The sequence below is a fragment of the Procambarus clarkii genome, chromosome 43 (assembly GCF_040958095.1).
Source record: "Procambarus clarkii isolate CNS0578487 chromosome 43, FALCON_Pclarkii_2.0, whole genome shotgun sequence".
Taxonomy (NCBI): Eukaryota; Metazoa; Arthropoda; class Malacostraca; order Decapoda; family Cambaridae; genus Procambarus; species Procambarus clarkii.
The window spans coordinates 1,051,824-1,196,002 of record NC_091192.1 but is presented as its reverse complement, the minus strand read 5'-3'; the positions used below and the strand labels follow the sequence as shown (position 1 = coordinate 1,196,002).

Here is a 144,179-nt window from a genome sequence, read left to right as displayed (position 1 = left end):
GGATGCTGGGCGGGTGCTGGGTGGACGCTGGGCAGGCACTGGGCGGGTGTTGGGTGGACGCTGGGCGGGTGCTGGGAGGTCGCTGGGCGGGTGTTGGGTGGACACTTGGTGGATGCTGGGTGGACGCTGGGCGGGTGCTGGGTGGTCGCTGGGCGGGTGTTGGGTGGACACTTGGTGGATGCTGGGCGGACGCTGGGCAGGCACTGGGCGGGTGTTGGGTGGACGCTGGGCAGGCGCTGGGTGGATGCTGGGCGGGTGCTGGGTGGATGCTGGGCGGGTGCTGGGTGGACGCTGGGCAGGCGCTGGGTGGACGCTGGGCAGGCGCTGGGTGGACGCTGGGCAGGCGCTGGGTGGACGCTGGGCAGGCGCTGGGTGGATGCTGGGCGGGTGCTGGGTGGATGCTGGGCGGGTGCTGGGTGGACGCTGGGCAGGCGCTGGGTGGACGCTGGGCAGGCGCTGGGTGGATGCTGGGCAGGCGCTGGGTGGATGCTGGGCGGGTGCTGGGTGGATGCTGGGCGGGTGCTGGGTGGACGCTGGGCAGGCGCTGGGTGGACGCTGGGCAGGCACTGGGCGGGTGTTGGGTGGACGCTGGGCGGGTGCTAGGTGGACGCTGGGCGGGTGCTAGGTGGACGCTGGGCGGGTGCTAGGTGGACGCTGGGCGGGTGCTAGGTGGACGCTGGGCGGGTGCTGGGCAGACGTAGCGTGGGGAGTGGACACAGGGGGGAGGGTGGCGGTCCCGGTTTGGTGGGGCATGGAGGAGGAGACAGGCACCTCAGGGTAAGATTAATAATTCTAACACGAATCTTCTCAATATTTCTTACGTTCTTCTTCACTCTCGAGGGTAATTGATAAATTAACTCTCCAAAATTCATTCTTTATTTCTGGTCTGACGCCTGAACGGGTTTCGTAATGCTTATTACATTTTCAAATACATTGTTTACACATAAAATATATCATACTTAAACTCGTTTTGGGTGAGGTGATATAGTACAAAAGTTTTGGGTGAGGTGACTGAGCTATGCCAGATTACGAATCAAAAGGTATAAATTGGGTATGAAAACATAAGAATGGAAGTAACTGCAGAAGGGCTATTGGCCCATACTTCCTCTTGCTGCTTCAATGTTGGTTCAGGGTCTTGAAATGGGTAGAATATAGTTGTGCATTAATTGGCTGTTGATTGCTGGTGTTGACTTTTTGATGTGTAGTGCCTTGCTGATGTCGAGTCTCCTGCTATCGCTGTATTTATCGATGATTTCTGTGTTGCTTGTAAAGATTTCTCTGGTGATGGTCTGGTTGTGAGAAGAGATTATATGTTCCTTGATGGATCCCTGTTGTTTGTGCACAGTTAATCATAAGCCTAGAAAGAGACGTTGTTGTCTTGCCTATATACTGAGTTCTTTGGGGCTTACAGTCCCCAAGCGGGCATGTGAAGGCAAAGACGACATTGGTTTCCTTCAGGGCGTTCTGTTTGGTGTCTGGAGGAGTTTTTCATGAGTAGGTTGGTCGTTTCTTTGTTTTTGTAGTAAATTGTCAATTGTGTTTTCTGATTTCTGTTTGTACGGATAACGTTCCTATCAATAATGTCTTTCAGGACCTTTCCTCCGTTTTATGAACCGTCGAAAAGAAGTTCCTGTAAAACAGTCTGATAGGAGGTACAAGTGTTGTGTTAGTTGACTCTTCAGAGGTTGCATGGCGTTTCACCTTTCTTTTTATGACGTCTTCAACAAAACCATTAGAGAAGCCATTGTTGACTAGGACCTGCCTTACGCTACAGAGTTCTTCATCGACTTGTTTCCATCCTGAGGTGTGGCTGAGAGTTCGGTCGACGTAAGCATTGACAACACTCCTCTTGTACCTGTCTGGGCAATCACTATTGGCATTGAGGCACATTCCTATGTTTGTTTCCTTAGTGTAGTCTGCAGTGTGGAAACCTCCGTTCCTTTCTGTGACTGTTACGTCTAGAAAGGGCAGCTTCCCATTATTCTCCATCTCATATGTGAAACTTAACACAGAACTCTGCTCAAATGCCTCCTTCAGCTGTTGCAGATGTCTGACATCAGGTACCTGCATAAAAATGTCGTCAACATACCTGCAGTATATGGCAGGTTTCAAGTCCATGTCAACTAAAACCCTCTGCTCGATGGTACCCATGTAGAAGTTCGCAAACAGGACACCTAGGGGAGAACCCATGGCAACCCCATCTACTTGCTTATACATGTGCTCATCTGGACTCAAGAAGGGTGCCTCTTTAGTGCAGGCTTGGAGTAGCTTCCTTAGTATGTTTTCTGGTATGTCAAGAGGAGTACAAGTCGGATCACGATACACTCTCCACTATCATCCCGATTGTTTCATTCACAGGTATGTTGGTAAACAGTGACTCTACATCCAACGAGGCTCTTATCCACGTGGCCCGTGCTCCCTGCAGTAAATCAACAAATTCCTTTGGAGACTTCAGGCTGAAAGCACAAGGTACATAGGAGTCAGCAAGCAGTTGAGTCGCTTAGCCAGTCTGTATGTGGGTGTGGGTATCTGGCTGATGATTGGCCGAAGTGGGTTTCCAGGCTTGTGTGTCTTGACATTCCCATATGCATAACCAGGTTTGTATTCCCCGATAACCTTTGGCAGGTGGAGTCCGGATTTCTTGGTGTTCACAGTTTCGATCAATCTGTTTACCTTCGTTTTCAATTCGGCTGTAGTGTCCTTCGATATCCTTTGGAATTTAGTTTGGTTGGAGAGTATGAGGTTCATTTTTGCCAGATATTCGTCTTTTTTAAAGAATAACGTATATTGTCGACTTGTCACCTCTCCTGGTGACTATCTTCTTATTCTCACGAAGGCTCTTAGCTGCCGCTTTGAGCTTGGGGGACAGTATGGTGCCTCTGCAGTTACCTCAATTCTTTCCTCCTGCAATAAGATCCGCTTGCAAGGTGTCTTTAGTGGTAACCTTCTTTTGCGTCTCGAGATCGAATATGTCATCCAATATGTCATCATCTCGTCGTCAGGAGAGGTGAATCACCTTATCCAGCTCTTCACCTCTGAAGAGCTGGATGAGGTCAGCGAACACGGCTGTGTAAGTGAGTTTTCTGTAAACTGAAAACCTACTACAACTAAACCTACTTCATTGATTTACGTAGATAAATTGTTTCATTTGGTGAATAAAATCACAGGGATTAAGATTCAAGTGTCTTACCCAGTTTTTTTCTGACTGGAATTGGCATCTTGCTGATATCTATAGGAATAAGCTGTAAATAACCATATCATGTATATAATCTTGAATTGTTAAGCAATGTTTTACTTTAGCTTATAGTCCCATTGACCTTTTAACGCCTGCGACCTCAGACTTGACAACAGACCCTAGTACAGTATATTATGTATTCAGCGAGAGGGTGAATTGGGGGCTAGGCCCGGAGGGTGGTCATTAGCACTATTAGTGCGCTTATTCATACACTAATCTTATCCAATTTAAATCCTTTCTTTCATGTTATATTTAATGTTGAAATATATATACCACCTTACGTATATCCTCGTTCTTTTACCATTTCATTAATTTTGTATACTTTGAACATATAACCCTTTTCTGTTTGCTCATCTAGAGAATGCAAATTAGACTATTTTAATCTTTTGGTAAGAATTAAGGAAAGTCCAGATGAGTCCAATGGCCCATATAAAGCAGCTCTATATCAAGATCCCTATTCTTCATAACTCCTAGATCTATTTCACCTTCAACTTTAGGAATTTAAACATTGGTCTGGTAACTGTATTCTCATTACCTAAGCTCAGAATACTTTATATTTTTCAGCATTAAACTGCATCTGCCAATCTTCCGTCTATTTTGAAAGCCTATCTAATGGTTGGAGTCAGCGGACACGTTTGCTCGTCAGCCTAATGAAGCTCAACATGGAAATGACATTAGCTACATAACGGCCCAAGACTTAATGGAGACCGGCAAAGCATGACTTGCCAGTCCAGGAGCTTGGGAATAAGGTAGTGGTACCTTGTATGTTGTGCGGCCCAGCTACGTGTGCGCCTCCTATCACATCTTTCCTTCTTACTTGCTCTAGTTAATGTTCATATAACTATTTTAATCATACAATATTTAGATATGGTTTTCCCCCTTGCTCATGAGAGGAGCCCATCCTAACCCAACACTTCTCCCATGCTCATGGGAGGAGCCCATCCTATCCCAACACTTCTCCCATGCTCATGGGAGGAGCCCATCCTAACCCAACACTTCTCCCATGCTCATGGGAGGAGCCCATCCTAACCCAAAACTTCTCCCATGCTCAGGGGAGGAGCCCAACTCAACACTTTCTTGCGGGAAAACTTCCCACATCACCCATAACCTCCTTAATACAACATGCAGTAATAAATCACTTTTGTTGTTAAATTAATTAAACCATAAACTGAATTAATAAAGTGAGCCCTAAAGGGGTGGCGTACGTGACAAATTTGCTCTAGAAAACGTGTAATATAACATTGCCACGTCGCCTAATTATCTCGCACCCCAAAACCTTGCTACTTATTATTTATTTATTTATTTATTCATTTGTTTATTTATTTATATACAAGAAGGTACATTGGGTTTGTGAGGATACATAGCATGGTATTTACATTCTTGTAAAGCCACAAGTACGCGCAGCGTTTCGGGCAGAATAATTTCGGGTACTTAATTTACATGATATCACTCCCGCTCCGGGGCCTTATTAGGAGCTTCAACTAGAATAGTTTTTTCCATGTATGCCGATGTCAGGTCACCAAACCTGCCGCTCAGGCAGCTTGTTGTTTTGCCTTCAGCTGTAGTTCTTTTTAATGATATACTGTGCACCTCTCCCTTTGTGTGCCGTGTCCCATATAAGAAAAACGAAATACAAAAGAGTTTTCCATTTGGTGTATGTTATTTTCATGTTATTATTGTGTGTTATTATTATCATCTTAACTCTTGTGGGTTGTGATGAGATCTGCCATTTATGTGTATTTTAGTTTGTGTTTGATAGGAAATTATGTATGCTTAGGGGCGCCTTCTCGCCATGCCCAGCGGCTGGGGGGATTGGTGCCCTGAAGCTACATAAACACCCTATACCCCCCCCCCCCCCCCGTAGTGGCAAGGGGAGTTAGAGGACAACTAACTCTAAAAGCACCAGTCTGAGGACTGATTGTAACAAAAAAGTAATTCTCTAAATTAAACTAAATTGTTAGTAATTAAATAAATAATATTAATCCTCCAGCTGTTGTTCCCATGCCAAGTCTTCATGGATATTTGTATCCAAGACGGGTTCTTGCTATTACTGATTCTCTCCCGCGGCCTCATCCAAGACGGGTTCTTGCTATTACTGACTCTCTCCCGCGGCCTCATCCAAGACGGGTTCTTGCTATTACTGATTCTCTCCCGCGGCCTCATCCTCTTCCTCCATAATGATTGGCATTGCCAGCTGCAACCACATTGTACCAGCGTACAGATTCACTGGTTTGTGCTTCCGTCCTCCTTGGCAGTGTGACGTCCCATATTCTGTCATTAACATTCCGTCCCTTAACGTCCTTGATGATGCAGACGTCCTTGATGATGCAGACGTCCTTGATGATGCAGACGTCCTTGATGGTGAAGACGTCCTTGATGATGCAGACGTCCTTGATGGTGAAGACGTCCTTGATGAAGACGTCTTTGATGAACTCGGGAGATAGTTCTTTAAAAGAAAGATTAAAAGAAATCTTTTTAAATTTATTCCACATTTGGGATGAGGATGTTGCATGATTGATGCCTTGCAAAAACTGTTCCCAGTGCTGGTTATACACCTGTTCCTTTAGCTCTCTAAACTCTCGTCTGGCTTTAAGAAATATGTTGAGGTGTCAGCAGACCCGGAAATCTGGCTTTGGCAACAATCTGGCTTTCTTTTTCACCACGAACACTGTTCCTCTTAGCCCACACAACACTATCATTGTTGAGAAGACAATCAGGATCGAAATAAGTTGGATACTTAAAAAACTATGACCTTCGTGTACATCATGACTTCTTTAGGAGTAACCATCACAATATTTTTAAACCCATCCGTCGTTAGGTGTTCCACGGTCACTTCTGTCCCAACTGTTATGTAGGGCCGGTGAACACACTGCTTGAATAGTGGTTCATATTCACTAAACTCCTTAGCCAGATGAACCGTCCACTCCAGCTTTTGATGAAAGTTCAGTTGACATGTTATAGGGAATAACAGCCGCTTCCTTCTATTAATCTGCGTCTCTTGCGTCCTGTTGGTGAGGGTTTCCTGTTGAGAATGTCTGGGAGATTGCAACACTGGATTCTCTAGTCGTGGATCACAGCAATTTTTCCGTTGCTTTTTCATTTCATCTTCACTGTCACTGTCTCGCTGTCTGTAAATATTTCGCCGTTTCTTTTTGGTCATTACTACTTGATATGGCCTGGCATCATCATGTCTAACATGATACCAGGCCATATCAAGTAGAAGCAAACAGTGAAGACTACGAATTAGCCAATGAGGGGAAAGATGGCATGCTTCGTCCAATCACGAAAGCCTGTGAGTGGAAGGCGTGAGGTAAGACGTCACGGACGAGGTAACACGTCACGGACGAGGTAAGACGCCACGGACGAGGTAAGACGCCACGGACGAGGTAACACGCCACGGACGAGGTAACACGCCACGGACGAGGTAAGACGTCACGGACGAGGTAACACGTCACGGACGAGGTAACACGCCACGGACGAGGTAAGACGTCACGGACGAGGTAACACGTCACGGACGAGGTAACACGCCACGGACGAGGTAACACGCCACGGACGAGGTAAGACGCCACGGACGAGGTAACACGCCACGGACGAGGTAAGACGTCACGGACGAGGTAAGACGTCACGGACGAGGTAAGACGCCACGGACGAGGTAAGACGCCACGGACGAGGTAACACGTCACGGACGAGGTAACACATCACGGACGAGGTAACACGTCACGGACGAGGTAACACGCCACGGACGAGGTAAGACGCCACGGACGAGGTAAGACGTCACGGACGAGGTAAGACGTCACAGACGAGGTAAGACGCCACGGACGAGGTAACACGCCACGGACGAGGTAAGACGTCACGGACGAGGTAAGACGTCACGGACGAGGTAAGACGCCACGGACGAGGTAACACGTCACGGACGAGGTAACACATCACGGACGAGGTAACACGTCACGGACGAGGTAACACGCCACGGACGAGGTAAGACGCCACGGACGAGGTAAGACGTCACGGACGAGGTAAGACGCCACGGACGAGGTAAGACGTCACAGACGAGGTAAGACGCCACGGACGAGGTAACACGTCACGGACGAGGTAACACGCCACGGACGAGGTAAGACGCCACGGACGAGGTAAGACGCCACGGACGAGGTAACACGTCACGGACGAGGTAAGACGCCACGGACGAGGTAAGACGCCACGGACGAGGTAAGACGTCACGGACGAGGTAAGACGCCACGGACGAGGTAAGACGTCACGGACGAGGTAAGACGTCACGGACGAGGTAAGACGCCACGGACGAGGTAAGACGTCACGGACGAGGTAAGACGCCACGGACGAGGTAAGACGTCACGGACGAGGTAAGACGTCACGGACGAGGTAAGACGCCACGGACGAGGTAACACGTCACGGACGAGGTAAGACGCCACGGACGAGGTAAGACGCCACGGACGAGGTAAGACGTCACGGGAGTTGTGCCCGTGGTTGACCTTCACCTGTAAGGTTCTCCTGTGTAAATACCTCAACTCATCCCAGCCAGCCGCACAATAACCATTGTGTAAGACACATGCTGGTGGCAACCAGGACGTCACACGGCTGTCCTCAGTGCACATGTACCTCAGAGTGCACTGTAGTGTACCTCAGAGTGCACTGTAGTGTACCACAGAGTGCACTGTAGTGTACCTCAGAGTGCACTGTAGTGTACCTCAGAGTGCACTGTAGTGTACCACAGAGTGCACTGTAGTGTACCACAGAGTGCACTGTAGTGTACCACAGAGTGCACTGTAGTGTACCTCAGAGTGCACTGTAGTGTACCTCAGAGTGCACTGTAGTGTACCTCAAGAGTGCACTGTAGTGTACCACAGAGTGCACTGTAGTGTACCTCAGAGTGCACTGTAGTGTACCACAGAGTGCACTGTAGCGTACCTCAAAGTGCACTGTAGTGTACCTCAGAGCGCACTGTAGTGTACCACAGAGTGCACTGTAGTGTACCACAGAGTGCACTGTAGTGTACCACAGAGTGCACTGTAGCGTATCACAGAGCGCACTGTAGTGTACCACAGAGTGCACTGTATTATACCTCAGAGTGCACTGTAGTGTATTTTAATATAAATTAAAATAATAGAATGACAATCTATATTCGGAAAGAATGTATATTTTTTGTTTACTTTGCAATATCATTACATAAAAGTTAATGGTGTGTATGCATATATCTTGTATATATTAACATATTTAATGTATTGATACTGAGTTACTTGGATAATATTGTTTTAGAAAATGGTGCCAAACTGATATATTTTTATTTTTCAAATATTGTTTGCAGAACACAAATAAAGAATATTTTTAAGAAAGAAAGGGAATATTTTTTCTTCGTGTTCCATTTCTTTAATATTTCAGAATTGCCATTTAATACAATTGGTTTTGTGTCACCATTTTCTAAGACAAAATATAGTGGGAGTAACTTAACACCAGACTATAAATGTTGTGTGCGCGGCCTCCCGCAGCCCCCAGGAAGGCCAGCACCAGTCAGGTGGTGTTTGGGGACCCTCTGGGTGGTCCTAGGGTAGGGGGAGGGGGGCCTGATGGATCGGGGCCGGGGGCCAGTGTGGGCGAGGTGAGAGCGGGTGGGGATAACGATAGGGCAGGCAGGGGAGGGGGTTGTGGGTGGGGGACCGGTGTTGCGGGCAAGTAGCGGGGAGGGAGGGAAGCAATGGAAAATTAGCACCAACAAAAGTTTCAGATAATACACATTGCGAAAAGAAACCCGGACGCCATCATCCTTGACAACCATCCGATCCAATATGCAGAGGTAGGCAGAATACTGGGACTCATGATAAATAGAACAGGGATACAAATTCATGTAAGGGACCGACTAAACAAAGCCAAAGCAGCCTTAGGAAAACTGAGAAGATTCCGAAGCCTCAGTCCTAACATTTAGATCCACCTATATATAGATCCGGTTCGGCCGCATCTAGAGTATCCCCCAGTACCACTACACACCATAAAGAAAACTAACATGCAGAAACTGCAAGCAGTGGAAAATAAGGCGCTAAGGAGAGCAGCAAAACACCGTCCACCATATGATCAGACAATCCAGGAGCTCCATGAACTCCTGAACATACAGCCACTAAACATCAGACTGCAGCACCAAGCCATCAGGGTGTGGAACACCTGATGGCTTGGTGTTAGATTTCGAGCCCTGGTGTTAACATTTCGAGCTCTGATGGCTCGACATGTTAGAGAACCCAATGTTAGAAAGATTGTTCCAAGATGAGACGCCCCGCTCCCACAGCTGGTGGCCCAAGAGCCTCGATTCACTAGATGCAAACCCCGCCCCACAGTACATAATTCCCAGATGAAATACTGACCAGATATCCTTCCCCCATTATTGAAAAATTGAGTATGCATGTGTATATGTGTAAAGTTGTGTATGTGCATATGTATATGGGTATGTATGTGTATATATATGTGTGTATATGTATGTATATATATATATATATATATATATATATATATATATATATATATATATATATATATATATATATATATGTATATATATATATATATATATATATATATATATATATATATATATATATATATATATATACATGTATATGTACATATATATATATATATATATATATATATATATATATATATATATATATATATATATATATACATGTATATGTACATATATATATATATATATATATATATATATATATATATATATATATATATATATATATATATATATATGCAAACAAGCCTGAATGGTCCCCAGGACTATATACAACTGAAAACTCACACCCCAGATGTGACTCGAACCCATACTGCCAGGAGCAACGCAACTGGTATGTACAGGGACGCCTTAATCCGCTTGACCATCACGACCGGACAAAAGGAAGTGATAGCCGAAGCTATTTGAACCACTTCCCCGCCGGCACTCGGATGGTAATCTTGGGCATAGCATTTTATCAAATCACCTCATTCTTTGGGGCACACGTGAGGAACAGGCTTGTTTGCATTTGTGTTCCTCACGTGTGCCCCAAAGAATGAGGTGATTTGATAAAATGCTATGCCCAAGATTACCATCCGAGTGCCGGCGGGGAAGTGGTTCAAATAGCTTCGGCTATCACTTCCTTTTGTCCGGTCGTGATGGTCAAGCGGATTAAGGCGTCCCTGTACATACCAGTTGCGTTGCTCCTGGCAGTATGAGTTCGAGTCACTTCTGGGGTGTGAGTTTTCAGTTGTATATAGTCCTGGGGACCATTCAGGCTTGTTTGCATTTGTGTTCCTCACGTGTGCCCCAAAGAATGAGGTGATTTGATAAAATGCTATGCCCAAGATTACCATCCGAGTGCCAGCGGGGAAGTGGTTCAAATAGCTTCGGCTATCACTTCCTTTTGTCCGGTCGTGATGGTCAAGCGGATTAAGGCGTCCCTGTACATACCAGTTGCGTTGCTCCTGGCAGTATGGGTTCGAGTCACTTCTGGGGTGTGAGTTTTCAGTTATATATATATATATATATATATATATATATATATATATATATATATATATATATATATATATATATATATATATATATATATATATATATTTATTATTTTCTGGTTTAGGGCTTCTATCACTCTAACTATTTTCTTAGCATCAGGGCTTAATTGAAATAGGAGTTCTCCAAAACTCATTTTCGTACTTTTAAGGTGAAGAAAAGAAGTGATTTACTATAGAGTGTATTACACTTATTTATATAATTTGAACAACGTTTCCAACCTCCATGGTTCATTCTCAAGTGAACAGATCTTACAATACTAGTTGATTTTATACCCGCACTGGGTCAGGTGATAATACAATAAAGGTGAAAACATGGGGGGATACATAAGGGATAAATGTGAGGTGAAACATAGAGGTAACTGCAGAAGGCTTATTGGCCCATACGAGGCAGCTCCTATCTAAACACAAAGATTAATCCAGTGTAATTGGCCTGTTATGTTGGACATTGTCTACTGTGTTGGCATCGATATGTTCTTGTCTTGTCCTTACATGATAGAAGCCCTAAAATAGAAAATAATAAATACAGAATATGCGGTCATATTCAATGAAACATGTTTGAAAGAAAACCTGCTGCCAGTATACACCAATATATATTTATATATATATATATATATATATATATATATATATATATATATATATATATATATATATATATGTCGTACCTAGTAGCCAGAACTCACTTCTCAGCCTACTATGCAAGGCCCGATTTGCCTAATAAGCCAAGTTTTCCAAAATTATTATATTTTCTCTAATTTTTTTCTTATGAAATGATAAAGTTACCCATTTCATTATGTATGAGGTCAATTGTTTTTTATTGGAGATAAAATTAAAGTAGATATATGACTGAACCTAACCAACCCTACCTAACCTAACCTAACCTATCTTTATAGGTTAGGTTAGGTTAGGTAGCAGAAAAAGTTAGGTTAGGTTAGGTTAGGTAGGTTAGGTTGCCGAAAAACAATTAATTCATGAAAACTTGGCTTATTAGGCAAATCAGGCCTTGCATAGTAGGCTGAGAAGTGCGTTCTGGCTACTAGGTACGACATATATATATATATATATATATATATATATATATATATATATATATATATATATATTATTAAATACGACCGAAAAAGTAAGATTAATAATTCTAACACGAATTTTCTCAATCTTTCGTACATTTCTTTTCACTGTTGGTGGTAATTCAAAAATCAATTCTCCAAAATTCATTTTTATTTTTTTGAATTTATTTATTTATTTATTTATTTATTTGAATTTTGGTGAATTGATTTTTGAATTGCCACCAACAGTGAAAAGAAATGTACGAAAGATTGAGAAAATTCGTGTTAGAATTATTAATCTTACTTTTTCGGTCATATTTAATAATATATGTCTACAGGAAAGACTGCTACCAAAATATACTAATATATATATATATATATATATATATATATATATATATATATATATATATATATATATATATATATATATATATATGTCGTACCTAGTAGCCAGAACGCACTTCTCAGCCTACTATTCAAGGCCCGATTTGCCTAATAAGCCAAGTTTTCCTGAATTAATATATTTACTATAATTTTTTTCTTATGAAATGATAAAGCAACCCTTTTCTCTATGTATGAGGTCAATTTTTTTTTATTGGAGTTAAAATTAACGTAGATATATGACCGAACCTAACCAACCCTACCTAACCTAACCTAACCTATATTTATAGGTAAGGTTAGGTTAGGTACCCAAAAAAAAGCTAGGTTAGGTTAGGTTAGGTAGGTTAGGTAGACGAAAAAACATTAATTCATGAAAACTTGGCTTATTAGGCAAATCGGGCCTTGAATAGTAGGCTGAGAAGTGCGTTCTGGCTATTAGGTACGACATATATATATATATATATATATATATATATATATATATATATATATATATATATATATATATATATATGCGAACAAGCCTGAATGGTCCCCAGGACTATATGCGACTGAAAACTCACACCCCAGAAGTGACTCGAACTCATACTCCCAGGAGCAACGCAACTGGTATCTACAGGACGCCTTAATCCGCTTGACCATCACGACCGGACATAAGGAAGTGATAGCCGAAGCTATTTGAACCACTTCCCCGCCGGTACAAATGCTATGCCCAAGATTACCATCCGAGTGCCGGCGGGGAAGTAGTTCAAATAGCTTCGGCTATCACTTCCTTATGTCCAGTCGTGATGGTCAAGCGGATTAAGACGTCCTGTAGATACCAGTTGCGTTACTCCTGGGAGTATGGGTTCGAGTCACTTCTGGGGTGTGAGTTTTCAGTCATATATATATATATATATATATATATATATATATATATATATATATATATATATATATATATATATATATATATATATATATATATATATATATATATATATATGTGTGTGTGTGTGTGTGTGTGTGTGTGTGTGTGTGTGTGTGTGTGTGTGTGTGTGTGTGTGTGTGTGTGTGTGTGTGTGTGTGTGTGTGCATATATATGGGTATGTATTAACTCAATAAATAATAATAATAAAATAAAGAGTCTTAAACAGAACAACATGTGTGGAAGCATCGGAGTGTGTATATATGAATGCTACACAGTATTCATCTATAGACATCCATATATGGTGAAACACATGTGAAGAACCTCTCACACACTCACAGCTCCCTGACAAGAGGGAGCCAGCTTAGCTTAGCTGCCAACACCCACACATCGTGTCAGCAAGGCGGACAGCCCGCCTGCTTTCATACCTCTCACTGTATTTCCCACTTCTACACTTCCCTTTACCTATGCCTCTCCTTCCTCATTACTAAAAAAAAAAGTCAGGTATTGTTTGGGGGCCCTGTGGGTGGTCGGAGGGGAGGCCCCTGAGGGTTCGGGGCCAGGGGCCGGTGTAGGCGAGGTGAGAGTGGGTGGGGATAACAATGGGGCTGGCAGGGAGGGGGTTGTGGGTGGGGGACCGGTGTTGCGGGCAGGCAGCGGGGGAGGGGAGGGGGCAGATAATTATGGCGGGCGGGGACGGGTTGGAATGTCGATATAAGAGCAAGGGAACAACCAAGCAGGAGAAGCCATCCACAATATGATAAGGAACGTAAATCTAACCCACCTGGGCCCAGACCTCCCAACTTACGTCAGACAAGGCCACAGTGGTAAACCAGACATAATACTGTCAAACAGCCACCACTTCCTAAACACCCACATAGAAAGGGGCCCTGTGAGCACAAGCGACCACCTACCAATAATAATGACGCTGTCAACTAACCCTATTCAGAAACCCTCACCACCAAGACTTCAATACACTAAAACTGACTGGGAAGCGTTCAAAAGCAGTGCACAGGAAATCAGTGTCACAGACTTTAACGGGAAGGAAACATCCTGCATCAACACTCAGTTAAATACATGGATTAGCACCATAGAAAAAGGCATGAATGATCATATCCCCGTAGCTCACCATATAACGCCCCCTCAAGCCACTGAGGCACTCACCTCCCCCCCCCACCTCAGCCACTGAGGCACTCAGGACACTTCCAACCAGATATAACAACCTTCTACAACTCATAACACACAATGGGCGGACAGACGAGCTCAAAAGACTACAAAGGGAACTACAAGATGAGCTGCAAGATCTATGCAAAACAGAGTACACAAAAAAATGGAATGACCTAATAAGCAAGATCCAAGTCGATTGCAGAAACCCGGGAAAAATCTGGAAAAAAGTAGAAACCCTGATGGGAAATTCAGCTGAGGAAACACCCTATATCATAGACGCCTCAGGAAACAAACTCTACGAGGAAAGAGAACAAGAACAGGAATTCAGGAAGTTCTGGGAAAAAATATTCAGGATAAACCCAGAAGAAAATGTGAACTTTTGCCCTATTAATGAGAGGGACATTACAACTCAAGTCGATAACAGAGCTGCAGCACTACTCCCGACGCAAACAATAGACCTTAACAACATCCGCGATGACTGCCACCTTATGAAACACACAACCATTGCAGAGGTCCATAAAACAATTATGGGTTTCAAGAACAAGGCGCCGGGCAACAGCAAGATAAATAAGATGGTATTATCCAACCTACCAGTGATTGCACTCCATCAATACACATGTATAATAAATGCAGCTCTTGCATCTGGACTATTCCCCACATACTTCAAGAATGCCACAATAATATTAATCCCCAAGCCAGGTAAACCCCCAACCCAAACTGAAAACTACAGGCCAATTTCCCTCCTCGAAGTACCAGGTAAAATATTCGAAAAAATAATCAATCAGAGACTTGTGAAGTACATGGAAGAGGAAGGGAAGTATAACACCAGGCAGCATGGGTTTAGACACCGCAGAGGGGCCCATACAGCTATAGCCCTGATCTACCAGCATATAGCAGAGGGGCCCATACAGCTATAGCCCTGATCTACGAGTATATAGCTAACGCAGTGTCGAAAAAAAAAGCAGTGCAATATAGTGCTTGGAGACGTTTCGAAAGCCTTCGACAAAGTGTGGCACACAGGCCTAAAATATAAGATATCTGACCTAGGACTCCCACAAAGATTTACTGCTACTTTCTGCAGTTTTATAGACAACCGAACTGCTAGGCTTAGTATCGGCAGCTACTTGGGTGACGTAATAGAACTGAAAAGTGGAGTACCACAAGGAAGCTGCCTCTCCCCCACTCTATTCAACATATATACAGCTGACCTGCCCCAACCCCAACATGGAGAATACATCACATACGCTGATGATGTTACCCAAATAATATGCCAACCGGGCCCATCAAAGCCGCTACTAGCCGACAAGACCAAGGCGGCAATTGAACTCATAAACAACTTTGAGAAGCAATGGAAAATTAGCACCAACAAACAAAAGTTCTGGATAATTTCCGCCTTGCTGACACGATGTGTAGGTGTTGGTAGTTAACCATATATATATATATATATATATATATATATATATATATATATATATATATATATATATATATATATATATATATATATATATATATATATATATATATATATATATATATATGTCGTACCTAGTAGCCAGAACGCACTTCTCAGCCTACTATGCAAGGCCCGATTTGCCTAATAAGCCAAGTTTTCATGAATTAATGTTTTTTTCGACTACCTAACCTACCTAACCTAACCTAACCTAACTTTTTCGGCAACCTAACCTAACCTAACCTAACCTAACCTAGCCTAACCTATAGAGATAGGTTAGGTTAGGTAGGGCTGGTTAGTTTTGGTCATATATCTACATTAATTTTAACTCCAATAAAAAAAAATTGACCTCATACATAATGAAATGTGTAGCTTTATCATTTCATAAGAAAAAATTAGAGAAATTTTTTTCTATATATATATATATATATATATATATATATATATATATATATATATATATATATATATATATATATATATATATATATATATGGGGGAGCATATTTTCTCTAATATACACGCCATTAAACACAACAACATTGTGACTATTATTAATTTTCTTTTGAATATTTTCCATTCTACACAAATATCTTCTAGCCTCTGGAGGGAGAAGAAACACTAGATCACTTAATCTTTACATTGTTTTTGTTCGACGTTTCATCCTCAACATGACATCTTCAGGAGTACACTGTTGAACTGACACAGCTATACTGAGCTTCAGGAGTACACTGTTGAACTGACACAGCTATACTGAGCTTACAAGGTCGTTGTTGTTGTTGTTGTTTTAGATCAGCTACTCAGAACAAAAAGTTCCAAGTAGCACGGACTATGGTGAGTCCGTAAGTGGAGGCTCTTTGGAGCCATTATCTGTATCAAAAACTTATAATAGAGACGGGGATGGATGGAGGTCTTCATGGTGGATTTCAGCCCTGGAGGGCTTGCTGGAGCTGGTGGGGTTATTGTAGACCTCTATAGGTCTGTCGTTATTTATGCCTCAGACTTTGGCTTACAAGAAGTTGTTGTTGTTATAGATTCAACTACTGGGAACAAAAACTTCCAAGTAGCACGGGCTATGGTGAGCCCGTAGTACACTTACTTGGCACAGGAACGGGGGTGTGTTAATTTCTCCTTGGTTACAAGGACAAATCTAGACATTTATAAGCATGGGGACACCTCACTCTACGATTCACCTCGTAGTAGTATACACCTACAACTAGTAGGTGTCTAGACACCGTAGTAGTAGACACCTCACTCTACGATTCACCTCGTAGTAGTAGACACCTACAACTAGTAGGTGTCTAGACACCGTAGTAGTAGACACCTCACTCTACGATTCACCTCGTAGTAGTAGACACCTACAACTAGTAGGTGTCTAGACACCGTAGTAGTAGACACCTCACTCTACGATTCACCTTAATCGTAGGGAGCGCCGAAGGATAGGGTGAGGTGACTGTTGCCTGACTGCGGGTTCTAGCTGTCCGCCAGGTCTTACATCTTCCCTCTGGGTCAATGGAGGACCATCAAACAGCTGTATGCTCCAAGTCGAGTTCATCTGGATGTTGATTACTGGTGTCAGCTCCCGAATGAACACAGCCTCAAGAATAGGAAGCCTCCAACGGTCGTCGGTGTGTGTGATTATTGTCGTATCTTTCACTATGTCTTGACGATTAAGGAAGGTGTTGTGGTGTTGAGAATGATGTAGCTTAATACCTCCGTCTTGCAAATGAAGTGTAAGACGTCTACTGAGTGTACTCGTGGTATGTCCCATGTAGCATATATATCGGAGTGCACAGTCTCCAGAGCTGCAGTTGTATTGATACACTACATCAGTACACCTCAGTGTGTCACAGGTGGCAGAGATGTTATGTCTCATAATGAGGGAAGATGTACGAGGGTTGTTATAACAAATGATAGGTCGCGTCCTTGCGTTTTCACTGCAAGGTTTGCAATTGCTGCCTATTATGCCTCGTATCACCTTCTCATCCTTCTTGTATGCCTCAGTCAATGTATTTTTATAATACACTACGATGTCGTCTCTTGGGGGGCCGATTTTTCAGCAGTGGGGCCTGATTATCCACAGTCAGATGGCGGCCTTGCATCTTACTTACGATTTCTTCAAATTCTGTATTGATGTAATCGTCGTTCACAACAATTTGGCGGATTCGTTCAAGTTCATGGTGCAAGAGCTGCCAAGAAGAGCATGTTCATATTGCACGACCAACATATGCATTGATGACGCTTCTCTTATAGCTGTGAGTACATTCATTCTTACCGTTCATACATTTTCCTGCATCAGTTGGTTTACGGTACACATTTATGGTGAACCTGCCCGAGTTACCGTCAACGATAACATCGAGGAATGGAATCCTGCCGCCTTCACTTTTCTCAACAGTGAACTTCAAGCCTGAGAATTCTTGTAGCTGGCCACGAGGCCTCTCCAATGTGTTATCATTGTCAACACATACAGACACTGTGGAGAAATGCCCGACAGACCACTGGAACATTATCTAACACAGTGCACAGTTACAAACCCATTAAGATTTTAACTTAGATTCAACAGAGCAGAAGAAGTTGTTAAACACATACGGCAAAATCTTACTGAAGCGACCATACGAGACATAAATACTCGTACTCCGCCCAAGTAAAACAGAAACAAGCAACACTTACTGGGCCAGCCAGAGGTCTAGCTTTATCCCCGAAAAAAACAACATACAATATGTCGTCGACGTATGTGCAGTAGCAGCCCATCCTCCTGTGTTGGTAGTACTTATAGTAACGAGGAGGACCATAGTACATACGGTATATCGACCAACAACGAAATTACGAAGTAGAACTCGGCACTGAGTTAGACAAACAGGAAAACTATTTTTTCCTTGTGTTGCAAAGACAAACTAACCTAACCTAACCTTCCTAGGCCTAATACATTATATCTGAGGCCTATTATAGTACATATGTGTGGTATACTAGGCCTAGGAGTATTTATGTTTGTTTTTATCTTCATTTGTTTTAAGAATTCCTTAGTATACTAGTCAGTATACTAGTATACTAGTCAGTATACTAGTCAGTATACTAGTCAGTATACTAGTCAGTATACTAGTATACTAGTCAGTATACTACTATCTAAAAGCTAAGAACGTACGAATTCTGACTATTGACGATCGTCCCAATAGATACTGTCTATAAAATGGTGATGGGTTGGCAGTAGATACTAGGGTTCAGCCCTAGTATCTACTAAACTGTATCTACACTAAACAGGGCCCTGAATAGTTCATAGGCCTACTTGCACAAGCTGCACGGTGCACTCATCCAGAGACAGACAGAGAGTCATCCAGAGACACCAGTCAGACAGACAGACACAGCAGTCATCCAGACAGACACAGCAGTCATCCAGACAGAGAGAACATGGACGGGCCACACCCACCAGCACCCAAACTCGGAGGACCCTCCAAGACCAAAAGCACCAGCAAATACCTCCAACGTCCACGTCCAGGCGATAACAACATACGCCGACAGAATCACAAAACAAGACTACAACCTATTCTTCAGCAGAATGAAGACACTTCTAGAGGCAAACCATATTGAGCCTGTACTCATGCTAGAGGTGACCCTGACCAATAGAGCCACCACCAGCAACACCGCCTGTTACACCACACAGCCCAGGAGTAACACCAGGGACCCAGCAACACCAGCACACAGCCCAGGAGTAACACCAGGGACCCAGCAACACCAGCACACAGCCCAGGAGTAACACCAGAGACCCAGCAACACCACCACACAGTCCAGGAGTAACACCAGGGACCCAGCAACACCAGCACACAGTCCAGGAGTAACACCAGGGACCCAGCAACACCACCACACAGCCCAGGAGTAACACCAGAGACCCAGCAACACCACCACACAGCCCAGGAGTAACACCAGAGACCCAGCAACACCAGCACACAGCCCAGGAGTAACACCAGGGACCCAGCAACACCAGCACACAGCCCAGGAGTAACACCAGGGACCCAGCAACACCACCACACAGCCCAGGAGTAACACCAGGGACCCAGCAACACCAGCACACACACACAATACTACAGCCGTCGCTGCAATAAGACCATAATTGAACCAGCGAGACAATTGAGAGTACTGACCTAGTAGACCCTGAATACTAACAATTTTCCCATGACAAAGCCAGCAGCATGAAGCTAAGCCTGGAAGACGACGACGTGGAAGGAGGTAAAGCCACTTCCACCAGTAAAATAGACGACAATAACGGTAGTAATAAGAACCGAACAACAATTCCTCTCACTCTACACCAACGCCTCCCGAACTCCGCCAATCTCATTGAACCGTCCATCAAACCCAGATATGGTCGAGCAGCCGGGACAAGCCCCGGCTCTATCGCTCCTCCTGCTGCGACTCCTCTCCATTTAGGCGGTTCTCGCGAGCGTTCCCAACGTCAAGAAATTGTTGTACTAAAGTGTCTTATCCTAACCTACCAGAGGACCCACGAACAGAAAATGGGGCATTATGTTAATTTCGCGAGCCGCTTCCACTTGCTAGTACGAGAGTTTTCTGAATGTGGGAGTCAAGTGGTGTATGGTGGGGATGGGACGGAGGAGTGCCCCTCTCTCACTCCGGCGGCGGAGGGCGAGAGGGGCCGGGAGTGGGGGAAGGAGAGTGTATGTGGTGAGGGCAGGAGGGGTGGTATTGGCGTGCGATAGGGGGCAAGCGTGTTCGCTGGGGTGGTCAGGAGAGGGCGGGGGCAGGGGGTGGGAGTCAGTAGGGGGGCCGGGCAGGGGGGGAAAGTTGTTGTGTGTGGGCGGGCTGGTCCTGGGGGAACAGCGGAGTGGGTGCGTGCATTGGGGAACACTAGACGGGTACCGTCTCCCTCCACCCCATTACCCCCACAGTGGTCCTGTGCCCCCAAGGGAGGGGAGGGGGAGGCCGTGTGCGCGTGAAAATGGTCACGGCTGACAGTTGGTTGAGGGCAGCCATATCTATACCTAAACGCAACGGAATTTCAACCATTATGGTGGTGAGCGACGTTGGTGGACGCCGGCAGTAACCGCCCAGAGGACAAAATACTCGAGCATCGCCGAAGGCATGTAATCAACGGTGAATTATCAATGATAACGATGATTCAACTTCCAACCAACGCCACCCTTGGATTTTGTGCTATTGTCCAGAGGACAATTTTCCCTACTGGCACAATAGACAAAATGTTTAAAAGTGGCGTTGAAACAATGTTCATTCAGCTATGAATCAACGCAATCAATGTCATCAACGTTGATGATATTGATTCACTCACTCTGGTTCACTTCATCCTTCCCAAACACTTCCATAACTCTCTGACTATTCTGTGTTTCCAGTTTCCGCGGCTCACAGATATTAAAATTAAAAAATGACAGCCTTGTCCACTATGTCTTTCCTTGATTATTTTGTACTTCTTAATCAGATGTCCTCTTTATACTTTATTTTCTAGTAAAATAATGTTAAGGTTCTCAGTGGACCACATATCCCCACCCATCTACCTCTGGCTAATCATGTGACGTGTTTGATCCTCACCCGCAGTGTGTACCTTATGTTGGCTTCCTGCTTCCTCCAACCTTATTTATTATATTAAATTTAAGTTAAACTCTAGTAGCTATTTATGTAACCATTTCTTCAGTTTGTTCGGGTCATCTTGTAGCATCTTCTTCTGTTTTAATCCTTCTCCTACTTTTTGCATCACCATGAAACACAAAATGAGTCTATACCATATTGAAGATTAATTTTTTTTTATTAACACATTTAGGCACATGTGCATTTGTGCAGCTACCCTAGACTATATGAAGGGGAGTACAGTGTGTCAAAAAGCTAGATATATAGGTATACATTAACTTTTTTTTAATTAACACATTTAGGTACATCTTGTGGGTCTCTGCTGGTGACATCTTTTCACTCTGAGATCTTCCCCTCACTGTAACTCTCTGTTTTCTTCTATCTTATGTACATATTTCACACAGACACACACACACACACAAAGTTAACAAAAACCATAACAAATGCAGTGTTTCCACAGGACTACTATGTAGTGAGGAAAGAGAGAGAAGGAAGAGGAGGAGGTGGTGTAACTCTGCTGTAAGAAAAGGTTGGAGTTTTGAAGATATGGTTATTCAGGGCTGTGAAGATTTCAGTAACTACATACCAGATACCTTAGCAATTGGAGAACAAAAAATTATAGTAGTTATCATATAGAACCCCCTACTAAACGACAGAAGACCCAGACAGGATTATGATAGAAACAACATGACCACGATCAATATAATAGAGAGAGCAGCTTCTGTGGCTAGCAGGAACGGATCCAGACTACTAATCACAGGAGACTTCAACCACGGGAAGATAGATTGGGAGAACAGGATCCCACGTGGAGGACCAGACACATGGAGAGCTAAGCTGCTGGACGTGGCAACAAGAAACTTTCTAAGCCAACACATCAAGGGACCAACAAGAATGAGAGGGGAGGATGAACCAGCCATGCTTGATCAGATATTTACCCTAAATGAGTCAGGTATAAGGGAAGTTAAGTTGGAAGCCCCCTTGGGAATGAGTGATCACAGTGTATTGAGCTTTGAATACCTGGTAGAGCTAGGAATTATCTCCCCCCAAAAAGAACTGGGAAACAAAGGGCTGGCGTACCGAAAGGGAAATTATGAAGAGATGAGAACATTCCTATGGGATATACAATGGGACACAGAACTCAGAACTAAGTCCGTACAAGACATGATGGACTATGTCACCCAAAAGTGTCAGGAGGCAGTAAACAGGTTTATTCAGGCCCGACAGGAAAAAACCGAGAATCTTGAGGATATCTTGAGATGATTTCGGGGCTTTACTGTCCCCAGGCCCCGGTCCTCGACCAGGTCTCCACCCCCAAGAAGCAGCCCGTGACAGCTGACTAACACCCAGGTACTTATTTTACTGCTAGGTAACAGGGGCATAGGGTGAAAGAAACTCTGCCCATTGTTTCCCGCCGGCGCCCGGGATCGAACCCGGGACCACAGGATCACAAGTCCAGTGTGCTGTCCGCTCGGCTGACTGGCTCCCTCAGAAGGAGGATCGACCGGCTCAGAAGCAAAAGAATAATCCGTGGTCTAATAGGGCATGTATGATAGCAAAGGAATTGAACAAAAGGGCGTGGAGGAACTTCCGAAATAACAGAACACCAGAAAGTAGAGAGAGATACCAGAGAACCAGGAACGAGTATGTTAGTGTGAGAAGAGCAGCTGAAAAAAGTATGAAAATAATATAGCTAATAAAGCCAAGACCGAACAAAAGCTACTCCACAGTCACATCAAGAGAAAAACAACAGTGAAGGAACAGGTGATGAAACTTAGAACGGGTGAGGACAGGTACACAGAGAATGACAAAGAGGTGTGTGAAGAACTCAATTAGAGGTTCCAGGAGGTCTTCATTATAGAACAAGGTGAGGTCACTGTGCTAGGAGAGGTGGCAGTAAAAGAGGCGGCTTTGGAAGGGTTCGAAATTACAAGAGATGAGGCCAAGAGGCATCTGTTGGATCTGGACGTGAGAAAGGCTGTTGGCCCGGACGGAATCTCACCATGGGTATTGAAAGAGTGTGCAGGAGCACTTTGCTTGCCACTCTCCATAGTGTATAGTAGGTCACTGGAGATGGGAAACTTACCAGAAATATGGAAGACGGCTAATGTAGTCCCAATATACAAAAAGGGTGACAGACAAGAGGCACTGAACTACAGGTCAGTGTCCTTAACTTGTATACCATGCAAGGTGACGGAGAAGATCGTGAGAAAAACCTAGTAACACATCTGGAGAGAAGGGACGTCGTGACAACCCATCAACATGGGTTCAGGGAGAGTAAATCTTGCCTTACAGGCTTAATAGAATTCTACGATCAGGTGACAAAGATTAAGCAAGAAAGAGAAGGATGGGCGGACTGCATTTTTTAGACTGTCGGAAAGCCTTTGACACAGTACCCCAGAAAAGGCTGATGCATAAACTGGAGAAACAGGCAGGAGTAATTGGTAGGGCGCTCCAGTGGATATGGGAGTACCTAAGCAATTGGAAGCAAAGAGTTACAGTGAGGGATGAGACCTCAGATTGGCGTGAAGTCACCAGTGGAGTCCCACAAGGCTCTATACTCGGACCTATTTTGTTTCTGATATACGTTAATGATCTCCTAGAAGGTACAGACTCATTCTTCTCAATGTTTGCTGACGACGCCAAAATTATGAGAAGTATTAAGACAGAGGAGAACAGCTTGAGGCTTCAAGAAGACTTGGACAAGCTGCAGGAATGGTCGAACAAATGGTTGTTAGAGTTTAACCCAAGCAAATGTAATGTAATGCAGATAGATGTAGGGAGCAGGAGACGAGATACAATGTATCATTTGGGAGATGAAATACTTTAAGAGTCAGAGAGAGAGAAAGACCTAGTGTTGATATCTCTACGAAACACGCGTAGGAAGTTATATTTCAGCGAAAAAAATAGTGGGAAAATGGAATGAAGCATATGAACAGGTTGTGGAAGCGAACTACACTCATAATTTCTAGACCAGATGCTGACTAAATTAGTGACACATTAAGTTAGTGTAAATACCCTCCAAACTGCTCCTTTGTGTCTCACTAAGGAAGTAACTAAACTAGCTTTCTGAACCGCTCAAATGCAGAAGGTAATTGCCAACTGGCTTGGCTTCTAAACAGCACAGATTCATGTAATGAATCCTTCTCCAGTGAGACTCTAGACAAGGCCAGATGAAATACTTCAAGAGTCAGAGAGGGAGAAAGACCTGGGGATTGATATCATGCCACACCTGTCCTCTGAAGCCCATATCATGAGGATAACATCAGCGGCATATACCAGGTTGGCTAGGTAGTGTACTACCTAGTCCGTGTAGGGTAGTACACGCGGATTCAACGCGTGTAGTTAGGATATCAATATAAGGAGAAATAGTATGAGTCCCAGCACCGATCCTTGAAGTCCTACACTTGTATCTATGTCCTACAGTTACTCTATGCCTTTCTGACTTCTCGTCCCTCATTGTGAATCTCTGACTCCTGTCTGTAAGGAATTTTCTTACGCATGTTAATGCTCTTCCATTTGCCCCGCCTGCCTCTTATGTTTATGTAGTAGTCTTTTATATGGCACTGTGTTACAGGGGTTTTAGCAGTACAGAAATATGTAATCTGCTGAACCTTCTCCGCCTTATTTTTGTTATTTTATCTTAGAGCTTCAGTACGTTCATTATACACGATTTGCCTTCCCTGACGCCTTGCTAGTGCTTGTTTCTATACCTGATCCTCTCTTATGTGTTTAACTGTCTTATCCTTATTATTCACTCGAGCATCTTGAAGTGACAGTTTGTTAGAGACACTGCTATGTAGTTGAGCGCCTTCTCCTTCTCTCCTTTCTTATATTTAACACATTTACCATTTTCAAATTGCTGGGCAAAACATCTTTTTCAATTGATTCATTAATCACCAGCTCAAGGTACACTGAAGCAACTTCGTTTAACATCCATTGTGAAATATTATCTGGCCCCATAGCTCTAGTTTAATCTAATGATGCTGCATGACTCATTGTTTCCTCTGCTGTTATCTCAATATTTGTCAGATGTGTTTTAACGACACTTCCTTCCCAAGCACTGGGTGTTATGCTCAGTTGTAAACACGTCGTGGAAACTGGCATTTAGCTCCTCACAAATATACTTGTCATTTCCTGAAATATTCTCCTCCCCTATTTCATAATCTAATCACTTGGTAATTTTCCTGCATATACATAACTACTTAGTAACTTCAGTTGCTTCTTTGCTTTGGATGCAGTGCCATTTTCATAGTTTCTTCTGATACTCTTATGATTATGTATGTGTTACTAGGTCTGTGACATATATTCTGGGTTTCTCCTATACTCTGTCCTCTGTATATTTTCCATTTCTGCCGGCTTTCATTTTAGCTTGTTGTCGTTTTCAAACTGATCTATGGGGTGTTATAGTCCCTTGAACATTTTACTGTTAATATTTGTATAGCCTCTTTACATCTCCGTTTGACGTGATCCATGATAACTGTCTTTCTCCAAGGTGTTACCTACCAATGCGTATTTGCCTACTTTACTCTCTTGTAGTTATATTTCGGAAGTCTATTCTCGTTTCTCTGACCCTGTGACCGATGGCCATAGCGTTTAATTCAACGCTGGGAGCGTGTGAGTATCCGGTGCACATGTGGCTAAACACTGTATACAAGAATCAAGAAATTATCACTTCTTTCTAATTTTCGGGAGTTAAAGTGAACACTTTCTTCTAATTAGTCCCCACCAGACTTCACCTTAAACACCCCAACGTCATCCAGTCACAAACACGCGGCACCTTCATGTGTTGTTATGGGGACCACTTCCAGTATAATAGTTCCATCACAACACTTCCATCAGCGGCATAATAACAGCGACTCTCAAATTATGCAAATTGCATCGATTACGACGATTCTCGGCTCACAAAAAAGATTGTTGAAGACTAAATTGTATAACACACTTCAAGATGACGTGTGGGGGCTGAGATGTGACTGGTGTTGTGTGTAGCTGGTGTTGAGTGTAGCTGGTGGTGTTGAGTGTAGCTGGTGGTGTTGTGTGTAGCTGGTGGTGTTGTGTGTAGCTGGTGGTGTTGTGTGTAGCTGGTGGTGTTGTGTGTAGCTGGTGGTGTTGTGTGTAGCTGGTGGTGTTGTGTGTAGCTGGTGGTGTTGTGTGTAGCTGGTGGTGTTGTGTGTAGCTGGTGTTGAGTGTAGCTGGTGGTGTTGTGTGTAGCTGGTGGTGTTGTGTGTAGCTGGTGTTGTGTGTAGCTGGTGGTGTTGTGTGTAGCTGGTGTTGAGTGTAGCTGGTGGTGTTGTGTGTAGCTGGTGGTGTTGTGTGTAGCTGGTGGTGTTGTGTGTAGCTGGTGGTGTTGTGTGTAGCTGGTGGTGTTGTGTGTAGCTGGTGGTGTTGTGTGTAGCTGGTGGTGTTGTGTGTAGCTGGTGTTGAGTGTAGCTGGTGGTGTTGTGTGTAGCTGGTGGTGTTGTGTGTAGCTGGTGTTGTGTGTAGCTGGTGGTGTTGTGTGTAGCTGGTGGTGTTGTGTGTAGCTGGTGGTGTTGTGTGTAGCTGGTGGTGTTGTGTGTAGCTGGTGGTGTTGTGTGTAGCTGGTGTTGAGTGTAGCTGGTGGTGTTGTGTGTAGCTGGTGGTGTTGTGTGTAGCTGGTGTTGAGTGTAGCTGGTGTTGAGTGTAGCTGGTGGTGTTGTGTGTAGCTGGTGGTGTTGTGTGTAGCTGGTGGTGTTGTGTGTAGCTGGTGTTGAGTGTAGCTGGTGTTGAGTGTAGCTGGTGGTGTTGTGTGTAGCTGGTGGTGTTGTGTGTAGCTGGTGTTGAGTGTAGCTGGTGTTGAGTGTAGCTGGTGGTGTTGTGTGTAGCTGGTGGTGTTGTGTGTAGCTGGTGTTGAGTGTAGCTGGTGTTGAGTGTAGCTGGTGGTGTTGTGTGTAGCTGGTGGTGTTGTGTGTAGCTGGTGTTGAGTGTAGCTGGTGGTGTTGAGTGTAGCTGGTGGTGTTGTGTGTAGCTGGTGGTGTTGTGTGTAGCTGGTGTTGTGTGTAGCTGGTGGTGTTGTGTGTAGCTGGTGGTGTTGTGTGTAGCTGGTGTTGAGTGTAGCTGGTGTTGAGTGTAGCTGGTGGTGTTGTGTGTAGCTGGTGGTGTTGTGTGTAGCTGGTGTTGAGTGTAGCTGGTGGTGTTGAGTGTAGCTGGTGGTGTTGTGTGTAGCTGGTGGTGTTGTGTGTAGCTGGTGTTGTGTGTAGCTGGTGGTGTTGTGTGTAGCTGGTGTTGTGTGTAGCTGGTGTTGAGTGTAGCTGGTGGTGTTGAGTGTAGCTGGTGGTGTTGAGTGTAGCTGGTGGTGTTGTGTGTAGCTGGTGGTGTTGTGTGTAGCTGGTGGTGTTGTGTGTAGCTGGTGGTGTTGTGTGTAGCTGGTGGTGTTGTGTGTAGCTGGTGTTGTGTGTAGCTGGTGTTGAGTGTAGCTGGTGGTGTTGAGTGTAGCTGGTGGTGTTGAGTGTAGCTGGTGGTGTTGTGTGTAGCTGGTGGTGTTGTGTGTAGCTGGTGGTGTTGTGTGTAGCTGGTGGTGTTGTGTGTAGCTGGTGGTGTTGAGTGTAGCTGGTGGTGTTGTGTGTAGCTGGTGGTGTTGTGTGTAGCTGGTGGTGTTGTGTGTAGCTGGTGGTGTTGTGTGTAGCTGGTGGTGTTGTGTGTAGCTGGTGGTGTTGTGTGTAGCTGGTGGTGTTGTGTGTAGCTGGTGGTGTTGTGTGTAGCTGGTGGTGTTGAGTGTAGCTGGTGGTGTTGTGTGTAGCTGGTGTTGTTGAGTGTAGCTGGTGGTGTTGAGTGTAGCTGGTGGTGTTGTGTGTAGCTGGTGGTGTTGAGTGTAGCTGGTGTTGTGTGTAGCTGGTGTTGAGTGTAGCTGGTGGTGTTGTGTGTAGCTGGTGGTGTTGTGTGTAGCTGGTGGTGTTGAGTGTAGCTGGTGTTGTGTGTAGCTGGTGTTGTGTGTAGCTGGTGGTGTTGTGTGTAGCTGGTGGTGTTGTGTGTAGCTGGTGGTGTTGAGTGTAGCTGGTGTTGTGTGTAGCTGGTGTTGTGTGTAGCTGGTGGTGTTGTGTGTAGCTGGTGGTGTTGAGTGTAGCTGGTGTTGTGTGTAGCTGGTGTTGTGTGTAGCTGGTGGTGTTGTGTGTAGCTGCTGGTGTTGAGTGTAGCTGCTGGTGTTGAGTGTAGCTGGTGGTGTTGTGTGTAGCTGGTGGTGTTGTGTGTAGCTGGTGGTGTTGTGTGTAGCTGGTGGTGTTGTGTGTAGCTGGTGGTGATGAGTGTAGCTGGTGGTGTTGTGTGTAGCTGGTGGTGTTGTGTGTAGCTGGTGGTGTTGAGTGTAGCTGGTGGTGTTGTGTGTAGCTGGTGGTGTTGTGTGTAGCTGGTGGTGTTGTGTGTAGCTGGTGGTGTTGTGTGTAGCTGGTGGTGTTGAGTGTAGCTGGTGGTGTTGAGTGTAGCTGGTGGTGATGAGTGTAGCAGGTGGTGTTGAGTGTAGCAGGTGGTGTTGTGTGTAGCTGGTGGTGATGAGTGTGGCTGGTGGTGTTGAGTGTAGCTGGTGGTGTTGAGTGTAGCTGGTGGTGTTGTGTGTAGCTGGTGGTGTTGTGTGTGTAGCTGGTGGTGATGAGTGTGGCTGGTGGTGTTGAGTGTAGCTGGTGGTGTTGAGTGTAGCTGGTGGTGTTGAGTGTAGTTGGTGGTGATGAATGTAGCTGGTGGTGTTGAGTGTAGCTGGTGGTGTTGAGTGCAGCTGGTGGTGTTGAGTGTAGTTGGTGGTGATGAATGTAGCTGGTGGTGTTGAGTGTAGCTGGTGGTGTTGAGTGTAGCTGGTGGTGTTGAGTGTAGCTGGTGGTGATGAGTGTAGCTGGTGGTGATGAGTGTAGCTGGTGGTGTTGAGTGTAGCTGGTGGTGTTGAGTGTAGCTGGTGGTGTTGAGTGTAGCTGGTGGTGATGAGTGTAGCTGGTGGTGTTGAGTGTAGCTGGTGGTGTTGAGTGTAGCTGGTGGTGTTGAGTGTAGCTGGTGGTGTTGTGTGTAGCTGGTGGTGTTGAGTGTAGCTAGTGGTGTTGAGTGTAGCTGGTGGTGATGAATGTAGCTGCTGGTGATGAGTGTAGCTGGTGGTGTTGAGTGTAGCTGGTGGTGTTGAGTGTAGCTGGTGGTGATGAATGTAGCTGCTGGTGATGAGTGTAGCTGGTGGTGTTGAGTGTAGCTGGTGGTGTTGAGTGTAGCTGGTGGTGATGAGTGTAGCTGGTGGTGTTGAGTGTAGCTGGTGGTGTTGAGTGTAGCTGGTGGTGTTGAGTGTAGCTGGTGGTGTTGAGTGTAGCTGGTGGTGATGAATGTAGCTGCTGGTGATGAGTGTAGCTGGTGGTGATGAGTGTAGCTGGTGGTGTTGAGTGTAGCTGGTGTTGTTGAGTGTAGCTGGTGGTGATGAATGTAGCTGGTGTTGAGTGTAGCTGGTGGTGTTGTGTGTAGCTGGTGGTGTTGAGTGTAGCTGGTGTTGAGTGTAGCTGGTGGTGTTGTGTGTAGCTGGTGGTGTTGTGTGTAGCTGGTGGTGTTGAGTGTAGCTGGTGGTGTTGTGTGTAGCTGGTGGTGTTGAGTGTAGCTGGTGGTGTTGAGTGTAGCAGGTGGTGTTGAGTGTAGCAGGTGGTGTTGAGTGTAGCAGGTGGTGTTGTGTGTAGCTGGTGGTGATGAGTGTGGCTGGTGGTGTTGAGTGTAGCTGGTGGTGATGAGTGTGGCTGGTGGTGTTGTGTGTAGCTGGTGGTGTTGTGTGTAGCTGGTGGTGTTGAGTGTAGCTGGTGGTGTTGAGTGTAGCAGGTGGTGTTGAGTGTAGCTGGTGGTGTTGTGTGTAGCTGGTGGTGATGAGTGTGGCTGGTGGTGTTGAGTGTAGCTGGTGGTGATGAGTGTGGCTGGTGGTGTTGTGTGTAGCTGGTGGTGTTGTGTGTAGCTGGTGGTGTTGAGTGTAGCTGGTGGTGTTGTGTGTAGCTGGTGGTGTTGAGTGTAGCTGGTGGTGTTGAGTGTAGCAGGTGGTGTTGAGTGTAGCTGGTGGTGTTGTGTGTAGCTGGTGGTGATGAGTGTGGCTGGTGGTGTTGTGTGTAGCTGGTGGTGATGAGTGTGGCTGGTGGTGTTGAGTGTAGCTGGTGGTGTTGAGTGTAGCTGGTGGTGTTGAGTGTAGTTGGTGGTGATGAATGTAGCTGGTGGTGTTGAGTGTAGCAGGTGGTGTTGAGTGTAGCAGGTGGTGTTGAGTGTAGCTGGTGGTGTTGTGTGTAGCTGGTGGTGATGAGTGTGGCTGGTGGTGTTGAGTGTAGCTGGTGGTGATGAGTGTAGCTGGTGGTGTTGAGTGTAGTTGGTGGTGATGAATGTAGCTGGTGGTGTTGAGTGTAGCTGGTGGTGTTGTGTGTAGCTGGTGGTGTTGTGTGTAGCTGGTGGTGTTGAGTGTAGCTGGTGGTGTTGAGTGTAGCTGGTGGTGTTGAGTGTAGCAGGTGGTGTTGTGTGTAGCTGGTGGTGTTGAGTGTAGCAGGTGGTGTTGAGTGTAGCTGGTGGTGTTGAGTGTAGCTGGTGGTGTTGTGTGTAGCTGGTGGTGTTGAGTGTAGCAGGTGGTGTTGAGTGTAGCTGGTGGTGTTGAGTGTAGCTGGTGGTGTTGTGTGTAGCTGGTGGTGATGAGTGTGGCTGGTGGTGTTGAGTGTAGCTGGTGGTGTTGAGTGTAGCTGGTGGTGTTGAGTGTAGCTGGTGGTGTTGAGTGTAGCTGGTGGTGTTGAGTGTAGCTGGTGGTGTTGAGTGTAGTTGGTGGTGATGAATGTAGCTGGTGGTGTTGAGTGTAGCTGGTGGTGTTGAGTGTAGCTGGTGGTGATGAGTGTAGCTGGTGGTGTTGAGTGTAGCTGGTGGTGTTGAGTGTAGCTGGTGGTGTTGAGTGTAGCTGGTGGTGTTGAGTGTAGCTGGTGGTGTTGAGTGTAGCTGGTGGTGATGAATGTAGCTGCTGGTGATGAGTGTTGCTGGTGGTGATGAGTGTAGCTGGTGGTGTTGAGTGTAGCTGGTGGTGTTGAGTGTAGCTGGTGGTGATGAATGTAGCTGGTGGTGTTGAGTGTAGCTGGTGGTTTGAGTGTAGCTGGTGGTGTTGAGTGTAGCTGGTGGTGATGAGTGTAGCTGGTGGTGTTGAGTGTAGCTGGTGGTGATGAGTGTAGCTGGTGGTGTTGAGTGTAGCTGGTGGTGATGAGTGTAGCTGGTGGTGTTGAGTGTAGCTGGTGATGAGTGTAGCTGGTGGTGTTGAGTGTAGCTGGTGGTGATGAGTGTAGCTGGTGGTGATGAGTGTAGCTGGTGGTGTTGAGTGTAGCTGGTGGTGATGAGTGTAGCTGGTGGTGTTGAGTGTAGCTGGTGGTGTTGAGTGTAGCTGCTGGTGATGAGTGTAGCTGCTGGTGATGAGTGTAGCTGGTGGTGTTGAGTGTAGCTGGTGGTGTTGAGTGTAGCTGGTGGTGTTGAGTGTAGCTGGTGGTGTTGTGTGTAGCTGGTGGTGTTGAGTGTGTAGCTGGTGGTGTTGAGTGTAGCTGGTGGTGATGAGTGTAGCTGGTGGTGATGAGTGTAGCTGGTGGTGATGAGTGTAGCTGGTGGTGATGAGTGTAGCTGGTGGTGTTGAGTGTAGCTGGTGGTGTTGAGTGTAGCTGGTGGTGATGAGTGTAGCTGGTGGTGATGAGTGTAGCTGGTGGTGATGAGTGTAGCTGGTGGTGATGAGTGTAGCTGGTGGTGATGAGTGTAGCTGGTGGTGTTGAGTGTAGCTGGTGGTGTTGAGTGTAGCTGGTGGTGATGAATGTAGCTGGTGGTGTTGAGTGTAGCTGGTGGTTTGAGTGTAGCTGGTGGTGTTGAGTGTAGCTGGTGGTGATGAGTGTAGCTGGTGGTGTTGAGTGTAGCTGGTGGTGTTGAGTGTAGCTGGTGGTGATGAATGTAGCTGGTGGTGTTGTGTGTAGCAGGTGGTGTTGAGTGTAGCTGGTGGTGTTGTGTGTAGCTGGTGGTGTTGAGTGTGTAGCAGGTGGTGTTGAGTGTAGCTGGTGGTGTTGAGTGTAGCTGGTGGTGTTGAGTGTAGCTGGTGGTGTTGAGTGTAGCTGGTGGTGTTGAGTGTAGCTGGTGGTGTTGAGTGTAGCTGGTGGTGATGAGTGTAGCTGGTGGTGTTGAGTGTAGCTGGTGGTGATGAGTGTAGCTGGTGGTGTTGAGTGTAGCTGGTGGTGTTGAGTGTAGCTGGTGGTGTTGAGTGTAGCTGGTGGTGATGAGTGTAGCTGCTGGTGCTGAGTGTAGCTGGTGGTGATGAGTGTAGCTGGTGGTGTTGAGTGTAGCTGGTGGTGTTGAGTGTAGCTGGTGGTGTTGAGGATAACTAGTATATCATCCATTGTTACTTGTGTTAATATAATATAATGTTCAAGGGACTGCATGTTTTCTCTTTCACAAAGTTGACACACAGGGTATATTCTACACCTTCACAAAGTTGGTACATTGTGTATTCTACAGAGATAGCCACAGAGATATTAGAAAGAACTTTTTAGTGTCAAGAGTGGTTGACAAATGGAATGCATTAGGCAGTGATGTGGTGGAGGCTGACTCCATACATAGTTTCAAGTGTAGATATGATAGAGCCCAGTAGGCTCAGGAACCTGTACACCAGTTGATTGACGGTTGAGAGGCGGGACCAAAGAGCCAGAGCTCAACCCCCGGAAGCACAATTAGGTGAGTACACCTTCACAAAGTTGACACATTGTGTACTCGACATTTGGGTTTTGAGAAAGCTGCCAGATACGTCTATATCCCAGGCGTATTCTGGCCACTATAACATCACATTGCCGGGTTCTTGTTCTATTAGTCCCATATGTGAATGTCTCCTTACGTTATCTATCATAATGTTTAATGCTACAACTTCAAATCTTTGTGAATTTGTTAGGTGAGATTTTCATTAGTTTAAGTAGTGTGTGAGTGCTGGGGACGGGGGCAGGGGGAGAGCGTGGAAGAGATCATGGCTCAATAAGCTGTGAGGAACTGTGAAAGACGACATGAGACAATTCATCTTGAAGTTGTTTTGTTTAGAGTGAATAGAGGAAGCTGCAATGTTCCCAGTGTATTTCAGACACTTTCAAAAGTAATGTCTTTTTCTTCCTTGTGCTCTGTCTCCTTCCGTTCCTTATATAACTTGGTATATAACTTATATAACTTCGTAAAAATTACATGAAATATATGGTTAGGCGGGTGTGAGGAGCAAGGACTCGACCCTGCCACCAGACAACACACACCTGCAGTAAACAACAGTCCCAGCTTTCACACTAAGGATGAGCAGGATGTCTGGGCTGGGCTGGGGTAGGATAAGTAGGATTACATAGGAAATAACATCACAGTGATTATGTGCATGCGCGCGCGTCTGCTCACCTGTCATAACCTACCTATCAGTGTCCACGAGGGCGTGAGCTCTAGCTCTCCATGCCCGCCTACTTCCCTTCTACCTGTTGCGTTTTTATTAAATATTCTAACGTTAAATTTTTGTGACGAATCCCACATTAAAGTTGTGAAGAGTCGTTGTGTCCACAAGTTGTTCTTTCAGGTCCACTTGTTGACCGCCCCTACACTGTACGACCACTTGTTGACCGCCCCTACACTGTACGACCACTTGTTGACCGCCCCTACACTGTACGACCACTTGTTGACCGCCCCTACACTGTACGACCACTTGTTGACCGCCCCTACACTGTACGACCACTTGTTGACCGCCCCTACACTGTACGACCACTTGTTGACCGCCCCTACACTGTACGACCACTTGTTGACCGCCCCTACACTGTACGACCACTTGTTGACCGCCCCTACACTGTACGACCACTTGTTGACCGCCCCTACACTGTACGACCACTTGTTGACCGCCCCTACACTGTACGACCACTTGTTGACCGCCCCTACACTGTACGACCACTTGTTGACCACCCCTACACTGTACGACCACTTGTTGACAGCCCCTACACTGTACGACCACTTGTTGACCGCCCCTACACTGTACGACCACTTGTTGACCGCCCCTACACTGTACGACCACTTGTTGACCGCCCCTACACTGTACGACCACTTGTTGACCGCCCCTACACTGTACGACCACTTGTTGACCGCCCCTACACTGTACGACCACTTGTTGACCACCCCTACACTGTACGACCACTTGTTGACCGCCCCTACACTGTACGACCGCTTGTTGACCGCCCCTACACTGTACGACCACTTGTTGACCACCCCTACACTGTACGACCACTTGTTGACCGCCCCTACACTGTACGACCACTTGTTGACCACCCCTACACTGTACGACCACTTGTTGACAGCCCCTACACTGTACGACCACTTGTTGACCGCCCCTACACTGTACGACCACTTGTTGACCGCCCCTACACTGTACGACCACTTGTTGACCGCCCCTACACTGTACGACCACTTGTTGACCGCCCCTACACTGTACGACCACTTGTTGACCACCCCTACACTGTACGACCACTTGTTGACCGCCCCTACACTGTACGTCCACTTGTTGACCGCCCCTACACTGTACGACCACTTGTTGACCGCCCCTACACTGTACGACCACTTGTTGACCGCCCCTACACTGTACGAGTGTTTCCGTACATCACTTCAACTCATTTGCGCTTTTAAATGCACACTCTGGTCCCGCTTTCTCGTGTTGGGAACGTTCGCACTTTTTCCATTTTGGTTCTATACTTCACAAGGTGCGGATTCCAGGCCGGTGCTGCATAGTATATTACTGGTCTAACGAAGGTTGTCTAGTAAAGTCTGTGCCTTATGTTTGTAAAGGATGTGGTAATGTTTGCGTCACACACGCTGCCGATGTTCCCTGCTTTATGTGTGCCTCTCAAGATAGTGTTGGAATTATATCCATTCCTTAATCTGATTCTGTGTGTTGCGTACTACTTACCTACTACAGGATCGAGCTGGAGCTCTTGGGCTCCAGCGTGCGTATGCTGGTATGTAATTACCTAAGTGTAGTTAAAGGATGAGAGCTACGCTCGTGGTGTCCCGTCTTCCCTGAACTCTTTGTCCTAAGCTAATGATGTATTTTGTATCCACCGCCATCTCCAGCTGTTCCCACTCTCTACCGTTCTGTTGGCAAAGGGAAATTTTCGAATAATCTTTCAGCACCTTTCCTTTTTTGACATGAATCTATGACCTCTTGTTCTTGAAGATGCAGGTTTCAAGAATTCTTCTTTGTAAATTTTGTTGATACCTGTTACTATTTTCTATGTAGTGATCATATCTACCTCTTTTTTCTTGGTGTTAGTGTGTGTTCGGGTGTGTGCTCACTTAGTTGTGCTTGCGGGGGTTTAGCTCTGGCTCTTTGGTCCCGCCTATCCAGTTGAGTATCAACTGGTGTACAGGTTCCTGAGCCTGCTGGGCTCTATCATATCTACATTTGAAACTGTGTATGGAGTCAGCCTCCACCACATCACTGCCTAATGCATTCCACCTGTTAACTACTCTGTCACTGAAATAGTTCTTTCAAACGTCCCTGTGGCTCATTTGGTACTCAGTTTCCACCTGTGTCCCCTTGTTCGCGTACCACCCGTGTTAAACAGTTTATCTTTATCTACCCTGTCAATTCCTCTGAGAGTTTTATAGGTAGTGATCATGTCTCCCCTAACTCTTCTGTCTTCTAGTGTCGTGAGGTTTAGTTCCAGTAATCTTTCCTGAGGAAGGTGGTGGAGGGCAGCAGGTGTGGAGGGCAGCAGGTGTGCCCTGGGGAGGGCAGACAAGGTGTGGAGGGCAGCAGGTGTGCCCTGGGGAGGGCAGCAGGTGTGCCCTGGGGAGGGCAGACAAGGTGTGGAGGGCAGCATGTGTGCCGTGGGGAAGGCAGGGAGGGCAGCAGGTGTGTCCTGGGGAGGGCAGACAAGGTGTGGAGGGCAGCAGGTGTGCCGTGGGGAAGGCAGGGAGGGCAGCAGGTGTGCCCTGGGGAGGGCAGACAAGGTTTGGAGGGCAGCAGGTGTGCCCTGGGGAGGGCAGACAAGGTGTGGAGGGCAGCAGGTGTGCCGTGGGGAAGGCAGGGAGGGCAGCAGGTGTGCCCTGGGGAGGGCAGCAGGTGTGCCGTGGGGAAGGCAGGGAGGGCAGCAGGTGTGCCGTGGGGAAGGCAGGGAGGGCAGCAGGTGTGCCCTGGGGAGGGCAGACAAGGTGTGGAGGGCAGCAGGTGTGCCGTGGGGAAGGCAGGGAGGGCAGCAGGTGTGCCGTGGGGAAGGCAGGGAAGGCAGACAAAGGGAAGGGCAGCAGAGCATGAGCCACTCAGGAGTGGCCACAGGAGAGACAACGGTCTCTCACAAAAACCAGGACGCTCTCAGCCAGACGGAAGTGTTCAACTGAGCGTAATCTCTAAGAGTTCATGATGAAGGCTGCCAAGTGAGGAGACATTTCTCTGCACCTCACATTAAAATGATCCTTTATTTAGGTTTACTATTCCGCTTATTAATGGTATATAATAAAATCTTTTGTGAGAATAAAAAACTATTGAACCATAAAGATTAACCTCAATTGGCATGCGAGGATGGTACAGTAGCTTGGGACGAGCTTCGGTCTGAGATGCTGGGGACGAGAGTAATGTTAACCAGACGTCCAGGATCTCAGAACGAAACCAGTGAAAAGGAATTATTATCGTACAATAATTTTGATTAATTGATTTATATAGACATGTATAATATATACATAGACATCTATGTTCTGTGCTACTATTTTGCTCATTTGTAAGTTGGCAAAATATTATAACTCCTTATATGGTTAAGGGTTTTATGGAGAGAGGGATCATTTAGGGTGATTTAGGTTTGTTAAGGAATCAATCATTATGGATGAGTGAGAGGGCAGAGACCCGAGGCTTGTAGTTAAGGTCACATAACCTTAACGTTAAGAACAATAACATTATTGTTGTGAGACAAGACACATGGCGGCACACTACAGGCGCCAGGGAGGCTGGTGTGTGCGGGGCCGCGCTCCTTATGGCTCCCTGTTGTGCAGCCGGCTACAGGCGCATTGCTGTACGCAGGTGTGACGCCGCCCGCCCCCGCACGCCCGCCCTCTGCCCTCCCCGCCCGCACGCCCGCCCTCTGCCCTCCCCGCCCGCACGCCCGCCCTCTGCCCTCCCCGCCCGCACGCCCGCCCTCCCCGCCCGCACGCCCGCCCTCTGCCCTCCCCGCCCGCACGCCGCCCGCCCTTTGCCCTCCCCGCCCGCACGCCCGCCCTCCCCCGCACGCCCGCCCTCCCCCCCCCCACCCGCACGCACGCCCGCCCTCACGCCGCCCTCCCACACACGCACGCCTCACGCCGCCCTCCCGCCGCCTTCCCCGCCCGCACACCTCACGTCGCCTGTCCGCACGCCGCACGCCGACCCCCCCCCCCCCCACGCCCGTCGGGAATGTGGCCTCTATTGCCCTACACAGCCTATGTGCGCTCCGTCATAGACTATGTCGCACCAGTTCTGTGCACCTACTCCCAAAGCGATATGAAAAGGCCCGAAAGCATTCAGAATGAAGCCATGACAATCATTCTTGGAGTTCCAAGAACTGCCAACACGTCTAATCTACGAGAGGAGTTGTCCCTTCCCAGTGTTAAAAACAGAATTAAGGAACTGAATGATAAGCTTGTAATTAGGATAGCCAGAGATCCCAATTACAATGGTATTGCCAAGAAAAAACTGAGCTCTGTGCTACTTTCAGGGGGGAACAGGAGAAGCAAAAAATGGCATCACAGATCAGTCTGCTACCTGGAAGAACTTCACCTGCTTGAGCAAGCCCGTGAGCTCCTGCCTGTAGAGAGGTTACCTCCCTGGGAGGATGACTCATGCAAGATTATCATCAATGCAACGAAAAAATCCAACATGATACCACAAGAAATGAGGCACAAATATCTCCAGGAATTTTAAAAAGACTTAAAATTTATAAAGTAAGTTTTAAGTTTGACTGATGTTAATCTTCTTGTTTGAGGAGCTGTTCCCTTGAGACAGTTAAGCAAGTCCCAGCTGTGTCTGGGTACAAGTGACAGGATGAACAACCCAGCGGGTTTTGTTCCAATTGGGGAGAGTTGTACATGCTGCTATGGCGGTGTGTCCACTCACAAGATGAGTGGCGCTGCCCAATACTGTCACTATGGCGGTGTGTCCACTCACAGGATGAGTGGCGCTGCCCAATACTGTCACTATGGCGGTGTGTCCACTCACAGGAAGAGTGGCGCCGCCCAATACTGTCACTATGGCGGTGTGTCCACTCACAGGATGAGTGGCGCTGCCCAATACTGTCACTATGGCGGTGTGTTCACTCACAGGATGAGAGGCGCTGCCCAATACTGTCACTATGGCGGTGTGTTCACTCACAGGATTAGTGGCGCTGCCCAATACTGTCACTATGGCGGTGTGTCCACTCACAGGATGAGTGGCGCTGCCCAATACTGTCACTATGGCGGTGTGTCCACTCACAGGATGAGTGGCGCTGCCCAATACTGTCACTATGGCGGTGTGTCCACTCACAGGATGAGTGGCGCTGCCCAATACTGTCACTATGGCGGTGTGTCCACTCACAGGATGAGTGGCGCCGCCCAATACTGTCACTATGGCGGTGTGTCCACTCACAGGATGAGTGGCGCTGCCCAATACTGTCACTATGGCGGTGTGTCCACTCACAGGCCCAATACTGTCACTATGGCGGTGTGTCCACTCACAGGATGAGTGACGCTGCCCAATACTGTCACTATGGCGGTGTGTCCACTCACAGGATGAGTGGCGCTGCCCAATACTGTCACTATGGCGGTGTGTCCACTCACAGGATGAGTGGCGCTGCCCAATACTGTCACTATGGCGGTGTGTCCACTCACAGGATGGGTGGCGCTGCCCAATACTGTCACTATGGCGGTGTGTCCACTCACAGGATGAGTGGCGCTGCCCAATACTGTCACTATGGCGGTGTGTCCACTCACAGGTTGAGTGGCGCTGCCCAATACTGTCACTATGGCGGTGTGTCCACTCACAGGATGAGTGGCGCTGCCCAATACTGTCACTATGGCGGTGTGTCCACTCACAGGATGAGTGGCGCTGCCCAATACTGTCACTATGGCGGTGTGTCCACTCACAGCATGAGTGGCGCTGCCCAATACTGTCACTATGGCGGTGTGTCCACTCACAGGAAGAGTGGCGCCGCCCAATACTGTCACTATGGCGGTGTGTCCACTCACAGGATGAGTGGCGCTGCCCAATACTGTCACTATGGCGGTGTGTTCACTCACAGGATGAGAGGCGCTGCCCAATACTGTCACTATGGCGGTGTGTTCACTCACAGGATTAGTGGCGCTGCCCAATACTGTCACTATGGCGGTGTGTCCACTCACAGGATGAGTGGCGCTGCCCAATACTGTCACTATGGCGGTGTGTCCACTCACAGGATGAGTGGCGCTGCCCAATACTGTCACTATGGCGGTGTGTCCACTCACAGGATGAGTGGCGCCGCCCAATACTGTCACTATGGCGGTGTGTCCACTCACAGGATGAGTGGCGCTGCCCAATACTGTCACTATGGCGGTGTGTCCACTCACAGGCCCAATACTGTCACTATGGCGGTGTGTCCACTCACAGGCCCAATACTGTCACTATGGCGGTGTGTCCACTCACAGGATGAGTGACGCTGCCCAATACTGTCACTATGGCGGTGTGTCCACTCACAGGTTGAGTGGCGCTGCCCAATACTGTCACTATGGCGGTGTGTCCACTCACAGGATGAGTGGCGCTGCCCAATACTGTCACTATGGCGGTGTGTCCACTCACAGGATGAGTGGCGCTGCCCAATACTGTCACTATGGCGGTGTGTCCACTCACAGGATGAGTGACGCTGCCCAATACTGTCACTATGGCGGTGTGTCCACTCACAGGATGAGTGGCGCTGCCCAATACTGTCACTATGGCGGTGTGTCCACTCACAGGATGAGTGGCGCTGCCCAATACTGTCACTATGGCGGTGTGTCCACTCACAGGATGGGTGGCGCTGCCCAATACTGTCACTATGGCGGTGTGTCCACTCACAGGATGAGTGGCGCTGCCCAATACTGTCACTATGGCGGTGTGTCCACTCACAGGTTGAGTGGCGCTGCCCAATACTGTCACTATGGCGGTGTGTCCACTCACAGGATGAGTGGCGCTGCCCAATACTGTCACTATGGCGGTGTGTCCACTCACAGGATGGGTGACGCTGCCCAATACTGTCACTATGGCGGTGTGTCCACTCACAGGATGAGTGAGCAATTAAACAATAAGTGTTCAAATCTTCATATAACAAATACCGCATTACCTTAAAACTCGTCAATAGATGATAATGGCAGCCTAAAAGTTTTTCTCCAGTTGGGAGTTTGAAAAACTCTCCAGACACAAAGCAGAACGCCTTAAAAGAGACCAACGTCGTCTATGCCTTCAAATGTCCACTTGGGGACTGTAAGCTTCAAAGAACTCAGTATATAGGCAAGATAAAAACATCTTTTTCCAGGTGATTAACAATGCATAAGCAACAGGGCTCCATTAAGGAACATATAATCTCTTCCCACAATCAGACCATCACCAGAGAAGTCTTAACAAACAACACAGAAATCATCGATAGATACAGCAACAGCAGGCGGCTTGATATCTGCGAGGCACTACACATCATGAAGTCAACACCAGCAATCAACAGTCAATTAATGCACAACTATATTCTACCCACTTCAAGACTCCGCACCAATATAGAAGCATCAAGAGGAAATATGGGCCAATAGGCCCTTTGCAGTTACTTCCATTCTTCCCTTTCATCTATACCCATTGAATCGTGTTCTGTCTTGTGTTGAAAGTTTGTTCACCTCATCGAAAACTGTTGTAACATATCACCTCACCCAAATGCGAGTATATAAGACAAAAGCTGTTTAAATATTAGCATAGTAAAACTCTGTTTAGTGTTTGCAGGTTATAGTTGTGTGTGTGTAAACTAAAGTCTTTGAAAATTTAATAAGTTATTACGAAACGCGTTCAAGTGTCGCGTCAGACTAGAAATAAAAATGAATTTTGGAGAATTGATTTTTCAATTACCATCGACAGTATAAAAGAAACATAAGAAATATTGAGAAAATTCGTGTTAGAATTATTAATCTTACTTTTTCGGTCATATTTAATAACATATGTTTACAAGAAAGACTGCTACCAAAATATATATGAACACATTGTACTGAACGGGGTGAGAATAGCTTGGGCTACCTCATTCCTTTGTGTGTATTTATACCTCAATAAACGTATTTCAATTTCGTCCCTTGCCCTTCATCACCCCACCCTTCAACTCTCACCCCCTCCCCCACCGGCAATCCAATGTCTTGGGGGTAGGAGGGAGGCCTGGGGTTTCTACCATTAATCCTCTAAGTGAAGTGCCCTCTTCTTGTGTGCAGCCCACTCCCACTGCCCTCCCATTCCCACTCACCTCTCTACCCCTCTCCTTATTCCCTCTCATCCAGGCCTCTCTCCACTCCTTTCTCCTCCCTCTCTGTTCCCCTCTCCACGGCCATGACAGGTGGAGTGATCTATCAGACCGGGACCATAACAACTCTCTCTCATGTTACCCTTGGGCGGAACAAGGATACCTGTTCTCATGTCTGGCATGTGTAAATGTCGAGAGGACAGGCGGGGCCTGTTCTCACTTTTTATTTTTTAATATATTAGGTACATATGCATCTGCATTTGTGCAGCTACCCCTAGACTATATGAAGGGGAGTACAGTGTGTCAATAACGTGATGCTATAAATTCCCCATCACACAGGATGGTTAGTCATACAGAGGCATGTGATAAGCAGTCTGCACTGGCAGACTCCGGATGCATTTTGAGGATATCATCAACACAAGAGTGAATAAGGCAGCAGTGGTAATAAAAGTCCCCATCTCGCAGGATGGTTAGTCATACAGGGCCATATGTTTAGTAGCCGGCACTGGCAAGTTTTGGGTATACTGTGAGGATATCTTCAAGAATACGAGAGTGAATAAAGTAATTGCAGAGCTCCAGGTACCTCATGCCAACGGGTCTGAAAGGTCTAATAACTGGGCATTCAGTGATGTAGTGTGGGAGATCATGCCGCAGTTCCTGCTCACAGAGTTTGCAACTGGAGTGCTCAGGATTGGGAGACCCGTCACCTGCAGCCACCTGCCACAGGTAACGGTAACCCAACCTGATCCTTGCAACCACTGTGTCGCACAGTCTGGTGGACATTTTGTGCTGCCCATAGATATAGATTTCAGATCTGAACAAATCATAGCTTTTTATACTGGTACTTTCAGGTCGTTGGGAGTCAGTAAGTTCTTTCCTATCAGATCTGAATGTTTGGAACAATATAGTTTTGACAGCAGAGATGGGGATACCTAGATCTAATTCAACTTCATCTTTGTTGCACGCTAATTTGGCTGCAACGTCTGTCTCATTATGATGGGTTATATTTATGTGTGATGGTATCCATACAAAGGAGATTCGAGACCCTTTACTCTGTGCATCAATTAGGTCATTTATAATTGGTAGTATGAGGTTCTTGCTGTCGATCTTCCAGAAGAAGTTTTCGATTCCTTGAAGAGCAGACTTTGAATCACAAAATATTATTCCTCCTCCAATGTTTTTTAATGTACTGGTAGCTAAGTGTAATGCTGTTAGTTCTGCTTGTGTGGAGGTCAGCCAGTTGTTTAACAAAACACTGACAGTCTTTGTGCAAATATTATTTCTATAAAACCTACATGCCGCTGCAGTCCGTCCAGTAGAGGATTGGACTGAGCCGTCGGTGTAGACACAGTGCTCGTGAGATCTTAGACTCTCGATGGAGGAGGCAATTGTTTCAAGAGTGACAGCTTTGAGTAGAGCAAGATTCTCATTATCTTTCTTGGTGACAGGTGTGTATGATACTTGAATGGTGGGGTACAGATAAAGAGGAATATCAGAGACTGGTAGATTGCACTTAAAAGGAATGTTGAGTTTAATAAGATTGTAAGCATTGTTGCTCAGCCATTTATCATAAAAGGAGTGAGTTGGTATGTCGGCACCAGTCAATAGGGTGTTAACAGCACTAAATAATTTGTCTCTGACCAATGCAGGAGATGTTGGGTCTCTCATGACTTTAAGGCAAAAGGTAGTGTTGACTTGCATTATTCTCTCTAGTATGGTTGGAAGCTTCAGTTCTTCCCTCATGTTGATGATTCTTGTGCATCTTGGGGCATAAAGAGTCATCCTCATGGTTTCATTCTGTTTGGATTTTTTTTTTATTAACACATTAGGTACATCTGCATTAGTGCAGCTACCCTAGACTATATGAAGTGGAGTACAGTGTGTCAAAAAAGCTAACTAGGTGATGCTAAAAAATCCCCATCACACAAGATGGTTAGTCATACAGAGGCATGTGATAAGCGGTCTGCACTGGCAGACTCCGGATGCATTTTGAGGATATCAACACCACAAGAGTGAATAAGGCAGCAGTGGTAATACAAGTCCCCACTGAACCAGTTTTAAGTGCCGGCCTACGGGAGTAACACTTACCATTCCGGCAGGCCCAAGCCTGACCTGGGGGGTGTCATTGGTTACGAGCTATGGTGCCCAGGCTGGGGCCCGCTGATTGGTTGAGACCTCGAGGAAAAAGGGGGGGGGGCTTGGCACCCATAGGCTAGAGTGCCCAGACTACAGGCCTAGTTTAAAGTGATTGGCTTTAAACTTAGATTGGCGGAGCTTAGAGGGCCAGAGAAGATTTAGGGGGGTGGAAACCATAGGCTTCCTTGAAGGAGTCAGAGAAATTGGTAGTTAGCGTGATCTGGAGAGCAGGAAGAGGGAGTGACACCAGGACTGGGAGGCCAACACCATCGGGCTGTAGATTGCTGGAAAAGGGGTTCAGTTCTCTTGAGACTTATGTACACAGTAATAACCCCAGCCCTTTATTTAGGAATTATTTGTCTAGGATGTGTATAGAGTCACATTGTTCGTAGTTATAAAATAAAGAATTTTAAGTGATTTTCTGTTTAGATTTAATTCTAAATTAGAATTAATTCTAAATTCTAATTTAGTTCTGTGTTTAGTCTCCCTCAATTTAATTCTAAGTCTTAAAAAACCCAACTTGTTCTGGAAACTTTGTCCCTCCAGGCATCCAATTGGAGTATATGTCCCCTTGTCTTACTTAGTAATTTAAAGAGTTTCCATCAATTACTCCCAATCAATTTCCTAGTTCCTAGTCACTTGAATATTACTGAGGCCATCTTCCCCCGGGGGCCAGTAATGCACTCACACACGCAAGTTAGGGGGAGTGGCGACACTCTTTAATATTAAGGCACAGCACCAGATTGTCCCCAGTGTTAACAACATTTAACAGAGTATTGTTAAGTACACTTTTGGGTCAAAGTGGGCATTACAAGATGGCGTTACATCAAGACCCACCCAAAACTGATCCATAGTCACATCAGGAGGAAAACAACAGTGAAAGAATGGGATGAAACTGAGAATGGGTGAGGACAAGTGCACAGAGAATGACAAAGACATTGTGAAGTGAAGAGCTCAACATGAGATTCCAGTTCTTCACAGTAGAACGAAGAGAGGTCCATGAACTAATAGAGGTGTTAATAATCCAGACACCTTTGGAAAGTTTCGAAAATTACCAAAGATGAAGTTAGGAGGTATCTGTTGGTTCTGGACATGAGAAATGCTGTTGGACTGGACGGAATCTATCCATGAATACTAAAAGAGTGTGCAGAAACACTTTGCTTGCCACTCTCCAGTGTATAATAAGTAATTGAAAACATGGGAGCTACCAGAAATACGGAAGTCACCTAATGTAGTTCCAATATACAAAAAAGGATGACAGGCAAGAGGCAGTGTCCCTAACTTGAATACCATGCAAGGTGATGGAGAAGATCGCGAGAAAACTTAGTAGCACATCTGGAAGGGACTTTGTGACTCACTACCAACATGGGTTCTGGGATGGTAAATCTTGCCTCACAATCTAATAGAATTCTATGACCAAGCGACAAAGATTAAGCAAGAAAGAGAATGGTGGACAGACTGCATTTTCTTGAACTGCCAGAAAGTCTTTTTCACAGTACCCCATAAGAGGCAGATGCATAAGTTGGAGAAACAGTCAGGAGTAATTAGTAGGGTGCCCCAGTGGATAAGGAAGTACCTAAGCAAAAGGAAGCAGAGAGTTACTTTATCAATCAATCAATCAGAGTTACTGTGAGGGGGGGGGGGTGTAAGACCTCAGAATGGTGTGGTCACCACCAGTAGGGTCCCACAGGGTTCTATACTTGGACCTATCCTGTTTCTGATATAAGTAAATGATCTTTCAGAGGAGTGACTTTTGTGTATCAAGGAAATGGCAGAGGCAGTCTGCCTGAGTGGAAGGAGATCTTGTGCTATGTCCGCAGAGTCTCAGCGTGAGGATGACAGACAAGACGATTCCAGGCCAGTTCAGATAGCAATTAAAAAATACAGAAAAACATGCCTATACAGTTAATAGTGAGAGTGACAGAAACAAATGAGCGAAGAAGTGTTGTGATCGACGCTAGACAGGACCAGGGTTTCACACTTCAAGACAATCTAAACACAAAACTGTGGTTGACAACATAGTCACTCACGGAGGTCATAAACCCACGGAAACGCCTACCCGCCGAAGCCATAAATCTCAAAACTTAAGTTTTAAATTCTAATTCTATCTGGAAAAGATCATCAAGGCAAATGAGGGGACCTTCGACATGCCGCCGGCTTCCTGTCGTCGTCTAGGCCACTAGGGTTAGTGGCCTTCAGGTAAATCAGGTAAAATCCTCACTAGGACACAACAGGACCAGACACAACAAGACCCACAAGAGGCAGGACCAAAGAGCCAGAGCTCAACCCCCGCAAACACAACTAGGTGAGTACAGATTAATAGAAGGAATCGGTTGTTAGTTCCTTCAGCGTGTCAACTGAACTTTCATCAGAAGCTGGAGTGAACGGTTCAAGTGGTCAAGGAATTTGGTGAATTGGGGCCATTATTTAATGGGGTGTTCACCGGCCCTACATAACAGTCAGGACAGAAGAGGCAGTTGAACATCTAACGACTGACAGATTTAAGAACAATGTTTTGGTTACTCCTAAAGTAGGAACAATTTACACAAAGGTTATGGTTTTAATTATTCGACATACTTGGATCCTGAATTTCTTCATCTCAACAATGAAGGTGTTGTGTGGGCCAAGAGGACCATTGTACGTGGTGAAAAAACAAAGCCAGATTGTTACCTTGTAAAGGGGTCATAAGTCCGTGCACAGGAAAACTTGTGCAAGGACTTTGATACAGGAAAGTGGCAAAATATATTGAGGCAACCTGTCCTCTTACAAAGAATGTCGTACTACAAAATGGAAGCGGCTTGCGAAATTAACGTACTGTCCCGTTTTCTGTTTTTGGTCCACTGGTAGGTTAGGATAGGACACTTTAATTAGACCGTTTTCTTGACGTTGGGAACCTTAGGAGGACGGGCTGATTGAGGTGCTCGCACTATGCATGAAGTGTTCTCATTGGGAACATATGGCATGGAAATTCCAGTTTGACCCCAGATGTCAGTACTGCAACAACGCTGTTGGACTCAAGTCAAGCCCGGTCCTGGACCAGGCTTAGGGAGTAGAAGATCCGAAGGAAGGCAGGATCGTACAGCAGGAACAAGGAAGACGCAGTGGGGAGACAACAATAGCCCCTGTGATCAACATTTGGGTGAAAGGAACAGCAACGATTAAGGCCAATATGAAACGAAGCCAACAAAGTGTACCCTCGAGGTGATCAAGTGCAACTCAAACGTCGTGAACTCTGAAGTTTGTACACAGATTTTGGAGTATAACAAAACGTTAGAGAAGATGTTGAAGCACTGGAAAAGTTGGCTATGGCAGGTAGATAAAGTGATGAGGGAAGTGAAACGGAGGAGGAGCAAAGCAAGGAAAGGGGGTAGTATCACTGATGGAAGAGTCTCAGCAAAATGAGCTATTCTCTGGTGAAGGAAGTGCTCTCGTTGGCAAATGTAAGGAAATGCGCTTTAGAATAATAGAAGAAAATATGGTTTAGAAAAAAAATACACATAGTTAAGAATAAAATCACCATTGATGTTAGCAACTACAAAAGTGAAAGGAGCTGCGTTACAATGTTGGGAGTCTGTGTCTAAGGGGCTTTTTTCAGTAAATTTGCAGAAAACGGTAAAGTTAGGAATTTGAAAGCTTCTCATGAAAGAAATATGGTGAGAGGATAATGTGTTGGACAGTTAACAGGATGAAAACTAGAGCAATGACTGTACATTATTATTATTATATTCGTAGAGAGAGAATCTTGGCTTGTTATGATGGAGAGAATTCTTGGGAGGATCAGACATGTTGCCCCAAAAGTGTAATACAATGATTCTTGTAATATATTTTGTAATGTGTACTATGTGCTGACCATTGAATTAAGGTCTCTGTAATGTATATTATTATCTGTCTACTGTATGGAACTGTGAGCCCCTTGAGGGACTTGAATTAGATGAGGGTAGAAAAGGCTTAAGCTACTCTATCCTTGTGGGATGTATTTAATTATCTCAATAAACTTACTTGAAACTGAACTTGATCTTCCGAAGGGTATAGACTCATTCCTCTTAGTGTTTCCTGATGTTGCCAAATTTATGAGAAGGATTAAGACAGAGGAGGACAGCAAGAGGCTACAAGATGACCTGGACAAACTGAAGGAATGATCTAACAAATGGCTATTAGAGTTTAGCTCGAGTAAATATAAAGTAATGAAGATAGGTATAAGGAGCAGGAGGCCAGATATCTGTCCGAAACGCTATGCGTGTTAGTGGCTTTGCAAGAATGTAAAAATAACAATCATATGTACTCTCACATACCCATTGTACCTTCTTGTGTATCAATATTATTATTATTATTATTACAAGGTACCATACGGGAGATGAACCCCCTTCCTGAGTGTCACATTTTCATGGTGAGCAGCTCACGTACTACTACCTCGGGCTAGGGAAGACAGAGCAGCACGTTGTCCCCAGTGTTTAGAACATTTAACAGAGTATTCTTAAGTACACTTTTGGGTCAAAGTGGGCATAACAATATGGTGTTAAACAAGACCCACCCAAAACTGATTCACATGATGGAGCAGTTTCTGCCCATTTCCTGCCCCCCCCCCCACCTTCTCTGGGTGATAAACGTGCCAGGGTATACACGTGTTCAAAGGTTTGCCACCAGACTAGTACCCGAGCTGAGAGGTATGAGCTACGAGGAGAGACTACGGGAATTAAACCTCACGTCGCTGGAAGACAGAAGAGTTAGGGGGAACATGATCACTACGTACAAGATTCTCAGAGGAATTGACAGGGTAGATAAAGACAGTCTATTTAACACAAGGGGCACACGCACGAGGGAACACAGGTGGAAATTGAGTAACCAAATGAGCAAAAGATATTAGAAAGAATTTTTTTAGTGTCAGAGTGGTTGACAAATGGAATGCATTAGGAAGTGATGTGGTGGAGGCTGACTCCATACACAGTTTCAAATGTAGATATGATAGAGCCCAGTAGGCTCAGGAACCTGTACACCAGTTGATTGACCGTTGAGAGCCGGGACCAAAGAGCCAGAGTTCAACCCCCGCAAGCACAAATAGGTGAGTACGTGTAGAGATGTTGTTCAGGTCAATTGACCACCAGGTGGAAGGGCTGCCATTGGTGGATGGTTGGGTATCCAGACTGAGCGAAAGAGATCTTTGCACCAGTGTGGGAGAATGTACGATGCAGTAAGACTTCCCTGTTAAAAAGGGGGAGCATCTACGGGAACGACGCACCTCTTCCTGCACTAGCGAGCGCTCGGCCTCCCTGACTGCTTTGGTAGGCGGCGTCGCTAAATTTTGTCAATAAAGATGTTAATAAAATAATTGGCTCCGAGATCCAGACTTTTTTAAATTAATGTTGTATTGAAGCCGAACTGACTTACAGAGGGTCGTGGGTTGAGCGACCAGGCCCCTGAGTCGGCCGGGGATGGAAGAGCAGGCTCCACAGGGCCTAGCCAAGGCTCCTTTGTTGACTCTCCGAAATTACCCACTCCGCTCCCCTCCAACTTTTGTGGGAGGGGAGCGGAGGGCTCAACCCTCCCACTTTTGTGGGAGAGTTGAGCCCTAAGCCCCCAGTGTCACCAAGAGTGGCTCCATCTCTCGTTGTGACTGAGGCGCCTGTTAGCCCCCTTATACTGGGGGATCACGGCGCCCTAAATCCCTCACTCCAACTGATTCCTTCCAACTCATCTACGTTTCAGGATTTCTTTCGTCCTCCCAAGTGAACTAACTTGCTTACTGCTCTAACTTGCTTATTTTAATGGACGTTGTGGGCCAATTGCTAAGGCCATTATGTGCGTGTGTGCAGCCTTTTTCACTACTGCCCACACGGGATAGGTATGGGGACCACTACCACCCACAGGATGGGTATGGGGTCCACTACCACCCACACGATGGGTATGGGGTCCACTACCACCCACGGGATAGGTATGGGGTCCACTACCACCCACGGGATAGGTATGGGGTCCACTACCACCCATGGGATAGGTATGGGGTCCACTACCACCCACAGGATGGGTATGGGGTCCACTACCACCCACGGGATGGGTATGGGGTCCACTACCACCCACAGGATGGGTATGGGGTCCACTACCACCCACAGGATGGGTATGGAGTCCACTACCACCCACAGGATGGGTATGGGGTCCACTACCACCCACAGGATGGGTATGGGGTCCACTACCACCCACAGGATGGGTATGGGGTCCACTACCACCCACAGGATGGGTATGGGGTCCACTACCACCCACAGGATGGGTATGGGGTCCACTACCACCCACAGGATGAGTATGGGGTTCACCACCATACACAGGATGAGTATGGGGTTCACTACCACATACAGGATGAGTATGGCGGACATAATAAATAAACTAGACTAAAATACATACATTGTGTGTTCTTAACATTATACATTATACATACATTAGATCATAAACTATACACATACACGTAGATGAGCACAGAGTTTTCAGAAGAAACACTTAGCTAACTTAGAAGAGTCAGATGAGTGCCTACTTAAACCCAAACAAATGCAAGATAATGATGATATAGAATGAGAAAGATAAACATGAGGATAGGCGAAGTATTTGTGGTCATATACTAAGAAAATGGAGCTGAAGAAACGTATTCGTTTATTTATTTTCCGATATGTTGAGTCAGGTTATGGTGACTGATGGTCTTCCCCGTGAGTTGTGTGAGGACCTTGTTTACACCTCCCATCTTGGTCACCTGCCAGTGACGCCTTACTGTTTCTCCATTGTTTACTTTCCTCCTCATCCTCTTTAGCGGGACCTTCCATCCCGCCCTCGTCGCGGCCTTGTGCCCGCGGCCCATTGTTTGCTCCTTTGCCCTTTTAGGTGTCAGAATCCCAATAATGGCGGCTACCGAGCTGGCACGTGTTGCCTCAGTTGCCAATGTTTGCTTTTTTATACATCCTACATTGATGAAAATCAAACATGGAACAAAGTTTGTTTTGCAACGACAAACATTTATGAAATAAATAATGTAAGTGCCACTAATATTGACAAGGTAAAAGTAATTAATAAAGTGCTTTTAGATTTTTAGTGAAATAACTACTGTGTTGAGGCGTAGACCCGCGGGTGGTCCCCGCGGGTGGGAGTCCTCAGTACACGACGTCCACTCTGCTAGTCCACCCCTGCCTTTAACACTCTACTACTTGACGCAAAGTAATTAGACAAATCAAAACATCACCAATAGTATTACTATTTAACATTCATGTTAAATATTTTTTCTGTTTCAATTGTAACAATATTACCTGATTTACCTGAGGGGCACTAACCCTAGAGGCCTCGAAAAGGACAGGAAGCCGGCGGCTTGTCGGTCCCCATATTTGCCTTTATGATCTTTTCCAGGTAGAATTTAAAACTCACCACAGTTTTGACATTTACGGCTACGGAGGGTAGGGGGTTCCATGGGTTTATAACCCTGTGGGTGAAAAGGCATCTCCAGTTCTCAGTCCAACACCTTGGCTTGAGCTTGAAACCGTTGCTCCTTGTTTGTGTTACATCTGACCTTCTGAAGAAACTATCCGGATCAACATCTTCCAACTTGATCAACATCTAGCAGTCTCCGTGGTGTAGTGGTAAGACACTCGCCTGGCGTTCCGCGAGCGCTATGTCATGGGTTCGTATCCTGGCCGGGGAGGATTTACTGGGCGCAATTCCTTAACTGTAGCCTCTGTTTAACGCAACAGTAAAATGTGTACTTGGATGAAAAAACGATTCTTCGCGGCGGGGATCGTATTCCAGGGACCTGCCCGAAACGCTACGCGTACTAGTGGCTGTACAAGAATGTAACAACTCTTGTATATATCTCAAAAAAAAAAAAAAAAAAAAAACTTGTTCAGTATTTTAAATGTTTCAAAGAGATCCGTCCTGTGGTCACACACAGGCCTAAAATATAAGATTTTTGAACTAGGACTCCTACAAAGATTTACTGCTACTTTCTGCAGCTTTATAGACAACCGAACTGCTAGGCTTAGTATCGGCAGCTACTTGGGTGACGTAATAGAACTGAAAAGTGGAGTACCACAAGGAAGCTGCCTCTCCCCCACTCTATTCAACATATATACAGCTGACCTACCCCAACCCCAACATGGAGAATACATCACATACGCTGATGATGTTACCCAAATAATATGCCAACCGGGCCCATCAAAGCCGCTACTAGCCGACAAGACCAAGGCAACAATTGAACTCATAAACAACTTTGAGAAGCAATGGAAAATTAGCACCAACAAACAAAAGTTTCAGATAATACACATTGCGAAAAGAAACCCGGACCCCATCCTCCTTGACAACCATCCGATCCAATATGCGGAGGTAGGCAGAATACTGGGCCTTATGATAAATAGAACAGGGATACAAATTCACGTAAGGGACCAACTAAACAAAGCCAAAGCAGCCTTAGGAAAACTGAGGAGATTTCGAAGGCTCAGTACTAACATTCAGATCTACCTATATAAGGCTCTAGTTCGGCCGCATCTAGAGTATCCCCCAGTACTGTAACACCCAGGACCTCCCCCTCCCCCTTAGAGTTCACACCCAGGGAAGCCTTCTCCAAGAGGTCAGCCCAGATGACCTCCGGTTTATCTTGTATGTTGATTAAAAAAATTCCTGGGTTAGTCTTAGTCAGCATAGTTTCAAGTATGTAATATTTCATGATACTCTGGTCAAACATTGCAAGGGAATTAGACCCCAGATTCTTATGTGTAAACATCCATGGATCTCCCCCTTTTGGCCAGGTCAGAGGTCAGTCACACACGTAATTAATAACTCCTCTCTTGAACAGTGTATGGTGAATGTCAAAAAAGCTTAATGAAAAAATTCTTGAGTGTTTGTGCACGTGTGGCCCGACCTCTTTCGGTGTAGGTAGCAACAGCAAATCTCCCCCTCCCCCCTTTTTGGGGTGTATATATGGTCCTGTAGCGGACATAGTTTGAAGAGAGTGCCGGACACCAGGGTCCAGACTGGGTCTGTGGAGGACATCACACAGCCAGGGAGGGAGAGACAGAGTGAATCCACCGGATGGACAGACAGAGGTCTTAAGGTAATGTGTGTGATCTCTGAGGTTTTGTTTCATGCCTAAATTTCTTGACTATTGGCCAGTGTTAGAGTAGGATTTATAGTGGTGAGTAGCATAATTTGGTTCTCAATAAACTCGTGTTAACTTCCCGTTTGTCAATTGTTGAATCCTCTTAGCCTTTTGGATATAGTGGGCTGACAACCGTCCCATAATTAATGACAGTCATAGAAAGTACTCTCTAAGTCAAGCAATGTTTCTTGCCTCGTTGCTTGATATCGTCTCAATAGACAAGGCAGATGGTGGCAGCATAGTTAATCCTATGTAGCATTTTCTTTTTGGAAGTGTACCTTTGGTTCCAGTCACTCAGGATATATATCAGTGTTACCATTAGTGTTACAATATTTGTGTTTCATTATTAGTTTCATATTTATAGCGGTGTTACAGTTGGCGGTGGGTGTTACATTCTGAACATGCAGCCACTAAACATCAGACTGCAGCACCAAGCCATCAGGGTGTGGAACACCATCCAAATGTTAGAGGACCCAATGTTAGAAAGATTGCTCCAAGATGAGACGCCCCGCTCCCACAGCTGGTGGCCCAAGATGAGACGCCCCGCTCCCACAGCTGGTGGCCCAAGATGAGACGCCCCGCTCCCACAGCTGGTGGCCCAAGATGAGACGCCCCGCTCCCACAGCTGGTGGCCCAAGATGAGACGCCCCACTCCCACAGCTGGTGGCCCAAGATGAGACGCCCCGCTCCCACAGCTGGTGGCCCAAGATGAGACGCCCCGCTCCCACAGCTGGTGGCCCAAGATGAGACGCCCCACTCCCACAGCTGGTGACCCAAGATGAGACGCCCCGCTCCCACAGCTGGTGGTCCAAGATGAGACGCCCCGCTCCCACAGCTGGTGGCTCAAGAGCCTCGATTTACTAGATCCAAACCCCGCCCCACAGTACATAATTCCCAGATGAAACACTGACCATAAATCCTTCCCCCAATAATTGGAAAAATTGAGTATGTATGTGTGTATGTGTATAGTTGTGCGTATGCATATGCATACAGGTATATATGTATACGTGTATGTATAATTAACTCAATAAATAGTAATAATAAATAGCCTTAAACAGAACAACATGTGTGGAAGCATCGGAGTGTGTATATATGAATGCTACACAGTATTCATCTATGGACATCCATATATGGTGAAACACACGTGAAGAACCTCTCACACACTCACAGCTCCCTGACAAGAGGGAGCCAGCTTAGCTTAGCTGCCAACACCCACACATCATGTCAGCAAGGCGGACAGCCCGCCTGCTTTCATACCTCTCACTGTATTTCCCACTTCTATACTTCCCTTCACCTATGCCTCTCCTTCCTCATTACTCCCACCCTCCCCCCCCAAAAAAACAACAGCGCCCCACATTGGGTGGCTAGTTTTTTGCCGGAAACGCTATGTGTATTATTGGCTTTGGGTATTGTATGTACCAGCTCCATCTATAATCCAACATTATGTTTGTAACTCTGCATCTATGTATGTACTTTTCCTTAATAAAATATTATTATTATTATTATTATTATTATGGCTGGTTTGTTGTGTTGTTAGCCCTGTGCCCTTCAACTGTTCCTGATACGGGAGATGAGTTAGCTCTGGAATGATTTTTATTTGCCCGGTGTTGCACTTTCTCCAGAGCAGCTGTGTCCTTCTGAAGATGTGGTCTCCAGTACCTCACTTGGATACAGTAATCTAAACAGAGGCGCATGAGAGATTTATACTGTTAAACCATTATCTTATTTTCTTTATTGGCAAAAGTGCACTTGATTGTCCCAAGATAATCAAGGGATACTCAAGCATTAGTAATAATAATAATAATAATAATAATAATAATAATAATAATAATAGAGGGAAGAGATAAAGTTCAGTTGAGTGACACGAGACACCAAGTTCAAGGGGCTCACAAATCCCTACAGTAGACAAATAATAATATTGTCCACTACATATATTTTTACATTAATTCAAGCCATCACATAGTACTAATGACAAACTGTATTACGGGAACTTTGTATTACAGTCTCGAGGCAAAGTGTTTGAACGTCTTAAGAAGTCTCGCCACCATACAATTATCATATATCCAAACTATCTAAGGTGATTTACTAATAATTTCCAATTTTCTATAGTTATTAAACAACTTACACTCTAATGTATATAGTGATCTATGGTGTGGCCGTGCACCATACTACACACTAATACACGGTGATCTATGGTGTGGGCGTGCACCATACTACACACTAATACACGGTGATCTATGGTGTGGGCGTGCACCATACTACACACTAATACACAGTAATCTAAGGTGTGGGCGTGCACCATACTACACACTAATACACGGTGATCTATGGTGTGGGCGTGCACCATACTACACACTAATACACAGTAATCTAAGGTGTGGGCGTGCACCATACTACACACTAATACACAGTAATCTAAGGTGTGGGCGTGCACCATACTACACACTAATACACGGTGATCTATGGTGTGGGCGTGCACCATACTACACACTAATACACAGTAATCTAAGGTGTGGGCGTGCACCATACTACACACTAATACACGGTGATCTATGGTGTGGGCGTGCACCATACTACACAGTAATCTAAGGTGTGGGCGTGCACCATACTACACACTAATACACGGTGATCTATGGTGTGGGCGTGCACCATACTACACACTAATACACAGTAATCTAAGGTGTGGGCGTGCACCATACTACACACTAATACACAGTGATCTATGGTGAGGGCGTGCACCATACTACACAGTGATCTATGGTGTGGCCGTGCACCATACTACACACTAATACACAGTAATCTAAGGTGTGGGCGTGCACCATACTACACACTAATACACAGTGATCTATGGTGTGGGCGTGCACCATACTACACACTAATACACAGTGATCTAAGGTGTGGGCGTGCACCATACTACACACTAATACACAGTGATCTATGGTGTGGGCGTGCACCATACTACACACTAATACACAGTAATCTAAGGTGTGGGCGTGCACCATACTACACACTAATACACAGTGATCTATGGTGTGGGCGTGCACCATACTACACACTAATACACAGTGATCTATGGTGTGGGCGTGCACCATACTACACAGTGATCTAAGGTGTGGGCGTGCACCATACTACACACTAATACACAGTAATCTAAGGTGTGGGCGTGCACCATACTACACAGTGATCTAAGGTGTGGGCGTGCACCATACTACACACTAATACACAGTGATCTTAGGTGTGGGCGTGCACCATACTACACAGTGATCTAAGGTGTGGCCGTGCACCATACTACACACTAATACACAGTGATCTATGGTGTGGGCGTGCACCATACTACACAGTGATCTAAGGTGTGGGCGTGCACCATACTACACACTAATACACAGTAATCTAAGGTGTGGGCGTGCACCATACTACACAGTAATCTAAGGTGTGGGCGTGCACCATACTACACACTAATACACAGTGATCTATGGTGTGGGCGTGCACCATACTACACACTAATACACAGTAATCTAAGGTGTGGGCGTGCACCATACTACACACTAATACACAGTAATCTAAGGTGTGGGCGTGCACCATACTACACACTAATACACAGTAATCTAAGGTGTGGGCGAGCACCATACTACACAGTGATCTATGGTGTGGGCGTGCACCATACTACACACTAATACACAGTAATCTAAGGTGTGGGCGTGCACCATACTACACACTAATACACAGTAATCTAAGGTGTGGGCGTGCACCATACTACACACTAATACACAGTAATCTAAGGTGTGGGCGTGCACCATACTACACACTAATACACAGTGATCTATGGTGTGGGCGTGCACCATACTACACAGTGATCTATGGTGTGGGCGTGCACCATACTACACAGTGATCTAAGGTGTGGGCGTGCACCATACTACACAGTGATCTATGGTGTGGGCGTGCACCATACTACACAGTGATCTAAGGTGTGGGCGTGCACCATACTACACACTAATACACAGTAATCTAAGGTGTGGGCGTGCACCATACTACACAGTGATCTAAGGTGTGGCCGTGCACCATACTACACACTAATACACAGTAATCTAAGGTTTGGGCGTGCACCATACTACACAGTAATCTAAGGTGTGGGCGTGCACCATACTACACAGTGATCTATGGTGTGGGCGTGCACCATACTACACAGTAATCTAAGGTGTGGGCGTGCACCATACTACACAGTAATCTAAGGTGTGGGCGTGCACCATACTACACAGTAATCTAAGGTGTGGGCGTGCACCATACTTCACAGTGATCTATGGTGTGGGCGTGCACCATACTACACAGTAATCTAAGGTGTGAGCGTGCACCATACTACACAGTGATCTATGGTGTTGGCGTGCACCATACTACACAGTGATCTATGGTGTGGGCGTGCACCATACTACACAGTGATCTATGGTGTGGGCGTGCACCATACTACACAGTAATCTAAGGTGTGGGCGTGCACCATACTACACAGTAATCTAAGGTGTGGGCGTGCACCATACTACACAGTAATCTATGGTGTGGGCGTGCACCATACTACACAGTAATCTAAGGTGTGGGCGTGCACCATACTACACACTAATACACAGTGATCTATGGTGTGGGCGTGCAGCATACTACACACTAATACACAGTAATCTAAGGTGTGGGCGTGCACCATACTACACACTAATACACAGTAATCTAAGGTGTGGGCGTGCACCATACTACACAGTGATCTAAGGTGTGGGCGTGCACCATACTACACACTAATACACGGTGATCTATGGTGTGGGCGTGCACCATACTACACACTAATACACAGTGATCTTAGGTGTGGGCGTGCACCATACTACACACTAATACACAGTGATCTATGGTGTGGGCGTGCACCATACTACACACTAATACACAGTGATCTATGGTGTGGGCGTGCACCATACTACACACTAATACACAGTGATCTAAGGTGTGGGCGTGCACCATACTACACAGTGATCTAAGGTGTGGGCGTGCACCATACTACACACTAATACACAGTGATCTAAGGTGTGGGCGTGCACCATACTACACAGTGATCTATGGTGTGGGTGTGCACCATACTACACAGTGATCTAAGGTGTGGGCGTGCACCATACTACACAGTGATCTAAGGTGTGGGCGTGCACCATACTACACAGTAATCTAAGGTGTGGGCGTGCACCATACTACACAGTGATCTATGGTGTGGGCGTGCACCATACTACACAGTGATCTAAGGTGTGGGCGTGCACCATACTACACAGTGATCTAAGGTGTGGGCGTGCACCATACTACACAGTGATCTATGGTGTGGGCGTGCACCATACTACACAGTGATCTATGGTGTGGGCGTGCACCATACTACACAGTGATCTATGGTGTGGGCGTGCACCATACTACACAGTGATCTATGGTGTGGGCGTGCACCATACTACACAGTAATCTAAGGTGTTCAAGTTTTAACATGAGATCAACATGAAATATTGATCATCAATGAATTTATAAGTTAATTCATTAACACATCAAGTACCAATGAATTGGTAAATAATTGAATGTATTCATCCACGAGGCTGAAGGTCTCACAGCTGAGGCCTTCACTCAGTCATTGAATGTATTCATCCACGAGGCTGAAGGTCTCACAGCTGAGGCCTTCACTCAGTCATTGAATGAATAATGTTCATTACACATACAATGACAAATTTGTTAAATGTCAATGCATCCAAAAATCTAATGTAATCTAATATAGGCGCGTCCTTCCCTTCTCCATTCCAGCGTGATGGAGGTCCAGCCTCTAGGTTCAAGGATCAGTCTTCTTGCAAACCTTTGGACTTTATGCAAATTTCCTTTGTGCAATTCAGGTTTGGATTGCACACAGGAGCTACATATGAGTATCACAACTCATATCACAACTACATAGTTGTGATCTACCCAAGCTGTATGCTGATTAAGTGTGCGTGTTTATTTGTGTTTGCTGTTATCCAGCTTCACATCCTGAGTCCCGCCTCTCAACCTTAAACTGATCGTTATGCATGTTTACTAACCCCCCTCCCACCCCCTTGCAGTGAGTGCACACACACATACACTCAGTGTGAGAGTGTACACACGTACACTCAGTGTGAGAGTACACACGTACACTCAGTGTGAGTGTTCACACATACACTCAGTGAGAGAGTGTACACTCAGTGAGAGAGTGTACACTCAGTGAGAGAGTGTACACTCAGTGAGAGAGTGTACACACGTACACTCAGTGAGAGAGTGTACACACGTACACTCAGTGAGAGAGTGTACACACGTACACTCAGTGAGAGAGTGTACACACGTACACTCAGTGAGAGAGTGTACACACGTACACTCAGTGAGAGAGTGTACACACGTACACTCAGTGAGAGAGTGTACACACGTACACTCAGTGAGAGAGTGTACACACGTACACTCAGTGTGAGTGTTCACACATACACTCAGTGAGAGAGTGTACACTCAGTGAGAGAGTGTACACTCAGTGAGAGAGTGTACACACGTACACTCAGTGAGAGAGTGTACACTCAGTGTGAGTGTACACACATACACTCAGTGAGAGAGTGTACACACGTACACTCAGTGAGAGAGTGTACACACCTGTACATCAGCAGGACTAAATGTTACACTGGCCCACACCGCTATATAGTAGACCAATAATTACATGTAAGAGTCCCAGTCTACATAAATATGATGGAAGCGTGTTGGTGTGTACAGGTAAACCTAACCTAAAGCTATCTACCATCCTGCATGCTCATACGCAGGAGGAGTATGGGGTGCACTAACAATTACCTCTCACACCTCACTACTCTACCGTCCAGCCCTCACACCTCACTACTCTACCGTCCAGCCCTCACACCTCACTACTCTACCGTCCAGCCCTCACACCTCACTACTCTACCGTCCAGCCCTCACACCTCACTACTCTACCGTCCAGCCCTTACACCTCACTATTCTACCGTCCAGCCCTCACACCTCACTACTCTACCGTCCAGCCCTCACACCTCACTACTCTACCGTCCAGCCCTCACACCTCACTACTCTACCGTCCAGCCCTCACACCTCACTACTCTACCGTCCAGCCCTCACACCTCACTACTCTACCGTCCAGCCCTCACACCTCACTACTCTACCGTCCAGCCCTCACACCTCACTATTCTACCGTCCAGCCCTCACACCTCACTACTCTACCGTCCAGCCCTCCCACCTCACTACTCTACCGTCCAGCCCTCACACCTCACTACTCTACCGTCCAGCCCTCACACCTCACTACTCTACCGTCCAGCCCTCACACCTCACTACTCTACCGTCCAGCCCTCACACCTCACTACTCTACCGTCCAGCCCTCACACCTCACTACTCTACCGTCCAGCCCTCACACCTCACTACTCTACCGTCCAGCCCTCACACCTCACTACTCACTACTCTACCTCCCAACATTCACACCTTACCACTCTACCTCCCAAGCCTCACCTCACTACCCTACCTTCTAACCCTCACAACTCACCACTGTACCTTGGCGTCACTGTCGGCTCTAACAAGGGAAAGAAAGAGCTCAGCCAATTCACACGGACATGTCAAAGTCGACTCAGGACACTGAAAGCTATGACCTGGAATGGACATGGAGCCTCTATTGCCGTGCTTAAAATGATGTACATAGTCTATGTGCGCTCCGTCATAGACTAAGCCGCACCAGCTTTGTGCACCTACTCCCAAAGCGATATGAAAAGGCTCAAAAGCATACAAAATGAAGCCATGACAATCATTCATAGAGTTCCAAGAACTGCCAAAACGTCTAATCTACGAGAGGAACTTCCCTTCCCAGTGTAAAAAGCAGAATTAAGGAACTGAATGCTAAGCTTGCAATTAGGATAGCCAGAGATCCCCATTACAATGATATTGCTAAGAAAAAACTGAGTTCTGTGCTACAGGTGGAAACAGGAGAAGCAAAAAATGGCATCACAGATCAGTCTGCTACCTGGAAGAGCTTCACCTGCTTGAGCAAGCCCGTGAGCTCCTGCCTGTAGAGAGGTTACCTCCCTGGGAGGATGACTCATGCAGGATCATCATCAATGAAATGGCAACGAAAAAATCCAACATGATACCACAAGAAATGAGGTATTAGGTGAAATTTCATTGATGGTCATTTAATCCTGTCAATTAATCCTGGGCTGCTGCAGCATACATTGAAATTAGGAATAATGCCTTTCAAAACGGAAATGAAGAAATAACGTGTATTGAGAACTACGCCTCTTCAACGCAAGCAGAGCTAACTGCCATTGTTATGGCGTTAAGATTCCTTGAATAAAACACTAATGGCGCAGTGATCTGCACTGATTCAAAAGCAGCACTACAAAGGCTTAGTAAAAATCATGCAGAAAACCTTGCGATAGTCACTGAAATCAAGAGAGCTGTGAGGGTACTTACCAACCAGGGAAGAGTCATCACGTTTCTGTGGATCCCCTCCCATGTTGGCATCTGTGGAAATGAATGAGCAGATGTGCTGGCTACTGAAGGCGCTGAAGGAGACCATATTGAATACTTCATACACAAGACTCTACTACAAATTAGAGGTATTGTCAGGCAACATCACCGTGACAAGGTAACTGAGGAAAGGAGGATAGAAGCACACACCAGTGAATCTGTACGATGGTACAACATGGTTGCAGCTGGCAATCCCAATCATTATGGCCGAAGAGGAGGAGGACGCGGGAGAGAATCAGTAATAGCAAGAATTCGTCTTGGATACAAATATCCATGGAGATTTAGGATGGAAACAACAGTTGAGCAGAGAAGCTGCAGAATCTGTGGTGAGAGTGACGGACACCGCCTTGACCACTACCTGAGAGAGTGTGGACATCTAAGAGACATCAGAAATATGTGTATCATAATAAACACCATATTGTTTGAGTTTGGAAACACTATTAGTCAAATAAAAGTATTGTTCTCAAAAGATTTCCCCATTTTGCACCCGCAGGATAAAGTAAATTTTGGGGGGTTATCAAATGTTAATCTTCTTGTTTGAGGAGCTGTTCACTTGAGACAGTAAAGCAAGTCCCAGCTGTGTCTGGGTACAAATGACAGGATGAACAACCCAGCGGGTTTTCTTCCTATTGGGGAGTGTTGTACATGCTGCTATGGCGGAATGTCCACTCACAGGATGAGTGACGCTGCCCAATACTGTCACTATGGCGGTGTGTCCACTCACAGGATGAGTGACGCTGCCCAATACTGTCACTATGGCGGTGTGTCCACTCACAGGATGAGTGGCGCTGCCCAATACTCTCACTATGGCGGTGTGTCCACTCACAGGATGAGTGGCGCTGCCCAATACTGTCACTATGGCGGTGTGTCCACTCACAGGATGAGTGGCGCTGCCCAATACTGTCACTATGGCGGTGTGTCCACTCACAGGATGAGTGGCGCTGCCCAATACTGTCACTATGGCGGTGTGTCCACTCACAGGATGAGTGGCGCTGCCCAATACTGTCACTATGGCGGTGTGTCCACTCACAGGATGAGTGGCGCTGCCCAATACTGTCACTATGGCGGTGTGTCCACTCTCAGGATGAGAGGCGCTGCCCAATACTGTCACTATGGCGGTGTGTCCACTCACAGGATGAGTGGCGCTGCCCAATACTGTCACTATGGCGGTGTGTCCACTCACAGGATGAGTGACGCTGCCCAATACTGTCACTATGGCGGTGTGTCCACTCACAGGATGAGTGACGCTGCCCAATACTGTCACTATGGTGGTGTGTCCACTCACAGGATGAGTGGCGCTGCCCAATACTGTCACTATGGTGGTGTGTCCACTCACAGGATGAGTGGCGCTGCCCAATACTGTCACTATGGCGGTGTGTCCACTCACAGGATGAGTGGCGCTGCCCAATACTGTCACTATGGTGGTGTGTCCACTCACAGGATGAGTGGCGCTGCCCAATACTGTCACTATGGCGGTGTGTCCACTCACAGGATGAGTGGCGCTGCCCAATACTGTCACTATGGCGGTGTGTCCACTCACAGGATGAGTGACGCTGCCCAATACTGTCACTATGGCGGTGTGTCCACTCACAGGATGAGTGGCGCTGTCCAATACTGTCACTATGGCGGTGTGTCCACTCACAGGATGAGTGGCGCTGCCCAATACTGTCACTATGGCGGTGTGTCCACTCACAGGATGAGTGACGCTGCCCAATACTGTCACTATGGCGGTGTGTCCACTCACAGGATGAGTGACGCTGCCCAATACTGTCACTATGGCGGTGTGTCCACTCACAGGATGAGTGGCACTGCATAATAAACTCGCCCCTCGGGGCATAACTATTAAAAAATTAAATATACCGCCCAACCCTCACAAGTGCACGTCACTGCCCGCCTCACCTCTCAGCCCTCACCGCCCCACCTCTCACTCAGCCCCTCACTCTCAGCCCTCACCGCCCCACCTCTCATTCAGCCCCTCACTCTCAGCCCTCACCGCCCCACCTCTCACTCAGCCCCTCACCCTCAGCCCTCACCGCCCCACCTCTCACTCAGCCCCTCACTCTCAGCCCTCACCGCCCCACCTCTCACTCAGCCCCTCACCCTCAGCCCTCACCGCCCCACCTCTCACTCAGCCCCTCACTCTCAGCCCTCACCGCCCCACCTCTCACTCAGCCCCTCACCCTCAGCCCTCACCGCCCCACCTCTCACTCAGCCCCTCACTCTCAGCCCTCACCGCCCCACCTCTCACTCAGCCCCTCACTCTCTGCAATATCTGTTATTTTCTCTCACCCAACTGACCTTAGGTATGTATAATATATCCATTAAAGTTGGACGATATTACATATTTTATGAAAATCCATTATGATATCATTATGATATATCAACGCATATCGTTATCTTCTAGATAACATGACGCATAAAACGGAAAACATCGTTCATTGAAAGCCTACCAGCCATCCAGAAAGAGTGGGAAAGGAACAACAATAATTCTAATATACCAGGGGCGGAGGATATAGTCAGGGATGAAACTGAGGCTGAAACTCAGGAAGTTGTAAACTCTGACTCAGTAGGCCCGGATGCAGACGGCAGTAAACTAGTAAACTAGAAAGTGTAACAGACAGCACTGACAGCTCGATAGGTACAGACACTACAACGGTCCCCGATAGAGCGAGTCAGACCAGGACAGACTTATGCAAATTTTATACAAAGGGCATATGCAGACATAGATATGCTGGTAATAAGAAAGGATTAGAATGCAGTTACCAACATCCCAAAAAATGTTTAAATATGCTTAGGAAAGGTGAGTGTCGATTTGGATCAATATGTAGGTTTTTCCATCCTGACATGTGCCAAACCTCACTGGAGGACAGAAAATGCTATGACCTCAGCTGCCCACACTTTCACGTGAAAGGCACGGAACGCTACATAAAGAGTGGCAAGCAGGATAATGAATTTGGAGGAAACTCTATAAATTTTTATACAAAACCGACAGAGAATTCAAAAGGAGGAGCATGGAGAGTGTATGGAACTAGATGCCAGATCCACTTGCATTCCAGAATTACAGATACAATTACCCACCGAAAGGGAACTACAACTACGACAGACAACTGCCCTACAACAATCAGTACTGGTCAGAACAAACTCATTATGTCCACGCATAATGGGCTTGCCGAAAAAGTCTCCCAGTCAAACTATCACTAATAGAGTAACCTCATTCATCTTTGCCAACGTACAAGGACTGAAAACAAGAACAAACAACAAAGTACAGTTCATAAATGGCCTCCTCACGGAGTCAAATGCAGTATTTGGAACTTTCACAGAAACCCATGCAGGGGAATTGTTGGACAGTGAGATCTGGATTCCAGGATATAACCTATACAGGTGTGATAGGAAAATTAGGTCACATGGAGGAGTGGGTCTGTATATTAGGGAAGACCTTGTATGCTCGGAGCTCCTAAACGTTACAAATGAGGTGGTAGAGGTACCGGGATTAAAAATAGAGAAAATAAACTTAGTAGTGATTATTCTAATATATAAACCGCCAGATGCAACGGCCGAGGAATTCACAGAACAGATAAACAAAATAGAGAATAGCCTTGATAATTTGGAGAACCCAATACCTAATATTATCTACCTAGGTAACTTCAACTTGCCTAGTCTCAGATGGAGAATAGCAAACAATAATATTATACCAGGAAATCTATCGGGACCTAACCAACCACAGATTAGAGAACTTCTTAGATTCTGTGACAAATTTTCACTCAACCAGCAGATATCGGAGCAAAGCATTGGCAAAGAACTATAGACCAGTTGCACTAACGTCGCACATAATAAAAGTATTTGAGAGAGTGATTAGGAGTCAGGTCACCAATTTCATGGAGACCAATGACCTTCACAACCCAGGCCAATATGGATTTCGAGCGGGAGGATCCTGCCTCTCACAGCTACTTGAGCACTACGACAAAGTCACTGAGGCATTAGAAGAAAAACAGAATGCTGGGGTGATATACACGGATTTCGCAAAGGCTTTCGATAAATGTGACCATGGCGTGATAGCACACAAAATGAAGTCAATGGGAATAACCGGTAAAGTAGGACACTGGATACTTTTCTGTCAAACAGGACTCAGCGAGTAACTGTCAACCATATAAAATCTAGTCCAAGTGCAGTTAAAAGCTCTGTACCTCAGGGTACAGTCCTTGCACCGCTGCTTTTCCTTATTCTCATATCAGATATAGACAAAAATACAAGTCACAGTTTCGTATCATCCTTTGCAGATGACACAAAAATCAGTGTGAAAATTATCTCGGCTGAAGACATTGAAAAACTTCAAGCTGATATTAATAAAGTTTTCGACTGGGCATCAGGAAATAACATGATGTTTAACAGTGATAAATTCCAGGTACTCAGGTACGGTAAAAATGAGGACCTTAAACATAATACAGAGTACAAAACACAATCAAATGTGCCCATAGTAGGAAAACAGCATGTAAAGGATTTGGGAATAATGATGTCTGACGACCTAACGTTTAGGGAGCATAACCTTGAGTACTGCTCAGTACTCACTTCCCCTTTCAGAGCAGGAGAGATTGCTGAAAAAGAGGGAGTACAGAGAACATATACGGCACGCATAGACGCGATAAAACACCTAAATTATTGGGATCGTCTCAAAGCCCTCCAAATGTACTCACTAGAAAGAAGACGAGAGAGATATCAAATAATATACACCTGGAAGATACTGGAGGGCCAAGTACCAAATCTACACAGTAAAATAACAACGTACTGGAGTGAACGATATGGAAGAAAATGTAGAATGGAACCAGTGAAGATCAGAGAACACTGTATAAACATCAGGTTCACGGTTGTTCAACGTCCTCCCAGCGAGTATAAGAAATATTACCGGAACAACCGTGGAGATCTTCAAGAGGAAATTAGATTGTTTCCTCCAAGAAGTGCCGGACCAACCGGGTTGTGGTGGGTATGTGGGCCTGCGGGCTGCTCCAAGCAACAGCCTGGTGGACCAAACTCTCACAAGTCAAGCCTGGCCTCGGGCCGGGCTTGGGGAGTAGAACTCTCAGAACCCCATCCACCAGGTAACAACCAGGTATTATTCAACTTCTTTTTAGTACTTCAAGTACATTTATTGAGACAATAAAATAGATCTCAAAGGAATAGAGTAGCTTAGGCCATATCTACCCTCCTCTACTTAAGTCCCTCAAGGGGCGCACAAATCAGTGAGTACAAATCCACAAATCACAGTACAAGAATCACATTTAACATTGCAGGTTTATATAGTAAACACAGCATATAAGCGTTACACTCTTGGGTTTTTAGTACTTGAGAAACGATAGACGTAATACATTACTTTTCAAAGGTGCTAAAGCCAGTGTCAGTAGTAGGGATACGAACACATGCCAGGTGTGGGGTGTCCCTGTGTATGGGCCAGGGACGTCCGGGTCCAGGGGAGGGGGAGGCAGGAAGGCAGGGAATTAGTGAGGGAGCGAGGAAGGCGAGAGGAAGTGAGGGGTGTGGGTTGGAGGGGCCGAGAGGAAGAGTGAGGAAGCGAGGAAGGCTCGGGGAGTGGAGGAGAGATAGAGAGGGAGCGAGGAGGGGAAGGAGGGAAGGAGGGAGGGAGGGAGTCAGGAAGCAAGAAGGCAGGCCGGATGCCAGGCTTCACCACCACATACATCTATAAATAATATATTATTTTACTCGATATTTATATCAATAAGAATAAAATCTTCATTAATGTGCTAACGTTTCCAGATAACAAAGATATACCTCATTACAGACAAAAACGGGAAAGAAGCCTAAAGTATATATATAAATATAGATGTACCTGAGGCGCGTGGCATGTAGTGCGTGGCTGACACACACGCCTCGCTCCGGTAACTTGTCAAGCTTACTATCACGGCTCCACCTCCGGGCTCCTAACATGTTATGCTTAAGACACTCGAATACAAACTTGGTTACACAAATGGCATTGATATAACAGCGGTATCATACACGAGGCCAATAAAAAGAATGCATTAAAGAGGCAGAGTTGGGATGGAGTTGAAGGTTGGGAGGGAGAGTGTAGAGGCGCGGGTCGAGGCCCACCAAGAGGCGCTACACTCCCTCCTACCGCACGTAGCGTCAAGCTCCCTTAACACTCTCCTCCGGAATGTGCAGCCACGCTCTCTCGCCCACCAGACACTGGCCACATGTCTACTGTGCTGGCCTCAAGACTCACATGTCTACTGTGCTGGCCACAAGACATGTCTACTGTGCTGGCCTCAAGACTCACATGTCTACTGTGCTGGCCACAAGACATGTCTACTGTGCTGGCCACAAGACTCACATGTCTACTGTGCTGGCCACAAGACTAACATGTCTACTGTGCTGGCCACAAGACATGTCTACTGTGCTGGCCACAAGACTCACATGTCTACTGTGCTGGCCACAAGACTCACATGTCTACTGTGCTGGCCACAAGACTCACATGTCTACTGTGCTGGCCACAAGACTAACATGTCTACAGTGCTGGCCACAAGACTCACATGTCTACTGTGCTGGCCACAAGACTAACATGTCTACTGTGCTGGCCACAAGACTAACATGTCTACTGTGCTGGCCACAAGACTAACATGTCTACTGTGCTGGCCACAAGACTAACATGTCTACTGTGCTGGCCACAAGACATGTCTACAGTGCTGGCCACAAGACTAACATGTCTACTGTGCTGGCCACAAGACTAATATGTCTACAGTGCTGGCCACAAGACTCACATGTCTACTGTGCTGGCCACAAGACATGTCTACTGTGCTGGCCACAAGACATGTCTACTGTGCTGGCCACAAGACTCACATGTCTACTGTGCTGGCCACAAGACTCACATGTCTACTGTGCTGGCCACAAGACTCACATGTCTACTGTGCTGGCCACAAGATTCACATGTCTACTGTGCTAGCCACAAGACTCACATGTCTACTGTGCTGGCCACAAGACTAACATGTCTACAGTGCTGGCCACAAGACTAACATGTCTACAGTGCTGGCCACAAGACTAACATGTCTACTGTGCTGGCCACAAGACTAACATGTCTACTGTGCTGGCCACAAGACTAACATGTCTACTGTGCTGGCCACAAGACTAACATGTCTACTGTGCTGGCCACAAGACATGTCTACAGTGCTGGCCACAAGACTAACATGTCTACTGTGCTGGCCACAAGACTAACATGTCTACAGTGCTGGCCACAAGACTCACATGTCTACTGTGCTGGCCACAAGACTAACATGTCTACAGTGCTGGCCACAAGACTAACATGTCTACTGTGCTGGCCACAAGACTAACATGTCTACAGTGCTGGCCACAAGACTAACATGTCTACTGTGCTGGCCACAAGACATGTCTACTGTGCTGGCCACAAGACTAACATGTCTACTGTGCTGGCCACAAGACTCACATGTCTACTGTGCTGGCCACAAGACTAACATGTCTACTGTGCTGGCCACAAGACTAACATGTCTACTGTGCTGGCCACAAGACATGTCTACTGTGCTGGCCACAAGACTAACATGTCTACTGTGCTGGCCACAAGACTCACATGTCTACTGTGCTGGCCACAAGACTCACATGTCTACTGTGCTGGCCACAAGACTCACATGTCTACTGTGCTGGCCACAAGACTCACATGTCTACTGTGCTGGCCACAAGACTAACATGTCTACTGTGCTGGCCACAAGACTAACATGTCTACTGTGCTGGCCACAAGACATGTCTACTGTGCTGGCCACAAGACTAACATGTCTACAGTGCTGGCCACAAGACTAACATGTCTACTGTGCTGGCCACAAGACATGTCTACTGTGCTGGCCACAAGACTAACATGTCTACTGCGCTGGCCACAAGACTCACATGTCTACTGTGCTGGCCACAAGACTCACATGTCTACTGTGCTGGCCACAAGACTCACATGTCTACTGTGCTGGCCACAAGACTCACATGTCTACTGTGCTGGCCACAAGACTAACATGTCTACTGTGCTGGCCACAAGACTAACATGTCTACTGTGCTGGCCACAAGACTAACATGTCTACTGTGCTGGCCACAAGACTCACATGTCTACTGTGCTGGCCACAAGACTCACATGTCTACTGTGCTGGCCACAAGACTCACATGTCTACTGTGCTGGCCACAAGACATGTCTACTGTGCTGGCTACAAGACTAACATGTCTACTGTGCTGGCCACAAGACATGTCTACAGTGCTGGCCACAAGACTAACATGTCTACAGTGCTGGCCACAAGACTAACATGTCTACAGTGCTGGCCACAAGACTAACATGTCTACTGTGCTGGCCACAAGACTAACATGTCTACAGTGCTGGCCACAAGACTCACATGTCTACTGTGCTGGCCACAAGACTAACATGTCTACAGTGCTGGCCACAAGACTAACATGTCTACTGTGCTGGCCACAAGACATGTCTACAGTGCTGGCCACAAGACTAACATGTCTACAGTGCTGGCCACAAGACTAACATGTCTACTGTGCTGGCCACAAGACTAACATGTCTACTGTGCTGGCCACAAGACTAACATGTCTACTGTGCTGGCCACAAGACTCACATGTCTACAGTGCTGGCCACAAGACTAACATGTCTACAGTGCTGGCCACAAGACTAACATGTCTACTGTGCTGGCCACAAGACATGTCTACTGTGCTGGCCACAAGACTAACATGTCTACTGTGCTGGCCACAAGACTAACATGTCTACAGTGCTGGCCACAAGACTAACATGTCTACAGTGCTGGCCACAAGACTAACATGTCTACTGTGCTGGCCACAAGACATGTCTACTGTGCTGGCCACAAGACTAACATGTCTACTGTGCTTGCCACAAGACTAACATGTCTACAGTGCTGGCCACAAGACTCACATGTCTACTGTGCTGGCCACAAGACTAACATGTCTACTGTGCTGGCCACAAGACATGTCTACAGTGCTGGCCACAAGACTCACATGTCTACTGTGCTGGCCACAAGACATGTCTACAGTGCTGGCCACAAGACTCACATGTCTACTGTGCTGGCCACAAGACATGTCTACAGTGCTGGCCACAAGACTAACATGTCTACTGTGCTGGCCACAAGACATGTCTACTGTGCTGGCCACAAGACTAACATGTCTACAGTGCTGGCCACAAGACATGTCTAGAGTGCTGGCCACAAGACTAACATGTCTACTGTGCTGGCCACAAGACATGTCTACTGTGCTGGCCACAAGACTAACATGTCTACTGTGCTGGCCACAAGACTCACATGTCTACTGTGCTGGCCACAAGACATGTCTACAGTGCTGGCCACAAGACTCACATGTCTACTGTGCTGGCCACAAGACATGTCTACAGTGCTGGCCACAAGACTAACATGTCTACAGTGCTGGCCACAAGACTAACATGTCTACTGTGCTGGCCACAAGACTAACATGTCTACTGTGCTGGCCACAAGACTAACATGTCTACAGTGCTGGCCACAAGACTCACATGTCTACTGTGCTGGCCACAAGACTAACATGTCTACTGTGCTGGCCACAAGACTAACATGTCTACTGTGCTGGCCACAAGACTAACATGTCTACAGTGCTGGCCACAAGACTAACATGTCTACTGTGCTGGCCACAAGACTAACATGTCTACAGTGCTGGCCACAAGACTAACATGTCTACTGTGCTGGCCACAAGACTAACATGTCTACAGTGCTGGCCACAAGACTAACATGTCTACTGTGCTGGCCACAAGACTAACATGTCTACAGTGCTGGCCACAAGACTAACATGTCTACTGTGCTGGCCACAAGACATGTCTACAGTGCTGGCCACAAGACTAACATGTCTACAGTGCTGGCCACAAGACTAACATGTCTACTGTGCTGGCCACAAGACATGTCTACTGTGCTGGCCACAAGACTAACATGTCTACTGTGCTGGCCACAAGACATGTCTACTGTGCTGGCCACAAGACTAACATGTCTACAGTGCTGGCCACAAGACATGTCTACAGTGCTGGCCACAAGACTAACATGTCTACTGTGCTGGCCACAAGACATGTCTACTGTGCTGGCCACAAGACTAACATGTCTACTGTGCTGGTCACAAGACTCACATGTCTACTGTGCTGGCTACAAGACTAACATGTCTACTGTGCTGGCCACAAGACATGTCTACAGTGCTGGCCACAAGACATGTCTACAGTGCTGGCCACAAGACATGTCTACAGTGCTGGCCACAAGACATGTCTACAGTGCTGGCCACAAGACATGTCTTCTGTGCTGGCCACAAGACTAACATGTCTGGGCGTAATCGTTCAGCAACCAAAACTTTAAGGTTCAATGACTGTATAGTATTTAACTGTTAATACATATCGTAACAGCAATGTTTTCAAGTGTTGCTGACACTTTCAAGTTCAAGGTCTCCGACACCATATTCCGGCAATAACCTAAACAGAAGACACGAAGTGACCCGTCAACGGCTGGTCATCAATGTGAGGTTTAAGGCCTGATGAAGTGGGGCAAAGGGTGGAAAGAAGGGGGTGGGGAGGGGGGGAGTGAATCCGGTGCAGCCGGGTATCCCTTCTATAAAAATAAATGGAAATGGAGGGTAGACGGGGAGGGTGGTGAGAGTGAGGGCACTGGGGGATAACAGAAGGAATAGGGGAGGGGGCGGGGTAAGGGGGGTGTGGTAGGGAGAGATGAGAAGTGGTGTGGGATGCGGGTCGGGGGAGACTCACAATGTTAGAGAACGTTGTCAGGAACCAGGAGAAATACGGTGGAATAGCCAGCCATACTCCGTGATGTTAAGGTAGTGAAGAATATGTAGATAAACATAGGTGACTGATGAACGACTGAGAAGAACATTTGCATATACCGTGAATAACAGTTTCTTTCACCTGATAACCTGTTCATCTAGCGGTAAATAAATACCTGGGAGTTAGACAGCTGCTACTGACAGCTTCCTGGGTGTGTGTGTGTGTGAGAGAGAAATACGTAGAGAAAATTGGGATAGGGAGATGAGTTCATTGTTGTTCACTGATAAATAATGTTCTCCGGTGACCCATGAGGAAACATTGGTGCTATATAGTTGGGTTCAAGATCACAGAACGGACCCGTATAATATCTAGAGTCAGAGCTGGGGAAGGAGCCGTGAGAACAGCTAGCTAGTAATGGTGTTATAACCATAAGTCACTTTTTTCAGTACGCAGCCTGGGCACGCGATCCAGTTATATATTGCTGACATGTGAGAGTGGCCGCCTCCACTAGTGGCGAGGCAACATTCAGTCACAACGTTCAATTTTAAATTTTGCCCGGAGGGGCGAATTTATTGGGCAGCGCCACTCATCCTGTGAGTGGACACACCGTCATAGTGACAGTATTGGGCAGCGCCACTCATCCTGTGAGTGGACACACCGTCATAGTGACAGTATTGGGCAGCGTCACTCATCCTGTGAGTGGACACACCGCCATAGTGACAGTATTGGGCAGCGCCACTCATCCTGTGAGTGGACACACCGCCATAGTGAGAGTATTGGGCAGCGCCACTCATCCTGTGAGTGGACACACCGCCATAGTGACAGTATTGGGCAGCGCCACTCATCCTGTGAGTGGACACACCGTCATAGTGACAGTATTGGGCAGCGCCACTCATCCTGTGAGTGGACACACCGCCATAGTGACAGTATTGGGCAGCGCCACTCATCCTGTGAGTGGACACACCGCCATAGTGACAGTATTGGGCAGCGCCACTCATCCTGTGAGTGGACACACCGCCATAGTGACAGTATTGGGCAGCGCCACTCATCCTGTGAGTGGACACACCGCCATAGTGAGAGTATTGGGCAGCGCCACTCATCCTGTGAGTGGACACACCGCCATAGTGACAGTATTGGGCAGCGCCACTCATCCTGTGAGTGGACACACCGTCATAGTGACAGTATTGGGCAGCGCCACTCATCCTGTGAGTGGACACACCGTCATAGTGAGAGTATTGGGCAGCGTCACTCATCTTGTGAGTGGACACACCGCCATAGTGACAGTATTGGGCAGCGCCACTAATCCTGTGAGTGGACACACCGCCATAGTGAGAGTATTGGGCAGCGTCACTCACCCTGTGAGTGGACATACCGCCATAGCAGCATGTACAACACTCCCCAATAGGAAGAAAACCCGCTGGGTTGTTCATCCTGTCACTTGTACACAGACACAGCTGGGACTTGCTTAACTGTCTCAAGTGAACAGCTTCTCAAACAAGAAGATTAACATCAGTCAATCCTTAAAAGCTTACGATATCTTGCGGGTGCAAAATGGGGGAAACTTTTAAGAACTGTATCAATATTTGACAAATAGTGTTTTCCTAACTCAAATAATTTGGGGTTTATTATTCTACACATATTTCTGATGTCTCTCAGGTGTTCACAATCCAAGAAGGATTCTCGCTATTACTGATTCTCTCCCTCGTCCTCCTCCTCTTCGGCTATAATGATTGGGATTGCCAGCTGAAACCCTGTGGTACCATAGTACAAATTCACTGGTTTGTGCTTCTATCCTCCTTTCCTCAGTTACCTAGTCACGGTGATGTTGCCTGACAATACCTAGTAGAGTCTTGGGTATGAAGTATTCAATATGATCTCCTTCAGCGCCTTCAGCAGCCAGCACATCTGCTCGTTCATTCCCACATATTCCAAAATGGGAGGGGGATCCACAGAAACTTGATGACTCTTCCTTGGTTGGGAAGTACTCTCACAGCTCTCATAATTTCAGCGACTATTGCAAGATTTTTTGCCTGATTTTTACTTAGGCTTTGCAGTGTTGCTTTTGATTCGGTGCAAATCACTGCACCATTAGTGTTCCGTTAAAGAAACCTTAACGCCATAACAATGGCAGTTAGCTCTGCTTGTGTTGAAGAGGCATAGTTCTCAACACGCGCTTTTTCTTCATTTCTGCGTTGGAAAGCATTATCCTTAATTACCGTGTATGCTGCACCAGCCCTGCCATTGTCAGGATTAGATGATCCATCAGTGTAGATTTGATCTAGTTCATCTCTGGCTTCTTTATAAATTTCCTCGAGATACTTGTGCCTCATTTCTTGTGGTAACATGTCGGACGTTTTCGTTGCCATTTCATTGATGATAATCTTGCATGAGTCATCCTCCCAGGGAGGTAACCTCTCTACAGGCAGGAGCTCACGGGCTGGCTCAAGCAGGTGAAGCTCTTCCAGGTAGCAGACTGACCTGTGATGCCATTTTTTGCTTCTCCTGTTTCCCCCTGAAAGTAGCACAGAGCTCAGTTTTTTCTTAGCAATATCATTGTAATTGGGATCTCTGGCTATCCTAATTACAAGCTTATCATTCAGTTCCTTAATTCTGCTTTTAACACTGGGGAGGGACAACTCCTCTCGTAGATTGGACGTTTTGGCAGTTCTTGGAACTCCAAGAATGATTGTCATGGCTTCATTTTGAATGCTTTTGAGCCTTTTCATATCGCTTTGGGAGTAGGTGCATAAACTGGTGCGACATAGTCTATGACGGAGCGCACATTGGCTGTGTACATCATTTTAAGCACGGCAATAGAGGCTCCATGTCCATTCCAGGTCATAGCTTTCAGTGCCCTGAGTCGACTTTTGCATGTTCCTATGAGTTGGTTGAGCTCCTCTTTCTTCCCCTTGTTAGAGCCGACAGTGACGCCAAGGTACCGATAGTGGTCAACCCATTCAAGTGTTACACCATTAATCTGTAGTTCTTCATTTTCTCCCTTCTAGTGATGAGAGTATGCTTTTGTCTTGTTTGTGGAGAGAGTGAAACCGAGCTCAATACATTTCCTTCCAAGGAGTTCAATGGACTGTTTAATTTTTCCCAAGGTAGGAGCTTATGTTAGAGCATCATCTACATATCCCACTAGTTGTGTTCCTTCCGGAAAATCAATATTTGCATTGGCGTTCATAAGTACATTGAATAGTGTAGGGCTTAAGACTCCTCCTTGGGGGTTACCGAGTTCCATATTCATTGTTCTTGAGACTGCTCCATTGAATCAGACCTTGACTTTCCTCCATGTGAGGTAGTCTTCAATCCATTTCATGAGTCTCCCCTTGACACCCATGCATGCAAGCTCGTCCAGGATCGCAATCCCCTGTGCTTTGTCGAAAGCTCCTTTGATGTCGACATATACATTTAGAGTAAGAGTAGTGGGAAATATAATGAACTAAAGGACTAGATTTTTTAAGCAAACGTCAGTCATGATTTTAAAAGTAGATATAATTGGGAAATAGGTTAGGAGTAATTGCATTTGACAACCGGCGGCTAAAAAGGCGGGATCCAAGTGCTGATGCTCGATCCTACATACACAAAAACGTAGGTAAGTACAAACAAGTAAGCACGCACGCACGCACGCACGCACGCACGCACGCACACACAATGTGTTTGTGTGTGAGCTCGCTTGTGTAGAGAGAAATATATGTAGTAGTAAACATAATGGAGAAAAAATAGATTGGTTAGAAAGACGAGGCCCAAAAGCTCGACCCTGAGGGTACAACTAGTAAATACGCACACACTAAACACAAATAATATTAATTTAGCAAAATTTCTCAGGCCACGACTCTTAAATGCATTTAATGCGACCCACTCAGTGAAGGAACGAAGGGTAAACATCACATTAGCTGTGTCAGATATTCAAGTTATGTTAGAATTATGACTTTCTCTTAGATAAATAATCTACTGTAAAATTATGTAAACTAACCCAGCTATAAATGTACTAAACAGACAATATGAATAAAGTTGATGAACTGAATTGAACTGAATTGAGAAGAATTTAAAATTTCTGGTCCATAAAGTAGTGGGCATAATGTGCCATTGTTTAGGCCAATGTTCGGTACCTGCCGTCAGGGTTACGTGGGGTCTGGCGCCAATGTTCGGTACCTGCCGTCAGGGTTACGTGGGGTCTGGCGCCAATGTTCGGTACCTGCCGTCAAGGTTACGTGGGGTCTGGCGCCAATGTTCGGTACCTGCCGTCAGGGTTACGCGGGGTCTGGCGCCAATGTTCGGTACCTGCCGTCAGGGTTACGTGGGGTCTGGCGCCAATGTTCGGTACCTGCCGTCAAGGTTACGTGGGGTCTGGCGCCAATGTTCGGTACCTGCCGTCAGGGTTACGTGGGGTCTGGCGCCAATGTTCGGTACCTGCCGTCAAGGTTACGTGGGGTCTGGCGCCAATGTTCGGTACCTGCCGTCAGGGTTACGTGGGGTCTGGCGCCAATGTTCGGTACCTGCCGTCAGGGTTACGTGGGGTCTGGCGCCAATGTTCGGTACCTGCCGTCAGGGTTACGTGGGGTCTGGCGCCAATGTTCGGTACCTGCCGTCAGGGTTACGTGGGGTCTGGCGCCAATGTTCGGTACCTGCCGTCAGGGTTACGCGGGGTCTGGCGCCAATGTTCGGTACCTGCCGTCAGGGTTACGTGGGGTCTGGCGCCAATGTTCGGTACCTGCCGTCAGGGTTACGTGGGGTCTGGCGCCAATGTTCGGTACCTGCCGTCATTGGCGCCAGACCCACCTGCTTCCCCCCCCTCACCCGCGGGCCTGCTTCCCCCCCTCACCCGCGGGCCTGCTGCCCCCTGCCCCCCACCCGCGGGCCTGCTGCCCCCTGCCCCCACCCGCGGGCCTGCTGCCCCCTGCCCCCCACCCGCGGGCCTGCTGCCCCCTGCCCCCCACCTGCGGGCCTGCTGCCCCCTGCCCCCTCACCCGCGGGCCTGCTGCCCCCTGCCCCCCACCCGCGGGCCTGCTGCCCCCTGCCCCCCACCCGCGGGCCTGCTGCCCCCTGCCCCCCACCCGCGGGCCTGCTGCCCCCTGCCCCCCACCCGCGGGCCTGCTGCCCCCTGCCTCCCACCCGCGGGCCTGCTGCCCCCTGCCCCCTGCCCCCCCACCCGCGGGCCTGCTGCCCTCCACCCGTGGGCCTGCTGCCCCCTGTCCTCCACCCGTGGGCCTGGTTACCTTGTTACCTGGTTGATGGGGTTCTGGGAGTTCTTCTACTCCCCAAGCCCGGCCCGAGGCCAGGCTTGACTTGTGAGAGTTTGGTCCACTAGGCTGTTGCTTGGAGCGGCCCGCAGGCCCACATACCCACCACAGCCCGGTTGGTCCGGCACTCCTTGGAGGAATAAATCTAGTTTCCTCTTGAAAATGTCCACGATTGTTCCGGCAATATTTCTTATGCTTGCTGGGAGGACGTTGAACAACCGCGGTCCTCTGATGTTTATACAGTGTTCTCTGATTATGCCTATGGCACCTCTGCTCTTCACTGGTTCTATTCTACATTTTCTTCCATATCGTTCACTCCAGTACGTTGTTATTTTACTGTGTAGATTTGGTACTTGGCCCTCCAGTATCTTCCAGGTGTATATTATTTGATATCTCTCTCGTCTTCTTTCTAGTGAGTACATTTGGAGGGCTTTGAGACGATCCCAATAATTTAGGTGCTTTATCGCGTCTATGCGTGCCGTATATGTTCTCTGTATTCCCTCTATTTCAGCAATCTCTCCTGCTCTGAAGGGGGAAGTGAGTACTGAGCAGTACTCAAGACGGGACAACACAAGTGACTTGAAGAGTACAACCATTGTGATGGGATCCCTGGATTTGAAAGTTCTCGTAATCCATCCTATCATTTTTCTGGCTGTCGCAATATTTGCTTGGTTATGCTCCTTAAACGTTAGGTCGTCAGACATTATTGTTCCCAAATCCTTTACATGCTGTTTTCCTACTATGGGTACATTTGATTGTGTTTTGTACTCTGTATTATGTTTAAGGTCCTCATTTTTACCGTACCTGAGTACCTGGAATTTATCACTGTTAAACATCATGTTATTTTCTGATGCCCAGTCGAAAACTTTATTAATATCAGCTTGAAGTTTTTCAATGTCTTCAGCCGAGGTAATTTTCATACTGATTTTTGTGTCATCTGCAAAGGATGATACGAAGCTGTGACTTGTATTTTTGTCTATATCTGATATGAGAATAAGGAAAAGCAGCGGTGCAAGGACTGTACCCTGAGGTACAGAGCTTTTAACTGCACTTGGACTAGATTTTATATGGTTGACAGTTACTCGCTGAGTCCTGTTTGACAGAAAACTGAGTATCCAGCGTCCTACTTTACCGGTTATTCCCATTGACTTCATTTTGTGTGCTATCACGCCATGGTCACATTTATCGAAAGCCTTTGCGAAGTCCGTGTATATCACATCAGCATTCTGTTTTTCTTCTAATGTCTCAGTGACTTTGTCGTAGTGCTCAAGTAGCTGTGAGAGGCACGATCTTCCCGCTCGAAATCCATGTTGGCCTGGGTTGTGAAGGTCATTGGTCTCCATGAAATTGGTGACCTGACTCCTAATCACTCTCTCAAATACTTTTATGATGTGCGATGTTAGTGCAACTGGTCTATAATTTTTTGCCAATGCTTTGCTCCCTCCCTTGTGTAGAGGGGCTATGTCTGCTACTTTAAGTGCATCTGGTATCTCCCCTGTGTCCAAGCTCTTCCTCCACACTATACTGAGTGCCTGTGCTACCGGCACTTTGCATTTCTTTATAAATATTGAATTCCATGAGTCTGGACCTGGGGCCAAGTGCATGGGCATGTTTTCAATTTCTTTTTCAAAATTTAGTGCGCTCGTGTTTATATCAGTTATATTTACAGGGGTTTGAATATCCCGCATAAAGAAATTGTCTGGATCTTCCACCTTCATGTTGTTTATTGGAGTGCTAAACATGTCCTCATACTGCTTTTTTAGGATTTCACTAATTTCTTTGTCATCCTCCGTGTATGAATCTTCTCTAGTACGAATAGGTCCAATACTGGCAGTGGTTTTTGCTTTTGATTTTGCATATGTGAAGAAATATTTTGGATTTCCTTTATTTCCTGACTTGCTTTCTGTTCTAACTGCCTTTCTTCAGTTTCATATGAGTGATTCAATTTCCGCTCGATTTCTTCACTCTCCCTATTTAAATTATTCCTTCTTTGACGGGAAATTCGTGTCTGCATAAGCAGTTCCGTTATTTTTTCCTGCGTTTATAGTGTCGTCTGCGTTCTCTTTCTACGTTAGATCTCTTTCTGGCTTTCCTCAAAGGAATATGTTTCAGACAGACTTAATACGCTTCTGAAGTCAGTTTTTCTATTCCTTCTGTAGGACTTGTGTTACTTAGAACAGTTCCCCATGGAATGTTTGTAAGTTCCCTGTTTATTATCTCCCAGTCTATCCTTTTATTATTAAAATTGAATTTACTGAATTCTGAGTACTGAATTTACCTCTCGCTTTATCAACGTTTTAGGTCTATTCTGAGTATTGATGGTCGTTTGCACTTCAATGAGCTTGTTATCTGAGTATGTGGTATCTGATATCGTAATGTCTCTGATAATGTCTTCATTGTTCGTAAAGACCAGATCTAGAATATTTTCATTTCTCGTTGGCTCCGATATCTGCTGATTGAGTGAAAATTTGTCACAGAATCTAAGTAGTTCTCTAATCTGTGGTTGGTTAGGTCCTGATAGATTTCCTGGTATAATATGCAGGGGGCCTGCTGCCCCCTGCCCCCCCCCCCCCACCCGTGGGCCTGCAGCCCCCTACCCGTGGGCCTGCTGCCCCCTGCCTCTCACCCGCGGGCCTGCTGCCCCGCAACCACGGGCCTGCTGCCCCCTGCCTCTCACCCGCGGGCCTGCTGCCCCCCACCCGCGGGCCTGCTGCCCCCTGCCTCTCACCCGCGGGCCTGCTGTCCCCTGCCCTCCCACTCGCGGGCCTGCTGCCCCCTGGCCCCCCACCTGCGAGCCTGCTGTCCCCCTCATCCGCGGGTCTGCTGCCCCCCCACCCGTGGGCCTGCTGCCCCCCCCACCCGTGGGCCTGCTGCCCCCTGCCCCTCACCCGCGGGCTTGCTGCCCCCTGCCCCCCACCCGCGGGCTTGCTGCCACCCCCCACCCGCGGGCCTGCTGCCCGCTTCTCCCCCACCCGTGGGCCTGCTGCCCCTCACCCGTGGGTCCCCCCCACCCGCGGGCCTGCTGCCCCCTGCCTCCCCACCCGCGGGCCTGCTGCCCGCTGCTCCCCCACCCGCGGGCCTGCTGCCCCTCACCCGTGGGTCCCCCCCACCAGTGGGCCTGCTGCCCCCTGCCCCCCCACCCGTGGGCCTGCTGCCTCCTGCCCCCCCACCCGTGGGCCTGCTGCCCCTCACCCGTGGGCCTGCTGCCTCCTGCCCCCCCCACCCGGGGGCCTGCTGCCCCCTGCCCCCCACCCGCGGACCTGCTGCCCCCTGCCCCCCACCAGCGGGCCTGCTGCCCCCTGCCCCTCACCCGTGGGCCTGCTGCCCCCTGCCCCTCACCCGTGGGCCTGCTGCCCCCTGCCCCTCACCCGTGGGCCTGCTGCCCCCTGCCCCCCACCCGCGGGCCTGCTGCCCCTGCCCCCCACCCGCGGGCCTGCTGCCCCCTGCCCCCCACCCGCGGGCCTGCTGCCCCCTGCCCCCCACCCGCGGGCCTGCTGCCCCCTGCCCCTCACCCGCGGGCCTGCTGCCCCCTGCCCCCCCACCCGCTGGCCTGCTGCCCCCTGCCCCCCCACCCGCGGGCCTGCTGCCCCCCACCCGTGGGCCTTCTGCCCCCTGCCCCCCCACCCGGGGCCTGCTGCCCCCCACCCGCGGGCCTGCTGCCCCCTGCCCCCCCACCCGCGGGCCTGCTGCCCCCTGCCCCCCCACCCGCGGGCCTGCTGCCCCCTGCCCCCTTACCCGCGGGCCTGCTGTCCCCTCATCCGCGGGTCTGCTGCCCCCCCCACCCGTGGGCCTGCTGCCCCCCCCACCCGTGGGCCTGCTGCCCCCTGCCCCTCACCCGCGGGCCTGCTGCCACCCCCCACCCGCGGGCCTGCTGCCCGCTGCTCCCCCACCCGTGGGCCTGCTGCCCCCCTGCCCCCCCACCCGTGGGCCTGCTGCCCCTCACCCGTGGGTCCCCCCCACCCGCGGGCCTGCTGCCCCCTGCCCCCCACCCGCGGGCCTGCTGCCCCTGCCCCCCACCCGCGGGCCTGCTGCCCCCTGCCCCCCACCCGCGGGCCTGCTGCCCCCTGCCCCTCACCCGCGGGCTTGCTGCCCCCTGCCCCCCCACCCGCGGGCCTGCTGCCCCCCCTCACCCACGGGCCTGCTGCCCCCTGCACTCCCCCATCCGCGGGCCCGCTGCCCCCTGGCCCCCCACCCGCGGGCCTGCTGCCCCCTGCACACCCTCACCCGCGGGCCTGCTGCCCCCTGCCCCCCCCACCCGCGGGCCTGCTGCCCCCTGCCCCCCCACCCGCGGGCCTGCTGCCCCCTGGCCCCCCCACCCGCGGGCCTGCTGCCCCCTGCCCACCCCCCCCCACCCTCGGGCCCGCTGCCCCCCCCCCCCCCCCATCGCGGGCCTGCTGCCCCCTGCCCCCCCACCCTCGGGCCTGTTGCCTCCCCCCCACACCAGGCCCGCGGGCCTGGTGCCCCTCTCCCTTACCTACCAGCTAACATCTGTTCTCCACCCTTCATCACCCCCCCCCCCAGGCAACACTCGCCTACCACCTTCTCGTCCCCCCCCCCCCCTCGCCATTCGCCCGTTCCTAAACAAAAGCGGCTCATTTGGCGCATCTCTTGTATTGTTCACCACATTACTATTCTCGTTTACATTTTACCTGTATCTGTTTCATGAGACGAAGCCTTGCGGAATCACTGCTCTTCTCTTGTTTAAAACTGTAACAGTCTCCTATGTTACAAAATATACAAATACAGAGTATATGGCATTTTTCAAGAATGAGTTGCATTGCCTAAGAACCAATTACCACTACTATGGGAAGAATGTATCATAGACGTAGTAATTATTCCCTTCAAAGGAAAAACGTATGTATGAGATAGGAGAGCTGAGGGCAACATATGGTTATATAATTAGAAAATTACCTACAGAAAACATTCTACATGTATATTGTGATGGGTCAGTAGCTAGGGATGGGAAGGCAGGATGTGGAGTCTTGATCAGGGAGTACACTGACATCGGCACTGTAGATACTGTTATTGGACGCCGCTTAACTGACAATGTCTCTTCAACGCAGGCTGAACTCCAAGGTGTATTAGCAGGATTACAGGCAGTAGTCAAATGTGGTAAAAATGGTTGCTTCTTTATTGACAGTAGAGGAGCGTTAGAGTCTTTAAATAGCAGACGCCCAGTATATCAGAATATTGTGATCAAGTGCAGAGAGATAATATTTAAGCAATAACGAAACATGGGTATAACTTAAGATCCCTTCAAGTGTTGGAATATTGTTGAATGAGGCGAAGAGAGCCACGGAAAAAAAACAGTGTTGTCCATGTAGTATGTCAGAAAATGTTAACACAAAGACACAACTCAACATGATCCAAGAGGATGAAGGAACAGTAAGGGAGAGCAGTAACACTTAGAGGACGCTGCTCACAAAACTAGATCTGATGGATAACGCAGTAGTCATGAGATGCAAGGACCTCTCCGATGTACAAATAACAATAGAAGTTAGAGGTGTGCACAAAGTGGATATGCAGCTGATGCCTTTATAGCATTGCTGAGTAATACATAATAACACAAATAATAATGAGTAAGTATCGTATTATGCTCTATTTTCTTATATATCATATAAATACATTGCCCAATGTTAATATTTGTTACTTTCACTAATGTTCAATGTGTGGTTTTTTTCGGGGGGGGGGAATTTATATATATTTTTTCTCCTTTGTTTATTATCTTATGTTATTGTAAGTTGTATATCATGGAGAATGTATACCAGTCACTAACTATATGTCACTAACTATATGTCACTAACTATATGTCACTAACTATATGTCACTAACTATATGTCACTAACTATATGTCACTAACTATATGTCACTAACTATATGTCACTAACTATATGTCACTAACTATATGTCACTAACTATATGTCACTAACTATATGTCACTAACTATATGTCACTAACTATATGAAGCTAGAATGAAATTGATAAACAAATAAATCAGTCACAGCTGGAAGGACTTGGCACTTTTAATATTATTTTTTTGTGACTTTTTCACAGATTTCAAACTATTTTGTTTGTCTCTTTATCTTGTTTTGATGATTAGGACTTTATCACTTATATAAAGTCTTCCTATTGATCCCCCAAATCATTATAATTATTCCTATATTGTGTTTGTTTGTGTGGGTTATTTTTTCTTGAGTTCATTTCAGAACATATTGACCTACAAATTTCACATATTCGAGAAGGATTGCCAAGTAATATTTATTAAAACTTACAAGATATGACATCAATTCAAACTACTATATTTATTGTCGATAAGCTTACCTTTTATTTTTCTATATGAACAGGATTTTCAACTTTGAAACTGAATAAAAAATCAGTTTCTGAGCGATTATCAGCATTTTTATATATAATGTTCAATGTTCTTACTTCTAAAGTTTCTACTGATCGTTTATTCATAAACCCATAACTTTGGGAGTTATACATTTTTATTAAAATGATGGAACTGCACGATGTATATACAGATGAAAGAGTACAGCACTTCCTTCCACCCTGGCAGATAGTACCTTTTGACATCCTGACCCCTGCATACCCCACCAAGACACTAATCACAAGCAACCCTCATGCTCAGCTTGCTGCTAAATTAAGCACCATAGAACACATTCACAATATACAAGCTGAAAACAACATAGCACAGACCATATACACTGACGGATCACTCAATACAGCTACAGGGAGGGCAGGAAGTGCTGTTATTGCTCATCAGCCCGATGGCAGCACAATTCAAAGAAATATCCGAATTAGTAACTGGGCGTCCACAATGCAGGCCGAGTTGGTAGCGATACTGGTAGCACTCGAAATTATTGACAGCACTGAAGTAGACAGCTTAATTATTTCTGACTCCCTTTCCTCACTACGAGCAATAAACAGTTTGCAATCAAGTGATAACGTGCTTGTCTTGGAAGCTAGACGTAGATATATAAGAATACTTAACAAGAGGTAAATATAAAAATGTTGTGGATTCCTTCTCACATTGGCATGCAGGAACATGACAAAGTTGACGCCCTTGCTAAGGCTGCAGTAAATAAAGACAGTATTGAGCGGAATCTTGAGTTATCAAATAGGTCCCTTGAAAGTGTCATTAGACGAGAACTCCTGGATGAATTTGAAGAAAGTAGAACAGTGCAAACTGGAACTAGCAGGTCCATTGTTCATCACAATGAAATGTGTGAAGTAAAACATGTGTATGGGGCAAGTAACAAAGTCAGTAGACTAACAGATGTTGTCACAGCTCGTATAAGACTTGGCTACAAGTATCTCTGGCAGTTCGGCTTGTATAGATGAAGTAAAGTGTAAAGTGTGTGGACAAAGACAGGGATACACACTCGAACACTATATCTTGGATTGTAGTAAAATTGAGCCATTTAGAGATAAATCTAAGCTCACGTTATGTGATATGGCAACCTATCTTATTACCAATGATAAAATACCTGAAATTTTTGCACTGTATCCATATTTCGCTTCCAGTAGATAAACGACATATGAGATTAAGAAACAAGTAGTGTATTGTGAAGACTAATAATAAACAGAAGCTCCCCTATGACTGTAATATCTCCACAGCTCAAACAATTATGAATTAGCGATTAGACCCACCATGTATGTATAATGACTTAGTGTTAATATATAGTTCTTGATATAGAACATTCTCTGTAACTAGCTGACATTATAATTATAAGGTGTGAAGGATAGATGAAATTACACACAGAAATCACAAAAGCGTGATGTATCAAATGAACAAATCCACAAGGATCCCAGAACACGTCTGGGATCCTCTCGGACGTAGGTTCGAACCCTCGTCACGGCCCGTGTGGATTTGTTCATAGATGAAATTGTTTATGTAATAATCTAAGATGAGGTCTGATAAAGACCTTTTATGCCCTCTGTAATGTTTTTTTGCGCTACCGTTCACAGGATGAGTATGCTACCTTGAGGTGCTTCCGGGGCTTAGTGTCCCCGCGGCCCGGTCGTCGACCAGGCCTCCTGGTTGCTGGACTGATCAACCAGGTATGGGGTGCACAATAAACTTACCGCCTCCCGCGGCAACAATCAAACAAAATCAACTCATAGATTTTTCTCTCTGTCCGTTTCATGAGTGACTTCATCTCCCGTTCGGTATCCAGTGTCTGGCCTCCTATTTCCTCTTCCTAGTTTCATTACCTTGGGACACAGCTGGGAATTGCTTAACTGTCTCAAGTGAATAGCTTATCAAACAAGAAGATTAACATTCGTCAACCCTTAAAATTTTACGTTATCTTGCGGGTGCAAACTGGGGGAATCTTTTAAGAACAGTATCTATATTTGACAAACAGTGTTTTTCTAACTCAAACAATATTGGGTTTATTATTCTACACATATTTCTAATGTCTCTCAGATGTTCACATTCTCTCAGGTAGTGGTCAAGGCGGTGTCCATCACTCTCACCACAGATTCTGCAACTCCGCTGATCAACTGTTGTTTCCATTCCGAATCTCCATGGATATTTGTATCCAAGACGGATTCTCGCTATTACTGATTCTCTCCCACGGCCACCTCCTCCTCGTCCATAATGATTGGGATTGCCAGCTGCAACCATGTTGTATCATCATACAGATTCATTGGTTTGTGCTTCTATCCTCCTTTTCTCAGTTATCTTGTCACGGTGATGTTGCCTGATAATACCTCTAATTTGTTGAAGGGGCTTGGGTATAAAGTATTCAATATAGTCTCCTTAAGCAGCCAACACATCTGCTCGTTCATTTTCACAGATTCCAACATTTCCGCGTTGTAAGGTATTTTTCCTAATTACAGCGTATGCTGCACCAGCCTTGCCATTGACTAGGTCTTCTTGTAGCCTCATACTATCTTTCTCTGTCTTACTTCTCCTAATAATTTTTGCATAATCAGGAAACATTGAGAGGAACGAGTCTATTCTCTCTGGGAGATCATTTACACACATCAGAAACAGTAAAGGCCCAAAAACTGACCCCTGTGGAATTCCAATAATGACGCCTCGACACTTTGAGCTCTCACCCCCTCACAGTGACTCGCTGTCTTTTGTTGCTTAGGTGCTCCCCTATCCAATGGAGTACCTTCCCAGTCTCTCCTGCCTTCATCTCCATCTTGTACACTAATCACTTATGTGGTACTGTGTCAAAGGCTGTCTGGCAATCCAAAAATATGAATATGAAAATATGTACCTCCTGTCTATCCCTCTTCTTGTATATCGTGATTAACTAAATTATCCGTCTTCCAAAATTTTGGCAGTTTACCTGTTACCAGTAATTTGTTATACCTTATGGAGAGTGACAGGCAGGCACAGTGCTTCTGCTCCTTCCTTCAGTAGCCATGGTGAGATTCCATCTGGGCCTATAGCCTTCGTCACATCCAACTCTATCAAATGCTTTCTCACCTTCCCACTGGTAATCTCAAAATCCTCTAGTGGTGCCTGGTTAGATATTCCCTCTCTTATCTCTGGAACTTCTTGCTCTTTTGTGAAGACTTTCTGGAATTTCTTATTGAGTTCCTCGCACACTTTCTTGTCATTTGTAGTGAAACTATCTGACTCTATCCTCAGTTTCATTACATGTTCCTTCACTGTTGTTTTCCTCCTTATGTAGCTGTGCAGCAATTTAGGTTGAGTCTTTGCCTTGCTTCCTATGGTCTTTCTGCCTCTCTTCTCACCCTGACGTATTCATTCCTGGCGCTCTGGTATCTTTCTCTGCTCTCTAGTGTCCTGTTATTCCTATAGTTTCTCCGCACCCTTGTACCTAGTTGCTCTACTAGCTTGCATATCTGATTAAACCATGGGTTTCTCGTCTGCATTTCGTTTCTTTCCATTTGGACTGGGACAAACTTGTCTGTTGTCTCCTTACACTTTAGTGTGATGTAGTTCATCATGTCTTGGGCCATCTTTCCTCTGAGCTGTTTCCTGTGTTATATCTGTTAGGAATTTTCTTATCTCCTCATAGTTTTACTTTCGGATTGCCAGCATTTTGTTTTCTGGCCCCTTCCTTGAATACATTAACCCTTCTTTGACCAGGTACTCAAACATCAGTACACTCTGATCACTCATTCCTACTGAGGCCTCGAAATCGATTTCCCTTATGTTAGAGTCGTTCAGAGTGAAGAATAGGTCGAGTCTCACTGGTTCATCGTTTCCTTTCATTCTTGTAGGTCCCCCTGACATGCTGCCTTAAAAAGTTTCTTGTTGCCACTTCCAACAGTTTAGTTCCATGATTCCTCCCCTTCATGCGGTCCCTTGTTCTCCCAGTTTATCCTTCCGTGCTTGAGGTCCAGCAAAGAAAACATTGATTATGACTTTGGACTATCTAATGCAATTATTAGAAACATACAAATTAAAGAAATTAATTCAGATTTAGAAGAACTAAGAAATGCCCAGAGACCTGAAAGCTGCAGTATTAAAAGTTATGACAAGTTTTGTAATAATAGGTATTTGTATGGTCAGCACAGTAACCGGACCAGGCAATGTGATGTAGTCATTGCGCGAATTCGCCTTGGCTATAGACACATCTGGCAGGTTAGTGAGGCTGAACCACTACCAGAATACTCAGATTGTAAACTCTGTGATAAACCTTTAATGCATTCACTAGAACACTATATTGATGAATGTGAAACCGTAAAGGACTTTAGACCTCATGGCCTCTTGTACCACCAACTGTGTAACTATTTCATTGACTCAGGTGTTCTGGACGACATCCTAACAATTTATCCAAAATTTGCTTGTCCATTTTAAAGAATGAAGAACAATTTTAATTTATACTACTTCTAAGTTGCATCACTTATGAACCCATCCCTGCCCTTGTGTGGCAGTGCACAGTAGAAAGTTGTTTTCACATATCCATACATTAAAACATTGATTGTAACCATGATATATATGTGCTTCAGCCTACAGTTTAGACCTATTGTCTTATGTATGACCCTCTGTCCTGCGTGACAGTGAATACCAGCATTATCCTCACTTTAATAAGACTTTATCAAAATCCTCAGATTAGGCAAAACTGTAATTAATTTTGTCAATAAAAATGTTAATAATAATAAATGAGGTCCTGCATGATGAGCAGATGTGATAGATTTCTACTGGCAGCAGAGGCTGCCCTCTCAATTACAGTGTTTACTGCCATGTTGTTTCTCTCATACTCTTACATGGGTCTTCTGTCGTTTGGTGGAGGGTAATACATCACTGCTACTACTACTACTCCTGGTCCTCCCATCGTCATGGTGTTATTTAGTCTCTGAACCCCTCGCAGCCTGGGGGTGCGAGGGGTCCTCCATCTCCTCCAAACTTCATTCCTGCTTATCAGTTGGGCCACTCCGCGTATGTGTTTACTCACCTAGTTGTGCTTGCGGGGGTTGAGCTCTGCTCTTTCGGCCCGCCTCTCAACTGTCAATCAACTGTTTCTACTACTACTACTACCATTTTTTTCCTCCAAACCACACACACACACACACACCAGGAAGCAGCCCGTGACAGTTGACTAACTCGCAGGTACCTATTTCCTGCTAGGTAACAGGGGCATAGGGTGAAAGAAACTCTGCCCATAGTTTCTCGCCGGCACCCGGGACCACAGGATCACGTGCCCAGCGTGCTGTCCGCTCGGCCACCGACCCCGTGTGTGTACTCACCTAGTTGTGTTTGCGAGGGTTGAGCTCTGGCTCTTTGGTCCCGCCTCTCAACTGTTAATCAACTGGTGTACAGATTCCTGAGCCTACTGGGCTCTATCATATCTATATTTGAAACTGTGTATGGAGTCAGCCTCCACCACAACACTACTTAATGCATTCCATTTATTAACTACTCTGACACTGAAAAAACTCTTTCTAACGTCCCTGGGGCTCATCTGGGTACTAAGTTTCCACCTGTGTCCCCTTGTTCGTGTTCCACCCGTGCAAGAGAGTTTGTCTTTGTCCAACCTGTCAATTCCCCTGTGAATTTTGTAGGTGGTTATCCTGTCTCCCCTTACTCTTCTGTTTTCCAGGGTTGTGTCGTTCAGCTCCCTTAGCCTTTCCTCGTAGCTCATTCCTTTCAGTTCCGGGACCAGTCTGGTGGCATACCTCTGAGTCTTCTCTAACTTCGTCTTGTGTTTAATTAGGTATGGGCTCCAGGCTTGAACTGCATACTCCAGGATTAGTCTGACATAAGTGGTATACAGGGTCCTGAACGATTTCTTACACAAGTTTCAAAAGGCAGTTCTTATATTGGCCAGTCTAGCATATGACGCTGATGATATCCATTTGATGTGGGCCTCTGGGGACAGGTTTGGTGTGATATCGACCCCCCAGATCTCTGTCTCTATTTGACTCTTGCAGGGTTTCACCTCCCAGATGGTACCTTGTGTTCAGCCTTCTGCTCCATTCGCCTAATTTCATTACTTTACACTTTCCTCAGTTGAACTTTAGCAGCCATTTTCTAGACCATTCGTCCAGTTTGTCCAGGTCATCCTGTAGTCTCTGTCTATCTTCATCCGTCTTGATTCTTCTCATAATTTTGCATCATCAGCAAACTTTGAGAGGAATGAGTCTATACCCTCTGGAAGGTCGTTTACACATACTAGAAACAGGATGGGTCCGAGTACAGAGCCCTGTGGAACCCCGCTGGTGACATCTCGCCACTCTGATGCCTTCCCCCTCACCGTTACTCGCTGTTTCCTATTGCTTAGATACTCCCTTATCCACTGGAGTACCTTACCTTTTACTCCTGCCTGCTGTTCCAACTTTTGTAACAGCCTTTTGTGAGGTACTGTGTCAAAGGATTTCTGGCAGTTCAAGAAAATGCAGTCTGCCTACCCTTCTCTTTCCTGCCTAATTTGTGTTGCTTGGTCATAGAATTCTATTAGGCCTGTGAGGCACGATTTACCATCTCTGAACCCATGCTGGTGGTGTGTTACAAAGCTGTTTTCCTCCAGATGTTCTACGAGCCTTTTCCCTCACAATCTTCTCCATCACCTTGCATGGTATACAAGTTAGGGAAACTGGCCTGTAGTTCAGTGCCTTTTGCCTGTCACCCTTTTTGTATATTGGGACTACATTGGCTGTCTTCCAGCTTTCCTGAAGGTCTCCCGTTTCCAGTGACCTGTTATACACCATAGAGTGGCACACTTAGTGCTTCTGCACCTTCTTTTAGAATCCACGGTGAGATTCTGTCAGGTCCAACAGCCTATGACACATTCAGCTCCAACAGATTCCTTTTGACCTAATCACTGGTGAGGTAAAATTCCTCCAAGGTTGTTCGGTTTGCCTCCTCATTTAGTGCATGGACCTCTCCTTGGTCTATTGTGAAGACCTCCTGAAATCTCTTGTTGAGTTCTTCACGCACCTCTTTGTCGTTCTCTGTGTATCTGTTCTCCCCTTTTCTCAGTTTCACCACTTGTTCCTTCACTGCTGTTTTCCTCCTGATGTGGCTGTGGAGGAGTTTTGGTTGGGTCTTAGCTTTTACTCACGATGTCATTTTCATACTGTCTCTCTCTCTGCTTCTCTCCTCACTCTGATGTACTCATTTCTGGCCTTCTGGTATCTCTCCCTGCTCTCTGGTGTTCTGTTGTTCCTGTAGTTTCGCCATGTTCTTTTACTCAATTGCTTCGCTGCCGCACATTCCTGGTTGAACCACGGAGTCTTCTGTTGCTTTTCATTTTTCACTTTTTGGACCGGGATAAACCTATCTGCAGCTTCCTGACACTTCTGAGAGACATAATCCATCATATCCTGTACAGTCTTTTTCTCTGAGTTCTGTTTCCCATGGTATTTCCATTAGAAAGTTCCTCATCTCGTCATATTTTCCTCTTCGGTAATTCAGTCTTTTTCCTTCCAATCCCATCCTTGGATAGGTTATCCCTACTTCTACCAGATACTCAAATATCAATACACTGTGGCCACTCATTCCTATGGGGGCTTCATATTTGACTTCCCTTATTTCTGAGTCATTTTTAAGGTGAATATCAGGTCGAGTCTAGCTGGTTCGTCATTTTCTCTCATTCTTGTGGGTCCCTTGATATGTTGGCTCAGAAAGTATGTGTGTGTGGGTGTGTACTCATCTATTTGTGCTTACGGGGGTTGAGCTTTGGCTCTTTGGTCCCGCCTCTCAACTGTCAATCAACTGGTGTACAGGTTCCTGAGCCTACTGGGCTCTATCATATCTACATTTGAAACTGTGTATGGAGTCAGCCTCCACCACATCACTGCCTAATGCATTCCATCTGTTAACTACTCTGACACTGAAAAAGTTCCTTCTAACGTCTCTGTGGCTCATGTGGGTACTCAGTTTCCACCTGTGTCCCCTTGTCCCCTTGTGTACCACCAGTGTTGACTAGTTTATCCTTGTTTACCCGGTCGATTCCCCTGAGGATTTTGTAGGTTGTGATCATGTCTCTCCTTACTCTTCTGTCTTCCAGTGTCGTAAGGTGCAGTGCCAGTAAGGTGTGTGTGAATCACGAAGAAATGAACACGTGATGAATAATGTGAGGGTTTAGAAGTGAGTGATGAATAATGTGATGGTTTAGGAGTAAGTGATGAATAACGTGAATAATAATATGTGAGCTTTTTCGTGTCTTTTTCAACACATTATTGCATGCAATTAAACCTAGGGACTCGTGGGGTATTTGCCTGAACTATTGCCTAAAATGTTTCGATGTTTTTCTGGCAGTTCAAGTTCAAGTATGTTTATTGAGGCAAGAAAATACATCCCAACGGGATAGAGTAGTTTAGGCTATTTAATTCATATAAATGTGGGGAAAACGGCAAAATATTGCCTAAATAGTTCATATTTGATTTGAATCACATTATGTATAAAATGATGAAGAACGTCAAAATATTTGATTTGCTAAATTTGATGATTATGTTAACAGCGGCGGGGTGTCCGTCTCGACGCACAGGGAGGTAGACGACATGTATCACAGCGCCTCGGTAGTTGCTAGGAAAGAGCGCAGCGCTCAATATGTGTTTACAACATTCTCAACAATCTTGAGTTAACATGTTTCCTTGGCAGACAAAATGTGTGGTTTCCTCCGAGGCTAAGGGTCCCCTTCTTCCAGCCAGAGGTGCTACTACCCCTATATATTATATATATATATATATATATATATATATATATATATATATATATATATATATATATATATATAAACGCACATAGCCTACATGCACACACACACACACGGACGTATATACATGTACTCAAGCACCATTAAAGTGTCTATGAAAACGCTGCAAAGCAATTTCATAAAAGTTACAGTGCGATAGTATTGATTTAAAATTTAGGGCGTTTCCTTGAGTCGCCATCTTTATTTAGCGCTGACGATCAGGCTGCTGCGCTCAGCTGCTCGTCCTCATCACCCAGACTGGCAGCGATGCTGCTACAGTGTTCCACGGATCACTGCTCATATAGTAAATGTTTAGCACTAACCTTCAAGCATAAGGAATTTGTATACAAAGAAAAATAAGGCAATAATACTACCAGTTGCCTGCAGGACCATGGCGGCGAGGAACGGGCCGACGTTGCCACCACGGCACGAATTTAACTTATTTGTATTTATATTGCATAGCCACAGATTTATACATCCATTTTATATAATTCAATTCCGTTACGTTAAATTGGAAGATGCTAATAAAACATCCCGCTAAATGACACAATAATATTCTTAGCAATAAAAGTCGTCATATGACTTCAAAAACAAAATGGCGGTGGATGCGGGCGGTGAGTCAGTTATCCCAGAACAATCATATATCTTCGTTTTCTTTACTTATATCACAACTAAATTATCTTGCACATACACCTATATATATTAGTAAGAATACATGCAACATATTAACACCTGTAAACTCAAGAGAGTGACTTAAATAACATTATGATATCAAGTTAGTGATGATAATGAGTGGTAGGTGAGCAGCCGTGTGGAGGTAGTGACCCTGGCCGGGTGGGTCAACACTCCTCATGATCACCACCTCATACACTCACACACCTTCCCTCACCGCTCACTTCCTCACCACAATATCCTCCCTATACACCACACCTGCCTCACAATTACCTATAATATTTCACAAGACATCAACCACGTTAACAAAAAATGAAGGGCAAAATGTGAAGTGTTGGGTTGGCCGGAGGTGCGGGTGACTCCCACTATACACAACTATACACCGTATGTACACTGTATGTACACTGTATGTACACCGTACGTACTGTGTCAACATACATGTCCTTCCCTTCCCATCGGTATATGGCACATGTACAATAATTTCCCCTACTGATAATTTAATGAACAGGGAAAGAAGGACGTTAGAAAGAACTTTTTCAGTGTCAGAGTAGTTAACGGATGGAATGCATTAGGCAGTGATGTGGTGGAGGCTGACTCCATACACAGTTTTAAATGTAGATATGATAGAGCCCAGTAGGCTAAGGAACCTGTACACCAGTTGATAGACGGTTGAGTGGCGGGACCAAAGAGCCAGAGCTCAACCCCCGCAAGCACAACTAGGTGAGTACAAAAGGTCACACTACACGATAATACACACACAAGGTCACACTACACCATAACACACACACACAAGGTCACACTACACCATAATACACACAAGGTCCCACTACACCATAACACACACACACAAGGTCACACTACACCATAACACACACACCCAAAGGTCACACTACACATAACACACACAAGGTCACACTACACAATAACACACACCCAAAGGTCACACTACACATAACACACACAAGGTCACACTACACAATAACACACACACACAAGGTCACACTACACCATAACACACACACCCAAAGGTCACACTACACATAACACACACAAGGTCACACTACACCATAACACACACCCAAAGGTCACACTACACATAACACACACAAGGTCACACTACACAATAACACACACACACAAGGTCACACTACACAATAACACACACACAAGGTCACACTACACCATAACACACACAAGGTCCCACTACACCATAACACACACACCCAAAGGTCACACTACACCATAACACACACAAAGTCACACTACACCATAACACACACACAAGGTCACACTACACCATAACACACACACACACAAGGTCACACTACACCATAACACACACACACACACACACACACACACACACACACACACACACACACACACACACACACACACACAAGGTCACACTACACCATAACACACATAAGGTCACACTACACCATAACACACACACAAGGTCACACTACACCATAACACACACCCAAAGGTCACACTACACCATAACACACACAAAGTCACACTACACCATAACACACACACACAAGGTCACACTACACCATAACACACACACACACAAGGTCACACTACACCATAACACACACACACACACACACACACACACACACACACACACACACACACACACACACACACACACACACACAAGGTCACACTACACCATAACACACACAAGGTCACACTACACCATAACACACACACAAGGTCACACTACACCATTACACACACAAGGTCACACTACACCATAACACACACAAGGTCACACTACACCATAACACACAAGATCACACAAGATCACACTACACCATAACACACACAAGGTCACACTACACCATAACACACACACACAAGGTCACACTACACCATAACACACACACACACACAAGGTCACACTACACCATAACACACACAAGGTCACACTACACCATAACACACACACACAAGGTCACTACACCATAACACACACAAGGTCACACTACACCATAACACACACAAGGTCACACTACACCATAATACACACAAGATCACACTACACCATAACACACACAAGGTCACACTACACCATAACACACACAAGGTCACACTACACCATAACACACACAAGGTCACACTACACCATAACACACACACACAAGGTCACTACACCATAACACACACAGACAAGGTCACACTACACCATAACACACACACACACACAAGGTCACACTACACCATAACACACACATACACACAAGGTCACACTACACCATAACACACACACACACAAGGTCACACTACACCATAACACACACACACACACACAAGGTCACACTACACCATAACACACACATACACACAAGGTCACACTACACCATAACACACACACACACAAGGTCACACTACACCATAACACACACACACACACAAGGTCACACTACACCATAACACACACAAGGTCACACTACACCATAACACACACACACACACAAGGTCACACTACACCATAACACACACAAGGTCACACTACACCATAACACACACACACAAGGTCACTACACCATAACACACACAAGGTCACACTACACCATAACACACACAAGGTCACACTACACCATAGTACACACAAGATCACACTACACCATAACACACACAAGGTCACACTACACCATAACACACACAAGGTCACACTACACCATAACACACACAAGGTCACACTACACCATAACACACACACACAAGGTCACTACACCATAACACACACAGACAAGGTCACACTACACCATAACACACACACACACACAAGGTCACACTACACCATAACACACACATACACACAAGGTCACACTACACCATAACACACACACACACAAGGTCACACTACACCATAACACACACATACACACAAGGTCACACTACACCATAACACACACACACACACACAAGGTCACACTACACCATAACACACACAAGGTCACACTACACCATAACACACACACAAGGTCACACTACACCATTACACACACAAGGTCACACTACACCATAACACACACACACACACACACACACACACACACACACACACACACACACACACACACAAGGTCACACTACACCATAACACACACAAGGTCACACTACAGCATAACACACAAGGTCACACTACACCATGAGACACACACAAGGTCACATTACACCATAACACACACACACAAGGTCACACTACACCATAACACACACACACACACACACACACATGGTCACACTACACCATAACACACACACAAGGTCACTACACCATAACACACACACACACAAGGTCACACTACACCACAGCACACACAAGGTCACACTACACCATAACACACACAAGGTCACACTACGCCATAACACACACAAGGTCACACAACACCATAACACACACACAAGGTCACACAACACCATAACACACACACACAAGGTCACACTACACCATAACACACAAACAAGGTCACACAACACCATAACACACACACAAGGTCACACTACACCATAACGCACACACACAAAGTCACACAACACCATAACACACAAGGTCACACTACACCATAACACACACACAAAGTCACACAACACCATAACACACAAGGTCACACTACACCATAACACACACACAAGGTCACACTACACCATAACAAACACACACTACACCATAACACACACACACACACACACAGGTCACACTAAACCATAACACACAAACACACACACACACACAGGTCACACTAAACCATAACACACAAGGTCACACTACACCATAACACACAAACAAGGTCACACTACACCATAACACACACACAAGGTCACACTACACCATAACACACACAAGGTCACACTACACCATAACACACACACAAGGTCACACTATACCATAACACACACACACACACAAGGTCACACAACACCATAACACACACAAGGTCACACTATACCATGACACACACACACACACACACACACACACACACACACACACACACACACACACACGGTCACACTACACCGTAACACACAAACACACACACACAAGGTCACACTACACCTTAACACACACACAAGGTCACACTACACCATGACACACTACATCATTACACACTATACCATGACACACTACACCATGACACACACAAGGTCACACTACAACATAACACACACACACAAAGTCACACTACATCATGACACACACAAGGTCACACTACACCATAAACACACACACAAGGTCACACTACACCATAACAAACACACTACACCATAACACACACACACACACACACACACACACACACACAGGTCACACTAAACCATAACACACAAACACACACACACACACACACACACACAGTTTCCCCTTGGATACTAAAGGAAGGAGCAGAAGAACTGTGCCTCCCGCTCTCCATAGTGTATAACAAATCACTGGCAACAGGGGAACTGCCAGAAATTTGGAAAGCAGCTAACGTAGTCCCGATATACAAGAAAAGGGATAGACAGGAGGCACTGAATTACAGGCCAGTGTCCCTAACCTGCATACCATGCAAGATGATGGAGGAGATAGTGCGAAGAAAGCTAGTGGAGCACCTGGAGCGAAAGAACTTTGTAACACAGCATCAACATGGATTCAGGGTTGGCAGGTCCTGCCTCACAGGGTTACTTGAATTCTACGACCAGGCAACAAAAATAAGGCAAGAAAGAGAAGGGTGGGCAGACTGCATATTTTTGGATTGTCAGAAAACCTTTGATACAGTGCCACACAAGAGGCTAGTGAAAAAGCTGGAGATGCAGGCTGGAGTGAAAGGGAAGGTACTCCGTTGGATAAAGGAGTACCTAAGTAACAGGAGACAACGAGTCAGTGTGAGGGGTGAGGTTTCAGATTGGCGAGACGTTACGAGTGGAGTACCGCAGGGGTCAGTCCTTGGACCTATACTGTTTCTGATATATGTAAATGATCTCCCAGAGGGTATAAAATCGTTTCTCTCAATGTTTGCCGATGATGCAAAAATTATGAGGAGGATTGAAACTGAGGACGATAGTAGGAGGCTACAAGATGACCTAGACAGACTGAGTGAATGGTCCAACAAATGGCTGTTGAAGTTCAACCCGAGTAAATGCAAAGTAATGAAACTAGGCAGTGGAAACAGGAGGCCAGACACAGGATACAGAATAGGAGGTGAAGTATTTAATGAAACGGACAGAGAGAAAGATCTAGGAGTTGATATCACACCGAACCTGTCTCCTGAAGTTCACATAAAGAGAATAACGTCTGCGGCATATGCGAGGCTGGCTAACATCAGAACAGCGTTCAGGAACCTGTGTAAGGAATCATTCAGAATCTTGTACACCACATATGTAAGACCAATCCTGGAGTATGCGGCCCCAGCATGGAGCCTGTACCTTGTCAAGCACAAGACGAAGCTGGAAAAAGTCCAAAGGTATGCCACTAGACTAGTCCCAGAACTAAGAGGCATGAGTTACGAGGAAAGGCTGCGGGAAATGCACCTTCCGACACTGGAAGACAGAAGAGTAAGGGGAGACATGATCACAACCTTCAAAATCCTCAGAGGAATCGACCGGGTAAACAAGGATAAACTATTCAACACTGGTGGGACGCGAACAAGGGGAAACAGGTGGAAACTGAGTACCCACATGAGCCACACAGACGATAGAAGGAACTTTTTCAGTGTCAGAGTAGTTAACGGATGGAATGCATTAGGCAGTGATGTGGTGGACGCTGACTCCATACACAGTTTTAAATGTAGATATGATAGAGCCCAGTAGGCTCAGGAATCTGTACACCAGTTGATTGACAGTTGAGAGGCGGGACCAAAGAGCCAAAGCTCAACCCCCGCAAGCACAAATAGGTGAGTACACACACACACACACACACACACAAGTTCACACCACACCATAACACACACACAAGGTCACACTACACCATAACACACACAAGGTCACACTACACCATGACACACACAAGGTCACACTACACCATGACACACACAAGGTCACACTACACCATAACACACACAAGGTCACACTACACTAACACACACAAGGTCACACTACACTATAACACACACACAAGGTCACACTACACTATAACACACACACAAGGTCACACTACACTATAACACACACACACACAAGGTCACACTACACCATAACACACACACAAGGTCACACTACACTATAACACACACACAAGGTCACACTACACTATAACACACACACAAGGTCACATTACACCATAACACACACAAGGTCACACTACACCATAACACACACACAAGGTCACACTGCACCATAACACACACACAAGGTCACACTACACCATAACATACACACAAGGTCACACTATACCGTAACACACACAAGTTCACACTACATCATAACACACAAGGTCACACTACACCATAACACACACACAAGGTTATACTACACCATAACACACACACAAGGTCACACTATACCGTAACACACAAAAGGTCACACTACACCATAACTCACACACACAAGTTCACACTACACCATAACACACACAAGGTTACACTACACCATAACACACACACAAGGTCACTACACCATAACACATACAAGGTCACACTACACCATAACACACACAAGGTTACAATACACCATAACACACACACACAAGGTCACACTACACCATAACTCACACACAGAAGGTCACACTACACCATAACACACACAAGGTTACACTACACCATAACACACACACAAGGTCACACTACACCATAACAAACACAAGGTCACACTACACCATAACACACACAAGGTTACAATACACCATAACACACACACACAAGGTCACACTACACCATAACACACACACAAGGTCACACTACACCATAACACACACAAGGTCACACTACACCATAACACACACAAGGTCACACTACACCATAACTCTCACACACAAGGTCACACTTGACCATGACACACAAGGTCACACTACACCATAACACACACAAGGTCACACTACACCGTAACACACACAAACCCAAAGGTCACACTACACCATAACACACACACACACAGTCACACTACACCATAACACACACAAGGTCACACTACACCATAACATACACACAAGGTCACATTACACCATAACACACACAAGGTCACACTACACCATAACACACACACACACAAGGTCACATTACACCATAACAAACACACACACAAGGTCATACTTCACCATAACACACACAAGGTCACACTACACCATAACACACACAAGGTTACACTACACCATAACACACACACAAGGTCACTACACCATAACATACACAAGGTCACACTACACCATAACACACACAAGGTTACAATACACCATAACACACACACACACACAAGGTCACACTACACCATAACTCACACACACACACAAGGTCACACTACACCATAACTCACACACACACACAAGGTCACACTACACCATAACACACACAAGGTTACACTACACCATAACACACACACAAGGTCACACTACACAATAACACACACAAGGTCACACTACACCATAACACACACAAGGTTACAATACACCATAAAACACACACACAAGGTCACACTACACCATAACTCACACACACAAGGTCACACTACACCATAACACACACAAGGTCACACTACACCATAACACACACGAGGTCACACTATACCATAACACACACGAGGTCACACTACACCATAACTCACACACACAAGGTCACACTTGACCATGACACACAAGGTCCCACTACACCATAACACACACAAGGTCACACTACACCATAACACACACAAGGTCACACTACACCGTAACACACACACACAAGGTCACACTACACCATAACACACACAAGGTCACACTACACCATAACACACACACACAAGGTCACATTACACCATAACAAACACACACACAAGGTCATACTTCACCATAACACACACACAAGGTCACACTACACCATAACACACAAAATCACATTACACCATAACACACAGACACAAGGCCACACTACACTATAACACACACAAAGTCACACTACACCATAACACACACACAAGGTCACACTACACCATAACACACAAGGTCACACTACACCATAACACACACACTAGGCCAAACTACACTATAACACACAAGTTCACACTACATCATAACACACAAGGTCACACTACACCATAACACACACACACATACAAGGTCACACTACACCATAACAAAACACACACAAGGTCACACTACACCATAACACACACAAGGCCACACTACACCATAACACACACAAGGTCACACTACACCATAACACACACAAGGTCACACTACACCATAACACACACAAGGTCACACTACACCATAACACACACAAGGTCACACTACACCATAATACACAAGATCACACTACACCATAACACACACACAAAGTCACACTACACCATAACACACACACAAGGTCACACTACACCATAATACACAAGATCACACTACACCATAACACACACACAAAGTCACACTACAACATAACACACACACAAGGTCACACTACACCATAACACACACACACAAGGTCACACTACACCATAACTCACACACACACAAGGTCACTACACCATAACACACACAAGGTCACACTACACCATAACACACACACAAGGTCACACTACACCATAACGCACACACACAAGGTCACACTACACCATAACACACACACAAGGTCACACTACACCATAACGCAGACACAAGGTCACACTACACCATAAGAACACACACACAAGGTCACACTACACCGTAACACACACAATGTCACACTACACCGTAACACACACAAGGTCACACTACACCATAACGCAGACACAAGGTCACACTACACCGTAACACACACAAGGTCACACTACACCATAACGCAGACACAAGGTCACACTACACCATAACACACACAAGGTCACACTACACCATAACGCACACAAGGTCACACTACACCATAACGCACACAAGGTCACACTACACCAAGACACACACACACAAGGTCACACTACACCATAACACACACACACAAGGTCACACTACACCATAACACACACACAAACAAGGTCACACTACACCATAACACACACACACAAGGTCTCACTACACCATAACGCACACAAGGTCACACTACACCATAACACACACAAGGTCACACTACACCATAACACACACAAGGTCACACTACTCCATAACACACACAAGGTCACACTACACCATAACGCACACAAGGTCACACTACACCATAACACACACAAGGTCACACTACACCATAACACACACAAGGTCACACTACACCATAACACACATGTCACACTACACGATAACACACACGTCACACTACACCATAACACACACGTCACACTACACCATAACACACACGTCACACTACACCATAAGACACACACACAAGGTCACACTACACCATAACACACACACACAAGGTCACATTATACCATAACAAACACACACACAAGGTCATACTTCACCATAACACACACAAGGTCACACTACACCATAACACACACAAGGTTACACTACACCATAACACACACACAAGGTCACTACACCATAACATACACAAGGTCACACTACACCATAACACACACAAGGTTACAATACACCATAACACACACACACACACAAGGTCACACTACACCATAACTCACACACACACACAAGGTCACACTACACCATAACTCACACACACACACAAGGTCACACTACACCATAACACACACAAGGTTACACTACACCATAACACACACACAAGGTCACACTACACAATAACACACACAAGGTCACACTACACCATAACACACACAAGGTTACAATACACCATAAAACACACACACAAGGTCACACTACACCATAACTCACACACACAAGGTCACACTACACCATAACACACACAAGGTCACACTACACCATAACACACACGAGGTCACACTATACCATAACACACACGAGGTCACACTACACCATAACTCACACACACAAGGTCACACTTGACCATGACACACAAGGTCCCACTACACCATAACACACACAAGGTCACACTACATCATAACACACACAAGGTCACACTACACCGTAACACACACACACAAGGTCACACTACACCATAACACACACAAGGTCACACTACACCATAACACACACACACAAGGTCACATTACACCATAACAAACACACACACAAGGTCATACTTCACCATAACACACACACAAGGTCACACTACACCATAACACACAAAATCACATTACACCATAACACACAGACACAAGGCCACACTACACTATAACACACACAAAGTCACACTACACCATAACACACACACAAGGTCACACTACACCATAACACACAAGGTCACACTACACCATAACACACACACTAGGCCAAACTACACTATAACACACAAGTTCACACTACATCATAACACACAAGGTCACACTACACCATAACACACACACACATACAAGGTCACACTACACCATAACAAAACACACACAAGGTCACACTACACCATAACACACACAAGGCCACACTACACCATAACACACACAAGGTCACACTACACCATAACACACACAAGGTCACACTACACCATAACACACACAAGGTCACACTACACCATAACACACACAAGGTCACACTACACCATAATACACAAGATCACACTACACCATAACACACACAAAGTCACACTACACCATAACACACACACAAGGTCACACTACACCATAATACACAAGATCACACTACACCATAACACACACACAAAGTCACACTACACCATAACACACACACAAGGTCACACTACACCATAACACACACACACAAGGTCACACTACACCATAACTCACACACACAAGGTCACTACACCATAACACACACAAGGTCACACTACACCATAACACACACACAAGGTCACACTACACCATAACACACACACACAAGGTCACACTACACCATAACACACACACAAGGTCACACTACACCATAACGCAGACACAAGGTCACACTACACCATAAGAACACACACACAAGGTCACACTACACCGTAACACACACAATGTCACACTACACCGTAACACACACAAGGTCACACTACACCATAACGCAGACACAAGGTCACACTACACCGTAACACACACAAGGTCACACTACACCATAACGCAGACACAAGGTCACACTACACCATAACACACACAAGGTCACACTACACCATAACGCACACAAGGTCACACTACACCATAACGCACACAAGGTCACACTACACCAAGACACACACACACAAGGTCACACTACACCATAACACACACACACAAGGTCACACTACACCATAACACACACACACACACAAGGTCACACTACACCATAACACACACACACAAGGTCTCACTACACCATAACGCACACAAGGTCACACTACACCATAACACACACAAGGTCACACTACACCATAACACACACAAGGTCACACTACTCCATAACACACACAAGGTCACACTACACCATAACGCACACAAGGTCACACTACACCATAACACACACAAGGTCACACTACACCATAACACACACAAGGTCACACTACACCATAACACACACGTCACACTACACGATAACACACACGTCACACTACACCATAACACACACGTCACACTACACCATAACACACACGTCACACTACACCATAAGACACACACACAAGGTCACACTACACCATAACACACACACACAAGGTCACACTACACCATAACACAAACACACAAGGTCACACTACACCATAACACACATACACAAGGTCACACTACACCATAACACACACAAGGTCACACTACACCATAACACACACAAGGTCACACTACACCATAACACACACAAGGTTACCTTACACCAGAAAACACACAAGGTCACATTACACCATGACACACGCACAAGACCACACTACACACACACACACACACACACACACACACACACACACACACACACACACACACACACACACACACACACACACACACACACACACACAAGGTCACGCTACACCATAATACACACGAGGTCACAAAAGACACATTTCACACTACATACTAGACGCTGTAGGAAAACCTGAAGATATAAATTTACTCTAAATAAAGTGCTATGAAGGAGGTGATCATGAAGGAAGGAGAGGTGTGGTAAATTACACACTGATACATGTCGTAGGAGCACCAGCGGTCGTGTCGGGGGACGGAAGGCTAGCAAGGTGATGACGGATTGATGTGAGTATGGTAAGGTGGGGGTATGTTGAGCTTCTGGGTTATTTTTATTATTAAAATTTTATAATAAAAAATAAAAATTTATTTTATTATTAAAATTCCTGGGTTAGTCTTAGTCAGCATAGTTTCAAGTATGTAATATTTCATGCAAGGGAATTAGACTCCAGATTCTTATGTGTAAAATCCATGGATCTCCCCCTTTTGGCCAGGTCAGAGGTCAGTCACACACGTAATTAATAACTCCTCTCTTGAAGAGTGTATGGTGAATGTCAAACAAGCTTATTGAAATATTTCTTGAGTGTTTGTACACATGTGGCCGATCTCTTACATTCTTGGGGTAGGTAGCAACAGCAGATCTCCCCCTCCCTCTGTGGGGGTTGAATTTAGAGGTCCTGTAGGGACTTAGTAAGGACAGAGTGCCGGACACCGGGGCCCAGAGAGGGCTGTGAAGAACATCTCAGCCAGGGAGAGACAGAGGATTTAAGGTAATGGGTGTGATCTCTGAGGTTTTGTTCCATGTCCAAATTTCTTAACTTTTTGCCAGTGTTAGTATAAGATTTATAAGTGGTGATTGACATAATTTTGGTCTCAATAAACTCATTTTTAAATTTCCCGTCTGTGTCAGTTGTTGAATCCTCTTAGGCTTTTGGATATAGTGGCTGTCAACCGTTTTCATAATTAATGACAGTCATAGAAAGTTCTCTCCACGTCAAGCAATGTTTCTTGCCTCGTTGCTTGATATAGTCTCAATGGTCAAAGGCAGATGGTGGCAGCGTATTTAATCCGGTGTTAGCATTTCCTTGCCGGCAGTGTACCTTTGGTTCCGTTGTAACCATCATATGTCAGCTCATAACAGTGTTACCAAGTGCAACCGATGGGGAAGTGTTACTCAGGATAAGTAGTGTTTACATTATAGTTTAGGTGTTCCATTATAGTGGTGGTACAAAAGAGCGGTGTTACAGTGGGGTGTGGGGTGGGGGAGTGTGGGGTGGGGAGTGTGGGGTGGGGAGTGTGGGGTGGGGAGTGTAGTGGGGGAGTGTGGGGTGGGAGAGTGTGGGGTGGGGAGTGTAGTGGGGGAGTGTGGGGTGGGGGAGTGTGGGGTGGGGAGTGTAGTGGGGGAGTGTGGGGTGGGAGAGTGTGGGGTGGGGAGTGTGGGGTGGGGAGTGTGGGGTGGGGGAATGTGGGGTGGGGGAGTGTGGGGTGGGGGAGTGTGGAGTGGGGAGTGTGGGGTGGGGAGTGTAGTGGGGGAGAGTGGGGTGGGGGAGTGTGGGGTGGGGGAGTGTGGGGTGGGGAGTGTGGGGTGAGGGAGTGTGGGGTGGGGAGTGTAGTGGGGGAGTGTGGGGTGGGGAGTGTAGTGGGGGAGTGTGGGGTGGGGAGTTTGGGATGAGGGAGTGTGAGGTGGGGTGAGGGAGTGTGGAGTGGGGAGTGTGGAGTGGGGAGTGTGGGGTGGGGTGGGGGAGTGTGGGGTGGGGTGGGGGAGTGTGGGGTGGGGAGTGTCGGGTGGGGGAGAGTGGGGTGGGGAGTGTGGGGTGAGGGAGTGTGGGGTGGGGGAGTGTGAGGTGGGAGGGAGTGTGGGGTGGGGGAGTGTGGGGTGAGGGAGTGTGGGGTGGGGAGTGGTGGGGTGGGGGAGAGTGGGGTGGGGGAGTGTGAGGTGGGGGGAGTGTGGGGTGGGGGAGTGTGGGGGTGGGGGAGTGTAGGGTGGGGGAGTGTGGGGTGGGGGAGTGTGGGGTGGGGGAGTGTGGGGTGGGGGAGTGTGGGGGTGGGGGAGTGTGGGGTGGGGGAGTGTGGGGTGGGGGAGTGTAGGGTGGGGGAGTGTGGGGGTTATCTTGAGGTTATCTTGAGATGATTTCGGGCTTTAGTGTCCCCGCGGCCCGGTCCTCGACCAGGCCTCCACTCCCAGGAAGCAGCCCGTGACAGCTGACTAACACCCAGGTACCTATTTACTGCTAGGTAACAGGGGCATTCAGGGTGAAAGAAACTTTGCCCATTTGTTTCTGCCTCGTGCGGGAATCGAACCCGCGCCACAGAATTACGAGTCCTGTGCGCTATCCACCAGGCTATGAGGCCCCTAAAGGGGGAAGGTGGGGGTGGTGGGGGTGGGGGTGGGGGAAGGTGGGGGTGACGGCAGGCCTAAGATAAGACCTATATTAGCGGGGATGACCGAGGGTAAAGTGTGGGGAGTGTGGGGTGGGGGAGTGTGGGGTGGGGGAGTGTGGGGTGGGGGAGTGTGGGGTGGGGGAGTGTGGGGGTGGGGGAGTGTAGGGTGGGGGAGTGTTGGGTGGGGGAGTGTAGGGTGGGGGAGTGTGGGGTGGGGTGAGGGAGTGTGGGGTGGGGAGTGTGGGGTGAGTGAGTGTGGGGTGAGTGAGTGTGGGGTGAGTGAGTGTGGGGTGTGGGGTGGGGGAGTGTGGGGTGGGGAGTGTGGGGTGGGGTGAGGGAGTGTGGGGTGGGGGAGTGTGGGGTGGGGGAGTGTGGGGTGGGGGAGTGTGGGGTGGGGGGAGTGTGGGGTGGGGGAGTGTGGGGTGGGGGAGTGTGGGGTGGGGGAGTGTGGGGTGGGGAGTGTGGGGTGGGGAGTGTGGGGTGGGGGAGTGTGGGGTGGGGGAGTGTGGGGTGGGGGAGTGTGGGGTGGGGAGTGTGGGGTGGGGAGTGTGGGGTGGGGGAGTGTGGGGTGGGGGAGTGTGGGGTGGGGGAGTGTGGGGTGGGGGAGTGTGGGGTGGGGGAGTGTGGGGTGGGGTGTGGGGTGGGGGAGTGTGGGGTGGGGGAGTGTGGGGTGGGGGAGTGTGGGGTGGGGAGTGTGGGGTGGGGGAGTGTGGGGTGGGGGAGTGTGGGGTGGGGGAGTGTGGGGTGGGGGAGTGTGGGGTGGGGGAGTGTGGGGTGGGGGAGTGTGGGGTGGGGGAGTGAGGGGTGGGGGAGTGAGGGGTGGGGGAGTGTGGGGTGGGGAGTGTGGGGTGGGGGAGTGTGGGGTGGGGGAGTGTGGGGTGGGGGAGTGTAGGGTGGGGGAGTGTGGGGTGGGGTGTGGGGTGGGGGAGTGTGGGGTGGGGGAGTGTGGGGTGGGGAGTGTGGGGTGGGGGAGTGTGGGGTGGGGGAGTGTGGGGTGGGGGAGTGTGGGGTGGGGGAGTGTAGGGTGGGGGAGTGTAGGGTGGGGGAGTGTGGGGTGGGGAGTGTGGTGTGGGGTGAGGGAGTGTAGGGTGGGGAGTGTGGGGTGGGGAGTGTGGGGTGGGGGAGTGTAGGGTGGGGAGTGTGGGGTGGGGGAGTGTAGGGTGGGGGAGTGTGGGGTGGGGGAGTGTGGGGTGGGGGAGTGTGGGGTGGGGGAGTGTAGGGTGGGGGAGTGTGGGGTGGGGAGTGTGGTGTGGGGTGGGGAATGTGGTGTGGGGTGAGGGAGTGTGGGGTGGGGAGTGTGGTGTGGGGTGGGGAGTGTGGTGTGGGGTTAGGGAGTGTGGGGTGGGGAGTTTGGGGTGGGGGAGTGTGGGGTGGGGGGGTGTGGGGTGGGGGAGTGTGGGGTGGGGGAGTGTGGGGTGGGGGAGTGTGGGGTGGGGGAGTGTGGGGTGGGGGAGTGTAGGGTGGGGGAGTGTGGGGTGGGGAGTGTGGTGTGGGGTGGGGAGTGTGGTGTGGGGTCAGGGAGTGTGGGGTGGGGAGTTTGGGGTGGGGGAGTGTGGGGTGAGGGAGTGTGGGGTGGGGAGTGTAGGGTGGGGGAGTGTGGGGTGGGGAGTGTGGTGTGGGGTGGGGGAGTGTGGGGTGGGGGAGTGTGGGGTGGGGGAGTGTGGGGTGGGGGAGTGTGGGGTGGGGGAGTGTAGGGTGGGGGAGTGTAGGGTGGGGGAGTGTGGGGTGGGGGAGTGTGGGGTGGGGGAGTGTGGGGTGGGGGAGTGTGGGGTGGGGGAGTGTGGGGTGGGGGTGTGTGGGGTGGGGGAGTGTGGGGTGGGGGAGTGTGGGGTGGGGGAGTGTGGGGTGGGGGTGACGGCAGGCCTAAGATAAGACCTATATTAGCGGGGATGGCCGAGGGTAAAGTGTGGCGCGTGATGGCGTGTGTTCAACAGTATCTGGCGGAGAGTCATGAGCAAGTGTCAATATTAACACCCAGGTGTTGAGGGAGGGTGTTGAGGGAGGGTGTTGAGGGAGGGTGTTGAGGGAGGGTGTTGAGGGAGGGTGTTGAGGGAGGGTGTTGAGGGAGGGTGTTGAGGGAGGGTGTTGAGGGAGGGTGGTGGCTGGCGGTATATGGTTGTTTATTGTCTTTCTCCTTCTTTATCCTCTCTTATGGAGGAGGAAGTGGAGATGACGTGGAGTGATGGCATATGGAGCAAGTGGAAGTGGAGGAGGTGTAGCAGGTGGGAGTGTAGGAGGAGGTGTAGCAGGTGGGAGTGTAGGAGGAGGTGTAGCAGGTGGGAGTGTAGGAGGAGGTGTAGCAGGTGGGAGTGTAGGAGGAGGTGTAGCAGGTGGAAGTGTAGGAGGTGTAGCAGGTGGAAGTGGAGGAGGTGTAGCAGGTGGGAGTGTAGGAGGAGGTGTAGCAGGTGGGAGTGTAGGAGGAGGTGTAGCAGGTGGGAGTGTAGGAGGAGGTGTAGCAGGTGGGAGTGTAGGAGGTGTAGCAGGTGGGAGTGTAGGAGTAGGTGTAGCAGGTTGGAGTGTAGGAGGTGTAGCAGGTGGGAGTGTAGGAGGAGGTGTAGCAGGTGGGAGTGTAGGAGGAGGTGTAGCAGGTGGGAGGAGCAGTGTTCTTGTAGTGTGGCATCTGGTGACCCAACACCAGGTGTACAAGGCAGTTCTGGGGACTACAAGTGCAACAGGAGCAACGGTTAACATCGATACCGTTAACTAACGACCAGTTAAGACAGGGTAAGGTCATGTACTAGTCGAGTCTGTTACCTAGAGAAGAGAGGTGTCAGTTTGGTCTGTCAGAAAGGTGACGGCACTGTTGTCAGTCAGCCCGTGTGGCCAAGTTTAGACAATGGTTCAGGAGTCCGGTGATTAGCCTTATCTCTCACACAGTTATGGTCTCAGTGACCTCTGTCATTTGTAGCTATTATTTGTCTCAGTCACTGTTGGAGTGTCAGTGGCTCATTGGTTTATTCACAGGGGCAGAGATTATTGTTAGCCGCCTGGGTAGTCCAAGTCTCGGGGACCTGTATTAGTGCCATGATCTAGTGTTGTCTCAGTCATTATTTACTTCAGGAATTTGTATATGTCTTAAGGACATGCAATCTCTTTCAGTGATTATTAGTTACTGTGACTTGAGTTATTAATCATTGTAAAATTATTACTAAACTTAAGAGCTATTAATTATCCATGTGTATTTCATGAGTTGATTATTACACGAGTCTACAAACGGACCTGTGATCAGTGGTCCTTCTTGCAGCCAGCGTGGTGTGCAGTCGACGTCAGTGTTCACGAGTCAGTAAACACTGTGTCCAGGCAAGATGGGAGAGATGCACTGTCTCATCACACTTTTTTTTATCTTTATTTAATAAAATACAATATAAATCATATATACACAAGTTTTACAAGGCAATACTACATTACATATACAGTAGTATAATTCTCAGTGAACAAGCGTTTTATTATCACAGAACATGAACTTTAAACCCCTAAATGTTATACTTAATTTTCTTTATATGATTTACAGTATGGAAGATTATATTTACATTAATTTACAGGGGAAATTATTACATTTATATATATTTTATATAATTCTCAGTAAAAAATTTTTCCACATGACCGAGCATGAGCCGTAAACCCCAAATGTTATACCTGATCCTGTCTCGCAAGAACTTCAATATTTGGTCTACTGAGTAACCCTCCTGCCTGCCTATCCACACACAGTAACCTTCTTGTCTGCCTATCCACACACAGTAACCCTCCTGCCTGTCTATCCACACACAGTAACCCTCCTGCCTGCCTATCCACACACAGTAACCCTCCTGCCTGCCTATCCACACACAGTAACCCTCCTGCCTGCCTATCCACACACAGTAACCCTCCTGCCTGCCTATCCACACACAGTAACCCTCCTGCCTGCCTATCCACACACAGTAACCCTCCTGCCCGCCTATCCACACACAGTAACCCTCCTGCCTGCCTATCCACACACATTAACCCTCCTGCCTGCCTATCCACACACAGTAACCCTCCTGCCTGCCTATCCACACACAGTAACCTTCCTGCCTGCCTATCCACACACAGTAACCCCTCCTGCCTGCCTATCCACACAGTAACCCTCCTGCTTGCATATCCACACACAGTTATCTTGAGGTTATCTTGAGATGATTTCGGGGCTTTTAGTGTCCCCGCGGCCCGGTCCTCGACCAGGCCTCCACCCCCAGGAAGCAGCCCGTGACAGCTGACTAACACCCAGGTACCTATTTACTGCTAGGTAACAGGGGCATTCAGGGTGAAAGAAACTTTGCCCATTTGTTTCTGCCTCGTGCGGGAAACGAACCCGTGCCACAGAATTAAGAGTCCTGCGCGCTATCCACCAGGCTACGAGGCCCCACCAGTAACCCTACTGCCTGCACCCACACACAGTAACCCCTCCTGCCTGCCTATCCACACACAGTAACCCTCCTGCCTGCCTATCCACACACAGTAACCTTCCTGCCTGCCTATCCACACACAGTAACCCCTCCTGCCTGCCTATCCACACACAGTAACCCTCCTGCTTGCCTATCCACACACAGTAACCCTCCTGCCTGCCTATCCACACACAAAAATGTAATCAGAAAGTAACATAATTATTGTATTCATAATTTTCTTGCATTTTGTCAATATGAAACATTAAAAACCTTATTAACTCCACTCTAATACTTGGTCCACATAAAGCATTAAGAGTGTCTAATCCAGTTTACAAGAACAACTTTCTGCTTACAGAAATAAAATATATGCATATTATTCTCGATTTCAGGACATTGGTCACACCTATTGTTGTCCTTAATGCCCGACATCAACAACCTATCATTAGTAGGGAGGGTCCCATGAATATAGCCATACACCAGCTCACGTTGTTTTGGGGCAAAAGATTTAACATGAAGGTTTGCCCATATTACTTGCCAGCTAAAGAGTGGATATGCCTCCTCTACTCCAGCAACTATATTTGGGAGTATAACATCATACACTTGTTTACTGTTCATCACTAAAAAAAACTTCAATATTACTAATCCGCCTGAGAACATCAATTGTACATGAATAAAAGTGTGGTGAAATAAAGACAAGGTCAGTATACTCTGGCATACGTATCAAGGTCAGTATACTCTGGCATACGTATCAAGGTCAGTATACTCCGGCATATGTATCAAGGTCAGTATACTCTGGCATATGTATCAAGGTCAGTATACTCTGGCATATGTATCAAGGTCAGTATACTCTGGCATATGTATCAAGTTGTAACACCACCAAATGTACCACCACTCTACAATGTGTACCACCAAAATAATGTACCACTATTATAGGACACCACTATAGTGGAACACTAAACTAATAATGTAAACACTACTTATCCTGAGTAACACTTCCCCATTGGTTGCACTTGGTAACACTGTTATGGGCTGACATATGATGGTTACACCGGGACTACAAAGTACACTGCCAACAAGGAGATGCTAACACCCGTGACCTCCCCCCCCTTAGAGTTCACACCCAGGGAAGCCTTCTCCAAGAGGTCAGCCCAGATGACCTCCGGTTTATCTTGTATATTGATTAAAAATTCCTGGGTTAGTCTTAGTCAGCATAGTTTCAAGTATGTAATATTTCAGGCAAGGGCATTAGACTCCAGATTCTTATGTGTAAACATCCCTGGTTCTCCCCCCTTTTGGCCAGGTCAGAGGTCAGCCACACACGTAATTAATAACTCCTCTCTTGAAGAGTGTATGGTGAATGTCAAAACAAGCTTATTGAAATATTTCTTGAGTGTTTGTACATTCTTGGTGGGTAGCAACAGCAGATCTCCCCCTCCCCCCCTGTGGGGGTTGTATATAGAGGTCCTGTAGGGACTTAGGAGACAGAGTGCCGGACACCGGGGTCCAGAGAGGGCTGTGTGAAGAACACCTCAGCCAGGGAGAGACAGGTCTTAAGGTAATGTGTGTGATCTCTGAAGTTTTGTTCCATGTCCAAATTTCTTAACTTTTTGCCAGTGTTAGAGTAGGATTTATAAGTGGTGATTGACATAATTTTGGTGTCAATAAAACTCATGTTAAATTTCCCGTCTGTGTCAATTGTTGAATCCTCTTAGCCTTTTTGGATATAGTGGCTGACAACCGTTTCCATAATTAATGACAGTCATAGAACGTACTCTCCAAGTCAAGCAATGTTTCTTGCCTCGTTGTCAATGACTTATGGCACACATTCAGTATTCCTATTCCACCGTTTTTCTTACCTTTACATAGGGTAGTCCGTTTAATTGGTTGGTATCTACCATACCATACATATCTAAAAATAGTTTTGTCAATCTCCATAGCACTTTTCTTGTCTATGGGAAAGCTGTGAGACAAATACCACACTTTAGACAAAATTTTGCAATTGATTATTACAGCCTTCTGAAACAGGGTCAATTTCTTATTTGACAACATATTCGTTGTAACTATTATATTCCCACATAGTACTTGCCAATTCGTAACCAATGTTGTTTCATATGTTTTACACCAGCAAATCCCAAGAGCTTTAATAGACTCCACTATCTTGAACCATGACCCTGTCCAGGTAACCTTATTACACCAACTGCCAAGCCCCATCATACACGTTATGTTTTTCTTAATGACAGCACCTGTTGCCCTCTCAAAGTTGTCTAACTCATTCTGAACATTCACCACCGAGTCTTCTGTCGTCGCAAAAATAGTTGTATCGTCTGCATAACCAACAACAGGAAGTGTCATAGCATTAGGAAGACAAGGTGGAACAATAAAGTCATTGCTTTTTATTGCCAAGTACAGTGGCTCTTGAAATATAACTGCTACGGCCCTATTGGGTCGCAACTGGGTTCTTCTCTGATATTATTAGAGTTTGGGTATCCGGCCCCAAGTTAGTAGTGGCTTTCAAGGGGTGTGTTCCGTAACGCAAGTTAAATTAAAGGGGAAGAGATACAAATGCACTGCTTTTGTATATATATTACTACCACCACCATAAATATATTACAGTCACACGCGGGGTTGCTATAACTACACTTATTATATACAAATTAGTCTTCCTCTGAAGACACAGGATGCTCCACGGTGCTCAAGATGAGTTGCCCTGGTTCTCTTCTTCATGGCCCACGATGAATCCTTTGATTCTCTCGGCGAATCTACCCCGGCCACAGGCCAGCCAAATCACAGTCCCACTGGGTGCTCCGTCGTAGAGGCCTTCAACCACAAATCCAGCCTGTAGCTGGCAGGTTCCGATCAGCTCCACTGTGTAGGCCACTCCACGACTGATACTAGGGTTGTGAGCCCTAGGCAGGAGCCTCGTGTGATTCCGCAGATCACTCTCCTCTCTCCGCACCACAGTGGCTAGTCTCTTCCACCAGCCAGCCCCCAGATAAGACGATTCCTGGTACTGCCACGTCACAGGCAGGCTAACACACTCAACAGTGTTCATCCGGGGGTGACTCACAGCTTCTGCAGCAAACACGTGGAGAGACTTTGGCTGCCTTGGGTAGACTGCCTCATCGTCCAATACAGCAGTCCCAGGTCGACTCTGTAATCAGACACGTCATTAATACTAGGGACACTCTAGGGCACCTCACTTACAGGCTTAGACACAAACGTCCACCTCTCTGCTCCATAGATGGCGTTGCTGTCTAAGCGCCACCTCCCCAGAGGTCAGCAGCGGCTATGTTATCAGCTGATCAAGACGGGAAACCAGCCCCTGTGGCCGGTATATCCTGTCCTCACTAGATGGCTTTGTCCATTTGGAGGGGGTTTCGGGAGCTGACTCACAGATGGCGTCGTCGTCACTGCTCCGAGCTACGATGCTGGATTCGGGTCCATAAGAATAACATACAAAATCATTGAAAGGGGACATCCCTGACGTACCGATCGTTCAACTGAAAAAGGTTTACTTAAGACTCCATTGATACAGATGCTGTTCCAACACTGTTTATAAAGCATACGGATCCAATCAATAAATTCTCGTGCCACTCCTGCCCTATCCAATATTTCTAATACAAACTGAACATCAACACGGTCAAAGGCTTTCGACCAGTCGAGGTTTATCATAGAGGAAGGAACATTATTCTCAGACACTTAATACACAACATCCCTAATTACATTATTACAATTGATTATGGATCTTCCAGGCACACCACAAAACTGTTCCTTTGATATAATTTTATCCATTGCAATCCTAAGTCTATTTGCCAGCAATTTCGATATTATTTTATAATCCGGGTTTAGTTAGGAGAGTGGCCTCCAGTTCGTTAGAATATGCAACTCACCCGTTTTAGGTATCATCTTAATAATCCCATGAGATTGTGACACGCTAAGCTTCCTATGCTGTATGCTATACTGCACCACTTGTACAAAGTCTTTACCAATGACATCCCATAGATAGAAATAAAATTCCGCCGGGAACCCATCACAGACAGCTGATTTACCCTTCTTTAAACTCTTGACCACACTCCATACTTCCTGCTTATCTACATCTGCCAACAATGACATGTTGTCATCCTGGGTTAAAACCCGTGTACATTTTCCAAGGAAATACTCCCGCATACCTTAGTCTACGTTCACTTTTTTGTACAATTTCTCTAATTCACCTCGAACATAACATACAATCCCATCCGTATTTGTCATATCCGTCCCATCACCTGCTGTAATATTAGTCACAAGTGCTGTACCCTTCTTATTCTTGACTTTACTTAACAAATAAGGAGAGAGTTTTCACCATACATCCTATCATTAATCTGGAGGCGAACATTGACTCCTTCAGATATTTATTTCATCCCGCATTTTGTTAATTCTGTCCTTTAAAATGTTAATTTCTTCATACTTGTCTAAGCCCATAATGACCTTTGCATAAAGCTGTTTTAGTCTGTGTTCGAATAAGGTTAACAGACCACATTTTACAGCAGCCTTTCTTTTGGACACTTTCACGAAGAATCTTTTGCATGCAATTTTACACATGTCCCACCACTCCAACAGACATCTGAACTTATGTTTTTACCCGACCAGGTGTCCCCACAATACTTGAAAATTATCAGTTACATCTCTACTCTGCAACAGACTGCAATTGAGCTTCCATGACCCTATCCCCACTTTAACCTGATCGTCAATAACAAGCTTCACCAGAAACATACAATGACCTGAACAGTACTGCAAGAACTAATTTTATCATGTAATGTGTGCATATGATTGAGTCGCGTTGTGGACGTGGTGGTTAGCAGACGTGTTCTGTTACTGGCGTAACAGAACTACTGGCGTCTGGTGGGTGGACGTGTTGGTCGTCGCTGTTGGCCTGCGTGTTGACTGATGGGCGGATAGCGTCACGTTGGGGGTGGTATATGTGCCATCAAGGGCTCCTACACATCTCCACTCAAGCGGAAGGAGTCCGTAGGACTCAAGTTCAGTTGTAACACTGATTATGACCTTGTCTGCACGACGATCATCGATGTGTTACAGATAAAGATGGACGAAATATTTGGTTACCAACCACTGCCAGGGAACAGAGTGGTGGTGAAATTTGAAAACAATGTGGCGTTTTCAGAGTTTCTAAAGAAGTATGATGATGACATTATCAGTTTACCTAATGGTAAAGGATCAGTACAAGTGATTAATTTAAGCAAAACGTTTACATACGTTTCTGTGAAGGATGCGCCATTTGAAATGTTGAATGGAACTATTATACACATACTGGAACAATATGGGAAAGTGGACAATGTTCGTTTCAATAAATATACCTATGGACCAGGGAAAGGGTGTTTAAATGGAACAAGAACAGTAAAGATGGAACTTCACCGTAATATTCCTTCATCAATGTCAGTAGCACTGACACTGATGAAGGTTATTATATTAAATTTATATACAGTGGACAACTGAAAACTTGATTAAAGTGTGGACGTACTGGTCACATGGCTGCTGCCTGCCAGGCGGAGGCAACAGAACGGATCAACATCTTTTGTGAATATGACTCCGCTATTAATAGAGGACAGCGTACCAGGAAATGAACCGACTGTTGTAAATACTGCAGTTCCAGGTGAGGTAGATAAAGTAACCCACAACTCTGTACATGAAACATCTGTGCTTGTGACTCCCAGTGCGAGTGAGGACGGTGCAGGTAACTTAGGTCAGGACGATCAAGGTTCTTCTGTACAAAAAGTAAATTTTTAAATAAAACTTTTTTTTTGGCAATAACAGTGATTTTCCGTCACTTATATAACTGGATATGGATGCCCAGTTATATATGTATGTATAAGACTACGGGTATGTTATATATATATATATATATATATATATATATATATATATATATATATATATATATATATATATATATATATATATATATATATACATATATATATACATATATATATACATATATATATACATATATATATTAGTATATTTTGGTAGCAGTCTTTCCTGTAGACATATATTATTAAATATGACCGAAAAAGTAAGATTAATAATTCTAACACGAATTTTCTCAATCTTTCGTACATTACGCTTCACTGTTGGAGGTAAATCAAAAATTACTTCTCCAAAATTCATTTTTATTTCTAGTCTGACGCGACACGGGCGCGTTTCGTAAAACTTATTACATTTTCAAAGACTTCACAAATACACAACTGATTAGAACGTATCTCTGATTTTATATCTACATTTGAGTGAGGTGGTAAGGGTGATGTGGCATTAACACAAGACAGAACAGGAGGGGATATTAATAGGGTATTAAAAGTATCAACACAAGACAGAACAGAAACAATGGGTATTGAATAGAAGTGTTTGTAGAAAGCCTATTGGTCCATATTTCTTGATGCTTCTATATTGGAGCGGAGTCTTGAGGTGGGTAGAATATAGTTGTGCAATAATTGGCTGTTGATTGCTGGTGTTGACTTCTTGATGTGTAGTGCCTCGCAAACGTCAAGCCGCCTGCTATCGCTGTATCTATCGATGATTTCTGTGTTGTTTACTAGGATTTCTCTGGCGATGGTTTGGTTATGGGAAGAGATTATATGTTCCTTAATGGAGCCCTGTTGCTTATGCATCGTTAAACGCCTAGAAAGAGATGTTGTTGTCTTGCCTATATACTGGGTTTTTTGGAGCTTACAGTCCCCAAGTGGGCATTTGAAGGCATAGACGACATTAGTCTCTTTTAAAGCGTTCTGTTTTGTGTCTGGAGAGTTTCTCATGAGTAGGCTGGCCGTTTTTCTGGTTTTATAGTAAATCGTCAGTTGTATCCTCTGATTTTTGTCTGTAGGGATAACGTTTCTATTAACAATATCTTTCAGGACCCTTTCCTCCGTTTTATGAGCTGTGGAAAAGAAGTTCCTGTAAAATAGTCTAATAGGGGGTATAGGTGTTGTGTTAGTTGTCTCTTCAGAGGTTGCATGGCTTTTCACTTTCCTTCTTATGATGTCTTCGATGAAACCATTGGAGAAGCCGTTATTGACTAGGACCTGCCTTACCCTACAGAGTTCTTCGTCGACTTGCTTCCATTCTGAGCTGTGGCTGAGAGCACGGTCGACGTATGCGTTAACAACACTCCTCTTGTACCTGTCAGGGCAATCGCTGTTGGCATTTAGGCACATTCCTATGTTTGTTTCCTTAGTGTAGACTGCAGTGTGGAAACCTCCGCCCTTTTCCATGACTGTTACATCTAGAAAAGGCAGCTTCCCATCCTTTTCCGTCTCGTAAGTGAAACGCAGCACGGAACTCTGCTCAAATGCCTCCTTCAGCTTCTGCAGATGTCTGACATCAGGTACCTGTGTAAAAATGTCGTCAACATACCTGCAGTATATGGCCGGTTTCAAGTTCATGTCGACTAAGACTTTTTGCTCGATGGTACCCATGTAGAAGTTTGCAAACAGGACACCTAGGGGAGAACCCATGGCGACCCCATCTACTTGCTTATACATGTGCCCATCCGGGCTCAAGAAGGGTGCCTCTTTAGTACAAGCTTGGAGTAGTTTCCTCAGAATACTTGTTTGCAAACTTCTACATGGGTACCATCGAGCAAAAAGTCTTAGTCGACATGAACTTGAAACCGGCCATATACTGCAGGTATGTTGACGACATTTTTACACAGGTACCTGATGTCAGACATCTGCAGAAGCTGAAGGAGGCATTTGAGCAGAGTTCCGTGCTGCGTTTCACTTACGAGACGGAAAAGGATGGGAAGCTGCCTTTTCTAGATGTAACAGTCATGGAAAAGGGTACTTTGTAGTCCCGGTGTAACCATCATATGTCAGCCCATAACAGTGTTACCAAGTGCAACCAATGGGGAAGTGTTACTCAGGATAAGTAGTGTTTCCATTATAGTGGTGTTCCATTATAGTGGTGCATTTTAGTGGCGGTGTTACAATAGAGTGGTGTTACAAGGCCACGACCCCGTGACCTCTAGTACCTACATGACCCCTGGAGCCAGGCCACGACCCCGTGACCTCTAGTACCTACATGACCCCTGGAGCCAGGCCACGACCCCGTGACCTCCAGTACCAACATGACCCCTGGAGCCAGGCCACGACCCCGTGACCTCCAGTACCTACATGACCCCTGGAGCCAGGCCACGACCCCGTGACCTCTAGTACCTACATGACCCCTGGAGCCAGGCCACGACCCCGTGACCTCTAGTACCTACATGACCCCTGGAGCCAGGCCACGACCCCGTGACCTCTAGTACCTACATGACCCCTGGACCCAGGCCACGACCCCGTGACCTCTAGTACCTACATGACCCCTGGAGCCAGGCCACGACCCCGTGACCTCCAGTACCAACATGACCCCTGGAGCCAGGCCACGACCCCGTGACCTCCAGTACCAACATGACCCCTGGAGCCAGGCCACGACCCCGTGACCTCCAGTACCAACATGACCCCTGGAGCCAGACCACGACCCCATGACCTCCAGTACCAACATGACCCCTGGAGCCAGACCACGACCCCGTGACCTCCAGTACCAACATGACCCCTGGAGCCAGGCCACGACCCCGTGACCTCCAGTACCAACATGACCCCTGGAGCCAGACCACGACCCCGTGACCTCCAGTACCTACATGACCCCTGGAGCCAGGCCACGACCCCGTGACCTCTAGTACCTACATGACCCCTGGAGCCAGGCCACGACCCCGTGACCTCAAGTACCTACATGACCCCTGGAGCCAGGCCACGACCCCGTGACCTCTAGTACCTACATGACCCCTGGAGCCAGGCCACGACCCCGTGACCTCAAGTACCTACATGACCCCTGGAGCCAGGCCACGACCCCGTGACCTCTAGTACCTACATGACCCCTGGAGCCAGGCCACGACCCCGTGACCTCAAGTACCTACATGACCCCTGGAGACTATAGGGGTGCGCCACTCACAAGCTGACACGGGGCGTAACACGACTACAAGCAGTTTTATTACAGTCATTGCAAATAGTTAAAGCACCGACCCAATGTGGTAGTAACACAGGACCTACAGCCATCATAAGGTAGTAACACAGGACCTACAGCCATCATAAGGTAGTAACACAGGACCTACAGCCATCATAAGGTAGTAACACAGGACCTACAGCCAACATAAGGTAGTAACACAGGACCTACAGCCATCATAAGGTGGTAACACAGGACCTACAGCCATCATAAGGTAGTAACACAGGACCTACAGCCATCATAAGGTAGTAACACAGGACCTACAGCCATCATAAGGTAGTAACACAGGACCTACAGCCATCATAAGGTAGCAACACAGGACCTACAGTCATCATAAGGTAGTAACACAGGACCTACAGCCATCATAAGGTAGTAACACAGGACCTACAGCCATCATAAGGTAGTAACACAGGACCTACAGCCATCATAAGGTAGTAACACAGGACCTACAGCCAACATAAGGTAGTAACACAGGACCTACAGCCATCATAAGGTGGTAACACAGGACCTACAGCCATCATAAGGTGGTAACACAGGACCTACAGCCATCATAAGGTAGCAACACAGGACCTACAGCCATCATAAGGTAGTAACACAGGACCTACAGCCATCATAAGGTAGTAACACAGGACCTACAGCCATCATAAGGTAGTAACACAGGACCTACAGCCATCATAAGGTAGTAACACAGGACCTACAGCCATCATAAGGTAGTAACACAGGACCTACAGCCAACATAAGGTAGTAACACAGGACCTACAGCCATCATAAGGTAGTAACACAGGACCTACAGCCAACATAAGGTGGTAACACAGGACCTACAGCCATCATAAGGTAGTAACACAGGACCTACAGCCATCATAAGGTGGTAACACAGGACCTACAGCCATCATAAGGTAGTAACACAGGACCTACAGCCAACATAAGGTAGTAACACAGGACCTACAGCCATCATAAGGTGGTAACACAGGACCTACAGCCATCATAAGGTGGTAACACAGGACCTACTGCCATCATAAGGTAGTAACACAGGACCTACAGCCATCATAAGGTAGTAACACAGGACCTACAGCCAACATAAGGTAGTAACACAGGACCTACAGCCATCATAAGGTGGTAACACAGGACCTACAGACATCATAAGGTGGTAACACAGGACCTACAGCCATCATAAGGTAGCAACACAGGACCTACAGCCATCATAAGGTAGTAACACAGGACCTACAGCCATCATAAGGTGGTAACACAGGACCTACAGCCATCATAAGGTGGTAACACAGGACCTACTGCCATCATAAGGTAGTAACACAGGACCTACAGCCAACATAAGGTGGTAACACAGGACCTACAGCCATCATAAGGTAGTAACACAGGACCTACAGCCATCATAAGGTAGTAACACAGGACCTACAGCCATCATAAGGTAGCAACACAGGACCTACAGCCAACATAAGGTAGCAACACAGGACCTACAGCCAACATAATGTAGTAACACAGGACCTACAGCCATCATAAGGTAGTAACACAGGACCTACAGCCATCATAAGGTAGTAACACAGGACCTACTGCCAACATAAGGTGGTAACACAGGACCTACAGCCATCATAAGGTGGTAACACAGGACCTACAGCCATCATAAGGTAGTAACACAGGACCTACAGCCATCATAAGGTGGTAACACAGGACCTACAGCCATCATAAGGTAGTAACACAGGACCTACTGCCATCATAAGGTAGTAACACAGGACCTACAGCCAACATAAGGTAGTAACACAGGACCTACAGCCATCATAAGGTAGTAACACAGGACCTACAGCCATCATAAGGTAGTAACACAGGACCTACAGCCATCATAAGGTAGTAACACAGGACCTACAGTCAACATAAGGTAGTAACACAGGACCTACAGCCATCATAAGGTGGTAACACAGGACCTACTGCCATCATAAGGTAGTAACACAGGACCTACAGCCATCATAAGGTAGTAACACAGGACCTACAGCCATCATAAGGTAGTAACATAGGACCTACAGCCATCATAAGGTAGTAACACAGGACCTACAGCCATCATAAGGTAGTAACACAGGACCTACAGCCATCATAAGGTAGTAACACAGGACCTACAGTCAACATAAGGTAGTAACACAGGACCTACAGCCATCATAAGGTGGTAACACAGGACCTACTGCCATCATAAGGTAGTAACACAGGACCTACAGCCATCATAAGGTAGTAACACAGGACCTACAGTCAACATAAGGTAGTAACACAGGACCTACAGCCATCATAAGGTGGTAACACAGGACCTACTGCCATCATAAGGTAGTAACACAGGACCTACAGCCATCATAAGGTAGTAACACAGGACCTACAGCCATCATAAGGTAGTAACACAGGACCTACAGCCATCATAAGGTGGTAACACAGGACCTACTGCCATCATAAGGTAGTAACACAGGACCTACAGCCATCATAAGGTAGTAACACAGGACCTACAGCCATCATAAGGTAGCAACACAGGACCTACTGCCATCATAAGGTAGTAACACAGGACCTACAGCCATCATAAGGTAGTAACACAGGACCTACAGCCATCATAAGGTAGCAACACAGGACCTACAGCCATCATAAGGTAGCAACACAGGACCTACAGCCAACATAAGGTAGTAACACAGGACCTACAGCCAACATAAGGTAGTAACACAGGACCTACAGCCATCATAAGGTAGTAACACAGGACCTACAGCCATCATAAGGTAGTAACACAGGACCTACAGCCAACATAAGGTGGTAACACAGGACCTACAGCCAACATAAGGTAGTAACACAGGACCTACAGCGTACAGGTCACCAAACCACTATTAAAGTTAACACTCAAGGCCATCCCTGTGTCAGCCTCATTGTGTATTCCGCTCACTGTCTTGGTGACAACGCTCCGGCAATGCACAACCAACCAGTTTGAAGACAAATCTCTCAGGCATACTTGAGTATTTGTGTAAGTTATTACAAGTGTATTCGTCCCAGTTCGTCCTAGTCCAAAAGGCAAAAAGGAAATACAGATGAGAAACTCATGGTTTAATCAGAGATGTTAGCTAGCTAAGCAACTTAGTAAAAGGGCATGGAGAAATTATAGGAATAACAGGACACTAGCGAGCAGAGAAGATACCAGAGTTCCAGGAATGAATACGTCAGGGTGACAAGAGAAGGACAATACGCAAACGACGTAGCAAGCAAGGCAAAGGCCCAACCTAAAATGCTGCACAGCCACATCAGGAGAAGAACAACCGTAAACGAACAGGTAATAAAACTGAGGATAGAGGCAGACTGATTAACTACAAACGATGGTGCAGTTCTGATGTGCTCACTTACCACAACCCTAAACCCCTCGCTTGCTTGGTTGAGCTCTGGCTCTTTGGTCCCGCCTCTCAACCGTCAATCAACTAGTGTACAGATTCCTGAGTCTACTGGGCTCTATCATATCTACATATGAAACTGTGCATGGAGTCAGCCTCCATCACATCACTGCCTAATGCATTCCCACCTGTTAACTACTCTGTCACTGAAAAAGTTCTTTCTAACGTCCCTGTGGCTCATTTGGGCACTCATTTTCCACCTGTGTCCCCTTGTTCACGTATTCGTGTTAAACAGTTTATCTATCTACCCTGTCAATTCCTCCTTGAATTTTGTAGGTAGTGATCTGGTGTCCCCTTACTCTTCTGTCTTCCAGTGTCGTGAGGTGCATTTCATGCAGCCTTTCCTCGTAACTCATGCCTCTTAGTTCTGGGACTAGTCTAGTGGCATACCTCTGAACGATTTCAAACTTCGTATTGAACTTGACAAGGTATGGTCTCCATGCTTGGGCCGCATAATCCAGGATTGGTCTTACATATGTGTATACAAAGTTCTGAATGATTCTTTGCACAGGTTCCTGTAGGCTGTTCTGATGTTAGCCAGCCTCGCATACGCCGCAGATGTTATTATTTTTATGTGGGCTTCAGGAGATAGGTTTGGTGTGATAACTCCAAACAACTCAACTCTTTCTCTCTGTCCGTTTCATGAAGGACTTTATCTCCCATTCGGTATCCTGTGGCTGGCCTCCTGTTTCCACCGCCTAGTTTCATTATCTTACATTTACTCTGGTTGAATTTTAGTACCCATTTGTTGGACCATTCATTCAGTTTAAGTCATCTTGTAGCCTCACACTATCTTCTTCCGTCTTAATCCTCCTCATAATTATGGCATCATCAGCAAACAATGAGAGGAACGATTCTATACCCTCTGGGAGATCATTTACATATATCAGAAACAGTATAGGTCCAAGGACTGAACCCTGCGGGACTTCTCTGGTGACGCCTCGCAAATCTAAGACCTCACCGCGCACAGTGACTCACTGCCTTCTGTTACTTAGATATCCAATGAAGTACCCCTTATCCAATGAAGTATCTTCCTTTTCACTCCAGCCTGCATCTCCAGCTTTTGCACTAGTCTTCTGTGTGGTACTGTGTCAAAGGCTTTCTGGCAATCCAAAAATATGCAGTCTGCCCACCCCTCTCTTTCTTGCCTGATTTTTGTTGCCTAATCGTAGAATTCATTTAATCCTGTGTGGCATGACTTGCCATCCCTGAACCCATGTTGATGTTGTGTTACAACATTCTTTCGCTCCAAATGTTCCACTAGCTTTTTTCGCACAATCTTATCCATAAACTTGCATGGTATGTAGGTTAGGGAACTTGGCCTGTGGTTCAGTACCTCCTGTCTATCACCCTACTTGTATATCGGGACTGTGTTTGCCGTCCTCCAATTTTTTGGCAGTTCACCTGTTACCAATGATTTGTTACACACCATGGAGAGTGGCAGGCACAGAGCTTCTGCTCCTTCCTTAAATATCCATGGTGAGATTCCATGTGGGCCTATAGCCTTTGTAACATCCAACTCTAGCAGATGTTTCCTCACCTCCCCACTGGTAATCACAAGCGCCTCTAGTGGTGTCTGGTTAGATATTCCTTCTCTTATTTCTGGGACTTCCCATTCCTCTATTGTGAAGACCTCCTGGAATTTTTTATTGAATTCCTCACAAACTTCCTTGTCTTTTGTAGTGAATTTGTCTACCCCTATTCTCAGTTTCATTACCTGTTCCTTCACTGTTGTTTTTTATCCTGATGTCGCTATGCTGCAATGTAGGTTGAGGCTTTGTATTGCTTGCTATGTCATTTTCATTTTGTCTTTCGGCCTCTCTTCTCACCCTGACGTATTCATTCCTGGCTCTCTGGTATCTTCTCTGCTCTCTAGTGTCCTGTTATTTCTATAGCTTCTACACGCCCTTTTACGTAATTGCATAGCTAGCTTACATCTCTGATTAAACCATGGGTTTCTCATCTGCATTTCATTTTTTTCATTATCCTTTTGAACTGGAACGAACTTGTCTGCTGCCTCCTTACATTTCTGTGTGATGTATTCCATCATGTCTTGGGCCGTCTTTCCTTTAAGCTCTTTCTCAATTTATATATGATAAATATTTTGTTATCTCCTCATAGGAATGGCAGCCTTTTGATTTCAGGTCCCTTCCTTGAGTACATTAACCAGATACTCAAAACATCAGTACACTGTGATGACTCATTCCTAATGGGGCCTCGAAACCGATTTCCCATATTTCGGAATCGTTCAGAGTGAAGACTTTTTTTTTATCTTTATCTAATAAGATACAATATAAATCATATATAGATAAGTTTTACAAGGCAATAAATACTACAGTACCGATCGTTCAACTGAAAAAAAGTTTACATAAGACTCCACTGATACACACGCTTCCCGGTTTGGTGCCTTCTTTTGATAATTACTTACTTGATACAGACGCTGCTCCGACACTGTTTATAAAGCATACGGATCCAATCAATAAATTCTCGTGCCACTCCTGCCCTATCCAATATTTCTAATACAAACTGAACATCAACACGGTTAAAGTGTAACACCACTCTAAATGTAACACCAATATAATGGAAACTAACTATAATGGATACTAAATTAATAATGTAAATACTACTTATCCTGAGTAACACTTCCCCATTGGTTGCACTTGGTAACACTGTTATGGGCTGACATATGATGGTTACACCGGAACTAAAAAGTACACTGCCAACAAGGAAATGTTAACACAGGATGAAATACGCTGCCACCATCTTGTCACACCGCTCTATTGTAACACCACTATAACGGTTACTAAACTAATAATGTAAACACTACTTATCCTGAGTGACACTTCCCCATCGGAGCATTTGGTAACACTGTTATGAGCTGACATATGATGGTTATAACGGAACTAAAAAAATACACTGCCAACAAGGAAATGCTAACACAAGGATGAAATACACTGCCACCATCTGCCTTTGACCATTGAGACTATATCAAGCAACGAGGCAAGAAACATTGCTTGACTTGGAGAGTACTTTCTATGACTGTCATTAATTATGAAAACGGTTGTCAGCCACTATATCCAAAAAGGCTAAGAGGATTCAACAATTGACACAGACGGGAAATTTAACATGAGTTTATTGAGACCAAAATTATGTCAATCACCACTTATAAATCCTACTCTAACACTGGCAAAAAGTTAAGAAATTTGGACATGGAACAAAACCTCAGAGATCACACACGCTACCTTAAGACCTGTCTCTTCCTGGCTGAGATGTTCTTCGCAGCCCTCTCTGGACCCCGGTGTCCGTCACTCTGTCCTTACTAAGTCCCTACAGGACCTCTATATACAACCCCTACAGGGGGGAGGGGGGAGATCTGCTGTTGCTACCTACACCAAGAATGTAAAAGATCGGCCACACGTGTACAAACACTCAAGAAATATTTCAAAAAGCTTGTTTGACATTCACCATACACTCTTCAAGAGAGGAGTTATTAATTACGTGTGTGACTGACCTCTGACCTGGCCAAAAGGGGGAGATCCATGGATGTTTACACATAAGAATCTGGGTCTAATTCCCTTGCAATGTTTGACCAGAGTATCATGAAATATTACATACTTGAAACTATGCTGACTAAGACTAACCCAGGAATTTTTTTAATCAACATACAAGATAAACCGGAGGTCATCTGGGCTGACCTCTTGGAGAAGGCTTCCCTGGGTGTGAACTCTTAGGGGGGGGGGGAGGTCCTGGGTGTTACAGCATTTCCTGTTGGCAGTGTATTTTTTTTAGTTACTTGTAATTTTCCTGTTCCATTAGGAATTGTTTTAATTTTTATGTCATGCTTGTTTTAAGGCGATTTTTTGTTTTGGCCTTCCAGCCTTCTGTGAGAGCCTTGCTGGACTGCCTTGGTGCAGTCGGGATTAGTTTTTTTTTTTCATTGATATATTTTATTGTCTTATTATGATATCGGAATTGTATCATGTGTGACGGTATCGTTGCTTGTACTTTTGCCAAGATTTTTTTTTTGTACTTTTGTTTCTTTCATTGTACATTTATATGTTGTTCTTACTGAAGTGTAACTGTATAATGTACTTTGCATCATGTTAATTTAGTTAACTTACTTTTATCATTATGACACTGGCAATTTTTTTTTCTTTTAGGGTTAGTTGTGGTATTTGGGATGAGTTAGGATAAGACAAAATTGGGCTTAATTATCATACACCCGATTTTGTCTTAACTCCGGGGAAAGGAAGCTGTAACACCCAGGACCTCCCCCCCCCCTTGTAACACCCAGGACCTCCCCCCCCCCTTGTAACACCCAGGACCTCCCCCCCCCCCCCTTAGAGTTCACACCCAGGGAAGCCTTCTCCAAGAGGTCAGCCCAGATGACATCCAGTTTATCTTGTATGTTGATTAAAAAAATTCCTGGGTTAGTCTTAGTCAGCATAGTTTGAAGTATGTAATATTTCATGATACTCTGGTCAAACATTGCAAGGGAATTAGACTCCAGATTCTTATGTGTAAACATCCATGGATCTCCCCCTTTTGGCCAGGTCAGAGGTCAGTCACACACGTAATTAATAACTCCTCTCTTGAAGAGTGTATGGTGAATGTCAAACAAGCTTATTGAAATATTTCTTGAGTGTTTGTACACGTGTGGCCGATCTTTTACATTCTTGGTGTAGGTAGCAACAGCAGATCTTCCCCCTCCCCCCTGTAGGGGTTGTATATAGAGGTCCTGTAGGGAGTTAGAAAGGACAGAGTGACGGACACCGGGGTCCAGAGAGGGCTGCGAAGAACATCTCAGCCAGGAAGAGACAGGTCTTAAGGTAGCGTGTGTGATCTCTGAGGTTTTGTTCCATGTCCAAATTTCTTAACTTTTTGCCAGTGTTAGAGTAGGATTTATAAGTGGTGATTGACATAATTTTGGTCTCAATAAACTCATGTTAAATTTCCCGTCTGTGTCAATTGTTGAATCCTCTTAGCCTTTTGGATATAGTGGCTGACAACCGTTTTCATAATTAATGACAATCATAGAAAGTACTCTCCAAGTCAAGCAATGTTTCTTGCCTCGTTGCTTGATATAGTCTCAATGGTCAAAGGCAGATGGAGGCAGCGTATTTCATCCTTGTGTTAGCATTTCCTTGTTGGCAGTGTATTTTTTTAGTTCCGTTGTAACCATCATATGTCAGCTCATAACAGTGTTACCAAATGCTCCGATGGGGAAGTGTCACTCAGGATAAGTAGTGTTTACATTATTAGTTTAGTAACCGTTATAGTAATGCATTATAGTGGTGTTACAATAGAGCGGTGTTACAATCTGCCTTTGACCATTGAGACTATATCATGCAACGAGGCAAGAAACATTGCTTGACTTGGAGAGTACTTTCTATGACTGTCATTAATTATGAAAACGGTTGTCAGCCACTATATCCAAAAGGCTAAGAGGATTCAACAATTGACACAGACGGGAAATTTAACATGAGTTTATTGACACCAAAATTATGTCAATCACCACTTATAAATCCTACTCTAACACTGGCAAAAAGTTAAGAAATTTGGACATGGAACAAAACCTCAGAGATCACACACGTTACCTTAAGACCTGTCTCTCCCTGGCTGAGATGTTCTTCACAGCCCTCTCTGGACCCCGGTGTCCGGCACTCTGTCCTTGCTAAGTCCCTACAGGACCTCTATATACAACCCCCACAGGGGGGAAGGGGAAGATCTGCTGTTGCTACCTACACCAAGAATGTAAGAGATCGGCCACACGTGCACAAACACTCAAGTAATATTTCAATAAGCTTGTTTGACATTCACCATACACTCTTCAAGAGAGGAGTTATTAATTACGTGTGACTGACCTCTGACCTGGCCAAAAGGGGGAGATCCATGGATGTTTACACCTGAGAATCTGGAGTCTAATTACCTTGCAATGTTTGACCAGAGTATTATGAAATATTACATACTTGAAACTATGCTGACTTAGACTAACCCAGGAATTTTTAATCAATATACAAGATAATCCGGAGGTCATCTGGGCTGACCTCTTGGAGAAGGCTTCCCTGGGTGTGAACTCTTATGGGGAGGGGGGAGGTCCTGGGTGTTACAAAAGGCTTTCGACCAGTCGAGGTTTATGTCTGGCTGGTTCATCATTGCCTCTCATCCTTGTGGGTTCCCTGACATGCTGGCTTGATCTTCCGTGCTTGATGTCCACCATGACGAAACTGTGGTGTGAGTGTGTGTGTTTACCTAGTTGTGCTTGCGGGAGTTAAGCTCTGGCTCTTTCGGCCCACCTCTCAACCGTCAATCTACCAGCCCGTCCTCCATACAAAGATCCAAAAGTGATTCCATACACCTGCCAAACCCCCTGTTTATGAATGAAAAACGGTTTACACACGACTCACAACTGTTGACGTTCGAACACTTCCTGAACAAGTGCTTCACTTACGAATTTTGTTCGAACCACAACGCTATAAATGCTTCACCCACGTACTACAAATACAAAATAATCACCAACAGCACCTAAACACCTAACCCTATACCTATATATCCACAATATGCTAATATATTATAATATTACTTTACACTTGAGAAAATTCCCTTTTTGAATGATCAGCATGTAAAAATTTATGAATGCGTCTGTGGGGTCGACCGCTGGATGTAATGACTTGAGTCAAGGACGGGTTGCAATCTACTGGTGTTCAGACTCCTCAGTGTGTGTGTGTGTACTCACCTATTTGTGCTTGCAGGATCAAGCATTGACTCTTGGATCCCGCCTTTCCAGCTATCGGTTGTTTACAGCAATGACTCCTGTCCCATTTCCCTATCATACCTAGTTTTAAAAGTATGAATAGTATTTGCTTCCACAACCTGTTCCCCAAGTGCATTCCATTTTTCCACTACTCTCACGCTAAAAGAAAACTTCCTAACATCTCTGTGACTCATCTGAGTTTCCAGTTTCCACCCATGTCCCCTCGTTCTGTTATTATTACGTGTGAACATTTCATCTATTTCCACTTTGTCAATTCCCCTGAGTATTTTATATGTCCCTATCATATATCCTCTCTCCCTTCTTTTGTCTAGTGTAGTAAGGTTCAGTTCCTTCAGACGCTCTTCATATCCCATCCCTCGTAACTCTGGGACAAGCCTCGTCGCAAACCTCTGAACCTTCTCCAGTTTCTTTATGTGTTTCTTCAGGTGGGGGCTCCATGATAGTACGGCATACTCTAAGACTGGTCTCACGTAGGCAGTGTAAAGCGCCCTAAAAGCCTCCTCATTTAGGTTTCTGAATGAAGTTCTAAGTTTCGCCAGTGTAGAGTACGCTGCTGTCGTTATCCTATTTATATGTGCCTCAGGAGTTAGATTATGTGTCACATCCACTCCCAGGCCTCTTTCTCGAATCGTTACAGGTAGGCTGTTCCCCTTCATTGTGTACTGTCCCTTTGGTCTCCTATCACCTGATCCCATTTCCATAACTTTACATTTACTGGTGTTAAACTCCAGTAGCCATTTCCCCTAACCATCTCTGCAACCTGTTTAAGTCCTCTTGGAGGATCCTACAATCCTCGTCTGTCGTCTGTGTGTGTGTGTGTGTATGTGTGTGAGTGTGTGTGTACTCACCTAGTTGTACTCACCTAGTTGTGCTTGCGGGGGTTGAGCTCTTGCTCTTTGGTCCCGCCTCTCAACCGTCAATCAACAGGTGTACAGGTTCCTGAGCCTATTGGGCTCTATCATATCTACACTTGAAACTGTGTATGGAGTCAGCCTCCACCACATCACTTCCTAATGCATTCCATTTGTCAACCACTCTTGACACTAAAAAAGTTCTTTCTAATATCTCTGTGGCTCATTTGGGCACTCAGTTTCCACCTGTGTCCCCTAGTGCGTGTGCCCCTTGTGTTAAATAGCCTGTCTTTATCAACCCTGTCGATTCCCTTGAGAATCTTGAATGTGGTGATCATGTCCCCCCTAACTCTTCTGTCTTCCAACGAAGTGAGGTTCAATTCCCGTAGTCTCTCCTCGTAGCTCATACCTCTCAGCTCGGGTACTAGTCTGGTGGCAAAGCTTTGTACCTTTTCCAGTTTAGTCTTATGCTTGACTAGATATGGACTCCATGCTGGAGCCGCATACTCCAGGATTGGTCTGACATATGTGGTATATAATGTTCTGAAAGATTCCTTACACAAGTTTCTAAAGGCCGTTCTTATGTTAGCCAACCTGGCATATGCTGCTGATGTTATCCTCTTGATATGAGCTTCAGGGGACAGGTCTGGCGTGATATCAACCCCCAGGTCTTTCTCTCTCTCTGACTCTTGAAGTATTTCATCTCCCAAGTGATACCTTGTATCTGGTCTCCTGCTTCCTACCCCTATCTTCATTGCATTACATTTGCTTGGGTTAAACTCTAACATCCATTTGTTCGACCATTCCTGCAGTTTGTCCAGGTCTTCTTGAAGCCTCAAGTTGTCCTCCTCTGTCTTAATCCTTCTCATAATTTTGGCGTCGTCAGCAAACATTGAGAGGAATGAGTCTATACCCTCTGGGAGATCATTTACGTATATCAGAAACAGGATAGGTCCAAGCACAGAGCCCTGTGGGACTCCACTGGTGACTTCACGCCATTCTGAGGTCTCACCCCTCACTATAACCATCTGCTTCCTATTGCTTAGGTACTCCCTTATCCACTGGAGCGCCCTACCAGTTACTCCTGCCTGTTTCTCCAGCTTATGCATCAACCTTTTATGGGGTACTGTGTCAAAGGCTTTCCGACAGTCCAAAAAAATGCAGTCCGCCCATCCTTCTCTTTCTTGCTTAATCTTTGTCAACTGATCATAGAATTCTATCAAGCCTGTAAGGCAAGATTTACCCTCCCTGAACCCATGTTGATGGGTTGTCACGAAGTCCCTTCTCTCCAAATGTGTTACTAGGTTTTTTCTCACAATCTTCTCCGTCACCTTGCATGGTATACATGTTAAGGACACTGGCCTGTAGTTCAGTGCCTCTTGTCTGTTGGTACTACATTAGCAGTCTTCCATACTTCTGGTAGGTCTCCCGTTTCCAGTGACCTACTATACACTATGGAGAGTGGCAAAGTGCTCCTGCACACTCTTTCAATACCCATGGTAAGATTCCATCCGGCCCAACAGCTTTTCTCACATCCAGCTCCAATAGGTGCTTCTTGACCTTATCTCTTGTAATTTCGAACCTTTCCAAGGTCACCTGGTTTGCTGCCACCTCTCCTAGCGCCGTGACTTCTCCCTGTTCTATTGTAATGACCTCCTGGAACCTTTTGTTGAGTTCTTCACACACCTCTTTGTCATTCTCTGTATACCTGTCCTCGCCCACCCTAAGTTTCATCACCTGTTCCTTCACTGTTGTCTTCCTCCTGATGTGACTGTGTAGTAGCTTCGGTTCGGTCTTGGCTTTATTAGCTATATCATTTTCATACCTTTTCTCAGCTGCTCTTCTCACACTGACATACTCGTTCCTGGTTCTCTGGTATCTCTCTCTACTTTCTGGTGTTCTGTTATTACGGAAGTTCCTCCATGCCCTTTTGTTCAGCTCCTTTGCTTTCATACATTCCCTATTAAACCACGGTGTGTGTGTGTGTGTGAGTGTGTGTGTGTGTGTGTGTGTGTGTGCGTGTGAGTGTGTGTGCGTGTGAGTGTGTGTGCGTGTGAGTGTGTGTGCGTGTGAGTGTGTGTGCGAGTGAGTGTGAGTGAGTGTGAGTGTGAGTGTGAGTGTGTGTGTGTGTGTGTGTGTGTGTGTGTGTGTGTGTGTGTGTGTGTGTGTGTGTGTGTGTGTGTGTGTGTGCGTGTGTGTGCGTGTGTGTGCGTGTGTGCGTGCGTGCGCTAGTTATTTTTGTGGGAGATTGGTCATCTCTAAACGCTTAATTGTTTTCTCTTTATTATGTCATATACAATATAAAAGAAGTATATACATCAGTTTACAAGAAAAATACAACATTTCATATAGTTGATATAAACCATTGTTGCACATTAACACAGAGCAGTAAACCCCAAATGTTATACCTGATCTGCCTCGCTAGAACTTCAATATTTGGTCTACCTAGTGACCCTCCTGCCTGCCGATCGTAATTAGAAACTAACAATTATTGTATTCTTAATTTAAGTGACTGGTAAATAGGTTCGTGGGGTTATAAGACATGACATGCGTACATTTAAAGCTGTATGAGCAGTGTGCTTCCACCACTTTCCCACCTGTGTCCCCTTGTTCGTGGTTGTTGTTAAACATTCGCTACCTGGAAACAAAAAGTTCCAAGTAACACGGGCTATGGTGAGCCCGTTCCCCCTTGTTCGTGTTAACCCTTGTTAAATAGTCTCACCTTGTCTGTCCTGTTTATTCCCTTGAGTACTTTGTATACGGTAATCATGTTTCTTCTTGCAGTGACTTGAGGTTTAACTTTTCAGTCTTTCCTGATAGTTCATACCACTAAGCTCTGGGACTAATGTGGTGTTGTGTCTCAACGTTCACAACCTGTGTCTCTCACGTTAGAACACAACATTACTTGTGTTCTAACGTGAGAGAAATGGAGGTTGGCGGCACATATTCCAGCGGTGCTGACACAACCCCATTATTCTCAGCCACGCTTTGTTCACATTCATCAACACACTTCTTATATTAACCTTCCTTGTGATATTCTTTACATGTAGACGGAGGGGGAGAGTGTGTGTGTGTGTGTGTGTGTGTGTGTGTGTGTGTGTGTGTGTGTGTGTGTGTGTGTGTGTGTGTGTGTGTGTGTGTGTGCGTGTGTATGCGTGCGTGTGTGTGCGTGTGTGTGTGTGCGTGTGTGTGTGTGCGTGTGTGTGTGTGTGTGTGTGTGCGTGTGTGTGTGTGCGTGTGTGTGTGTGCGCGTGTGTATGCGTGCGTGTGTGTGCGTGTGAGTGTGTGCGGGAGCGTGTGTGTGAGTGTGTGTGTGTACATGTGAGTGAGTGAGTGTGTGTGTGTGTGTGTGTGTGTGTGTGTGTGTGTGTGTGTGTGTGTGTGTGTGTGTGTGTGTGTGTGTGTGTGTGTGTGTGTGTGCGTGTGAGTGTGTGTGTACTCACCTATTTGTACTCACCTATTTGTGCTTGCGGGGGTTGAGCTTTGGCTCTTTGGTCCCTAATCTCAACTGTCTATCAACTGGTGTACAGGTTCCTGAGCCTACTGGGCTCTATCATATCTACATTTAAAACTGTGTATGGAGTCAGCCTCCACCACATCACTACCTAATGCATTCCATCCGTTAACTACTCTGACACTGAAAAAGTTCCTTCTAACGTCTCTGTGGCTCATGTGGGTACTCAGTTTCCACCTGTGTTCCCTTGTTCGCGTCCCACCAGTGTTGAATAGTTTATCCTTGTTTACCCGGTCGATTCCTCTGAGGATTTTGTAGGTTGTGATCATGTCTTCCCTTACTCTTCTGTCTTCCAGTGTCGTAAGGTGCATTTCCCGCAGCCTTTCCTCGTAACTCATGCCTCTTAGTTCTGGGACTACTCTAGTGACATACCTTTGGACTTTTTCCAGCTTCGTCTTGTGCTTGACAAGGTACGGGCTCCATGCTGGGGCCGCATACTCCAGGATTGGTCTTACATATGTGGTGTACAAGATTCTGAATGATTCCTTACACAGGTTCCTGAACGCTGTTCTGATGTTAGCCAGCCTCGCATATGCCGCAGACGTTATTCTGAGTTATGTATGTGTATGTGTGCATGTGTGTGCGTGTGTGCGTGTGTGCGTGCGTGTGTGCGTGTGTGCGTGTGTGTGTGTGTGTGTGTGTGTGTGTGTGTGTGTGTGTGTGTGTGTGTGTGTGTGTGTGTGTGTGTGTGTGTACGTGTGTGTGTGTGTACGTGTGTGTGTGTGTGTGTGTGTGTGTGTACGTGTGTGTGTGTACGTGTGTGTGTGTGTGTGTGTGTGTGTGTGTGTGTGTGTGTGTGTGTGTGTGTGTGTGTGTGTGTGTGTGTGTGTGTGTGTGTGTGTGTGTGTTGTTGTTGTTGTTATTACAAATAAGTGTATTGATGTCCTGTACCTAAGGTGGCCAAGACCAGCGGGCAACACACAAGGGCCAACAAGAGTGTGTACAAACAAGTGTGTAAGGAGGAGAGGAGAGAGGGAGAGAGAAACAAGGGAGGCGGTAATCAAGCACATCACCCGTGGCTCAGCCCCGCATATTACTGGCAGCGGAGAGGGGCGGTGCTCTCGTCCCCAGCTAGTGTGCCATGTGCGCAGTGGGCGGCGGCCGCGGCCAGAGTAGCTTGGGTCGAGCGTTGATGCACGGGGCCACCCAAGTGAGTCCAGGGCGTCCCTTGGCGGATGTGGGGGCGACGCTGTCATGGATGGCGCAATTATTCCCGCTCACTGGCTCCCACGCACGTCTACTAGTCCGCCTCTGCTCTAAGTGTAGAGTGCTTCTATGTACCTCCGTCAAGGGTGTGCCGTGTAGCTTGTAGCAACATACACGTACATGCAAGGGTTGAGAGACTCACACACATATACACTCTAGGACCAGCTGGTAGATGCAACCTTCTACTGTCATTTTTAAAGTAGATATGATGGGGAACTTGGTCAGGAGTCATCCCATCAGACACTCCGCTGCTTGAGAGGCGGGGCTGCAGAGTTAAGGTTCGATCCTGCCACTCATATTAGCCACAAATAGATGAGTACATACACAACTAGGCGAGTACACACAGGGAGATATAGGGGAACGGTGAACTGGTGAGGCACTGGGGGAGGGAGAGGGGGGGGGAGGTGAAGGGGAACGATAGGACTGTTGGTGAGGGAGGGGGAGGGGCGGGGATAGGAGGGATAGGCAGGGGGAGGGGCGCGGATGGGAAGGATAGGGAGGGAGGGAGGGAGGGGTGGGGATGGTGGAGGGGGAGAGAGGGAGCTTGTATGGAGCTCCCAACATTTCCTCCCATGCCTTCCCTCTAGTAAATATAACTGCTCATGAAAGTGTGATGAATAATTAAAAAAAATGGTTTGGAGTGTGCAGAGTAAGATGAGCGTGAGTGATGAGCACCACATAGCCAGCAGTGGGGGGGGGGGCAGAGTGATGAGCACCACATAGCCAACAGTGGGGGGCGGAGAGTGATGAACACCACATAGCCAGCAGTGGGGGGCGGAGAGTGATGAACACCACATAGCCAGCAGTGGGGGGCGGAGAGTGATGAACACCACATAGCCAGCAGTGGGGGGCGGAGAGTGATGAACACCACACAGCCAGCAGTGGGGGGGCGGAGAGTGATGAACACCACACAGCCAGCAGTGGGGGGCGGAGAGTGATGAGCACCACACAGCCAACAGTGGGGGGCGGAGAGTGATGAACACCACACAGCCAACAGTGGGGGGCGGGGAGTGATGAACACCACACAGCCAACAGTGGGGGGCGGAGAGTGATGAACACCACATAGCCAGCAGTGGGGGGCGGAGAGTGATGAACACCACATAGCCAGCAGTGGGGGGGGGGGGCCGAAGTGATGAGCACCACAGCCAACAGTGGGGGGCGGAGAGTGATGAACACCACATAGCCAGCAGTGGGGGGCGGAGAGTGATGAACACCACACAGCCAGCAGTGGGGGGCGGAGAGTGATGAACACCACATAGCCAGCAGTGGGGGGCGGAGAGTGATGAACACCACACAGCCAACAGTGGGGGGCGGAGAGTGATGAACACCACATAGCCAGCAGTGGGGGGCGGAGAGTGATGAACACCACATAGCCAGCAGTGGGGGGCGGAGAGTGATGAACACCACACAGCCAGCAGTGGGGGGCGGAGAGTGATGAACACCACATAGCCAGCAGTGGGGGGCAGAGAGTGATGAACACCACACAGCCAGCAGTGGGGGGCGGAGAGTGATGAGCACCACATAGCCAGCAGTGGGGGGCAGAGAGTGATGAACACCACACAGCCAGCAGTGGGGGGCGGAGAGTGATGAACACCACACAGCCAGCAGTGGGGGGCAGAGAGTGATGAACACCACACAGCCAGCAGTGGGGGGCGGAGAGTGATGAGCACCACACAGCCAGCAGTGGGGGGCAGAGAGTGATGAGCACCACATAGCCAGCAGTGGGGGGCGGAGAGTGATGAACACCACATAGCCAGCAGTGGGGGGCGGAGAGTGATGAACACCACACAGCCAGCAGTGGGGGGCGGGGAGTGATGAACACCACACAGCCAGCAGTGGGGGGCGGAGAGTGATGAACACCACACAGCCAGCAGTGGGGGGCGGGGAGTGATGAACACCACACAGCCAGCAGTGGGGGGCGGAGAGTGATGAACACCACACAGCCAGCAGTGGGGGGCGGGGAGTGATGAACACCACACAGCCAGCAGTGGGGGGCGGAGAGTGATGAGCACCACACAGCCAGCAGTGGGGGGCGGAGAGTGATGAACACCACACAGCCAGCAGTGGGGGGGCGGAGAGTGATGAACACCACACAGCCAGCAGTGGGGGGCGGGGAGTGATGAACACCACATAGCCAGCAGTGGGGGGCGGAGAGTGATGAACACCACACAGCCAGCAGTGGGGGGCGGGGAGTGATGAACACCACATAGCCAGCAGTGGGGGGCGGAGAGTGATGATCACCACACAGCCAGCAGTGGGGGGCGGGGAGTGATGAACACCACACAGCCAGCAGTGGGGGGCGGAGAGTGATGAACACCACACAGCCAGCAGTGGGGGGCGGGGAGTGATGAACACCACACAGCCAGCAGTGGGGGGCGGAGAGTGATGAACACCACACAGCCAGCAGTGGGGGGCGGGGAGTGATGAACACCACACAGCCAGCAGTGGGGGGCGGAGAGTGATGAGCACCACACAGCCAGCAGTGGGGGGCGGAGAGTGATGAACACCACATAGCCAGCAGTGGGGGGCGGAGAGTGATGAACACCACACAGCCAGCAGTGGGGGGCGGGGAGTGATGAACACCACATAGCCAGCAGTGGGGGCAGAGAGTGATGAGCACCACATAGCCAGCAGTGGGGGGCGGAGAGTGATGAACACCACACAGCCAGCAGTGGGGGGCGGGGAGTGATGAACACCACATAGCCAGCAGTGGGGGGCGGAGAGTGATGAGCACCACACAGCCAACAGTGGGGGGCGAAGAGTGATGAACACCACATAGCCAGCAGTGGGGGGCGGAGAGTGATGAACACCACATAGCCAGCAGTGGGGGGCGGAGAGTGATGAACACCACACAGCCAGCAGTGGGGGGCGGAGAGTGATGAACACCACATAGCCAGCAGTGGGGGGCGGAGAGTGATGAGCACCACACAGCCAACAGTGGGGGGCGGAGAGTGATGAACACCACACAGCCAGCAGTGGGGGGCGGAGAGTGATGAACACCACATAGCCAGCAGTGGGGGGCGGAGAGTGATGAACACCACACAGCCAGCAGTGGGGGGGGCCGGAGTGATGAGCACCACACAGCCAGCAGTGGGGGGCAGAGAGTGATGAACACCACATAGCCAGCAGTGGGGGCAGAGAGTGATGAACACCACACAGCCAGCAGTGGGGGCAGAGAGTGATGAACACGACACAGCCAGCAGTGGGGGGCGGGGAGTGATGAACACCACACAGCCAGCAGTGGGGGGGGCGGAGAGTGATGAACACCACACAGCCAGCAGTGGGGGGCAGAGAGTGATGAACACCACACAGCCAGCAGTGGGGGGCGGGGAGTGATGAACACCACACAGCCAGCAGTGGGGGGCGGAGAGTGATGAACACCACACAGCCAGCAGTGGGGGGCGGAGAGTGATGAACACCACACAGCCAGCAGTGGGGGGCAGAAAGTGATGAACACCACACAGCCAGCAGTGGGGGGCGGAGAGTGATGAACACCACACAGCCAGCAGTGGGGGCAGAGAGTGATGAACATCACACAGCCAGCAGTGGGGGGCGGAGAGTGATGAACACCACACTGTGGTGGTGGGCGCAGAGTGATGAACACCACACTGTGGTGGTGGGCGCAGAGTGATGAACACTAGGGCCCTACCGACCAGCCAGTCCCATAACACCCTGAGTGTCCTCAGCTGTAATGTGCTTTTGATGCCAACACTTTGGTCACATAGCCAAGCACTTTTATTATTAATATTATTATTATTATTATTATTATTATTATTATTCTACCACAGACGTGGCCACACATTTACAATGCTAATCAGCATATATACATTTTCTTCTGTCCTCCATGGACAGGGTTAGAGATGTGTTAAACATATAGTTCAGGGGTCTATTGAACAATCAACCACAGAAGGTGATTCGGTGCTTTTAAAATGCTAAGCTAACCTACATACGTAAATACTTAGATACACAGATTTACGTATACTCTACATAAAGTGTTCGATGTGTCTTTTACATAGTGTCATTAATGTGCATTTACAAATGTGAAATGTAATTCTGATCAGCTTCCATATATACTTTATACACATATACGTACATATACATATATACATACATATATGCACACACACGCATTGACATACATTTGTCTCTTTTACTCTGACAGGGTGAGATAGTGTGTAATTAAGCACTTAATCACTGAAGGTGATTAAGTGCTTTCACAACCTCAGGTTATATAGTTACATCACATACATATATTGTATAATTGATACATAACATGGTCATCCTTGGGTACAAGTCCAATATATCATCAAGTGTTCCAGTACTCATATAATATTTACAGAGTTTAGCATACCTTAGCCCAGGAGGGCGAAAGTCAGTCAGTATGGGACATTCTACCATATAATGTTCAAGAGAGTGCATGTTTTCTCTTTCACAAAGTTGACACATTGTGTACTCGACATTTGGGTTTTGAGAAAGCTGCTAGATACGTCTATATCCCAGGCGTATTCTGGCCACTATAACATCACATTGCCGGGTTCTTGTTCTATTGGTCCCATATGTGAATGTCTCCTCACGATATCTATCATAATATTTTATGCTACAACTTTCAGGTCTTTATGAATTTGTTAGGTCGGTGAGATCTTTAGATATTTGTTTAAGTATTCTCTTTGTCACTGCTAATGAAACACCTATATCAATTTCTACCACTGGTTTTCTACAGGCTGTCTTTGCAAGCATATCAACAGTGTCATGCCTTGAGATGCCAACATGTGATGGTATCCATAGGAATTTAATTTCAAATCTGTTTTCTTTAGCAGCTAAAACATTCATTCGAATATCACTGACTATTTTCTGGGTGACACTACTATGTGCGTTCAATGCCAGGAGTGCACTCTGCGAGTCACAGTATATAAGTCCACTGCCTTTGTCTTTTAAAAATTCAGTGGCAAGGTATATGCCTGCAAGTTCGGTTTGAGTTGTACTTGCCCAGTCATTGACGCGCTTCATTGCTGTATGTACGAGAGAAGATTGTTCAAATATGTTACATGCACATCCGGTACATCGTCCACCTTCTACAGAGCCGTCGGTATAGCACTGATACACATCGTTACCCATACTCTGAGTACTTTCAGTGTTAACTGTTTTAATAATGTAGTGTGCACACTATCTTTCTTGGGCGCATTTACAAAATCAACTGATAGATCCCAGTTATCCCATGGAGTAATTGGTTGATTAATCATTAATTGAGTTGGGTACATATTTAATATTTTGACGGAGTTGGCTACCTTGTAGAACCAAAGAACATAATCAGATTTCGTTCTTCTTCTATAGACCTCAGGTGAGTGCAGCATATTAGAAAGTTTAGCTTGAAACTTCATGTGTTGTCCAGATCTACTCAATGCCTTCACGCCGAAAACTGTGCTAATAGACAAAATTCTCTCACTTATGGTAGGTAATTTTAACTGCTCTCATATTACTATTCTCGTGGACTTTGGAGCCCCAAGGATGAGACGCATAGCTTCATTTTGCAAGGTTTCAAGAGATTTCAGCTCTTTGTCAGTATACAGTGTGAGATGTAGAGCATTGTAGTCAATCACAGAGCGTATACATGATACATAAAACATTCTAGCAAGTCTCACGTTAAGTCCATGATTGACACCAACAAGGACCCGCAAGGGCTTTAATCTCTCCCAAAGTTTCCTCTTGAGAAAAGAAAGGTACCCAGGGGGCCTCGTAGCCTGGTGGATAGCGCGCAGGACTCGTAATTCTGTGGCGCGGGTTCGATTCCCGCATGAGGCAGAAACAAATGGGCAAAGTTTCTTTCACCCTGAATGCCCCTGTTACCTAGCAGTAAATAGGTACCTGGGAGTTAATCAGCTGTCACGGGCTGCTTCCTCGGGGTGGAGGCCTGGTCGAGGACCGGGCCGCGGGGACACTAAAGCCCCGAAATCATCTCAAGATAAGGGTCGTTAATGGGGACACCAAGGTACCCAGGGTCGTTAATGGGGGACACCAAGGTACCCAGGGTCGTTAATGGGGGACACCAAGGTACCCAGGGTCGTTAATGGGGACACCATGGTACCCCGGGTCGTTAATGGGGACACCATGGTACCCAGGGTCGTTAATGGGGGACACCAAGGTACCCAGGGTCGTTAATGGGGACACCAAGGTACCCAGGGTCGTTAATGGGGGACACCAAGGTACCCAGGGTCGTTAATGGGGACACCATGGTACCCAGGGTCGTTAATGGGGGACACCAAGGTACCCAGGGTCGTTAATGGGGACACCAAGGTACCCAGGGTCGTTAATGGGGACACCATGGTACCCCGGGTCATTAATGGGAACACCAAGGTACCCAGGGTCGTTAATGGGGACACCATGGTACCCCGGGTCGTTAATGGGGACACCATGGTACCCAGGGTCGTTAATGGGGACACCAAGGTACCCAGGGTCGTTAATGGGGACACCATGGTACCCAGGGTCGTTAATGGGGACACCATGGTACCCCGGGTCGTTAATGGGGACACCATGGTACCCCGGGTCGTTAATGGGAACACCAAGGTATCTGTACGACTCAAATGCTCGCCCATCTATATGATAATTGGGTGGTGGAATACCACACGGAATGAGGGCACCAATTTTCTGTACAGAGATGTTGTTGTTGTTGTTGTTGTTAAAGATTCGCTACCTGGAACAAAAAATTCCAAGTAGCACGGGCTATGGTGAGCCCGTGTGTACAGAGATAAGGAGGCCACATTTCTCAGCTCTAGTAGCAAAAGCATCGAGCAGAACTTGCATTCTAGGCTCGGAGGCAGCCTGTAAACATATATCATCAGCATAACAAATGAATTTAGTTGGAAGATCTTTAATAAGTTTATGCATCAGAACGTTGAACAACAAGGGGCTGAGGACCCCTCCTTGTGGAGTTCCCAGTTCAAAGTGTTTGCTCTCTGTGCTTTTGACACCATTAAACAAAACATATGCTGTTCGATTAGACAAATAGCCCTTTATCCATTTCAGTAACTTTCCTTGTATTCCCAGCTCGGCAAGCTGTTCCAGTATGATTTCTCTGTTTGCTGTATCAAAAGCTGCTGCTAGGTCGATGCAGACTGAAGGGAAGCTTCAACTGTGCGAAGTACTCAGCAAAACAGTGTTGTGTACTGAGCCCAGGC

The 144,179-nt window shown here is 46.7% G+C and overlaps 1 protein-coding gene across 1 annotated transcript; it reads right to left on the bottom strand.

Annotated features, from left to right (window-relative positions):
- Positions 1 to 33,875: 33,875 nt before the first annotated feature.
- Positions 33,876 to 87,210, bottom strand: LOC138350046 (uncharacterized PPE family protein PPE21-like). The gene is made up of 3 exons (XM_069300328.1): positions 86,923 to 87,210; positions 86,161 to 86,213; positions 33,876 to 34,923 (listed from the first exon to the last, which is right to left on the bottom strand). Exons 1-3 carry the CDS (start codon positions 87,208 to 87,210, stop codon positions 33,876 to 33,878), a joined length of 1,389 nt encoding a protein of 462 aa, XP_069156429.1.
- Between the last annotated feature and the right edge of the window lie 56,969 nt (positions 87,211 to 144,179).

Coding starts and splice junctions, on each gene's coding strand:
- LOC138350046 (XM_069300328.1), bottom strand. CDS start 87,210: ATGAAACTGAGGATAGAGTCAGATAGTTTCACTACAAATGACAAGAAA. Junction 86,214..86,922: donor TGCCTGTCACTCTCCATAAG/GTATAACAAATT, acceptor ACATGGTTGCAG/CTGGCAATCCCAATCATTAT. Junction 34,924..86,160: donor GTGGCCGTGGGAGAGAATCA/GTAATAGCGAGA, acceptor ACACTCGTACAG/TGTAGGGGCGGTCAACAAGT.